The 144179-nt window shown below is 41.1% G+C and overlaps 1 protein-coding gene and 1 long non-coding RNA gene across 14 annotated transcripts; both read left to right on the forward strand.

Moving 5' to 3' along the window:
- The first annotated feature begins 16220 nt into the window (after window positions 1–16220).
- Window positions 16221–102826, forward strand: LPGAT1 (lysophosphatidylglycerol acyltransferase 1). Of its 13 annotated transcripts, none has more exons than XM_063792502.1 (9): window positions 16324–16455; window positions 17704–17968; window positions 49352–49444; window positions 54658–54776; window positions 60110–60205; window positions 64329–64602; window positions 68783–68909; window positions 96734–96840; window positions 97750–102826. In XM_063792502.1, exons 2-9 carry the CDS (start codon window positions 17731–17733, stop codon window positions 97899–97901), a joined length of 1206 nt encoding a protein of 401 aa, XP_063648572.1. In that variant the 5' UTR covers window positions 16324–16455; window positions 17704–17730; the 3' UTR covers window positions 97902–102826. The 13 variants fall into 13 exon arrangements, with proteins under 13 accessions (XP_001170154.1, XP_063648572.1, XP_054514403.1 ...); XM_063792505.1 differs by lacking the exon at window positions 16324–16455 and adding an exon at window positions 16725–16845 and having other exon boundaries at window positions 17708–17968; XM_063792530.1 differs by lacking the exon at window positions 16324–16455 and adding an exon at window positions 16901–16983.
- Window positions 102827–105747: 2921 nt separating this feature from the next.
- Window positions 105748–109829, forward strand: LOC134808196 (uncharacterized). Its single transcript, XR_010150704.1, has 3 exons — window positions 105748–106570; window positions 107805–107858; window positions 108600–109829. It is a non-coding gene; the product is annotated as an uncharacterized LOC134808196 (long non-coding RNA).
- The last annotated feature ends 34350 nt before the right edge of the window (window positions 109830–144179 follow it).

Here is a 144179-nt window from a genome sequence, read left to right on the forward strand (position 1 = left end):
AGTTCTGGGTGGTGACCAGGTCCAAGGTGACCCTGAGAGTGGATGCTATATAATTCCTAAATCTGTTTCTTTGGAGCCCCTAGATGATGGGGCAGCCTTTTAGCTTTTTGACTTAATCAATTATGCCAGAGCTGGAGGCAGGATTTATCACTACCTTTTAAAAGTAGAGAGAAACATATCTGCCGTTGCCATATATGCATTTGACTCCCAAGTAATCTAAATGTATACTGGTCACAATCATAAGATTTTCAGAATTATTTCATTCACATTATTTTTCATGTATTTTACAATAAAGTTAATTCAAGCTAAAGTGACTAAATGCTGCAGGATGAAATTGGGCTCTTTTATAGTAATACATAATAAAATTAAGACGTGCTAATTATTATGTTGCAAAGAAAACATATATGTACTTCATTGATGTAAAAAGTACAAAGAAGTGCTCCTGTGGGCTTATTACAGATTAAATATATTAAATTAAATATAGATTAAATAGATTAAATATAAATGGAGAAAAAGGAAGCAAAAAAGGCATTTAAGTGTAAATTTTTATTCCACATAAAGCGTTTTCATTATTGTTTGCTTGGCTCAACCTCTTAATGGTAAAGCCACCAATTAGTTTTATGGTGCAAAAAAGAGTGCTGCAATTAAAAAAGTATTCAAAAAGTCTTCCAAAAGTTCATGAAAAATTCACATTATGAAAAACTATGCATGAATTTCAAATTTTTTTTTCACTGAAACAAACTCATACTAACTTGTTTGTGTCTGAACAGGATCTAGTTTGAGGCACTAAGAAGGCTATCAGTTTGATTTTCTCAAAATCCCAGTGAAAAAAAATGAAAAAAAAAAAATCAGTTCGAAAAGAGCCCCTATTGGAACAAATTCTGCTAAAATGAAGCAAAAAGAAACATCAAATTTATGGTGAAGCTTGGGTGAAGAAGAAATCACTGATGCCTTATCAAAAGTTTATGGTGACAGTGCCCCAAAGAAATCAGCAGTTTACAAGTGGATAACTTGTGTTATTGATAAGAAGGGTTGAGACGATGTTGAAGATAAAGCCCACAGTGGCAGACCATCCATGTCAATTTTCAAGGAAAAAATAATCTTGTTCAAGCTGTAATTGAAAAGGACCGATGATTAACAGCACAAACAATAGCCAACACCATAGACATTGCAATTGGTTTGGCTTACATAATTCTGACTGAAAAATTAAAGTTGGCCAAGGCAAGTGGATCACCTGAGGTCAGGAGTTTGAGACCAGCCTGATCAGTATGGTGAAACTCCGTCTCTACTAAAAATACAAAAATTAGCCGGGCGTGGTGGTATGTGCCTGTAGTCCCAGCTACTGGGGAGGCTGAGACAGGAGAATTGCTTGAACTTGGGAGGCAGAGGTTGCAGTGAGCCGACATCACACCACTGTACTACGGTCTGGGCAGCAGAGCAAGACTCCGTCTCAAAAAAAAAAAATAAAGTTGAGCAAACTTTCCACTCAATGGGTGCCAGAACTGTTGTGCTCAGAACAGCTGCAGACAAGAGCAGAGCTTTCAATGGAAATTTTAAATAAGTGGGATCAATATCCTGAAGGATTTCTTTGAAGAATTGTAACCGGAGATGAAACACAGCTTTACTAGTATGACCTTGAAGACAAAGCACGATCAAAGCAATGGCTGCTAAGAGGTTGAAGTGGTCCAGTCAAGGCAAGAGCAGACTGGTCAAGAGTAAAGGTCAGGCCAGGCATGGTGGCTCACGCCTGTAATCCCAGCACTTTGGGAGGCTGAGGCAGGTGGATCATGAGGTCAGGAGTTCAAGACCAGCCTGGCCAAGATGGTGAAACCCGTCTCTACCAAAAATACAAAAAAAAAAAAAAAAAAAAAATTAGCCAGGCGTGTTGGTGGGCGCCTGTAATCCCAGCTACTCGGGAGGTTGAGGCAGAGAATTGCTTGAACCCTGGAGGCGGAGGTTGCAGTGAGCCGAGATCGCACCACTGCACTCCAGCCTGGGTGACAGAGTGAGACTCCATCTGAAAAAAAAAAAAAAAAAAGAGTAAAGGTCATGGCAACAGTTTCCTGGGATCCTCAATGCATTTTGCTTGTTGACTTCCTGGGGGGCCAAAAGAATGACAACATTTATTTATTATGAGAATGTTTAGAGATAGCTAAAGCTTTAGTAGAAAAATGCCTGGGAAAGCTTCACCAGAGAGTACTTCTCCACCACAACAATGCCTCCACTCATTCCTCTCATCAAACATGGGCAATTTTGTGAGAGTTTTGACAGCAAATCTTTTTTTTTTTTTTGAGACGGAGTTTCGCTCTTGTTGCCCAGGCTGGAGTGCAATGGCACGATCTCGGCTCAGCGCAAACTCCACCTCCCAGGTTCAAGCAATTCTCCTGCCTCAGCCCCTGAGTAGCTGGGATTACAGGCATGCACCACCATGCCTGGCTAATTTTGTATTTTTAGTAGAGACGAGGTTTCTCCATGTTGAGGCTGGTCTCAAACTCCTGACCTCCAGGTGATCTGCCCGCCTCAGCCTCCCAAAGTGCTGGGATTACAGGCGTGAGCCACCACACCCGGCCTTGATGGGGAATCTTTAGACATCCACCTTACAGTCCTGATTTGGCTCCTTCTGACTTGTTTTTGTTTCCTAATCTTTAACAATCTTAGGGCACCCATTTTCTTCAGTTAGTAAAGTAAAAAGACTGCATTGACATGGTTAAGTTCCCAGGACCCTCAGTTCTTTAGAGATGGACAAAATGGCTGGCATCATCACTGATAAAAGTGTCTTGAATGTGATGGAGCTTATGTTGAGAAATAAAGTTTATATTTTTTATTTTTATCTTTTAATTCCATTTTTCTAAGAACTTTTTGCAGTCCACTCATATACACTGTTTGTTATACCTATTAAAAAGGTGAAAAATATTCAAAGAATGTTAAGGTTATTACAAAACCACAATGACAACCATAAGTAAACAATAATTTCCTTCACTATGTTTAGTGCATGAGTTTAGAAATCTGATAGAACCAATGAATATTTGCAAGTACAGCCAGAAGCACAGTTCTCATACCAATAAACCTAGATAAGTAGCTCATGGAAACGACTGGAACACTTACTAGCAGGAGGAAAAAACATTTTAGAGCATATCTAGGTGAAAGATTTTCTTGGCTTCATTTATAGCAAATCTGTGTGGGGTTAGGTGTGGTTGTTAGGCTACAAAGAAGATCATTTTCCTTGGGGAACACAGTGATCTGAGGTGGTTGAAATGCCTAAAGGCAGCAAGTTAAAGAGACATAACTTTTCTTTATAGCCTTTGATTTCGGAAACTAAGGCTCAGACCAGATAGTTTATTTGAGCATACCTCGTTTTATTGCACTTCACTTTATTGTGCTTTGCAGATACTGTGCTTTTTACAAATTGAAGGTTTGTGGCCATGCTGTGTTGAGCAAGTCTTTACAAATTGAAGGTTTGTGGCAACGCTGTGTTGAGCAAGTCTAACAGTGCCATTTTTTCCAACAGCATGTGCTCACTTCTTGTCTCTGTGTCACATTTTGGGAATCCTCACAATATTTTCAACCTTTTCATTATTATTATATCTGTAATGGTGATCTGTGATCAGTGATCTTCGATGTTACTATTGTAATTGTTTTGCCCATAGAAGGTGGGTGAACTTAATCGATAAATGTGTGTGTTCTGTTCTTTCCACCAACTGGCCATTCCCATCTTTCTTCCTCTCCTTGAGCCTCCCTATTCCTTGAGGCACAACAAAATTGAAATTAGGCCAATTAACCTACAATGGCCTCTAAGTGAAAGTGAAAGGAAGAGTTGCATTTTTCACTTTAAATCAAAAGCTGGACATAATGAAGCTTAGTGAGGAAGGCAGGTTGAAAGCCAAGACAGGCCAAAAACTAGGCCTTTTGCACCAGTTACCCAGGTTGTGACTGCAAAGAAAAAGTTATTGAAGGAAATTAAAAGTGCTACTGTAGTAAACACATGAATAAGAAAGCAAAACAGCCTTACTGCAGATAGGGAGAAAGTTTGTGGTCTAGATAGATCAAATCAGCCACAACATTTACTTAAGCTAAAGTCTAATCCAGAGCAAGGCCCTAACTCTTTAATTTGATGAAGGCTGAGACAGGTGAGGAAGCTGCAAAAGAAAAGTTGAAAGCTAGCAGAGGTTGGTTCATGAGGTTTAAGGAAAGAAGCCATTTCCATAACATAAGGTGCAAAGTGAAGCAGCAAGTGCTGATGTAGAAACTGTAGCAAGTTATCCAGAAGATCTAGCTAAGATGATTGATGAAGGGGGCTACACTACACCCTAGATTTTCAATGTTGACAGAATAGATTTATATTGGGAGGAGATGCCATCTAGAACTTTCACAGCTAGAGAGAAGTCAATGCCTGACTTCAAAGCTTCAAAGGATGACTAAGGCTCTTGTTAGGGACTAATGTAACTGATGACTGGGCAGAAGCCAATGCTCATTTACCATTCTGAAAATTCTAGCCCTTAAGAATTATACTAAATTGACTCTTTCTGTGCTCTATCAATGGGACAACAAAGCGTGGATGACAGTGCATGTATTTATAGCATAGCTTACTAAATATTTTAAGCCCACTGTTGAGACTTAACTGCTCAGAAAAAAAAAAATCATTTCAAAATATTACTGTTCATTGACAATGCACCTGATCATCCAAGAGCTCTGATGGAGAGGTACAAGAAGATTAATGTTGTTTTCTTGCCTGCTAACAAAGTATCCATTCTGCAGCCCATGGATCAAGGAGTAATTTTGATTTTCAGGTTCTATTAATGAAGATAAATATATTTCATAAGGCTATATCTACTATGGATAGTGATTCCTCTGATGGATTAGGGAAAAGTAAATTGAAAATCTTCTGGGACGGATTCACCATTCTACATGCCATTAAGAATGTGATTCATGGGAGGAGGTCAAAATATCCACATTAGCAAGAGTTTGGAAGAAGTTGATTCCAACCCTCATGGATGACTTTGAGGGATTTAAATCTTCAATGGAGGAAGTCATTGCAGATATGGTAGAAATAGCAAGAGAACTAGAATGAAAAGTGGAGCCTGAAGATGTGACTTAATTGTCAGAATCTCATGATCAAACTTGATTGGATGAGGAATTGCTTCTTATGGATGAGCAAAGAAAGTAATTGTTTGAGATGAAATCTACTTCTCCTGGTGAAGATGCTGTGAACATTGTCAAGATGACAACAAAGGATTTAGAATATTACATAACTTAGTTGATAAAGCAGCGTCAGGGTTTGAGAGGACTGACTCCAATTTTTAAAGAAATTCCACTGCGAATAAAATGCTATCTAACAGCATAGCATGCTACAGAGAAAGCTTTCATGAAAGGAAGAGTCAATCAATACTGCAAAATTCATAGCTGTCTTATTTTAAGAAATTGCCACAGCACCTCAACCTCCAGCAACCATCACTGTGATCAACCAGTTGCCATCAACATGGAGGCAAGACCCTTCACCAGCAAAAAATTACAGCTTGCTGAAGACTCATAATTGTTAGCATTTTTCAACAATAAAGTATTTAAAAATTTTTTAGACATAATGCTACTTTACACTTAATAGACTACAGCGTAATGTAAACATAGCTTTTATATGCACTGGGAACAAAAAATATTTTATCACTCGCTTTATTGCACTGGTTTGGAACCAAAATTGCATTATCTCAGAGGTATGCTTGTACTTTGGATAAAGCAAAATCCTCTTATATAGACCCCAGTGTTTTAGTGCTCAAGAGTAAATAAATTAGAGTAGTCCTATGTAGAATTTGAATCCAGATCTCACTCTTGTACTTGAGTTAATCCATGCAGTCTTAGAAGCAGCATTTCCATCTCTCACCATGCCCTGCCAATTTTACCCCTAAATTTCTCTCAAGCCCGTCCTTTTTCCCTCAACTCCACTGTCATCACCCTAGCCCAAGCTACCATCCTCTCTTGTCTGGATACTGCAATAATCTCCTAACTGTCTTATCAATTGCACTCCTTCCTTCCTACAGTTAGTTTTCTATAAGACAGCCAAAATGTAATCTTTAGGAAAAAATCAGATCATATAACTATGAGGGTGACCAATCCCTTGGTTTGCCTGGGGCTGTTCCAATTTTAGCACTGAAAGTCTCACATCCCTCAGTCCTAGGCAAACTGGGATGGTTGGGCACCCCAGGATTCTGCTCAAAACCTGCCAGCACCTTCCAGTCATCCTTGGAATAAAACCCTTTATGATGGTCTGTGAGGCCCCATAGAGTGTATCTCTTGCCTACCTCTCCAGCTCATCTCAGACTAGGCTCCCCTTGGACTCACCACTGTGGGTGCACTGGTTTTATCTTAATTTTGAGAATTCATTGTGATCTTTTTCACCACATGGGCTTTGCCCTTCATTTCCCTTCAGAGGATGTACTTTCTGCCTCTCTTAGTTAACTCAGGTTCATCCTTCACATCCCAGCTTAATTGCAATTCACTACATTAGGTTCCTGTAGTACAAGCTCTCAGAATATTCTGTTCCTTTCCCTCAGGTCACGTGCCTCAGTTTGTCATTCTATAATTTTCCATTAGTAGTTTTATGTCTGACTCCCATACCAGCCTGTAAACTCTTTGAGTGTAAGAACCATGTGTGTTTTGTTTATCACTGTGGATTTGACTCCTAGAATGTGTCTGGCACATATAAAAAAGGGTTCAATAAATATCCACTTCAGTTCCACTGCTAATGTCACAGGTCAGACTTGAGATTTCTGAAGCATTTCCCTGCCTCTAATCTATTCACCTTCCAAATCATAATACCCACTAGTGTCATGGTAATCTTCTAGATGTGGACGCCCTGCATATTTCCACAGATATCACTGTGTCCCATACTGGTCTGCTGATCTGCCCTTGTATATAATTAGAAAAGGTACATTTATTAAGAGTATACTATGCACCAGCACTGTGCTAAATACTTTATAAATTTAATATAATTTGCACCTCACAATCACCCTTGAGGGACATTCTTCCTATTTTACATGCGAGGAGACAAAGGCTTAAAGAGATTAGGTAACTAATCCATTACCACATAGAGTTTGTAAGAGATGCAACCGGAATGGTACCTGATGCGTAAACCCTTGCATTTTTGTCTTTCAATTGCATGTTTTATTAGTTATAATTAGGCTTGGCTGTACATGACAAGAAAGTCCAAAGTACAATAGTGGCTTAAGTGGGATAGAAAATTACCTCTCTCTCATGGTTTTCCTCTGGTCTCTCCTGTTAAAGAGACCAGAGGAAAGCAGTTCAGGATTAGGATGACCTGATCATCAGGGATCCACACACGTGTTGTTTGCTCTCCCTAGCTTGACTTCCACCTTCAGGTACAAAATGGCTACCCGGGCTCCAGTTTCCTCATCCCTATTTAGTCAACAGGAAAAAGGAAGATGTGTCCCTCATCCTCTAAGGATACCCTAGAGAAGTCACAGCTGACACTTCTGTTTATATTTCATTGGCCAGATTATAGTCATATGATCAGATCTTACTGCAAAAGATGCTGAGAAATACAGTCCATGCTTTTGTTGTCCATAGGCTGAGCTTAAAAAAAAAATCCTCCTATAAGGAAGAAAGAAAGAATGGATATTAGGGGAAATAACAGCATCTGCCAAACACACGCTAGAGCAGGTTCTACTTATGACTTTCAAAATTATCTACAATTTAGTTTCATCCTACATAATGTTCTAGTTTTCCACCTCTCAGTCATTTTAAACCATTGCCACAATGGGCCACTCACCTCTCTGTTTCCCAGACATATCAAACTCATTTTCGATTTTACTCTCCTTGCTTTTTCTCCTACTTGGGAGGGCTTCCTGTCAACCTACATAAATTCTACCCACACTTTACTGATTAGCTCATTTTAGAGGGCGTTATCCTCTAAAAGTTTCCTCTATATTAGCTTTCTGTCCCCCAAATAGAATGGAAAAAGCAAAGTTGTGGATACATAGCAAGCACCTAATAAATACTTACTGATTAATATATAAAATAGCCTTACTTAACTCCTTTAATTCTTATGTGGAACACTGCTTTATTCAGGATTTTTCAGTGTTAGTTTACACCAGGGGACTTGTGTAGTCCCTCTCCCCTTCTCTTGTGAAAATATAGGCACCTAATGAATATTTATTAAGTACATGTTTGATTTTATTTTATTGTTTTTGGAGACAGGTTCTCCCTCTGTTGCCCAGGCTGAACTGCAGTGGTGCAATCATGGCTCACCGCAACCTCAAACTCCTAGGCTCAAACACTTCTCCTGCTTCAGCCTCCCCAGTATCTGGGACTACAGGTGCATGTCACCATGCTGAGCTAATTTTTTGTAGAGACAGGATTTCGCTATGTTGCTCAGGCTGTTCTCAAACTCTTGGCCTCTCAAAGTGCTGGGATTACAGGTGTGAGCCACCACACTCCACCATTAAGTACATGTTGAAAGCCCCCATTGTTCCAGGTTATCCACTTAGAGCTCTCACTTGGTTTCAATTTCTGAATCGATGTGGTGGTATTTGCTATATTGTAGGGCACTACTTCTCAAACTTTATATGCATACAGATCACCTAGGAATCTTATTAAAATGCAGATTCTGATTCAGGAGATCCAGGGTGGAGCCTGAGATTCTGTATTTCTAAAATATCCTAGGTGGGGCTGGGTGCAGTGGCTCATGCCTGTAATCCCAGCACTTTGGGAGGCCAAGGCAGGAAGATCGCTTGAGGCCAGGAGTTTGAGATCAGTTTGGGCAAAACCCTGCCTCTACCAAAACAACAACAACAACAACAACAACAAAAAAAAAAAAAACATGCAATTAGCCACGCGTGGTAGTGTGTGTGTCTGTTGTCCCAGATACTTGGGAAGCTGAGGTGGGAGGATCACCTGAGCCCAGGAGGCAGAGGTTGCAGTAAGCTGAGATCACACCACTGTACTCCAGTACACCACTGGATAACAGAGTGAAACCCTGTCTCAATAAATAAATAAACTTAAATATAAATAAATAAAAAATAAATAAAATAAAATACCCAAGGTGATGCCAATGTTGGCAGATGTAAATAGCAAGGCTGTGGAGATCCTCAGATTATCTGCCCCAGATCACATGAAGATGCATTTTAAAGCAAAAGATCCCTGGATCTCACTTCAGACCTATGGGATCAGAATCTCTGAGATGGGACCCCAGAATCTGCATTTTAGCAAACTAGAGAGCAGATCTTCATATACACTAATATCTGAGTTTAAAAAGAACCCTATATGATTTTTATGATTAGGCCTGTTTATGAGTAGGCAGCTTTTCGAAATAATGCCATTCAGTTCAGCATAACATGGAGTAACTGAAACTACCAAAACTTAAGAAACTGAACAATGTATTAATATAACTTGAATGGTTCTAAGTTTTTTTAAATCCCATACTTCAAGCTGCAGCATTTTAGCATCACTCTTTTGCCCATAGCTTTGTTTGATTCATAGCACTTAGAGCAGGAGAACCTCCCCCGCCCCACTTTGGGATTTCTCATGGCTGTAGGCTTCCCAGCAGCTGGTTCCAAATAATTCAGATCTCTACTTCAGCTTATGCTTTGAAGATAAAATTTAAGAGAAACAAAAGGTTTGAAATTGTGTTTCATAAAATATTTCTTGAAGACATTTCAAGAGAAAATCACTTGTAAAGAAATTCTTTCCATAACCTTATTCTTATTTCTTTTAACCAATAAGTACCTGCTTACTTAAGGGAGTTATTGATAGCATCTAACAAGATTGTGTGTGTGTGTGTGTGTGTGTGTGTGTGTGTGTGTGTGTGTGTGTGTGTGAAAGAACTTTGTCAACTGAAAAGCGCTGGAGAAATGCAAGGTGGCATGACTTTCATTACAACAGAGTATTAGCCAATAGGCTTAGCCCCAAAATGATAAATTAATCTTAAACATACAGTTGGAGTAGGAACAGAGTGAAAAGTTCTGCTCAAATCCCTTACTATTTAAGCCGATGTGATGAGAAGCATGGAAAGAGCCAAGCTACACGACAGAAGGCTTGGATAAGAGGGCGAAATTTAACCCAGGTAAGGACAACTAATATGGTTTAGAAGAAACATTAAACACCACTATCAACCCTGAATGTCTTGTTAATCTCTGATACATCAGATCATCAGGGAATAGGTAGAGCAGATCAAAACGTGGGGAGGGAGGGGAGCAGGGAGGCTGGATCTCCGTAACCTAAGGGACTGTATGGGGACCCAGGACTCAGGAGACCACACATAGGGCCACCAACCATTTGCCAGGACTGAGGAATTTCCTGGGATGCGGGACTTTCAATAGTAAAACTATGGGTAAAGTCCTGGGTAAGCCAAGATGAGCTGGTCACCTCGATACCACGCCAACTTGATTTCTGGTCTACTCTATGATGAACAAGCTGCATAAGTTCTCCACAACTTATTTTCCCCATTCATAAGTGGAATTATTCTGTGTTCCTTTCCTTCCTTCTTTCCTTCTTTATTTCTTTCTTTTTTTGAGAGAGAGAGATTTGAGAGAAGAGTCTCGCTCTGTCACCCACGCTGGAGTGCAGTGGCATGATCTTGGCTCACTGCAACCTCCACCTCCCAGGTTCAAGCAGTTCTCATGCCTCAGCCTTCTGAGTATCTGGGATTACAAGCATGTGCCACCACATCTGGCTAATTTTTGTATTTTTAGTAGAGATGGGGTTTACCATGTTGCCCAGGCTGATTTCGAACTCCTGGACTCAAGTGATTTGCCCACCTCAGCCTCTCAAAGTGCTGGGATTACAGGCGTGAGCCACCACATCCCGCCCTGTCTTCCTTTTCTACAAAAAAGAAAAAAAAATTCCTTTCTCTTGTCAAATACCACTAAATTACACCACCCCAACACTAGAACAAAGATGTTCCAATTATTATTTTTTTAATTTGTGGGGGGCCGGGTGCGGTGGCTCATGCCTGTAATCCCAGCACTTTGGGAGGCTGAGGCGGGTGGATCACGAGATCAGGAGATCAAGACCATCCTGGCTAACAGGGTGAAACCCCGTCTCTACTAAAAATACAAAAAAATTAGCCAGGCGTAGTGGCGGACGCCTGTAGTCCCAGCTACTCAGGAGGCTGAGGCAGGAGAATGGCGTGAACCCAGGAGGCAGAGCTTGCAGTGAGCCAAGATTGCACTACTGCACTCCAGCCTGGGTGAAAGAGCAAGACTCTGCCTCAAAAAAAAATATATATATATCTATATATATCTATATATATCTATATATATATATTTGTGGGGAAATTCAGAAACTTAGGTACTTAGGAGATAAAAGTTTCCAGAAGTTAGGGGCTTGCTGTCAATGCTAGGACTTGAAGTTACAACATGAAAGAAAGCTTGAGATGTGAGATTCAGTGGTCTCCTGGAGATGCAGGTGAGGACAGAGGAAGAGGGTAGAAATCAGGGCAAATAGCTTAATCTCCCCATTTGTACAACGTGGGTAACAATACGGTCCTTTTAAAGTCATTGTGGGTTAGGTGCGGTGGCTCATGCCTGTAATCCCAGAACTTTGGGAGGCTGAGGCAGGTGGATCTCCTGAGTTCAGGTGTTCAAGTCTAGCCTGGGCAACATGGCAAAACCCTGTCTCTACAAAAAATACAAAAAAATTAGCTGGCCGTGGTGGCATGCGTCTGTAGTCCCAGCTACTTGGGAGGCTGAAGTGGGAGGATTGCTTGAGACTGGGAGGTGGAGGTTGCAGTGAGCCGGAGATCAGGCCACGGCACTCCAGTATGGGAGACAGAGCGAGATCCTGTCTCAAAAAAAAAAAAAGTCATCGTGAAGATTAAATGAATTAATGTATGTAAAGCACCAAGAACATGGCCTGGATTGTTGAAAGTGATCAATAAGTGCCAGTGATTATTATTATTTTAACATAATATTTTGAATCTTATGTTATGAAAATGCAAGTTTAAATCTGAACCATGTCTTTTTTTTTGAATTTGCTTTTTTTTGGCATTTTAAAATTCTATTCTAAATGTTATGATTCTTTTTTTTTAATACTTTAAGTTTTAGGGTACATGTGCACAACGTGCAGGTTTGTTACATATGTATACATGTGCCATGTTGCTGTGCTGCACCCATTAACTCATCATTTAGCATTAGGTATATCTCCTAATGCTATCCTTCCCCGCTCCCCCCACCCCACAACAGTCCCCAGTGTGTGATGTTCCCCTTCTTGTGTCCATGTGTTCTCATTGTTCAATTCCCACCTATGAGTGAGTGAACTATGTCTTATTCATAGGTGTACTATGTGATTTTATAGGTTCTGTGAGTAGAAGAACTTGCCAAAATATCCTTCTCCAAAACATCTTACAAATATACTCACCCATTACAATACCTGATAATCTGCCAGCAGAAATACATTAAGGCTTTGGGGGTTTTAGTTTCTGTATAAAATACTAATGCTTTAGGAAGAGAGTTCTCTCTTCCATTTTTTAGCCATAAGCCCCTTGTCATGGATTAGCTGACCACACCAGGAAGGGGAGATAAGGATTGAGCCAAGGAAACATAACATTGGACAAGTGAGAAAGAAGGTTCTAGCTTAGAGTATTATCTGTTTGGGGAGCAGGGGGAGGCCTCATGTGGAGTCTTCAGGGCCCTTTGGAAACTAGGGATAATTTTAGTCTTAAGAAGGGAAAAGAGAAGCTAGCTGAACAGGAGAGGAGCATGGAGGAGACACAATTGTTTACTTTATAGTATTGTTTAGGGTCAATCATGTTAATAAAAAGAATTGCTGAAATGGCTGAGAGTTGCAGTCAAGTCTGGAGGATTTTTTTTTTCTTTGAGACAGAGTCTTGCTCTGTCGCCCAGGCTAAAGTACAGTGGCATGATCTAGGCTTACTGCAACCTCTGTCTCCCACGTTCAAGCAATTCTCGTGCCTCAGCCTCCTGAGTAGCTGGGATTACAGGCGGGTGCCATCATGCTTGGCTAATTTTTGTATTTTCAGTAGAGACAGGTTTTCGCCACGTTGGCCAGGCTGGTCTCAAACTCCTGACCTCAAGTGATCTGCCTGCCTCAGCCTCCCAAAGTGTTGGGATTACAGGTGTGAGCCACCACACTCAGCCAAGTATGGATGATTTGGCTCACCCTATCTGAAAAATTTTAAGGTTATAAGCCCTGGAGCATTTTATATAAAATAATTATTGACATGAATATAGAAGAGAACATCCATATATATTTCCATTTTTTGTTTGAAGTTAAAGCTGACAACAGTCAGAATGCATGACTCTTTTGGGCTGCTGATTTCAAGCCTGCAACTGTTTCCTAGTAATGTAGGGGGCCTGTGCCAAGTCATTGAAGGTTATTGCTGGTAGGGTTTCTCCCTAGACAGGAAATAGTTCACTGGAGCTTTAGTGCAGAAACCAACACAGGTAGGTAAAATGTTTTTATAATTGCCACTAGGAAAAAGAGAGGGCCCAGGGGGTACTCTTCTGCCCAAGGGAACCTCTCCCTGGTTATAACCTAATTTGTTGTGTGTATGTGGACTAGATGGGTGGAATTCAACCTTCTAAGGTATTGTGGTTATATTGCTTTCAAATGACTGGCGATTCCAAGAAATGTAAGAAATCCTCTTTCTTTTTCAAAGGACCATTCTCTTGTGGTTCAAATGTGGGCTTTTGAAACAGAAACAATAATGTCTGTGGCTATAGGGTGGGGTCTGTTCATTTCCCTCTTTTCTCTATTGGAGTGTACATGAAGGTGTTGAAATTGTTGGCTTCATGTTTGTGTTTTGATAAAGATGGCTCTAAGGTAGCAGGATAGGGGACTAGAAGCTAACTAGTCATTGAAGAAGATCCTTGTTTTCCATAGAACAGTCTACCCTGGAGAACTGGCTGTTCCAATCTTCCTGTTACAGTCATTCAGAGCATTCATACATCTCTCTGTCCATGGTGCAATAAAATAGGCTATGGAACAATCTCAGGAGGCTTCCTAAGTGGTTGAAAGGAGGCAGGGCAAAAAAATTGTAGTATAGGCAAGAGGAAGGTAAAACTAACTAAAACGAACTTCGAAATGCAAGAAATAAACACAAGCATCATCTGAAATTGTTCCCTTAAGAAGTCAGCCCTAACAGTTTCTTATCTATTATAGCAGCTGACTTATCTTGAAACTGATATTGTGGTCAGAAAGTTAAGAAGATAACCCCTCTCCTACACTCTTGGCACAAAACCAGGGCATATCTATACCTGGAACATAATGTGTTGTACTGTTGGTTGAGTTTCAAGAAAAGTCTAATGAGGTTGGAAGCAGTTAATAGGAGGAGATCTGAAAAGATCAAGGAGATTAGGTCTTCCCTACTCCTTCCATAAGGAGATACTGAAATGGCAGAATTCTGCAATGAGAGATGGTGATCAGCAACCCGAGGGGACAGGCCTCAGAAGAAACCAGACCTCCCCACACTTTGATCTCTGATCTTGGCCTTCAGAACTTTGAGAAAATAAGTTTCTGTTGTTTAAGCCACCCAGTTTGCAGTATGTTGTTATGGCAGCTCTAGCTGACTAACACACATGAGAACACATATGATCAAATGATTTAAAATTATGAAGGGTCTAGAAGAGAATGTGATCATCTCAGAATACCTCTAAGTCAGGGTTTCTTAAAGCAAGGTCGGCATACTACTTGCATCAGAATCACCTATGACGCTTTTTAAAAAGCAGGTTCTCAGGTCCACTGGACCTAGATTATTAAAATGTTCTGGTATGATGCCGAAGAATCTGTCTCTTTGGTAGACACTTCAAGTGTTGTTTTTGTACACTAAAGAGCCAGAGGTCCTGCCCAACCTCTGGCTCTTTTCTGAGCCTGAAAATGAATTCTGGGCCTGGTACTAATTGCATTTCATCAAGTGCTGCTGTGTCTGGTCCTCTGGCAGATGGTCCCTGATCCAGGAATCACGTGTAAATCCCATTGTAGGTTATCTCTCTCCAGGTGTCAGCCAACGTTTACGCAGCATGTGGGAAAGCTGAATTGGATGGACCAGATGGAATCCTTAGAGTTTATTCTTGATTGTGGAAATAAATATGTGCCTCACCTATCTTACTTAAGAATATAATGACATATTTTGAATAATAAAGTATATATATTATCTCTCTCATGAGATTTATTTAAAGATCTTACTACCTTGTCAATAAAGAGACAATGCAAGGAATAGAATGGGGCATATCTTTCCTTCACCTGTGGACCTAAGAGGAACTGAAATTAGAGAAAGTTGAGAGTCCAGAGCAAACGCTGTGATGAACATTTTCAAAATAGGCAGAATAGGTGGCATTCTGATTCAAATATGGCAGTTCCCTAGGGAGTGTGAAATCTGCCCTGCCCCATCCCCTCCATTTACAAATGTGCTTAAGGGACATAAGGTTTTATAAACAGGATTTTTAAAAACTAAAATTTAGGCAGATCATTTAAGAATGCTCAAGGGGGTAGGTCAATGGACTATTTCTCTATTTTCCTTCAGGTGGTCCAGCCTTTGAACCAGAATGCAGCTATAGTATCCCAAGCGACGGGGTCTGTCTAGGAGTTCCCATGGCCACCGTTTTTTGTCTTTTCGGTTTTTCTTTTTATGGCGGGCGGGTGAGTACTTACTTAATGCTAGGCACTTGGTTGTTTTTTCCTTCTTGACTAACCAGATTTCAGTTTCTCTGTGTAGACCATTCATTCCCACTGAGTTTCTTGGTGGGGTGGTGGGGGCGGGGGCGATGAATGGGAAAGTGGAATTGCCATTAATGTTCCAGCTGCTTTCCTGAAACAAGACTTTTGACCGTAAAAAGAATGAATTTGAAACTCTAGACAATAATACACTGCAGAGGTTAAGAAGAAAAGCCATGAGTGCAACCGGGTTTCATTAAGAATGAAAAGTGGACATTTAGCCGTCAAGGAGACAGGTTCCTAGTTTGGGCAGAGAAGAGAGCCCTAACAATGAAAGGCGGCCGTGTTGGCTGAAAAGGGGCTCTCAACTGAAACCAAGGCACTCCTGGGGTGTGAGGATGGGTGTTCATTCCTAGACCTTTCCGAGCGGCCCTTTCCCTCAGTATGTTCTGGACTCACTGAGGTCCTGGCCGAGCGTCCAGGTAGCCCCGAGGGCCCCGACTCGCTGGCGCAGGGGTAGGGGGAGCGGGCCAGGCGGGGCAAGCGGGCCAGGCAGCGGCGGCGGCGCTTTCATTAGAGGGCGCTGTGGGGGCGGCTCCGCCGCAGTCCCGACTCCCGCCGCTTCCTCCCGCCGCTCCTCCCCGCCAGTCCCGGCGAACGCGGCCGGGCCCTTGGGGACCGAGTCTCGGCGCCGCCGGGGAACGGGCGCGGGCCGCGCCACAGCCGGAGCGGGGCAGGGCCCCGCCACCGCCTTCTTCCGCCGGCCCCGCCGCCGGCCATGCATTCTTCCGGCTCCTCTGACTCCCAAAGCCCCGGCCGGGGCCCGGCCAGCCCGAGGTAACCCCCGGCTCGGCGGTCGCAGGCCCCGGAGCGGCAGCGGAGCCGGGCCAGGGGAGGCGCTGGGGGCGGGGAAGGGGGTGTCGTCGTCGCGTGGCCCGGGGAGGCGGCAGCGGCCTGAGGGACGAGGGCGCGGTAGGCCCCGGGGAGGAGGCGGGGGCGCGGGGCGTCCGCCCGCCTCCCCGGGACCCGCCCCGGTGACAGGTCCGGCCTCTGAGTCCCCGCCGTCCCTCTGTCCGCAGGCAGCCGCGAGGGGAGTAGGGCGCCAGCGCGCCCGCTCGCGCAGCGCCTCGGGCCGCTTGGGCCGCCGCCGCGTCCATGACCGCGACCCCTCGGCGGGGGACACCCGCCCCCGCGCTCCGCAGCCGCCCGCCGTCCGCGCCCGCCGAGGTGAGCCCGGCGCGCGGGCCGCGCCCGCCGCCACGACCCTTCCACATCCGCGGAAACCGCTGCAGGCTCCACCGGCTCCCCGCGCTGCGGTCGCCTCTTCTCTGCCCCTTTCATCATCCCCCGCTTCCTTGCCCTCTGGTCGGAAATCTCATTCTCTTCATCCCCAGTTCATTGGCTTTTACCTCTTTCTGGCTTTTGCTCCCTTCCCCCTACTCCTGTTCTTCCTCTTTTTCGCATTATAACCCCCTACTTTCTTCCTCTCACCTTGTAAGCTTTTTTTCTAGGCCCCCCATTTTTTTTCTTAAAAAAAAAGGGAAACAAAAACCCTATTGCTACAAATGAGAATTTTGAGGGTAACTCTTCGCTAGAGCCAGAGACCTTTTAAAGGAATGCATCGGTGTGCAGGAATCGTGGTGGTGAGGAGACTGAGGTCCTCAGTATCTGGGAAATCTTATTGAGGGGACCCTGTTTCGGTCATGTCACTTGTGTCTTCAGTTTGGAGATCCTGAGGTTGTCTGAAGCGAGTGGATCTATTTTTCTAAGTCCAATAGACGACCGCAGTGAGACACGGTGCGGGGACGGCCACCGATTACTGAATGGGAATTGTGTTATCATTTGCTAAATATATTGTGACATACTTCGTGCCTCGGTGAACAGCTCCCTTGACCTTGTGCGGCTCCTCCTCCCTCGCTCTCTGTCCCCCTCTGGAATTTCCCCTGAGAGATCACCGAGGTACTACAACCGGAAAGCTTCGACCCTCGCTGTTTTATTTTGTGCTGGGGGCGATTTCTATGTTGGTGACTGTTTAGATGTATTTAATGAATTTTCCTTTTTAAGTGAATTTTTCTTTCACCCCAGAAAGACAGGACGGAGTCCAGTGTGAGAATGGCTATAACTTTGGAAGAAGCTCCGTGGCTGGGCTGGCTCTTGGTGAAAGCACTGATGAGGTTTGCCTTCATGGTCGTCAACAACCTGGTTGCTATTCCATCCTACATCTGCTATGTAATTATACTTCAGCCCCTTCGAGTGCTGGACAGTAAGCGGTTCTGGTATATCGAAGGAATCATGTATAAATGGCTTTTAGGAATGGTAGCTTCCTGGGGATGGTATGCTGGATATACAGGTAAGAGTGAGAACACTTTTCTTTAATGCATAAGAAAAAATTTGTCAGGAACCATGATTAAATGTATATTACACTTTGGGTTGAGGATGCTTTCATGTCTTCACTATTGAAAAAAATAAAAAGAAAACAGTTCTATTGGGTTTCTCTTCAGAATCTCAGGAAGACCGATGTTTTCAGAAGTATAATTTCATAATTATGTATTGGTAAATTTCTTAGTGTTTTTATTGTGATTGACATACATTTATTAAAACTGGTCTGCAAAAGCTCTGGTAGAGGAATAGGAGTGCGTTGTATAGGACTCGAGAGCTTATAAAGTGAAGATGTAAGATATTTCATCTATTTCATGGAAGATGCCCATAAACATTGGAAATTTAGAAAAACAATGGGACCATATTTGTGCTAAGATAGTTTAATAAGTTTCTTCATCATTTAACGTGATATTGTACTGTTAGCCTTTTGAGCAAGCAAAAATGGCTTTCTTTTACGTGTTTCTTTTGTTTATTAGAATCTATATTTTATCTCATAAATCTGAGAGTATTAATATAAAAAATTAAGTTAACTTTGTTAAGCTAATTTATCTTCTGAGTGTCTTTAAATAGATTGTGATTTCTGCCTTTAAATTGCATTTGGGGAAGCAAGAGTAACACTATTCAGAAGTGGACTTTTATAGAACTAAATGAGAAGTGTTTATTTTCTGAGATAAACCTTATATGCTTTGAGAACTTATGCCCTTGCTGTGAAAATTCTGTATCGTTTATTGTATTTATTTGATTTTTTTCCCTTAAGAATTAAGATAATGAAAAAATCATAGAGGTTTTTAGCACTTGTCAGATGTGGAGGCTTTTAGCACAGAAATTCCTGCCTGATAGGCAGGCTCCTTGGAGATCATGCAGATGCTGTGGTCAGTAGAGGCTGTAGTTCATAGCTTGGCAGAGTGAGGAGGGGTACTCCCAGGGTCAAGCAGTATGGCAGTTCTCCATCTGAAATTCTGTCTCCCTCTTTCCTGCCCAGGCTGCACCTGCACATTTTATCCACACACACAAGAGAAGGACTGATAGTATACAGCTTTTATGGAGTCTGACAGACTCTTGCTATGTCTGAATATTCTCAGTTGCCCCAGATGAAGCCTTTTCTCCTTCAGGCAGTGGCATTTATTTATTTATTTCTCCTTCAGGCAGTGGCATAATAATGCAAGAGCTGAAGCCCCTGGGATAGTGTATGCGTTGCTTCCTTGTCATCTGTCTTGTTGAGATTCCAATGCTTTTTGGATATAGTAGGTGAGCTTCTAGCCCTTTTTTAGGACTTGGTGGTAGCAATAGCAGTGGTAGAGAAAAAACGAAGTTCTAATCTATGGTGCTGAATTCTTACCTGAATTGCACTGCTATCTTAGAGTTGCTTGGCTTGGTATAGTTTGAGTGTTCCCAAATATATGTTATATGGTACTAGTGGCTTTATTCTTGTATAGTATACTTAAGTTTGCTTGTTTTAAATTAGCTTATAGTATTTTCAGAAACCCGTTCTAGAAGTTCATTCTGCTTAAAATGAAATTACTGAAATGTTTGTGCGTGTGTATAGTGTATTTAATTGTTAGCATGGTGGGAAGGTAAAATTAATTTGGCATTGACCTTGAGATTGGGAGTGCAGTGGTGCTGCTTGAAGTCAAAGTTAGTTGTCCTATGGCCATAGCATAGCTGCAATGTATTTTTAAGCATATTTTCTTGGGGTATCTCTTCCTTGCTGACTGTAGAACTGTGTAATTTCTTTTGCCACCTGCTTGGAATGTGGTCTTGGCATGATCTGCATATTTTAGTCTCTCTGAAGCATCTGCTCTTCTTCAGGCTACTGAATTTTGACAATTTGATCAGTTTGTCTCATTTAAATATAGACTGTTTTAATGTATATATTTTAAAAGGTTTTCCTATAGGTAGAATACTTGATTTCAGAGAGCCTGGTCATAGTCTGATCATAAAAGAAAATAGTCAAGAAGTCAAACAAATGTAGGAATGAATTTGGTTGAAAGCCTCAGCTGAGTTTAAAGAAGCACATCTAAGCAGAGGTTGATGAACAGGTGTACCCATAAAATAATCTCAGGTGTTATATTAGCCTTTCTTTAGATAATATATTTCACTTCTTCCCTTTACATCAATAGGAGGGTGGGCTTGTGAAGAAGTTCTTTTTTCCCTATGCCCAAGTTTCACAGATGGAAAATTGAACATTGCCAAAGGAATTCTGCTCAGCAGATTAAGTATGTTCATGTTTTAGAATAAAAATTGCCAAAACTTTGTTGAGAAACCACTTATGAGGAAACCTTAAATACTAATTAGGAAGCTAAAAATTGAATATTGGTATATTGGTATAGAATGAATATATATATATATATATATATATATATATCTTTTTCCAAATTATGACATTCCGTGTAATATGAGTGAATTACTCAGCTCTGCTGATGAGGACTTATGTTGATTATCTAACCTACACAGCCCCATATAGTAGCCACTGGCTGCATGTCACTGTTTAAATTTAAATTAATTAAAATGAAATAAAATTTAGCATTTAGCTCCTCAGGCACACCAACCACATTTCAAGTGCTCAGTACTAGGTGGCTAGTGGCTACTGTATGGACAGTGCAGATACAGAACACTTCTATCATCACAGCAAGTACTACTGGACAAAGCTGATATAGTAAGCATGGTTTTCTTTTCTTAGGAAAACTAAATTTTATTTTTATTAAAAAAATCTTTCCTTAGTTCTAAACAGATTTTTTTTGTGAAAGACAAGAAGATTTATTAAAGTTTTATTAAACTATCTCTTAACTCATCACAAAAATGAGCCCTGTAAATTCATACATGCTTCTTGGATGAGGAATGGTGAGGCCAGTAAGCCCAAGAACTTAAATGAACATTCTTATACTTTAGTTTGCATTCTCAGAGCTGGGAAACTGTCTGTAGGCACAGAAGATGGAAAAGGGATTTTCTGGTCTGTTTCTGACTTTAAGTTACACATTTTAAAAAGTACTCTGAAGACACTGGGGTTTGTTCATCCCCGGCTTGCTACTAAAGTAGTAATGATTGTTGTTTTCACATTTTCCTTTTTTTTTTTTGAGATGGAGTCTTGCTCTGTTGCCCAGGCCAGAGTGCAATGGTGCAGTCTCAGCTCACTGCAACCTCCACCTCCCGAGTTCAAGCGATTCTTCTGCCTCAGCCTCCTGAGTAGCTGGGACTACAGGCGTGTGCCACCACACCCAGCTAATTTTTGTATTTTTAGTAGAGATGGGGGTTTCACTATGTTGGCCAGGCTGGTCTCGAACTCCTGACCTTGTGATCCGCCCACGTTGGCCTCCCAGAGTGCTGGGATTATAGGCGTGAGCCATCGCCCCTGGCCTGTTTTCACATTTTCTTTAGTAGGAAGTGCTGTACAGATATCTCACATCGAGGAAATGCTTTATATTGCCTTTGTCTTAATATTTCAAGGGCAAACCAAAAGAGATACTAGCTTAACTAATGATCCACTTCTGCATGCTTTATTTGGATCTAGGATAAATCAGTACCCCACCCCCCGGAGTTTAAGTGATGATTGGTAAATGTCAGAGAAAGATTTCATACCAAACAAAATGTATTCTATTTATTTAAAATAGTTTATTTTTATTTTCATTTACTTATTTTAATAAAGGAATTGTCATCCAAACACATTTAATTAAAGTCTTAGCCAGGTACAGTGGCTTATGCCTGTAATCTTAACAACTTGGGAAGCCAAGGTGGGAGAATCACATGAGCTCAGGAGTTCGAGGTTTCAGTGAGCTGTGATCATGCCACTGCACTCCAATCTGGGCGACAGAGACCTGTCTCAAAAAAAAAAAAAAAAAAAAAAAAAAAAAAAAAAAAAAAGAAGACTGTGCATGAAATACTTTAAAAATATTTACTGTTAATACAAACTCCAGAATTTTTATTTTTATATAGGGTGAGAGAGAGTCATGGGCCAAAGTCTGGCTGGAAGGGAGCTGAAATGCCAGGGGACTTGCTGCCAAGCTGTTTTTACGTAGCAAACAGTTTTCCTTAAATTGGGCATTATTTGGGGGGGGCTTTAGGGAAAGCTGATGGAGATTACGTTTAGTTACCTCCTGCTCCCCAACTGACAGCTGCCCTGTCTTTCTGGGTTATGTGATTATTTGATAGTGTCCTGCTTTTCGGGGAGGGATACATATTCATTGTGTGACAAAAAGTAATTTTTAGGAATTATTTCTGACTTTGAAATTCTACAGAAAGTTTCAAAAATGTATTTCGAGAGCAATGTCTTGTAACCTTCGAGCCATAAAACCAATTTAGTATGTGAAGATGAACATTTTAAGAATGTGAAATAAAATAGAATTCAATAGACTATATCAGAAATGCATGTGTTTATACTGAGTGGTGCTTCAGAATGTATTTTTTACCATAAGTGCAGTCAACATTTGAGAGGCATTGTTCTAGTGGAAAGAGCACTGGGATTTTGGAAAACTCTGGGAGTCAGTGGTCTAGCTTTAACTTTAAATCTGTTATCACTGGTAGGGGTGAGATCCTTACCTACTCTGGGCCCACTTGATGGTTCTTCCTTATAACCCTAGGGTCTGATTTGTTACCTGATGCTCACAGAGTACTCAATAAGTGTCTAGTTCTTGAATGATCCTTTTTTATTTTTTTGTGAGACAGTCTCACTCTATTGCCCAGCCTGGAGTACAGTTGCACAGTCTTGGCTCACGACAACCTCTCTCTCTCAGGTTCAAGTGATTCTCATGTGTCAGCCTCCCGAGTAGCTGGGATTACAGGTATCCACCACCGTGCCCGGCTAATTTTGTATTGTTAGGAGAGACAAGGTTTCACCATGTTGGCCAGGCTGGTCTTGAACTCCTGACCTCAAGTGATCCGCCCACCTTGGCTCCCACAGTGCTGGGATTACAGGTGTGGTGAGCCACTGCACCGGGCTGAATGTTCTCTTTTTCCTTTCCTGGTTCTGAGATTCCCTAGCTGCCTACCTTCCTGAAAGGTCTATTATCAAGGTCATTGCAGTCCACAAAATATGAAACCTTGAATTACATCATGTTTAATATATATAATCTCTTACAATACCACATTTGTTAATTTTTTTTTTTTTTTTGAGAGACAGATTCTCACTCTGTTGCCCAGGCTAGAGTGTGGTGGCTAGATCTTAGCTCACTGCAGCCTTGAACTCCTGGACTCAAAAGCGATTCTCCTGCCTCAGCCTTTCAAGTAGCTGTGACACTAAGTGTGCATCACTGTGCCTTTTTAATTTAAAAAAAGTTTTTGTAGGGATGAGATCTTGCTGTTGCCCAGGCTGGTTTTGAACTCCTGGTTTCAAGGGCTCCTCCTTCCTTGACCTCTGAAAATGCTGGGATTATAGGAATGAGCCACCATGCCTGGCCACATTTACTAATTTAACACACCTTTATTGAACTTCAGTTATCTGTGGGAACAGGTACCCTGGAGGTACCTGATAGGCACAAGACGTAATCAGTGACTTTAAGGAGCTCACAGCAGCCTTGGTGGGGAGACTGCACCAACGATGAAAATATACAGGGGTACAAGGGGAGGTAAAAGGAAGGGCTCCTGATCTAGCATCGGTGGTAGGTGGTGACAGGGAGGGAATAGGGGACTTAGGGAGAGGCTTTGAAGGAATTTGAATTCCTTTGAATTCTTAATAATTATAATTCATTTAAGAGATGCAATATGTATATTTGTGGTGATTATATTAGCTAAGATTTATTGAAAAATAAACCAGGCAGTGACCAAAGTGCTTCGGTCACTTAATGATCGCAATAATTTTATCAGGGTGGTACTGTTATCACTTCTCCTTTTGTTATAGATGTTGAAATTGAAAGAGGTTTCACAGTTACTTCCCCAGAAGCGTTAACTGGATTGATGTTGCCACAAGTTGATTTTTGTATTTGAAGAGCCAATTTTGACCTTTAGATAATGTTCCTAGAGTGTTTCTTAATTTTTACTACCCATATGCCCTTTTGCTTTTGAGGCATGGAATCTCTTTCTGAAGATGCAACTCTTTAACATCTGAAAGTAATATAGGTATAGATTTCTTCAAGAGGTTAAAAACTTGGTGCTTCAATGGAAATGTTGTAGTATAATGGAAATTTCATAAAATCTAACTTCCTTAAGGCTCTCTACTCATGTGGAGAACAAAAACTCCACTGGAATTTCTGGTTTTGGGTGCTTGAAAGTAGATTGTCATCAGAGTGAGGAGTTACTGCATGATGTTAGGTTGACAACTGATTTTTTTTTTTTTTATGAGATGAAGTCTTGCTCTGTCACCCAGGCTGGAGTGCAATGGCACAATCTTGGCCCACTGCAACGTCCGCCTCTTGGGTTCAAGTGATTCTCCTGTGTCAGCCTCCTGAGTAGCTGGGATTACAGGCGTGTACCACCATGCCTGGCTAATTTTTTGTATGTTTAGTAGAGATGGGGTTTCACCATGTTTGCCAGGCTGGTCTCGAACTCCTGACCTCAAGTGATCCACCCGCCTCAGCCTCCCAAAGTGCTCAGATTACAGGTGTGAGTCACTGCGCCTGGCCGATGACTGATCTTGACATAAATCCAGGAGAAGAGTTTTCAGTAGTGTTTTGATTTTTCTATGGAAAATATATCATGAAAGGAAATATTTTTGTTCTTCTCCATCCCTGTGGTAGGTAATTAAAGGTAAATATTACTAAATGCTTTAAACTCAGCAATTTGGTGGTACTACAAATTTGATGTCTGTTCTTATTTCAAAGATAGTTTATAATTGAATAATTTATTTTAGATACTTATTTTGAAATATATATAATCATGCATGCACACGCCTTCACATAGACTATTACAGAAGCTCAGGGGGCAGTATTTGTAGTGTTTGTAGTAAGACCTCAAGTTCTGGAGTCAGAAAGAGCTGGGTAAAATAGTTTTTGGTTTATTTTTGTTTACATTTGCCTGGCATATCTTTGCCAATCCTTTTGTTTTCAAACTCCAATTTTTATAATTTGCTTTGATTTAGATGTGTCTCTAGTATACAGCATGGAGTTAGGTTTTGCTTTGTGAGTGAATTTGAAAATCTCTGTTAATATGAGTTGAATCCATATTTATATTTATTCATATGTCAAAAATTTGTCATGGTTCTGCCATTGTATTTTATGTTTTCTGTTTATATATACATATGAATGTTAAGTCTTTCACTGTGTAGTATCTTTTTCTTTGCTTTTCAGTTCTGATATTTAGGAAGGTTTGTATTTCAGTCTTATTACTTTAATATTCTTAGTTCTCTATTGATAGTAACCATTCATTCTCTTCTATGACCAAAGGTAAAACTCTTTTTAATCCTTGTGTCTTCCCCTTTCTCTTCTTCCTCACCCAATCTTAGTCAGTAATATTTATTTAAAATAGCGTATACATCTGTGCTATTATGTATGCTTATGCTTCTACTACTTGAGCTTTAAGACTATACATTGACTCCCAGCTATTACATCAAGGTAATCAGTAAGCTTATTATACTTCTCTCTGCTTTCTCCCTTCTTTCAATTTATGTTATTTGAGTTTATACAGTGTTATAGCCTATAATATTTACATTCTATTTTATCAACTTCATTTCCATCTGTTTTTGTCTTAATTCTTTAGTTAAATGTAATGTTCACCCAGGTACTTTGTGCAGAGTCATTCTTTGGTTGGCTGAAGTTTATCCTCTAGCAGTTTCTCAATAAGGGCTCAGGGGAACAAGATGAGGATATTATTCTTACAACATTTTCAGAATTTGTCTTTTGTTGCTTTATACGTTTTTTGTTTTTTTGAGACGGAGTCTCACTCTGTTTCCCAGGCTGGAGTGCAGTGGTGCGTTCTCAGCTCACTGCAACCTCCGCCTCCTGGGTTCAAGCAATTGTCCTGCCTCAGCCTCCCGATTAGCTGGGATTACAGGCATGCACCACCACACCCGGCTAATTTTTGTATTTTTAGTAGAGATGGAGTTTTGCCATGTTGGCCAGGCTGGTCTCGAACCCCTGGCCTCAGGTGATCTGCCTGCCTCGGCCTCCGAAAGTGCTAGGATTACAGGTGTGAGCCACCATGCCCAGCCCGTTGCTTTATGCTTGAAGGATAACTTAGGAGGTTACAAAGTCCTTGCCTCACACTTTCTTTTTTTTGAGTATCTTACAGGTATTATACAAATGTCTTCTGATATTAAATGTTATATGAAGCCAGATTGAATTTTTTCCTATTATTGACTTGGTCTTTTTGCCTGTCTGCCCAAAGGGATTCTCCCTTTATCTCTCATATCTAGTAACTTTATTAGGATATAGTGGTATTGACTGTGTAGCTCAATTTTTCCTGGTACATGTGTGCCTTTTTAATATTTAGATTCAAACGTATTTTCATTTCAGGAAAGTTTTCTTTAATCATATCTTTAAATATTTACTTTGTCTCATTGTTTTGGTTTTCCTTTTTGGAGACCTTAGTTATATGTATGTTGAATCTCCTTTTGTATGTCTTTTATATCTGTTATTTTTCCTTTAATCCTTTTAAACCGTTTTTCATTTGTTTGTTTCTTTCATGTCTTTTACTGTGTTTTCTGCAACATCTCTTCTTTGTTCTCCTATCAGTTTCTTCTTCATTTCTGTGATGGCTTTGTTTATTCTTCTTTTTTTTTTTTTGTTTAGTTCTACCAATTCATGCTTCCCTATTCCTGTTATCTAGACATTTCTCCCTTGAGTTCTTGTATTTCTTATTTGTGGTCTTGTTCTTAGTGATGATGGCTTCACTGATTTTCTTAAAATCAAGCAAAATTATTCAGTTATAATTTTTGTCTTCTTCATTGTAATTTTTTTTTTAGTGTACTTTGACAGTTGGTACATTATCTATCATTTTTCTTAAAGTATCTCTCTGTCAGTACCATGCCAGTTACCTTTTTTTCCTTGTGACTTAATGAATTGGATTTTCCTCAATCTGTTATTTGTAGGAGGTTTGGATGGGGCCAGGGTAGATTTCCAGATTTCTGCCTCAGAGGTAGTCTTTTTCACATATGACACCTGGGTGTGTTTCTCTGTGTGGCCACAAGTCTTCTGCCTCTCTAAACTAGAACAAGTCTAGAAGGTCTTTTGCCGCTAATTCTGAACTTTCCACTCCTTCCTTTGCAGCTGTGATTGGAGGGACATGGCTCCAGCATGCCAATGTAAACCACCCCCCTGCCTGCCTTTTTTTTTTGAGACGGAGTCTCACTCTGTTGCTCAGGCTGGAGTGTAGTGGTGCAGTCTTGGTTCACTGCAACCTCTTGCCTCCTGGGTTCAAGCGATTCTCTGCCTCAGCCTCCCGAGTAGCTGGCAGTACAGGCGTCTGCCACCATGCTTGGCTAATTTTTGTATTTTTAGTAGAGTCGGGGTTTCACCATGTTGGCCAGGCTGATCTCAAACTTCTGACCCCAGGTGATCCATCCGCCTCGGCCTCCAAAAGTGCTGGGATTACAGGCGTGAGCCACCGTGCCCGGCAACCCTTTTCTTAAGGAAAGGTATTGTTCTGTTGCTTTCTGAGATCTGCCACTGTCAGGCCCTCTTCATCACATGCCACACTGTCTTGCCCTATAAGCTGCTCTCCACCCCAGCATAGATTGTATGCCTTGTTTGATCTCAGCCTTGTTCTCAGGTACTTTGGTGGTTTTATTTTTTAGATTTAAATTTTTTGGCTTTTTGTTGTTGTTGTTGTTGGAGACAGGGTCTTGTTCTGTCACCCAGGCTGTAATACCATGGTGCATTCCAACTCACTATAGCCTGAAACTTCTGGCCTCAAGTGATCGTTCCCATCTCAGCCCAAGTAGCTAAGACAACAGGCATGTACCACCATGCCTGGGTAATTATTTTAATTTTTTTGTAGGGATGGGGCCTTGCCAAGTTGCCCAGACTGGTCTCAAACTCCTGGCCTCAGGCAGTCCTTTCACCTGGCCTGCCAAAGTGCTGTGATTATAAGCATGAGCCACCGCACCCGGCCTGGGATTTTTATATTTTTGTTTTTCTCCTAGGTTTTCTGAAAAAGCAGTTTTGCGCAGTTTTTTCTCCTTGTTGCTATCTGTATTTTCCCAGAAGATTCATGCCTATAATGCTGCTATGTCCATACCAAAAAGTACAACACAAGATTTTTGTTTAACTATGTAATTGTAATTAAAATAGCACTGCCACCATCCTATTGTACACTGGTTGATTATTATAGAATGGAGAGCAATTTTACCATCTAATTAATTTTCTTTGAGGTCTGTTGAAAAGCATAAAGTAGGCTCCAAAGTGTGTTTCTTTTGTCTCCCAGTGGTTTCCAACGTGTTTTGATTCTTAGACTGCTTACCAGTAGCATATGTTTAAAACATCCACTCTATTTCCATTTGGCTGCAGTAAGAAAATGTCATCAAAACGAATGGAAGGAGTGAGTTACCTTTGGTACTTTAGTAAGGAATATGAAATAAATGTGACATTAATACAGTAAAGCTCTAGGGTCTGGTCTGCCTTGAGAACTTTAAAGATCACTAGTGCACTCCAAAGTTTGACAAATATTGTTACATAAGAGTTTACCATTCCTAATCTAAAATTAGGGTTTGCTGAGTATTTAGGCTTTGTTTTAGGAGTTTCTTCTCAGAGTTTGCAAATTAGTGGACATATTCAGAAGCTGATCTGTTTTATTTTGTCTTAGCACTATTTAAACTTAAATTAGTTGTCAACATTTCAAATTAGGGAGGTTTCACAAAACATGAAAACAAATTCCACATTTCCAGCTATTCTTGAGAAATTAGAGATCTGGCCATGCTGAGCCCTTGTTCCTGCATAGTAACGATTTGCCGGAGCTGCGTGATGACCACCCCCTTTACTGTCCAGTTTATCCAAGATCCTGCTTCTTGTCTTATTTTGGGCCTACTTTACTTATTAAGGATACTTGCTTGGATCCCAGAGACTTGGGTGATGTTCATTTTAAAATATTTAAATTATAATTACTAGTCTATTTCTGTTAAGCATGGTTTTGCATTTATATGCCCTAGTAGTGCCTAAGACTAATGAACCCTGCCATTAAAAACTGAAAGTTGGCTGGGTACGGTGGTTCACGCCTGTAATCCTAGCACTTTGGGAGGCCAAGGCGGGTGGATCACTTGAGGTCAGGAGTTTGAGACCAGCCTGGCCAACATGGTGAAAACCCGTCTCTGCTAAAAATACAAAAATTGGACTGGTGTGGTGGTGCACACCTGTAGTCCTAGCTACTCGGGAGGCTGAGGCAGGAGAATTGCTTGAACCCAGGAGGCAGAAGTTGCAGTGAGCTGAGATCGCACCACTGCACTCCAGCCTGTCTCTGGACAGAGTGAGACTCTGTCTCAAAACAAAAACAAAAACAAAAAACCTGAAAGTTTGTTAGTAATCTCAACTGCTGATTTTATGAAGCAGAGGCATTTAATAGGAACTAAAAAATGAAGCACCATTACCAAAAGCTGTGGTCACAAGGTTTTTCAAGTTTCATGTATCCTATTACTGACATGGTAAAATGTTGCCAGTTGTTTATACACTCATTAGTTAGTAGAATGTCTCATTTCTTCTTAAGAATATAATTATCTAAAATCTAGATTATTAAAAATTCTTTCTTTCTTTTTTTTTTTTTTTTTGAGATGGAGCCTCACTCTGTCCCCTAGGCTGGAGTGCAGTGGCGCGATCTCGGCTCACTGCAACCTCCACCTCCTGGGTTCAAGTGATTCTCCCTCCTGCCTCAGCCTCCTGAGTAGCTGGGACTACAGGCGCCGGCCACATGCCCGGCTAATTTTTGTATTTTCAGTAGAGACGAGGTTTTGCCATGTTGGCCAGGCTGGTCTCGAACTCCGGACCTTAGGTGATCCACCTGCCTCTGCCTCCCAAAGTGCTGGGATTACAGGTGTGAGCCACCATGCCCAGCGACGGATGGTTTTATGAATAGTTGAGTTCGTTATGAACTGCATGTTCAAAATGCATTTGTGACAAGTTTTTTGAAAAACAGAGATCAATATATACGTGTCCCCCTAATATGATGGTTCCATTTATTAAAGTTAATTGAGGTCCTTGAAGGGAAGAAAATTAATTGGGGGCTAAATTTATAAGTATAGGTTACATGGATAAGGAACTAGGATGTCATTTGGAATAATTGTTGCAGGCTGTTTTATACGGTTGGGATAGAATTTGTTTTTGTATATGAGACTCTGAATTGAGCAGCCATTATAAAGTGTAAATAATCATTCTAAGCTGTGTTAAGCCTCAGATACTTGTATATAGATGTATTTTCAACAAATAATAGATATTGCAAAATAAGTATATTAGAGATAGCATGATGTGTTGGGGAAAAAACATTGATTTTTGAGCTAGTATGAGGTTGGATCCTGTTTCTCCCACTTGCTAGTTTTATCTTTGAGCTAGTTGCTTAATTTCTCTGAGCTTCAGTTTCATCATCTGTAAAAATGGAGGTTATGAAACTTGAATGTAAAGTGAAGCCTGGTGTTTGGCACTCTATAAATGATAATTTCATTATTATTAGAATGATCATTATTATATTAATGTCTAGGAAAATAATTATGTTAGCCTTTTGGGAAAAGGCATGTGTAAATGAATAAAAGCTAACTTATGAGGTAGTCTTAGAAATATATCTGAGGCTATTCAGGCCTAGCTAGTAGTGTAGCTCAATCGAGTTCTTGCTTTAATCAATCAATAAAAATAATTTAGGCCGTAGTCTGAATAAAATATTAACTAATTAGATTTTATGTTTGTAAATTTTGCAGTGCTTCAAAGCAATTTATTAATTCAGTCACCTATTCTAATGCAAAAATTTGAGTGCCTTCTCTGTGTCAGATATTGTGCTGGTGGCTGGGAGTACAGTGGCAAACAAAACAACATAGTTGTTGTTCTTAAGAAGTTTACGTGTTAGTGTGGGAGAGAGACAACAGGAGTCACATCATAACCACGGAATCACGTGTGAAAAGGGCTATGAGAGGATGAGACAGAGGACTTGAGCTTGAGACTAGTGGTGCCAGGGAGGGATGCCCTTGAGAAAGGAACACTGAAATTGAGACCTGAGGTATCAGTAGGAGTTGGCCAGGTGAAGCTAGGAGGAGGGACAGCATGCACAAAGGCAGAAAAGCCAGGCGCAGTGGCTCACGCCTGTAATCCCAGCACTTTGGGAGGCCGAGTCGGGTGGATCACAATGTCAAGAGATCGCGACTATCCTGGCTAACACGGTGAAACCCCGTCTCTACTAAAAAAATTACAAAAAATTAGCCGGGCGTGGTGGCGGGCGCCTGTAGTCCCAGCTACTCAGGAGGCTGAGGCAGGAGAATGGCGTGAACACGGGAGGCGGAACTTGCAGTGAGCCGAGATTGTGCCACTGCACTCCAGCCTGGGTGATAGAGCAAGACTCAGTCTCAAAAAAAAAAAAAGAAAAGCATTTGTCATGTTTGAGGAACAAAGGGAAGGCCAGTGGCTGCAGCAGGGAGGGAGTGAGGGGGAGAGGAGTTTAGTGGTTGAGGGAAGCTGGTGAGGCCAAATCCTTTAAAGCTTTGTAGTGCATATTAAGGATTTTGAAATTTATCTTGAGGAAACCATCGAAGAGTTTTAAGTAAGGGAATGATGAAATCAGATTCCCATTTGTAATTCTACTCTGCAGCTTTGTAGAAATGGACTCGAGAAGCCAGTGTGTGTGGCCAGGAGACCGTGTGGAAGATTCTCACCTTATCAGGTGAGGGTGATGGTTGGTCTAGTGATGATGGCAGTGGAGATGGAAAGTGAACTGATTGGAGAGTTTTATAGGAGGGAAAATTGTCAGGACTTGCTGAGAGATTAGACATGGAGGATGAGGTAGAGAGAGAGGTGACAGGGATGCCCCTGAGGTTTCTGGTGTGAGCTGCTGGGTAGATGGGGAAGTTTAGAGAGGAGGTAACTGAGAGGAAAGATTTTAAAAATTTAAAAATTTAGCATAGGGTAGATGAAAAACATCCAAGTGGTGCTGTGAAATTGACATGGATGTGCAGTCTGGAACTTGTAAGGGAAACTTGAGCTAGAAAGAGAAATTGGCAAATTATCCATGGTGTTTAAAGCTGCTATCACCTAGGGATATCTCAGTACGAAGTGATGAGAGGCCCAGGATTAACTTGTGAGGGAATGCCACCATTTGGAGGTTAAGAGAGGAAGATGGGAAGGGAAGAAGTGGAAGGAATGCCAGCCTTAAGAGTGTGGGGTCACAGAAGTCCACAGTGTTTCAATGCAGGGACCTGCTGAATGCAGCTGAGCATTTATTTACATTTTCCAAGATGAGAGCTGACATATCTTTTATTGTATTAGGAAGAGCAGCTTTGTTGAGGTGGTAGAAGTGTAACTAGATTGGAGTGGGTGGAAGATGAATGATGAATGGGAGAGGACAAAATGGAAACAAGAATGTATGATTTTCCAGAAGTTTGGCTGTGAAGGAGTAGAGGGTGATACTGGAGGGAGTGATATAGGGTCAAGGGAAGACTTTTTACATTTTTTATTTTTTAAGGTGGAAAAGTCTAGATCCTGACCCACTTAGGGTTGTACCTGATGAAACCAGGATCATTTACTTACACAGCTAGTGTATTAGGAAACTATTCTTGGTGAGGATTGAATGAAAGAATGCATATCAGCACTCCATACATGGAAAGCACTTAAATGTTGGCTCTGTTGGCAGAATCAGGCTGAGTGGTCCAGAGCCCCCATGGATCTGGTCCTGTTCCAAGCTCTTTAGTAAGGCTGCTCTCCTGCAACCCCTCCTCATTTTCTCAGTTTCATTCTTCCTCTCCCCAAAATCTGTTCTTTGTTTCTTTGAAAATTTCTACCTGCCTGTCTAACCTTGTGACACCCTTCCACACTGCTCCAGTTTCCACTCTTTGCCTCGCTCTGAACCTCTTTGGCATCAACTCTGTAATTGTGGTTCCTAACTATTGGGCTGAGATTTCCTGCAGTGCTTCAGAGTTATCTCAGGGGGTCAGGAATCCATACGCATATTAAGTACCATCTGTGGATGAATAAATAATGTGTCTTGTAAATATGTGCTAATGTTTTTCAAATATATGTGGCTGCTGTTTTGATTAATAAGAAATCCTTTAAAAGCTTTTAAATTTTGTTGTTACTTTTATTATGGATATTTTCACTCAATTCTAAAAGAACTGACGTGTTAAGGCTGGACACATTTTTTGACCTTAAAAAAGAATGTTCATACTTGACAAGGTTAGGAATCATTGCTGTACAACATTCAGATTTCTCCTTCATGTTCTTGACTATTACCTTTTCTTTTCCTGTCTCTTTAACAGACTTGTAAATTGCTTAAGGGCAGGGGTTGTGGTTCTTTCTTCTTTCTTGTACCTTACTGCAGAGGTTGGCAAGCTACAGCCCTTGGGCCAAATCCAGCTCACTGCCTGTTTCATAACTCCCCTCCAGCTAAGAAGCTTGTACAGATGAACATTTGCAATCAACCTGATGCTAAGAGAACACTAACTTTGAACTCCAGTTAAGCAAAATGTTCTCTCCTGAGAAATAATTCCATTCTTGTCATTAGTAGACCTGCATTATATAAATTGTATTCAATTATTATTAATTTTTTATTTTGAATTTTGTCAATAAAATTTTCATAGAAATTTGTTAGAAAACAAATTTGTTACATAAGTACCGACATAATACCCTCATTTGCCTCTTGGCCTGCATATTTGAAAATTTTGCTCTCTGATCCTTTATAGAAAAAGTTTGAGGACCCCTGCTTCGTAGTCATAATTTCTAACCTTGTCTAAACGTCTGAATTATTTGAGGAGCTTTAAGTAAGAAAACATACGTATTTATAAGCATAAATATATATATTCCTGTACCCTGGAGATTCTGTATCAGTACATCGGGGTGGAGCCTGGGAACTTATATTTTTAACAAATTATTGAATTGTTTGGGAATCACTTCCTTTTAATGCATTCGTAGAGTTGAACCCCAAGAGATAATGAAATGAATATTGAGTTATATTCATAGATAAATTCTTACTTCAGCATTTAGTAGCTATGAGACCTTATCCAAATAACTACTTGTTTTGCTGGTTTAAAAATTTTTTAATACTTTTATTTATAGACAGTTTTGCTTACTTTCTGCAGTGGTAGTTCTTTTACCTTTGGAGGTTTATTAGAACCTCTTTCAGAATCTGATGAAAGTAAATAGCCCCTCCCTCTAGAAGGGTGCACCTGTGTTAGTTTCCTGTGACTACCAAAACAAATTACTACAGAAGTGCTTAAAGAAACATAAACTTATTCTCTCACTGTTCTAGAGGCCCGACATTCAAATCAAGGTGTCAGCAGGGCCGAGATCCCCCCAGAGGTTCTGGGGGAGATCCCTCACCTCTTCCAACATCTGGGCTGCATTCCTGGGCTTGTGGCTGCATCACTCAGCCTCGGCCTCCAGGGTCACATTACTGCCCTTTCTTCTCTGTGTATCTCTTACACAAGGACTCGAGTCGTTGGATTTAAGGTTCATCTGGATAATCCAGGATAAGCACTTCCTCTCAATATTCTTAACTTAATCACATTTTTTATCATATAAAGTAACATTCACAGGTTCCAGGGATTTGACATGGATATCTTTGGGGTTGTGGAGGGGTGCATTTTTCAGCTTTCCATAGAACCTTTGCACATGGTCACAATTTTACAGTTTCAAGGAGTCACAACTCTGAAGTCCATTAATGGATCCTATTTACTCTAGGTTTGGGCTCCTTGCTCAGTGAGAACCTTATACCTATAGTGTGTTCTAGTTAATCTCTTTATTCTTTCCTGTTTCTGTGTCATATGCTTACATTAATCATCCTATTAATACCATTTTCAAAATGATGTTTTTTTCTTGTAACCTTAGATTTTTCCATGTATAGTTTCCTGGTTAGGTTAATTTCTCTGGTTCCCTTAGAAACTGTTTATCCTTTGATAAGACTTTTTGTTAAAAAGAAAGCCCTCCCAAGCCTTTTTACTTCATTCTGCAGTAGGGAGACTAACTTCTGTGCCAACACAGATAACCAGTAATGCTTCTAGTGAGAAGAAACACCTTGATTGAGTATCTGCCGTGCCAGGCCGTTTAACAAGTGCTTACACATGGCTTCTTACTTAATGTTGAAAACAATCCTGTCAAGGGAAGTGGTATCAGTGAGCAAATGAAGGTCTGTGGAAGTTAGGTAATGTGCACAATGTGAGTGATAGAGCTGGCAAGAGCCGAGCTAGTCTTTGAGTGAAGGGCTGCTCTAAAGCCCATGTGTTTTCATTATACCATGAAAACACAGCGCACTTCACTTTTAGTTAAATGGTTAGTAATCTCGTTAGACAGGGGCTACTTGTGTTTTGGTTTCACTGGATTCCAGTTAGATTTACAGTGCTTACTTACAGTATTACCTTGTACAAGTATCTTCTCTGATCCTTAGCTTTAAATAACACTAATACCTGGATGGTATCTCTTTTAGGGCTGTTGTAGAAATTGAGAAAATATAGACTGAAAGCCCCTCCAAATAGAAAAATTTTGCTATTATGTAGTATAAATACAATTAATTGGTTTCTCATTTCAGAATATTCTTAATACTTTATTCTTTTCCTTTTCTAGATTTCAAGATTTGGGAATGTGGCTAAGCCTCAAACCAGAGGATACATTAACCCCAACTATGAATTTCTTTGCTTAAAACCTCTTAGATATTTGGCTGTTGTGAATTCTTACATTCTGCTTTCTGCCCTTTTATTGCAAGGGGCATCCCCAACTTTGTGTAGCTCAGTTCCACTTAGGATATCTACATTTGTGGTAACTTTCTGAGCAGTTCTCTTTCCTAGGTCAGTTTTTACCTCCTCTCATTACCTCTTTGCCATGGTTTTAGCTGGTGGCTTAGAACTGTGCTCTGGAGACTTCCTCTTTTTTCTTGTCTCCCTCTCCTAATTTATTCAAACCCTCATTTATCTATAGATAGTCTTTTCTGCATGGTTAATATCCCATCTTGCTTTCTTCATCTCATTAGTACTATCTCCTTCTATCTTTGCTCTTATCCTCCAGGATATAAAGATAATCTCATCTTTTTTGTTTTTTAGGCAGAGTCTCACTCTGTCACCCAGGCTGGAGTGCAGTGGCGGGATGGCAGAGTCTCACTCTGTGGCCCAGGCTGGAGTGCAGTGGCAGGTGGCGGGATCTTGGCACACTGCAACCTCCACCTCCCAGGTTCAAGCAATTCTTGTGCCTCAGCCTCCTGAGTAGCTGGGACTACAGGTGCACACCACCATGCCTGGCTAATTTTTGTATTTTTTGTAGAGACGGAGTTTCATCATGTTGGCCAGGCTGGTCTTGAACTCCTGGCCTCAAGTAGTCCACCCACCTTGGCCTCCCAAAGCGCTGGATTACAGGCATGAGCCACTGCGCTGAGCCAAGATACTCCCATCTTTAAAAAAAATCCCCATTTAGCAAACTAGCCTCCATCATTCCCGACAGCTCTTCATTCCTTCCCTCTGACCCGTATGTTATCAGTTCCTTTTACCTACTGGCTTTCTGTTGTTTATAACATAATGTTAAGGATTCTCGTGCTTTAATAACCTGGCCCAAGCCTGCCTTATCTTTTGGGTGCTCCCTCCCTTTATTCTTTCTGCTGCAGTGTAGAATGTCCCTCCTATCAAGACCCAGTCCTTTTGTTTGGATTTCATTCCTCCCTGCTTGCTCATAAACCTTCCTTCATTGTTAATGTCCTCTTTCTTTAACTTTCATAAAAACTCTTGACTTTCCAATTACTTTTAAAGAATTGGAGGATATGGTAGCCTGGGTCTGTGTTTCCAAATATCAGCAAGAGACTAGAGCTGAATAGTGTCTCCCCACTTTGGGTGGTGAATGTTCTCTTTATTTAAACACAGTCCCACTGCTCCCTATTGTCATATAGGAAGCCTACTTCCCTCTGTTGTCACCTGTGTGGTGATAAAACAGGAATTTTGTATTGCCTGGCCTAAAGTCTAGTATCTGACTTTTAAAAGTAATCCTATAATCTGAATTTGTATTTATAGATATAATCTTATTTCCTCTTCTTCTCAGTACCAGCTGTCTCCCCAGGAAGGTTACTACCCGGGCATGTTCTCGCTGTCTTTTGTATCTCTTCCCTTCATATTTCAGCTCACAATGACTTCTTTTCCTAGCTTCTGTGGTACGTACATATTTTCGTGTGTATTGTATTATTTCACAGTTTGTTTTTTATTCCCAATAAGTGAGCAAACTTCTTGAAGACAGGGATTGTATTACCTCAATTAAAAAGTTGACTTAAGTTTTATATGGAAGAAAACATACCTTTAAAAAGCAAAAATCACACAGCTAAGTGAGATGCTGGCATGATGATGGGCATATGAGATGCTGACATGATGATGGACATGAGAGCTGAATATGACAGGGAACAGCATATTCAATTCCAGTCTATCTGTACTCCAGGGCATATATCTGTTGACTGGAAAGGCAGGCAAATTGTGTATACTATTTAAAATGTTTATCTGTTTTAATTTTTCTTTTTTCCTTCCACCCTCTATCTTCCGTCACGTTCTACTTTCTCTTGAATTGCATTAATTACTTCATGATAGAATTCTAGTGTACTTTTATATCTTCTGCAGTGGTAGAACCCTGTGTCTCTCTGAAGAAAATAAAACCAGTTGAATGAATGAACATATCAATTAGTGCTTTGGGGGATAGTGAACAGGAGGTGGTGTAAATTAATTATATTTACCATCTGTGTTTTTCTTTTCAACTAATTCATTCAGGCAGGGAGGAACCATAGAGTTACGTTTCTTCTGCTTGACTTAAAATATCTCAAAATTCCTTTCCGGCTCTACATTTCTTTAAGATCAAAACCCTTACTATATATAATAGTTCAGTTCTAAAGCTTTTTAGAGCTCTGTTAGCAAAACAGAGAGGTATTCATGTTGTACACGTATTCCTGGCAATTTGGTGTAATCCTTTACCTTTAGGAGATGTTAGAATTTCCTTTTTTCCATTTACTCATTTTAGGAATTGTATTAGTCTGTTCTTAACACTGCTAATAAAGACATACCCAAAACTGGGTAATTTATAAAGGAAAGAGGTTTGAATGACTCACAGTTCCACATGGCTGGGGAGGTCTCACAATCATGGTGGAAAGTGAATGAGGAGCAAAGTCATGTCTTACATGGCGGCAGGCAAGAGAGAGCTTGTGTAAGGGAACTCCTCTTTATAAAACCATTGGATCTCGTGAGACTTATTCACTATCATGAGAACAGCATGGGAAAGACCCGCCCCTCATGATTCAATTACCTCCCACCAGGTCCCTCCCATGACACATGGGAATTATGGGAGCTATAATTCAAGATGAGATTTGGGCAGGGACACAGCCAAACCATATCAGGAATCTAAGGCCGATACTGCTAAATTCTATTACTTAGTTAAAGTTTTCCCAATGTTATAAAATTAAAAGACCTTTGATTTACATTTGAATCTCTGAATTCAGTGTTGTTGCTCAACTTATACATAAATGAAAGGAGTTATTTAAAAGGGTGAGACAAGAAACCTTTGAGCAAGTTGGGGATTTTGTACAGGTGGAAGTGCTGTTATTGGGACATACTATAGAAAGAAACTTAAGATGTAAAGTCTTAGCTACCTCAGCTCTCAGTGGTTTAACACAATTAATTTTTTTTTTTTGGAGTCTCGCACTGTCGCCCAGGCTGGAGTGCAGTGGTGTGGTCTCGGCTCACTGCAAGCTGCGCCTCCCAGGTTCACGCCATTCTGCCTCAGCCTTCCGAGTAGTTGGGACTGTAGGCGCCTGCCACCACACCCAGCTAATTTTTTTTTTTTTTTTTTGTATTTTTAGTTGAGACGGGGTTTCACTGTGTTAGCCAGGATGGTCTCGATCTCCTGACCTCGTGATCCACCCACCTCAGCCTCCCAAAGTGCTGGGATTACAGGCGTGAGCCACCGTGCCTGGCCAACACAATTAATTTGAACCAGGCTACTTTGGGGGAGAGGTTGTTAGATAGTAAATGGAAGAAAATAAACACGAAACAAAAAGAGTGCAGTCCATTTAGTAATGCCTCCCATTATTACTTTGATCTGGAGGAAAAAAGATATTTACTGTTTGGCCCATTACAGAAAAAGTTTGCTGAGTTCTGCTCCAGGGTAAATATCCAGAAGTGGGTTTTCTGAGTCACGTTGTAAATGTATGTTTAACTTCATGAGAAACTGCCAAACTCTTTTCTGGAGTGGCTATACCATCTTACATTCCATCAGCAATGTTCCAGTTGTTCTCTACCCTCACTAGCTCTTGGTATTGCCAATATTTTAAAATTTTACTCATTTTAGTAAATGTATAAAGGTAGCTTGTCATGTTTTTAATTTTCATTTCCCTAGTGGCTAATGATGTTGAACATCTTTTCATATAGTTATTTGCCATCTGTGTTCTCTTTGGTGAAGTGTCCAAGTGTTTTCTTAATTTTTTTAATTGGGTAGTTTGTTCTCTTAATGCTGAGTTTTGAGAGGTTTTTTGTTTTTTGTTTTTTGTTTTGAGACGGAGTTTCGCCCTTGTTGCCCAGACTGGAGTGCAATGGCGTGATCTCAGCTCACTGCAATTTCCACAACCCTGCCCAGGTTCAAGTGATTCTCCTGCCTCAGCCTCCTGAGTAGCTGGGATTACAGGCATGTGCCACCACACCCGGCTAATTTTGTATTTTTAGTAGAGACGGAGTTTCTCCATGTTGGTCAGGCTGGTCTCAAACTCCCGACCTCAAGTGATCTGCCTGCCTTGGCCTCCCAAAGTGCTGGGATTACAGGCGTGAGCTGCTGCACCCAGTCGAGAGTTTTCTATATACTTGGGATATAAACCCTTTGTTGGATATGTGATTGCATATTATTTTCTCTCATTTTATTCTCTTAATAGTGTCTTTTCCTCATTAAAATGTTTACATTTTGATAAAGTCTAATTTATTGATTTTTTTAAAAAAATTGGGCAGCCCCCAAGCCAGAATAGGTTGAGAGAGACTCCCCAGTTCATTGATGTTATTTTCTTTTATGGCTTGTGTTTTTCATGTCATGTCTAAGAGTACTTTGCCCAAACTCAGGTTATGGAGATTTTCTCCTGTGTTTTCTTCTAGGAGTTTTATAGTTCTGCATTTTACATACATCTCTGTGATCCATTTTGAATTAATCATTCTATCAGGTATGAGGTTTGGGTCAAGGTTCACATTTTTTTTGCAACATTATTTGTTGAAAAGACTATTCTTTTTCCATTCAGGTGACTTTACATCTTTGTCAAAGATCATTTGACCATACTTATGTAGTCTATTTCAGGATCCTCTTTTCTGTTCTGTTGATTTATGTGTCTGTCCCTTCACCAATGCCACACCATCTTAATTATTGTAGTTTTATGGTAAGTTTTAAAACTGGGTAGTGCGATTCTTCCAACTTTATTTTTTTTCAAAGTTATTTTGGCTAGTCTAGTTTGCTGACTTTTCTATATACATTTTAAAAGCCACTTATGTGCAAAAATTTTTAATGCAGTTTTGACTGGATTCGAGTTACATTTGTAGATCAAGTTGTGGGTGAATAGACATTTTTGCTATGTTCAGTCTTTTAATCCATAACCATAGTATGTCTCTTCATTTTGAGCTTTTTTGATTTCTTTCTCAGCGTTTGGTAGTTTTGAGTATATAGATCTTGTTCATGTGTTTTAAATTTATACCTAAGTATTTCATTTGGGGAGGAGCTTTTGTAAATAGTATTTTTTAAAAATTTCAATTTCCTGTTGTTCATTTCTCATATAAATAAATATGATTGATAGCTATGTCAGTTTTGTATCCTGCAACTTTGCTAAACTCACTTATTGGTAATAGGAGTTTTTTGTAAATCATTTAAGATAGTCTACATAGCCAATCATGTCATTTGTGAATAAGAATTTTATCTCTTCCTTTCCCATTTTTTGTTTCTTCTTATTAAGCTAGCTAGGACTTCTGGTATAATATTAAATAAGAGTGATGAGAGTGGACATCTCTGCCTTATTTTTAATCTTAGGGAGAAGCATTCTAAATACTACTAAATACTATGTTTGTTGTAGGTTTTACGTTTAAAACTTTATCACACTGAGGAAATTTTTTTACTCCTAGTTTGCTGAGAGTTTTTATGATGAATGGATACTGAAATTTATTGAATGCTTTTTCTGCGTCAATTCATATGATCATGAGACCTTCTTTTTTAAAAAAATTTTATTTGTTAAATTTTTGATTCAGAGGGTACATGTTCAGGTTTGTTACATGAGTATATTGCATGATGCTGAAGTTTGGGTTTCTAGCCCAGGTAGTGAACACAGTACCTAATAGGTAGCTTTTCCATCCTTTCCCCCTTCCTCCATCCCATCCCTTTTTGGAGTCCTCAGTGTCTACCATTCCCATCTTTGTGTCTGTGCGTATCCAATGTTTAGGTCCCACTTATAAGTAAGAACATGCGGTATTTGATTTTCTGTTTCTGTGTTAATTTGCTTAGCGTAATGGCTTCCAGCTGTATCCATGTTGCTGCAGAGGACATGATTTCATTCTTTTTTTTTTATTGCTGTGGAAGGTTTTCTTCTTTAGACAGTTAATGTGGTGAATTATATTGATTGATTTTCTTTTTTTTTTTTTTGAGACAGACCCTCGCCCTGTTTCCCAGGCTGTAATACAGTGGCTCAATCTTGGCTCACTGCAACCTCTGCCTCCTGTGTTCAAGCAATTCTTGTGTCTCAGCCTCCCAAGTACCCGGGACTACAGGCGTGTGCCACCACACACGGCTAATTTTTGTATTTTTAGTAGAGATGATGTTTTACCATGTTGGCCAGGCTGGTCTCGAACTTATGACCTCAAGTGATCCACCCACCTTGGCTTCCCAAAGTTCTGGGATTACAGGCATGAGCCACTGCGCCCGGCCTGATATTTGGATATTGGACCAGCCTTGCATTCCTGGGGTAAACCTAACTTGGTCATGGTATATACTGTTGGATTCCATTTGCTAATATTCTATTGATAATTTTTGCCTCTATTCATGATGGTTTTAGTCTGTAGCTTTTGTTTGCTTGTCTTTTTCTGGTTTTGGTATCTGGGCAATACTGGCCTTATAAACTTGAAAGCATTCCTTCCTTTTCTGTTTTCTGGAAGAGATTGCATACAGTTTGTATTATTTCTTTTTTGAAATGTCAGGTAGAGTATGCCAGTGAAACCATCTGGGCCAAATTATTTTTGGAAGGTTTTTGACTATAAAATCAATTTCTTTAATAGAAATTGGTTATCTATTCATCTTAGATGAGTTTTGATAGTAATTTGTGGTTTTCAAGGAATTCGTCCATTTCACCTAAGTTGTCAAATTTATAGTTTCTAAAGTAGTTCATAGTACAGATGGTCCCTGACTTTTCATGGTTCTACTTACAATTTTTTGACTTTATGATGGGATGAGAGTGACATGCATTCAGTAATGCTTGTATCCATACAACCATTCTGTCTTTCACTTTTAGTACCGTATTCAATAAATCACATGAGATATTCAACACTTTATTATAAAATAGGCTTTGTGTTAAAATGCATTTTTGACTTGCTGTATTTTCAACTTACAATGGGTTTATCAGGAACCCCATGATAAATCAAGGAACGTTTGTAGTGATGTCTTCTCTTTCATTCCTGTTATTGGTGATTTATGGTTTTTGTGTTTTTTTGTTGTTAAAAATTAATTTGATAACTTGTATTGGCCTTTTCAAAGAGTCACTTTTGCTTTCATTGATTTTCTCCATTTTTTTTTTTCATTTCATTGATTTCTGTGTTTGCTTTTGACTTTGGTATTTTGTTTTTTGATTCTTTGGTATTTAGTATTCTGTCAATCTGGAACTTATTTACATCCCCCCAATTTTAAGTTTCTCTATGAATTTATTCAATGGCTGGCTTGAAGAACATTTTTAAAAGTCTTCATGTCTTCTACAATGTGCAGTTATATGACCACTACCACAGTCCCATTACCTCCTAAATTTTTATACTTTTGATTTATTTGCTTTTGTGACTTAACGTTTGTGGGTAGGAATATTTTTACTCTTTATTTTAGGAAAGTCATAGTACTTTTTGTAACACACACCCATTAGTTCTTTGGTTTGTATACTTATTGGTCTAGCACTTTACTATAATCAATAGCCAGGACCCAACATTAGAGAACTAACTAATCTCTGCACTTACATGTAATACATTATTATGTGGCCATTAAAAATCATATTGTGGGAGAATAATGACAGCCAATTTTATATGATATATTGAATTTCAAATTGTATAAAACAATTTAAGAATCATTCATTTTTTTATTTAAAAAATTGTCTTTATACACAGAGAAAAATAACTGGAAGATATACTATAAAATTTTAATAGTGTTTTCTTATCCCTGGATAGTGAGATTTGGGGTAATTTTCTGCCTTGTGTTTTTTAGTATTCTTATTTACTACAATGAATGTATGTTATTTTAATATTCAGAAAGCCTTATCTTTTTAGAAACCTATTTAAAATAATATTTTAAAAATAAATTTTTGTCAGGCGTAGTGGCTCACACCTGTATTCCCAATACTGTGGGAGCCCAAGGTGGGAGGATCGCTTGAGCCCAGGAATCTGAGACCAGCATGGGCAACAAAGCGAGACCCTGTCTCTACAAAAAGTAAAAAAAATTAGTAGGGCATGGCGGTGGAGGCTGAGGCAGGAGGATCATTTGAGCTCGGGAGGTTGAGGCTACAGTGAGCTTTTTTGATTGTGCCACTGCACTCCAAACTGGGTAGCAGAGTAAGACCCAACCTCAAAAATAAAAATAAAAATAAGCCAATTTTGAGGGCTGGGTGTGGTGGCTCACGCCTGTAATCCCAGCACTTTGGGAGGCCGAGGCAGGCAGATCACCTGAGGTCAGGAGTTTGAGACCAACATGGCCAACATGGCAAAACCCCATCTCCACTAAAAATACAAAAATTAGCTGTATTTCGTCATGCATGCTGGCGGTCCCAGCTACTTGAGACTGTGGTAGGAGAATTGTTTGAACATGGGAGGTGGAGGCTGCAGTGAGCCAAGGTTGTGCCACTGCACTCCAGTCTGAGTGACAGAGCAAGACTGTGTCAAAAAAAAAAAAAAAAAGAAAAACTGAAAAATAAATACATTTTCTAGTTTGTATTTGAATTTTATTGTAATTTTGGTAGTGTCAGTATTTGGAGTTTTTCTTTATTATGAAGATGTAAATCTACTCAGAGCTGAGCTATGTATAAAACTGTTCACTTTTACTTTCCTGCACAGAGTTGTTCCTAGATTTAATAATTTTTGTTTCTTCTTTTGCTTACTTTGGTATGAAATGATCACTAATTCACCCCCAACTCCTTTTCATTTTTAGATCTCCTCTTAAGTCATTCAGATGCTACTCTGCCAATTTCATCTTTTTTGGAAAGTCTGTCTGGGAAATGCCTAACTTGCTCCAATTTGGACTGGTTATCCACTAAGCCTGGTATACAGCCGACATCCTGATTATCTTCCTTCCCTATCATCCTGAAAATCCTTTTTGCCTGTCTCCTTGGCTGTGTTCCCAATTTCTTTTTTCACATGTCTTTCTCTTTCTTGGTTTATTTCTCATTTTAGTGAAACATATCATCCAATATCTTCATGAGAGCAAGAGGTTAATTTTTCAAAATGTCACACACTTGAAAATATTTTTCTGTGCTTGCACCTGATTGGTTATTTGGCTGGGTGGAGAATTCTGGGTTGAAAGTAGTTTTTCTTTGGAATTTTTTTTTCTCTTTTTTTTCCCCAGGTCAAGTGCAGTAGTGAGGAAAACAAGTTCAGTCTTTGTGAACAATCAGTTGAAATAACTCACTACCTTTGGACCAGCCTTTCTTCACAATTTTGAAGTCATTATTATTTTAATAATAATCTCTACAATATTTTTTGCTTTCAGAAGCTATTGAGAAATTCCAAGTTAATCTGATTCCTTATCCTTATATGTGTCCTCTTTTTCCTTTCTGACAGTTTGTTGGCTCTTCTCTTTGATTTATTGTTTTGAAATTTCATGGGGATGTATGTCTTGGTATAGGTCTGTTTTTATCCACTGTGCTAGTCATTTGATGTCCCATGTCAGAGTGGAAATCCACACCCTCAAATGCTCTTTAACTACATCTTTGATTTCTTTTTCTCTGTTCTTTTTTCTGGAACTCTTGTTATTTGAAGGCTGGATTTTGTGGAATTGTCTTCTAATGTTCAAGTCTTCTCTTGTTTTTCAATCTCGTGTTTGGAAGATTATCTCAACTTTATCTCTCGGTTTTTCTATTGAGACTTTTATTTTTACAATTATGTTAATTTCCAGCAGGTCCTTTTTTTTCGTATTCTTGTCTCATGGTTATTATCATCATCTCATCTCTTACCTCAATGTAGATATTAATGCTGGTCTCTTGAAGTTTTCTTTTTTGTGTAATGCCTCTGTTTCCTCAGATTCTTTATTTTTCTGTTTGCTTTGCTCTCTTTCACATCAACAGCCTTTTTCAGGTCTCCAGCAATACATGACTATGTAGGGGACAGGTTTCGTAGCTATCGCCTGTTTTGTTAGCCTAATTAGGCTAACAAAAGACAGATTGATAAGAGAAAAGCGTACACATTTTATTTGATGTTAGCATTTTTTATGTGGCACAGGGGGCTTCATAGAAAAGAAGTGAAAACTCCAAAGAAGCATTTAGATTCAGGATTTTATATACCTTTTTCTTTCTTTCTTTTTCTTTTTCTTTTTTTTTTGAGACAGAGTCTCACTCTGTTACCCAGGCTGTAATACAGTGGTGCAATCTTGGCTCACTGCAACCTTCACCTCCCAGTTTCAGGCAATCCTTCTGCCTTAGCTTCCCGAGTAGCTGGGACTACAGGTGTGTGCCACCATGCCTGGCTAATTTAAAAAAAATTTTTTTTTAGTAGAGATGGGGTTTCACCATGTTGGTCAGACTGATCTCGAACTCCTGACCTCAAGTGATCCACCCTCCTCAGCCTCCCAAAGTGCTGGGATTACAGGAGTGAGCCACCGTGCCATTTCTTTTCTTTTCTCTTCTCTTCTTTTCTTTTCCCTTCTTTTCTTTCTCCTCCCCTCCCCTCTCTTCCCCTCCCCTCCCCTTCCCTTTTTTAAGAGACAGGGTCTCGCTCTGTCTCCCAGGCTGGAGTGCAGTGGCGTGATTATAGCTCACTGTAGCTTTGAACTCCTGGGCTCAAGTGATCCTCCCTTCTCAGCCTCCCAAATAGCTAGGACTATAAGCATGCCCAGTTAATTTCTTTTAAAAATTTTTTTGTAGAGATGAGGTCTTGCTTTGTCGCCCATGCTGATCTTGAACTCCTAGGCTCAAGCAGTCCTCCCACCTCAGCCTTAGTGCTGGGATTATAGGTGTGAGAGTCACCAAGCCTGGCTTTATATACCATTTTAACAAAGGGTAATAAATTGAAGAGAAATGACTGGATGAAGGAAAGGGGTTTGAGTTTCTAAGGGTGGCAAATTGTAGGAAAGTGACTAGGAACTACATGGGGGAAACTAATGGAAGGAAAGGATTATTTTAGTACGGTTTGTTGTGCAGACTCATCCCTGCATTGACTCCCCATTCCTGGTGATAAGAATATTCTTTTCTTCCTAGTATCAGGAGGGTAACTTTTGCATGGGGAGTTTATGCCTTGTTTCAAGCTGGAAGTGGGGATAACATAGAGCCCTTCACACATCTGCTTTTCTCATCCCCTTCAACTGTCTGTTCTTGTTTTAAGAGTGAGAGATTAAAATGTTGATTTGTAGCCAAGCAAGTGGCTGTGGCTTATCAACATTGAGCCTCACTGTAGGGTAATCTTATTGGAATATTTCACTGGGGAACCCCAAATGTCAGTATTTTTAGGTCTTTCCTCTTGAGGTGATCAAATTCCCTAGAGGAGATTGTTCCAAACTCTTGGCTGCCATATCCTGGGAGCTTAGTGGGTGAAGGGAAGGGAATCATAGAGATGGATCTTTGTTTGCTATAAACATGTGTTTATTTAGTCCTAATGTTGTTAGGATGATTCTCACTTGTTATTTAACCTCACCCTGATTTTACCACAGGCTTATATTGACATAATTTTAACTTAGTGCTTCTCAAAGGAGATTGGGGTGGAGTCAGGATGTTTGGAATTACCTTTTGGATTGTGACAGACTATTGGCCAGGCAAGCTAAAAGTTTTGCAGTACTGATGAGCTGTAGGAGGAAGAATTGCTTCACCCAAAATGCCACTAGCTCCCCTTTTGAAAACAGTACAAGTTTAACTTAAACTAAATCTTAATGACAGTGAAAGTTAATTCCCAGTTATTATCTTTGATTTCCCTGCTCTTCCCTAATTCATGCTTGACAGTGGTGTTTCTGATTTTAATGATATTTGAAATTGGAATTCTAAAGATTTCTTTTACATAGATAGGCGGAGTGGAAGCAAGAAGACTAGTTAGGAAGTCATTGCAGAAGTCTAGGCAAGAGTTATTGGTGGCTTGGATTAGAATGGTAGTAGTAGAGAGGGCCAGGCATGGTGGCTCACGCGTGTAATCCCAGCACTTTGGAGGCCAAGGTGGGCAGATCACCAAGACCAACCTGTCCAACATGATGAAACCCTATCTCTACTAAAATACAAAAAAAAAAAAAAATTAGCTGGACACATACCTGTAGTTCCAGTTACTCGGGAGGCTGAGGCAGGAGAATCACTTAAACCTGGGAGGTGGAGGTTGCAGTGAGCCGAGATTGTGCCACTGCACTCCAGCCTGGGCAATAGAGCGAGACTCTGTCTCAATAATAATAATAATAATAATAATAAAGAATGGTAGTAGTAAGAAGAAGAAAAATAGAGGATCTGAATGTATTTTGAAGGTACAGTCCACTGGACTTAGAGATGGATTGAATGTGGAAGATTAAGGAAAGGGAGAAATGAAAGATAGTCTTAGGTTTCGTCTTCAGATGACTGGGTGAACAGCAGTGTTCTTTGCTAAGATGGGGAAGACTAGGGAAAAGAGCCAGTTCTGTATTGAGCATATTATATTTAAGACAATCCCATTTGGGTCCAAAGACAATGTTGATTTTTTTTCTTAGATACCTGCCCCTTTAGACTTGGTTATTATTCAACTGTCATTGAGAAAAATGCTTGATTATTTGGCTATATACCTCTCTACCCCTCCTTATTGTTGCCATCCACCATCCTTATTTGTTGAGGACTTTGGGACTTGGCTTGTCCACCCTATTCCCTGGCGTAATCATGGGCAACTTTAGGGGCTGCAAGGGCATTTATCCAAGTTCCTGTCCTTAAGGTTCTTTGACATGAAGCATGCCAGCAGTGACAATATGATATTGTGGTTTTGAATCCCAGTTCCCCTACTTCCTAACTATGTAAGTTTGAAAACAGTGCTTAACCTTTTGTGCCTCATTTTCCTCATTTGCATATTGGGGATGATACTATCTGCATATTTGGAATTTTGTGAAGATTAAATCAGAAAATAATGTAAATTATTTTCTATTACTAATTACTAGTGCATGGCACATAATAAACATTCCATAAATGTTAGCTATTAAGATTATTACTTATATATCTATTTAATAATATCTGCTACTATTATTATTTTAGTTATGTAACCCCTCCAAAAGCTACCTCTTGAGCCTTGCTTTCTCAAATTTTAACCTCTTAAAATTTAAGAGTCAAAGGGACACTGACCATGATTTCCTAGTGTGTACAATGTACTTGCTTAAAAAAAAATAAAATTAAACTTATCAGCACTTCAATTCCAGTGGTTCTTATTTAGAAGTATGTATTAGGAGGTTTTTCAAAAGTCTGGGCCTTCCCTTGGGAAGCTTGACTAGAATGTCATGGAGATGGGGGTGGCATCAGCATCTCTATGTATGATTGCCCTCCCTCCCTCTCTTTTCTAGGTAGTCAGCTGTTTGTTTGCAAGGCTGCTTTTCCTCACCAGTCTCCACTCCATTAATCAGTACTTTAAGCCACTCTCTCATGCCCACTTTTAATGAACTAACACCCTCCCTTGGATGAATCCAATCCTGTCTGCCTCAAACCTGGACTGCTGAAAGCCACAGTTCTCCAGCTATGTGAAATTCACTTATGGATTATTTTGGCTCTCTAATTTTTTATTTGTTTTTTGTTGTTGTTGTTTGTTTGTTTTTAGAGAGAGTGTCTATATATGTCAACCAGACTGGAGTGTAGTGGCATGATCACAGCTCACTATAGCCTTGAGCTTCTGAGCCCAAGAGATCCTCTGCCTTAGCCCCTAGAGTAGCTAGGACCACAGGTACATGCCACCACACCCAGCTAATTTTAAATTTTTTTATAGAGACAGATTCTCACTTTGTTGCCCAGACTGGTCCTGAACTCCTGGCCTCAAGGGGTCCTCCTGCCTCGGCCTCCCAGAGTGCTGGGATTACAGGTATGAGGCACTGTGCCCAGCTGGCTCTTTAATCTTTACTATTAGACTGATTTTCATATGACACAGTAGGCATAGGGCTCTTTTAGTTACTAGTGATTCCAAAAGTGACTTTAATCCCATTACTCAGGATCTCTATGGTACTGTCAATTAGATCTTCCTCATTTTTGCAACATGTTTACGTAGCATTAATGATATTATTGTTTCATAAGTGAGAAAATGAAGACACAGAAGGATAAAATAGTTTGTTGCATCAGCTTGCGGGCATAATAAGCAACCTTTCTTCTCTCTGTTAATTCTGTTTTGTAGGCCAGTATAATGGCTTTAGTGTCACTGTTGTTAAGGAGTTTTTGATGGGTTGTTTCTATTTTCTTTTTGAGATGTGAACTGTCCAGATTAATTCTAATCTATAACTTTTGGGGAAAGTATATTGATATACATGTTAGAATGTGTGTGTATGTGTGTGTGTTGTGTGTATGTAGTAGATGATAACCTTTAGCTTTGGTTTTCAATAAGAATTTTAAAATTTATTACAATTAGAAAATTTTTCCTCCAGTTTTTATTCAGTTGTCCTTTTTCCCTTTGGAAATAGTGGACCTGACCCAATTCTTTTTTGAGAATTCATTTCATAGAGCAGCGTGTTAGAATATTTTTGTTCTTCTAATCAAGTGCAGTGTAAGAACTGTAGACATCCATAATTTCTTTTCTATCCCTTGGTTAAGATATTAGCTTTATTACTATATTTACTGGTCCTGGAATAGCAAGGCATAACTGAGGAGCATAGCTACTTCATCTGTGTAATAAATTGCTCTTTCACTACAAACATTTTAATACTGATTTTGTTAGTCATTTAACTTTCTAATAGTCGTCCTTAAATTATGCTCTAAAAGAAGAATACCATATATATTGGAAATTAAATTTGTTGTTGAATAAAATTAGAATTATTATAAAATTCAACACGACCTTATTGCTACCTCAGGATAATTTCTTGGCAAAAAGTTGATCCAAACTGGGTGTGGTGGCTCATGCATGTCATCCCAGCACTTTGGGAGGCTGAGACAGAAGGATTGCTTCAGCCCAGGAGTTCCTGACTCAAAAAAAAAAAGAAAAGAAAAGAAAAGAAAAGTTGATCTAGGTACCTTCATTTTGTTTTGTTTTGTTTTTTTGAGACAGAGTCTCGCTTTGTCACCTAGGCTGGAGTGCAGTGGCTCAATCTTGGCTCACTGTAACCTTTGCCTCCCAGGTTCAAGCGATTCTTGTGCCTCAGGCTCCAAAGTAGCTGGGATTGCGGACATATGCCACCACACCTGCTAATTTTTGTAATTTTTAGAAGAGACAGGGTTTCACCATGTTGGCCAGGCTGGTCCCGAACTCCTGACCTCAAGTGATCCACCCACCTTGGCCTCCCAAAGTGCTGGGATTATAGACATGAGCCACCACACCTGACCACCTTCACTTTTTTGATTCAGCATGCTATGTGAGTCTTGGTAAATTGACATTTGGTCTGAAAATAAATTTTGGCTAAGTTCTGATTGAGAGATAAAACATGTAGTGGATTAACTCTTAATAATTATACTTTAAAGTATAATTTCTGAAAGTATTTAGAAGTGAACATTAAAAACCATTTATAATACATAATGTTAGATTATATATAATGTGCTGAATATTAAAAGATAATGCAATTCTTTTCCTATACTTGATAAGAAAAGAAAGACTATAATTTTGGGGAAAATAGAATGGAAAGGGAAGAGAGAGGATGGGGAAAATTGAGGGAGGGGTTATGTTAATTCCTTAGGGCTGCCATAACAAATTACCACAAATTTGTTATGCAGATATTTTATTCTTTCACAGTTCTGGAAGTTAGAAGTCTTGAAATCAAGGCATCAGCAGGGCCATGCTCTCTCGAAAGACTCTCAGGGAGGCTCTTCCCTTGCCTCTTCCAGCTTCTTCTGGTGGTTGTCCACCATCCTTGGTGTCCCTCAGCTTGTAGGTGCGTCACTTCAATCTCTGCCTCTGTCATCACGTGGTGGTCTCCCTGTGTGTCTCTCTGACCCACATTTTCCTATTCTTATAAGGACTCCAGTCTTATTGGATTTAGGTTTAGGGCCCACCCCAATCCAGTATGACCTCATCTTAATTCACAGATTTTGGGGGGACATGAATTTTTGGAGTATACTGTTCAACCCAGTACAGAGGGTTCCAAATTCAATTTATATTTTCATATTTAAACCAGTCACACTTACTAGATTTATCTGATTTATATAAAGCAAACAGGTAAGATATATTTTATGTAAAAACTTATTCTTATTTGCAGTTATATTGACATATATGCCTTCCCACTGCATGGGCCTAGGTATCTAGTATTTTCCACTCATGTAGCACAGATTGCGTTAAAGGACTATTTGGTGATGAGACATCTATTAATACAGATGGAGAGCCAGAAAACTTTCCACATTACCTCTTAATAGCCCACTATTTATAGAACCAAGCTAGATTTTTCTTGAGTTTTAACTGCTGTTCACTTTAGAATAATACTTGAAATGTTCTTACTTATTTTATATCCACAACACCTAACCATGCCTGATGCTGATTTATTGAATGAAGATTGTATTAATGAAAGAATGTTGTGCATGTGTGTGTGTGTTTGTGTGTTTGTATGTCTGTGTGTCTCCATTGGAGGGTTGTCAACAGGGGCATATGGGGAGTTTTCATTTGGTTAGTATATTCTCTGTCCTTTTTAAAAACATAACTAGGCTGGGTGCGGTGGCTCAGGCCTGTAGTCTCAGCACTTTGGGAGGCCGAGGTGGGCGGATCACCTGAGGTTGGGAGTTGAAGACCAGCCTGACCAACATGGAGAAACCCCGTCTCTACTAAAAATACAAGATTAGCCGGGCGTGGTGGCGCATGCCGTAATCCCAGAGGCTGAGGCAGGAGAATCGCTTGAACCTGGGAGTCGGAGGTTGCAGTGAGCTGAGATCACGCCATTGCACTCCAGCCTGGGCAACAAGAGCGAAACTCCGTCTCAAAAACAAAAAACCAAACAAACAAAAAACACAACTAGTGGCATCCATCATCCTATTCTACACTTTGCTTTTATTACTTAAAGTATATCATTTCATCTTAGTACATAAGTGCTATGTTTGCGTAATATTCCATTGCATAGATATAATTTATTTAGCTAGTCTCCCTTAAAAATGTTTTTAATTGTGGTAAAATGTGCTAACATAAAATTCACCATCTTAATTTTTCAAGTGTACAGTTCAGTCTTGTTAAGTATATTCACATTGTTGTGGAACCAATATCTAAAACTTTTCCATCTTGTAAAACTGAAACACTGTACTCATTAAACAACAATTTCCCCCTCCCCCAGCCCCTGGCAACCACCATTCTACTGTTTCTATGAATTTGAGTTAGCTTCTCTTTCTAGTTGTTTTCATCTTCGCTTTTACAATCAAAGCTGCAGTGAGTAGCCTTGTGTACATGTCATTTTGCACATAAATGAGTATATCTGTAGGATGCATTTCTAGAAGTAGAATTCCTAGGTAAAAAGGTTTGTGCATTTATTAATTTTGAAATATAGTGCAAAATTGGCTTCTAAACAGGTCTCCCTATCCCTATTTCATCCTGAGCTTTTACACACAGGTGGCTTGAATTCTTTCCTTGCAGCAGTGAGTGAGATAAGGTTAGGGTAAAGAATACTAATGTAGAATTGGCCTTTGATAATTCATATCAAAAAATGCTAGAAGATTCTTTGCAGAATTCTGATGTTTGAAAACTGAGGCTTGACATAAATTTACTGTAAAATGAGGTGGCCGAGTGCAGTGGCTCATGTCTGTAATGTCAATACTTTGAGAGGCTGAAGCCGGTGGATTGCTTGAGCCCAGGAGTTTGAGATCAGCCTGGGCAACATGGCAAAACCCTGTGTCTACAAAAAAAATACAAAAGTTAGCTGGACTTGGTGACATGCACCTCTAGTCCCAGCTACTCGGGAGGCTGAGGTAGGAGGGTCACTGAGCCCAGGGAGCTTGAAGCTGCAGTGAGCTATTGTGATTGCACCATTGCACTCCAGCCAAGGTAACAGAGCAAGATCCTGTCTCAAAAAAGTTAAAAATAAATATAAAATGAAATGAGGCATAACTACATAGAAATACCACTGTTTCCCTTAGAATGTACGTATAGATTTTGGCGCAGTGACTTTTCATCTGATAACTTCAAATAATTTGGCATTTTTATTAGTTTTATTATTTTAAGGTGAAAGTATGCATTATTATGTCTGAATGTTTTCTTATAAAATAGAATCTGAAGGGTTGGGAACCACCTCTCATTGATGATCGGTATTAACAGTTTGAAATTTATTTTTCTAGACTTTTTTCAGTGCATTGAACAACACATGGATGGTATTCCTGCTTTAAAAAGATGGGATCATGCTATATTTACTGTTTTGTGATTTGCTTTGTTAGTTGATAATACATCTTTTTTGGGTTAGCGAATAAGAGATATCTTCCATTATTTTAATGGGTTTATACTCTCCTATTACATCATAATTTTCTTGTCCATTCCCTTGTTGGTGAACATTTAAGTTGTGATAAACATTCTTTATACATATATCTTTGCTTATTTGAACAAGTTTCTGTAGGATAAATTCTAGGAAATAGAACTTCTAGATCAAAGGTATGACCATAGCTGGGCACAGTGGCTCACGCCTGTAATCTCAGCACTTTGGGAGGCCAAGGCAGGTGGATCACTTGAGGTCAAGAGTTTGAGACCAGCCTGGCCAATATGGTGAAACCCCATCTCTACTAAAAATACAAAAATCAGCTGGGCGTGGTGGTGTGCACCTGTAATCCCAGCTACTTGGGAGGCTGAGGCAGGAGAATTGCTTGAACCCGGGAGGTAGAGGTTGCAGTGAGCCAAGATCGCACCACTGCACTCCAGCCTGGGTGACAGAGCTAGACTCTGTCTCAAATATAAATAAATAAATAAATAAATAAATAAATAAATAAAGTATGATAATTTTATATTTTAATGTGTATTTGGGGGCTCTATAAAAGTTATATTAACATTCTGATTTGCATAGGAAATAAACTTAGTTCTAAACTTTCGGATGTTTTAGCTAGGTGACATATCATTAATATACATCATTTTTTCTAATATAAGGTTTGTGATAATATAAAAATCTTTAAAATGACAGCTTTGAAACTTTTTTGTTCTTACAGTGATGGAATGGGGAGAAGATATTAAAGCAGTTTCAAAAGATGAAGCAGTGATGTTGGTGAATCATCAGGCAACAGGAGATGTGTGCACACTGATGATGTGCCTCCAGGACAAAGGACTGGTAAGCTACCCTGAAGGCAGTAGATAGACATCCAGAAAGGAAGGTTAAAAAGGAATCCATTTGGCCGGGCATGGTGGCTCATGTCTGTAATCCCAGCACTTTGGGAGGCTGAGGTGGGTGGATCATGAGGTCAAGAGATCGAGGCCATCCAGGACAACAGGGTGAAACCCCATCTCTACTAAAAATACAGAAATTAGCTGGGCGTGGTGGTGTGCACCTGTAGTCCCAGTTACTCGGGAGGCTGAGGCAAGAGAATCGCTTGAACCCGGGAGGCAGAAATTGCAGTGGGCCGAGATCACGCCACTGTACTCCAGCCTGGCAACAGAGCAAGACTCCATCTCAAAAAAAAAAAAAAAAAAAGGGAATCGATTCAAATATCTTACTGTGCTTTGAAATATAGACATAGACTTTAATATGTATACTTTAAATAAAAATTTAGAAAATATTAAAAGGAAAAATATATCATTCTAAGTCACCCAGAAGTGGGAATGTAGAGACTTAAAAAAAAAAAAAAACTGGGACAATGTGAATTATATTTCAATAAGACTGTTTTAAAAAATAGTAACTGGGATGAAAGCAGGTTAATATAGTTCAAATTGAGGGCTGTCTGGAGGTGAAGCAGTGGATTGCTAGTTTGAAAAATACAAACACAAAAAGCAGCTTTAGCCTGGCACAGTGGTGCCACTTGTAGTTCCAGCTACTCGGGAGGCTGAGGCAGGAGGATCACTTGAGCCCAGGAGTTTGGGCTATAGTTCTCTATGCTGATAGGCAGTCTGCACTAAGTTGAGCATAAATATGGTGACCTCCTGGGAGCAGTGAACAACTAGGTCACACAAGAAGGGTGAACCAGCCCAGGGTGGAAATGGAGCAGGCCAAAACTCCTGTGCTGATCAGTAGTGGGATCATGCCTGTGAAGAGCCACTGCACTCCAGCCTGGGCAGCACAGCAAGACCCCATCTCTAAAACAAAAGATTGGGGAATATTGCTTATGATAGAATAAATATTTATAAACTGAGTGGATTTAAAAAATAAATTCAGTCTTTAGCCTTAGGAGAATTATCACCTTAGAAGTTAAAGAGGTTATGTTCATAGAAAACTAAATAAGGTGTATAAATTAATGGAGTTAATGTGTGACCTAATGGAAGTTCATTAAGGGCTTAGTAGTTATGATCAGTGACTATAGGAAGTGTAAACACCATCTTGTAAGATACAATTCATCTTATCAAGGTGCTGACAGCCTAGTGGCAGGTGGAAGAAGGGTATCACAAACAATGTTTTTTTTTTTTTTTTTTTTTTTTTGAGATGGAGTCTTGCACTGTTGCCCAGGCTGGAGTGCAGTGGCACAATCTTGGCTTGCTGCAACCTCTGCCTCCTGGGTTCAAGCAATTCTTGTGCCTCAGCCTCCCAAGCAGCTGGGACTATGGGCACGGGTACCATGCCTGGCTAATTTTTATATTTTTAGTAGAGACGGGGTTTCACCATGTTGGCCAGGCTGCTGGTCTCAAACTCCTGGCCTCAGGTGATCCACCCACTCTTGGCCTCCCATAGTACTGGGATTACAGGCATGAGCCATAAACAATACTTAATTGACAAGTGAGATGGCTTCAGTGGAGGGTAAGTGCACTGTGTACCTCATGGACATAGAAAACTTTATGAAGGGGAGAGGACATAAACTTGGCCTTGAAGGATGAGTAGAATTTAGGTAGACTGGTAAAGCAAGGACTTCTTTCTTAATGAAACAAACAATCTTGGCAAAAACATCAAAGTGAGAATAAGCCCTGGTGTGTTTAGGTTCCAGAGATTTTGATTCACTAGGTTAGGGTAGGGTCAGAAAATGAGAGGAGATTAAATAAAAATATGTTTTATTATTGCAGAATCTGTTTTTCTTGTCTATCTGAAAAGCAGAGGCATAATCTCACTGGAATGTGGAATAAATTAAATCCTTTCTTAGATTCAGGATCTTGAATTGTTAAAAGAGTATCACCATGTAGATATATTTGCATTTATAATAATATTTATTGCCTGTCCTCTAAGTTCATGCCGTTAAAATTTTGCAAAACTAGTTGATTTGGCTTTCTATAGAAGAGAATCTCCAATTAGTTAACATTGTAACTCTTACAGATAGGATCATTACATTTATAGTGATTATCCTGAGGGCCTACAATGTCCTTAAGTGTTTTTTGAAACTCGTGATTAAAATGGTCAATATAAATATGTCTAACTGTATTCTAACACCAGTTTGGCATAGATGATAACTGTATTAACTAGAATATTAGGTAATTTAAAATTCCCCAGTCATGTGGACAAAAGAAAGTTTGGTTGGCTTGTTTGCCTTTATAAAAATATTTAAGTTAGTTAGGCTAGGTTCATTTTTCTATCCCAAGTAATTTTTTTTTTATTTTGAGATTAGTTAATACTAAATAATGCTCTGATAATATTGAATACTTTGAAATCTAGAAGAATATTTTATTTTCTTTCATAAAGGAGTAACTGAGAATATAAGGGTGGAAGCATTATAATCTTTCCCTGCTGCCTAATAATTACAGAGCAATATAATTTGTATTCACTAGTAGGAATGTTTACTTGATTTATTTTATACTTTATGGATACCTTCGAAGAAGGAAGGCTATTGCGGGCCAGTTGAAAAATATTACTTTGATGGTAATGTAATTATAACATAGCTTTTTGAATTCAGGGGACTTCTTGAAGCCCCCATTAGTTTCTCAGTGGGAGTACTGTTGGCATTTTAATAGGACAACAGTGTTGCTGAGAACTGTCCTGGGCATTGCCAGACGTTTTGTGTACCCAACTGCCACACACTAAATGCTAGTAGCACTCCTTAGTCCTTCTTGTCACAAGGACCAAAATTATCCTGCAGTTTCCATACTCACCCAATGGAGAACCATTGACCTTATTATAATTTCAAAAGGACAGAAAGAGTGCAGTCATTTAAGTCTCTAGACGATGTTTTGATACGTAGAAAATCTGTGCATCCAGATAAAGAATAATTGATATAGATTGATTTTGTCTCTTAGAAATAATGGAAAAGTTCTGAGTGACAGACCTATCAAACATTGACAGAGTTGATTTAGGCAGCTTATGTTTACTCATCCTTCTTTTGAAGAATATGAAACAAAGGATTAATTGTGTTTTCTGAAAGTGTTGGTACTTTTTTTTTTTTTTTTGAGACAGAGTCTTGCTTTGTCGCCAGGCTAGAGTGCAGTGGTGCCATTTCAGCTCACTGCAACCTCCGCCTCCTGGGTTCAGGCAGTTCTCCTGCCTCAGTTCTCCCGAGTAGCTGGGACTACAGGTGTCCGCCACCACACCCGGCTAATTTTTGTATTTTTAGTAGAGACGAGGTTGACCAGGATGGTCTCGATCTCTTGACCTCGTGATCCGCCCACCTCAGCCTCCCAAAGTGCTGGGATTACAGGCGTGAGCCATCGTGCCCAGCCTGGTACCCTTATAATAAGTGTCTGTGAATTGTCTTGGCCTTTTATGACAATTTATGATAAAACTAAGAATTTTTATTTCTGTCAAAAGAACTTTATTAAATGTTTTATAAACATTTATTGACTTATAACATTTCCCCTAAAATAAGTTGGAACAGAGCTGTCCTTACAAATCTCAGGAAATAGTTTGGCTGTCTTTACTGAATTTATGTTTTAAGTGACCCTTCTAACTGAAGAGATAAATCCACCATGAATGAAAGGTTAAATATAAAAGCTAGTTATTTGGCATTTAAAACCCAGAAGTCAATAAATTACAACTACACTTCTTAATGTATCTAAAGCTAAAATGCTTTATAGGTTGAATCCACTGCTTTTTGTTTGTTTTGGGGACACTGTTCAACAAATTTCATTTAGTCCAAATCTCAGTTTATTTAAACATAGTACTGTAATCATCATTGCAAAGCAAAACAAGATGGGATGCTGGTGATTATCTTACTCTATATTAATTGATTGAGGAATCAGTTCTTTCTTTACTAGGCATATATCTTCATTTTTAAAAAAAGATTTAATATTGTAAAGCTGATGGAGTAGGAGTTGTGTAGCTGGAAAACTAAGGCAGAAGCTGTAATATTATATCATCTGTGGGCTTTTATAATGCTTTTATAAAAGCAGCACATGGATATCAGTGTTTTAGTTTTTTCCATATGTGTAGGTTCACATCAGTTGGTTCTTAGAGATGATGTTTACATCTACTGTTCCCCTGGGAAACCAAAGTAGAGCTTATTGCATTCTTGACTGAGGTTGTAGCTTTCACTTTAGTTAAGGCTTGTAACAAGGAATGCTATTTCCTCAGCAGGAAAGAACAATTAACCGATTCATTAATTAGATCCCGTTTGTACTTTTAATTTTTTTTTTTTTTTTTAATAAAGAGTCTCTCTCTGTCACCCAGGCTGGAGTGCAGCGGCTCGATCTTGGCTCACTGCAACCTCTGCCTCCCGGGTTCAAGCAATTCTCCTGCCTCAACCTCCCGAGTAGCTGGGATTACAGGCACGCACCACCACGCCTGGCTAATTTTTGTATTTTAGTAGAGATGGGGTTTCACCATTTTGGCCAGGCTGGTCTTAAACTCCTGACCTCAAGTGATCCACCTGCCTCTGCCTCCCAAAGTGCTGGGATTACAGGCGTGAGCCACTGTGCCTGGCCTGTAGTTTTAATTTTTAAATTTGCATGAAAGAAAGTCTTCTGCCCTCAATATTGGTATTAACTCTTATCAGCAGTGGATAATATTTTTCTGTTTAAGGACTGAGGCACTATAAATATTTTTATCCTGGCAAAGACCATGATTTTGCATAAACTAATAAATATTATTCATAATAGAATATGTAAATCATTCTATTATATTAATTTTTAAATGTTTTATTTGGGACACTACATTTTTATACTTTGCCATGAAGCTACACTCAGATTTTATAAAGCCACAGTGAATGTTCATTAAATATATAGTCTTGTTTGATAACTTAACCATTTTATTATATTGTTTCAAAATAATTTTGTAAGTTATATAAGAATTATCAGAGACTTTGGGGTAGAACAAATTTGAAATCATTAAGTCCAAATTTAAGAAGTTAATTGAGTTTCATTTTTTATATAGTGATATATGTACCTGTGACTTAGGATTCGAAGACTTGGAATCAAGACCTGTAATTTTTTATGTAGACACTATTAGTAACTGTGCTTTGTTTGTAGAAATAGAGTTAGACTTAAGATATTTTGGTTAATTAAAAGTATGCTTGGATGATTATATTTAAAGCTTGGAGACTCAGCTCAACTATAGTCAGGTTTCTTCTATCCAATATTATTTCTTGCTTTTAAATATTTTAGGTTGTTGCTCAGATGATGTGGTTGATGGATCATATTTTTAAGTACACAAACTTTGGAATTGTTTCTCTAGTTCATGGAGACTTCTTTATAAGACAGGTAAGTAATGAGCACTTTTTCCCCGCAGTGATAGCCTGGTCAAATTGATTCTTGATTATAAAAAGAGGTATAACAAAACCAATTATAATAGGTAGGGCTTCTTCTAACCAGTCTCAGGGAGCTTTTCTTTTCTTTTTTTTTTTTTTTTTTTGACACAGAGTCTCACTCTGTCGCCCAGGCTAGCGTGCATTGGCACCATCTCGGCTCACTGTAACCTCCGCTTCCTGGGTTCAAGTGATTCTCATGCCTCAGCCTTTGGAGTAGCTGGGACTATAGGCATGCCACTACGCCCAGCTAATTTTTGTATTTTTAGTAGAGATGGGGTTTCACTGTGTTGGTTAGGGTCTCGAACTCCTGACCACAAGTGATCCACCCGCCTGGCCTCCCAGAGTGCTGGGATTACAAGTGTGAGCCACTGGCCACTGTGCCAGGCTCAGGGAGCTCTTTCTCTGAATCTTTGTTCCCTAACCATTTATTTCAATCTAAATTTGAGTATGGATAAGTATTAAAATACTTAAAATGCAAATATTCTAATCTCTACTCTTCTCCCATTTAGAAGGTACATTTTTAGTTTAGTAAACATTCCCCACTATTCAGTTTCTTAGCTATGTGAATTGGGCAAATTATTTAAATCCTCAAGTTTCTTGTTTTCCAAACTTGAATAATATGTAGTATCCCCCACAATGGTTGTTGTGGGGATTAAATGAAGTAATACCTATAAAGCACTCAGAACAGTGCCTACTACCTTCATCATCATCTTTATCTTGATTACTACTATTGTATCACTATTACTTTTATTTACAAGGCACTGTTGTATAATATAGTAGATATCTAAATTATTAGTAGGCAGATTATTAAATAAATTAATAAATAAGTTTAATAATAATAATGGGAGATGTTTTGGGAATTCATAGTAGGAAAAATAAGTATATCAGTTTTATGTGAATCCAGAAAAACTTCAGAGAAGATATTTGGCACAAGTTTTAAAGAATAGGTATGGATTTGATGGAGGAAGGTGAATTGGGAAGTCCCAAGCATTAGGAATAGTTTAGTGTAGGAAGAAGAATGATAGCCTCTTATCAGCACTACATTATTTTCTTGACTTGTTACTAGTATTATATGCTTTATTTTCACCAGAATGGATAACTGAAATATGGTATGTACGAGCTTTTATGCATGACAATACCACAGTTATTTGGTGTTTACATATTTAACAACCTGGATTGTGCCGTGCTTTGCACATAATTATTACTTAATGAATAATTGGTGAATCTAATTAAGCCTTTTCCAAGAACCACAAATTCAGAAATAAGCTGGAATTGAGTAGAGAAACTTCTAAGTTCTGTGAAAATAAGTGTCACAAAACACATGTACTTTACTCCAGACAGTTTTATGTACTGGACATTATATCATTTCATTTTGGAAACATCCTTTGTTCTTCTGAGCAGAGAAACAAATATAAGCATACCCTGGAACCACAAGAAGTGGCAATGGGGAGTGGACACAAGGTCAAGACAAAATAAACTGATCAGGACAACTTAACAAAGATCCTAGTGTAATAGCTCAGAGAAGGCAGCGGAACCAACAATTAGAAAGCTTAGCAGTCTCAGGGATCCGAAAAGCTAGCTGAGCACCTTACCTCATTTCCAGCTTTAGGAAATAATTGAATTTATAGTGTAGTGTAACAGTTGATTCTAATGATGATCATCAGGCATCAAGAAGAGGGGCTGGGCTCGGTGGCTCATGCCTGTAATCCCAGCACTTTGGGAGGCCGAGGTGGACAGATTGCTTGAGGCCAGGAGTTCGAGGCCAGCCTGGCCAACATGGTGAAGGCCTGTTTCTACTAAAGACACAAAAATTGGCTGGGCATGGTAGCATGAACCTGTAGTCCCAGCTACTTGGGAGGCTGAGGCAGGAGAATCACTTGAACCTGGGAGGCAGAGGTTGCAGTGGGCCGAGATTGCGTCACTGCACTCCAGCCTGGGTGACACAGCAAGATTCCATCTCAAAAAAAAAAAAAGAGGCTAAATTATACTAGATTATCGGTGTACTTTTAGATAAAAGTTGAAAATTAGGTACTCCAAAATATTTTCTTGTGATTACTATGTGAAGTTTTGCATACATAAAGATTATATTTCAAAGTTTCTGGAAAGTTTACAAATTTATTTCTAAAGAGCAACGTGTTTTTCCCTGATAGATTAGTAATAAAAATCTATAACATGAGGGGAAGGAAGGGAAAAAGCATTAATGTTTAAAAGAAAAATTCTCTTGAGACTTTGCTACTAGACCATTTTGACAAGCTTTTCCAAGAATAGTAAAAATATTTTACGTATAATCTTGAGAACTTAATAGCTATCTTAATCATAATCAGTTCACTTCAGCAAACTGACTAACAAAATGTCTTACATGTTTTGCATTTGGAATACATTTGATCTAAAGACTGAAAGCATACTAATTATTTTGAGGAGTTTCTGTAATTTTGTTGGCTGGAAAATGTTGGCAAACTGATCACACTGAAAGAAAGAACCGGCTGGGCGCGGTGGCTCACGCCTGTAATCCCAGCACTTTGGGAGGCCAAGGGGGACAGATCACAAGGTCAGGAGATTGAGACCATCCCAGCTAACACGGTGAAACCCCATCTCTACTAAAAACAAAAAAAATTAGCCGGGTGTGGTGGCAGGCGCCTGTAGTCCCAGCTACTCGGGAGGCTGAGGCAGGAGAATGGCGTGAACCCGGGAGGCAGAGCTTGCAGTGACCCGAGATCGCACCACTGCACTCCAGCCTGGGCAACAGAGCGAGACTCTGTCTCAAAAAAAAAAAAAAAAAAAGAAGCTTTGTGATATTTAGTTGTAAGCTTTGGGCCTTCCTACAATTTTTTCTGGATTCTTATTTTTAGACTTCAGGTCATCTTCTTTTCTCTCTTTCCCTCTCAACTAAGATACAGTCCATTAGAATGTCTTTTTTAGCTTTACTTTCACATTTTTCCTGAATGTAACTACTTATTATCAATACAATATAATTGAATCTCATCAAATTCCCTTGTGTGGAATACTGCAAGTCTTCTAACTTATCTCCTGTGGTCTTTTGGTCACAGGAACCAGCAGATTTTCTTTCTTTTTTCTTTTTTTTTTTTTTGAGACAGGGTCTCACTCTATCACCCAGGCTGGAGTACAGTAGTACCATCAGGGCTCACTGCATCCTTGAACTTGTGGGCACAAGTGATCCTCCTGCCTCAGCCTCCTGAGTAGCTGGGACCACTAAATGTGCCATCGCACCCAGCTAATTTTTGTATTTTTTGTATAGACGGGGTTTCACCATGTTGCCCAGGCTGGTCAGATTTTTTTAAACAGAAATAAGATTATAACACTTCCTTGTTCAAAACTATCCAAAGATGTCCCCTCCAAAACTACTTACCATGCATAAGGCTTTTCTCATTTGGTCTCCACCTCCCTCTGCAGCTTCATTTCCTACCCCTGACTTCCTTGTTTATCACACTTCAGCCACACTGGCCTTGGTGCTGTTCTTTGAACATGCCATACTCGTTCCCACCAAATGACCTTTGTCCTTTTTGTTTTGTCACCTGGAATATTATGGCTTGCATCTTCACATGACTTATTCCCTCACATTATCAGTTCTGCTCAAATGTCACCTCCTCATAGCAGCTTTCTCTGACCCTCTTGACCCTTTCTATCCTTTTACTGTTTTCTTCCTAACACATATTACTAGTTGAATTTGCACTCCACATTTACCATCTTCCCAAACTAGAATGTAAGCTCCATGAAAGTCTCTTTATTTCCTCCTCTATGTCTAGTGCCTAGGACAATGCGTGGCACATAGCAGGCACTCAGTAAGTAGTCACTGAATTGATGAATGACTGCACTTTCAAGGGCAATCAGAACAATTTCCTTTTCCTTTAGAAAGAAAGGTTTATTTATATAAATGCTAATAACTTCTCTCTTTTTACCCCTGTGGTCAAAAAGGGCAGTAAGTTGGGGTGGGGTGGGGGAATCACTATTCTATTCTGTGATTGGATTTTAATTTAGAAGCTGTAATTTCTGTTTAATTTTATGGCATTTTAATTTTGGATATACCTGTACTTATTACGTGTGTGTGTACCTTCTAGGGAAGATCTTATCGTGACCAACAGCTGCTGCTTCTCAAGAAGCACTTAGAAAATAATTACAGGAGCAGAGATCGAAAATGGATTGTTTTGTTTCCAGAAGGGGGCTTCCTCAGGAAGAGGCGAGAAACAAGTCAGGCATTTGCCAAGAAAAATAACTTGCCATTTCTTACAAATGTTACTCTGCCAAGGTCTGGGGCAACAAAAATTATTTTGAATGCACTTGTAGCACAACAGAAAAATGGAAGTCCAGCAGGAGGAGATGCTAAAGAATTAGGTATGATGGTTTTTATCATTTTTTACCTTGTTGGAGTTAAAGGATTTTCTGGAGTTACAGAAGATGATCATTGTTCTTTTTTATATTTATAATTTTTGTTAAAAATAATACTCAGGGAGAAGATGAAACTGTAATTTTTTAAAAAAAGTTTCCATTTACAAAAGTAGTCCATGCTTATAATAATTTACTCAAATAATACAGAAATGCGTAAAGTCAAAGATATCTTTCTCCTGTCCTACTTATACGGAGCCATTCCCACCGCTGCAGTAAACATTCTTATAAACATCTTTACATATTGGTGGAACTATTTCTGTAGTACAGATTCCTAGAAGTGGAATTGCTAGGCTAAAAGATATAACTATAGAAATAACATGTTTGAAAAACTAATCTTTTCATTTATCAAATAATACATATTTTCATTTATCAAATTGAGAAAGCTTTTTGGTTTTCTGGGGTTTTTCTTGTTGTTGTTGTTTTTGTTTTTTTTCTGGGTTTTCTTGGGAGACAGTCTTGCTCTGTTGTCCAGGCTGGAGTGCGGTGGTATGATCATAGCTCACTGTAGTCTTGAATTCCTGGGCTCAAGCGATCTTCCCACCTCAACCTCCTGAGTAGCTGGGGTTGTAGGCACATGCCACCATGCCTGGCTAATTCTTTAGTTGTTTTGTAGAGATGGGGTCTCACTGTGTTGACCAGACTAGTGTCAGACCCCTAACCTGAAGTGATACTCCTGCCTTGGCCTCCCAGAGTGCTGGGAGTATAGGTGTAAGCCACCATGTCCAGCCTTGTTTGTTTTTAATGCAGAGAACTAATTTAATGCAATTTGATAGTATTAAGAGCATTAAGTGTTAATAAATGACTCAGTTATTCCACTGCAAATATTTATCAAAAGGAAATAATCTGAAATGCAGGCAAAGAAGTTTATTACAGATTATTTATAATAGCCAATTATTTATAATAGCCAAAAAATTGGAATTAGCCAGAAATGAGAATGGATTAGTAATTATCAAATATCCATACAACGGAATACAACACAGCTGTTACAAATGATGTTTATGGAGTGTTTGTATTGGCTTGGAAAAATGTTTGTGCTCTTATGTTAATAGGGTGGACAAACATACAACTCTTATGAAAACAATTTGAATTCAAGTCTGTAAACAACAAGGCAGTAGGAAATGCGTGAAAGGAAAGACACCAAAATGTTAGCAGTGATTGCTTTTCTGAGTTGTAACATTATGTATTATTTTTCTCTATTTATTAATGCTTTTCTGAATTTTCCATTTTTAAAAATAATGTGTATGTATTACCTTCTCACCAGGAAAAAGCAAATCATTCTCAGAGATGCAACTATCTTGCAGATAGTCTGGTAAATTACAAAGTTTTGCAGAAGATATATGTGCCCATAGCATGGAGACTGTTTTGAACAAGTTATCTAAGATACTACTGTGAAAGTTTGATTATAAGTTAGAAAGCTGAAAAGCATTCACTAGGCCTGTTTCCTTTGCAGTATTTTGCTATTTCTTTTCATATTCTTTAAATAAAATAAAATAAGAATTGAAATGATTGGCCCTCAGAAACAATGTGTTTTTAAGTGGCAATCAGGACCAGACGTAGAAATAATGTCTGTGATTTAACTCAGATTTAACTGAGTTTTCCTTTTATTTGTTTTTCCCAAGCAGCTGCTTGGCAGTCAGCTCTCTTAATCTTTCATCATCTATTAAAAAGACAAATTGAAAGAGTCTTTTAATAGAAAAGGAAAGTTCAGAATAGTTTCACTACCGGAGAGACACTGTGGCAATGGCAGCCGAGCCAAAGCTTGAAGGCAAATGTCTTCCAAACAGGATTAGTTGCACTAATAAAGACTGCTGTTTTAAAATAGTTCCACCCAGTCAATACCCTGTAGTGGTCTAGATCTCAAATGTAGGGGCAGTTATTATACTGACTGCATAATAGTGAAGAAAAATGGTTGTTTTCTTTTAGAGAGAACTAGTTTATAACTAAAGCAGAGTAGTTTATTTTTTAATCCTACCTGAAAGCTTTTCATTCTACCTGTTTAGAAGAAAAATTATAAGTGTACTTGAAAACTAGTTTTACCTATATTATTTTCTTTTCCATATTTTGGTATTTTGCATTTTATTTTCTTTTGCATTTATATTCACTAGCATTTTATTCCATGTATACGCAAACCATGCCTTTGTGTTTGATATGTGATGCATACATATATACCAAAATTAAGTTCTGTCTGATTAAAAGGATTAGTATTTTTGTTATCACATGATTTAACAGATATTAAACTGAATTTTGGTGTTTTTTCTCATCATTTAATTATAAAAATTTTCAAACATACATAAGAGTTGAAAGAATTTTGCAGTGGATATCTGTGAGCTGACTAACTAGATTATCTCTTCATCCTTCTATCTATCCATTAATCCATCTTGGTTGTTTCATTTTTTAATGTGTCTAAAAATAAACTTCATTAGTATACTTTACTCCTAAACATTTCAGCATGTATATCATTGGTAGCTTGGTAAAGTGTGTTTCTTTACATAAACTCCATTCATTTAGCAATATGTTATTTAAAAATTAATTTTTTACTTGTTTTACAAGTATATTTTTCTCCTTCACAATGTTATTCTAAAATCTTTACAGAATTTAAGGCCAGTTTTAAATTATTTGACATACAAAAGTAATATATCATTGATTCCTAATGCACATTTGAACTTATGCTTGAAAATGAGTTTTCTTTTTTTAGGGATTTCTTACATACTTCAAATAAAGAATGGACCATTATACTCTAAAGTCTGGCCATCAGTATCCTCTGTGATGTTTCCCCTCTCAGTTCTCGCTCACCTTTGTACCCCATGCTGGGATAAAAACAGTGTGCAAAGGATCAAACTTAGCAGAACTTACCATCCTCTCTCTACAACAGTAGTCACCAGTTGTACCTTCCAAAGGGCAGGAAGCTTTATTGCTTTCTGTGTATATAACTCTTGCTAAAACTGAGGGAGATATTTTGCTTTATTTATTTATTAATTATTTTTTATGTATTTTATTTTTTTGAGATGGAGTTTCACTCTTGTTGCCCAGGCTGGAGTGCAATGGTGCGATCTCAGCTCACTACAACCTCCACCTCCTGGGTTCAAGCGATTCTCCTGCCTCAGCCTCCCGAGTAGCTGGGATTACAAGCGTGCACTACCATGCCTGGCTAATTTTGTATTTTTAGTAGAGATGGGGTTTCTCCATGTTGGTTAGACTGATCTCGAACTTCCTACCTCAGGTGATCTGCCTGCCTCGGCCTCCCAAAGTGCTGGGATTACAGGCGTGAGCCACTGCACCCAGCCAATTTTTTATGTTTATTTATTTATTTATTTTTTTGAGACGGAGTTTTGCTCTTGTGCCCAGGCTGGAGTGCAATGATGGCGATCTTGGCTCACTGCAACCTCCACCTCCTGGGTTCAAGCGATTGCCCTGCCTCAGCCTCCCAAACAGCTGGGACTACAGGCATGCACCACCATACCCGGCTAATTTTTTGTATTTTTAGTAGAGATGGGGTTTCACCACGCTGGCCAGGCCAGTCTTGAATTCCTGACCTCAGGTGATCCGCCCACCTCTGCCTTCCAAAGTTCTGGGATTATAGGCGTGAGCTACTGCACCCAGCCTGCTTTGTCTTAAACAAGAGCAGCAACAAAATGTGTACATAAAGAATGCTTAATTTTGTTGCCATGTTCCAATATTTATTAATGCCCATCCTCAGTATCATAAGTCTTGGTGTTTATATTATATTATATTATATTATATTTAGTGAATGATGTTTTGTTTCGAAGTCTGTTTTTTGTTTCTGTGATGAGTTTAGCTTCTGACCTTTTCATAGGTTAGTTTTTTATAGGAGTGTTAAATATAAATTAGACCTTCATAGTGCATAATTGTATCAGATACTTGAATGGTGCATGTCCAGTAGATAATAGTGTTCTTTGTTTCGAGGTTCATCCATTTTATAATATAAGTAATGCTTAATTTCTTCTGAAGAGCGTTATAGAACAGGAGCACCAAAGTTCATCCTTAGAATTTTTCTTAAAGCAAAAGGTATAGTGATATATCTTACACTGGTCAAGTAATCTATGTTATTTGCTGCAGATAATATAAAAGTTGATTTAATTTTAAGTCTTTTTTTCTTTGTTCTCAGACAGCAAATCAAAAGGCCTCCAGTGGATAATAGATACAACGATAGCTTATCCCAAAGCTGAACCTATAGATATTCAAACCTGGATCCTTGGATACAGGAAACCAACAGTCACACATGTACATTACAGGTAAGAATTCTATATTAGTACTCAGTATATATCCAACAATACTACCTCAGAACAGTATGAATGTCTTAATATTTAGTTTTTAATCACACAGTAGAAATAGTTGGCTCAAGTTCATTCTTATGCTGCATTTTTAATATTAAAATATCATTTGAAGTAGGTATTTCGCTCAGTTATAAAGATCTCTAAAAGTGATATTCTAGAGGCACTATGATTATTCGGTTGCCTGACACTTTTGAGTAAAAGTTAACTCAAAGGGCAAACATCAAGGATAAATATATACTCACTTGGGTTAAGAAGGTATGTATTAATAGAGATATTACAGAAAAGGGGTCCTGATCCAGACCCCAAGAGAAGGTTCTTGGATCTTGAGCAAGAAAGAATTCAGGGCGAGTCTGTAAAGTGAAAGCAAGTTTATTAGGAAAGTAAAGGAATAAAAGAATGGCCACTGCATAGACAGAACAGCCCCGGGGGCTGCTGGTTGCCCATTTTTATGGTTCTTTCTTGATGATATGCTAAATAATGGGTGGATTATTCATGCCTTCCTTTTTTTTTTTTTTTTTTTTTTGAGACAGAGTCTCAGTCTGTGGCCCAGGCTGGAGTGCAGTGGCGTGATCTCGGCTCACTGCAAACTCCGCCTCCTGGGTTCACGCCATTCTCCTGCCTTAGCCTCCCGAGTAGCTGGGACTACAGGCGCCCGCCAGCATGCCCGGCTAATTTTTTGTATTTTTAGTAGAGACGGGGTTTCACTGTGTTCACCAGGATGGTCTCCATCTCCTGACCTTGTGATCCGCCTGCGTCGGCCTCCCAAAGTGCTGGGATTACAGGCGTGAGCCACCGCGCCCAGCCTCGTGCCTTTCCTTTTTAGACTATATAGGGTAACTTCCTGATGTTGCCATGGTATTTGTAAACTGTGATGGCGCTGGTGGGAGCATAGCAGTGAGGATGACCAAAGGTCACTCTCGTGGCCATCTTGCTTTTGGTGGTTTTTAGCTGGTTTCTTTACTGCAACCTATTTTATTAGCAAGGTCTTTATGACCTGTATTTTGTGCTGACCTCCTGTCTCATCCTGTGACTTAGAATGCCTTAACTATCTGGGAATGCAGCCGAGTAGGTCTCAGCCTCATTTTACCCAGCCCGTATTCAGGATTGAGTTGCTCTGGTTCACACACCTGTGATAGAAATTGAATTTGTTTTTAAATCATTAATCCACATAAGATTTTCTGAATGATTAAATTGGTAATTTAGCTATGACTTACACTTTTAAATTTTTAACATTTTAATATGTCATTTGCATAAACAACAGTAGCAAAAACATTTATTGATTATCTATGCTAGCTTCTTGTTTTTTAATGTAGTTTTTTTAAGGAGTTTATATAAATATGACAGGTATCTGTATGAAGCATAGGCTTCATGATAAGGCCTGTTTGGTTTTGATCACTTTATAGGCCTTTTAGCCTTACTATGTTTCCATGTGAAAGACCTCAACCCGTGGCAACTACCAAGGACAAGTGAGGAGATATACTTTTCTTTTCTTCCCAGGGTTTAATCAAGATTAGTGTCTAACCAATATTAGAGGAGAGGTAGTACCTATGTTCAGAAATGGAGAGCAAATGAAAACAGCAAGAAAGAACAGAGGTATCCTGGTGTCAGGATAGTACTGTGGTTTTGCAAGAAACTTGTGAGAGGGGATTTGGGCCATGTCTTTAGCAGCTCCCAGGAATAGTGTCTATCAACTGTAGAGTGACTTCTTGTATATTGTTTTTGGCCATCAGGACACCAAGGGGCGTAGGGAAAGAAAGAATGGTTTTAATTCAGAATTTTCGTTCATTTGGTTATATTTTAAAAATTTTAAACAAGGACAAGGTGTTTCAATAAAAGTTTTTAAATGCAGCATTAGAAATCACATTATATATACAAATGTTAATAATATAAATAATTGGGATTAGATCCCTTTCTCTTGTAATGTGAGGAGGTTGGCAAGAAAAACTGGGTAGTATCAACTGCTTAAAGTGGGGAGTGGGTGCCCAAAGTGTAGGAAAAGGTTGTCTGGAAACTATAAAGTTCACTAAAAAATTGTAGTTTTGTTTCGTGTTGGCTTCCTTATCTTCACCTATGGGGAGATTTGAAAAACTATTCATGAAGGTTTTTTTTTTTTTTCTGCAGTTAAGCATAATTTCTCCAGAACCCTAGAACATTAAGCCATATGGTACTAGCCAATTTTGTTTCACATGATGTAGAAAGGATTTGTTTTCATCTTAGCAGACTTAAAAAGATAAATAAATAAAGCAGCCCTCATTCTTGAGAATTTAACTGAAGTGATCACTTAGTGATTTTGGTATATAGCTGGGCAAGTCAGTACTATTGCTAGTTTGTTTTTTTTTGAGACACAGCTTCACTCTGTCGCCCAGGCTAGAGTGCAGTGGGCACTGCAACCTCCACCTCCTGGGTTCAAGCAATTCTTCTGCCTCAGCCTCCCGAGTAGCTGGGATTACAGGCACATGCCACCATGCCTGGCTAATTTTTGTATTATTAGTAGAGGCTGGGTTTCACCATGTTGGCCAGGCTGGTCTCGAACTCCTGACCTCAAGTGATCTGCCAGCCTTGGCCTTCCAAAGTGCTTTAGCCATGCGCCTGGCCTGTTGCTAGTTTTTTAGTGTAATCTTGGGAAATGTGACATATGACAGTCAGAAAGTAGTTAATCCATCCTGCTCAGCTTTTATTAGATCCCACTTAAGATATTTCATGTATTTTAATTTCTCCATTTTAAAAGAAATAATGTAGTTGGTAAAATGTTATCTATAGAGCTGACAAGCATGAGAAGCCTAGAGTTCTGTAATTAAAAGAAAAAAAAAAGAGCTAACATAGATAAGTCCTAGAACATTAGTACCACTTAAAAGGCAGTTATTATGGATCAAATCAAAACAAATTCATAGGTAGTAGTAATTAAATGAAACACTTTTTTTTTTTTTTTTGAGATGGCATTTTGCTCTTGTTGCCCAGGCTGGAGTGCAATGGTGTGATCTCGACTTACCGTAACCTCCGCCTCCCAGGTTCAAGCGATTCTCCTGCCTTAGCCTCCTGAGTAGCTGGGATTACAGTAGGCATGCACCACCATGCCTGGCTAATTTTGTATTTTTAGTAGAGATGGAGTTTCTCCATGTTGGTAAGGCTGGTCTCGAACTCCCGACCTCAGGTGATCCACCCACCTCGGCCTCCCAAAGTGCTGGGATTACAGGCATGAGCCACCGCGCCCGGCCATGAAACAATTCTAAGAGAAACTCCCAGTTGAAAGTACAGATTAAGAGAAAGGTTAACAATTCGTAAGTATTAAATCTATAATAAGTTTCTATATATTTGAGATACTTTTATTATATTTTAGGTAGATTTCATAGAGGGCAATAACTGTCCTCTCCTACGTAGTACATCTTGGTGTCTGCTGAGAGCCACAAAATGTGACTCTGGGTGGCTGGGATATTACATTGTTATGCGATAGCATTCCTTACCGTCAGAATTCACTTGGGAAACAATATAGTTAGCATAATTTATTTAACATTAATCAGTGGTTTGTCTATTTATTTATTTATTTTGAGACAGAGTCTTGCTATGTCACTCAGGCTGGAATGCAGTGGCACAATCTCGGCTCACTGCAACCTCTGCCTTGCGGGTTCAAGCAATTCTCCTGCCTCAGCCTCACAAATAGCTGGGTTTACAGGGACCTGCCACCACGCCTGGCTAGATTTTATTTTTCTATAATACATTTACTTTCACTTCTTATAAATTATAGTCCAAGCTACCAAATAAATTCCACTACCTGTTCTGTACCTCACTGGAACATAATGTGACAAGCAAGTATATGGAGATCTCTGAGCAAAAGTGGCGTTTTCCCACAGAGTAAAACTCCCTTCATACTGTGTTAATAAGTTCTTTTAAAAAAAAAAAATGATTTAAGTAGAAAAAGAATATCTAGATTGCCAGAATGTGGAGCAGAATGTTTTTCTTGATTCAAAATTTCTGTACTGACACTTAGGAAAAAGCAAAAGAATGTAATAACTTATTTTAAATACTCTGAAACTGTTTATTTCTTCCAATAGCAGTTTTCTCCATTAATTTACTACCCAGGCTTTGTTGGTTTTTAGGATTTCTAGAAGAGATGACATGTTATATATGAAACACCATAAAATACACATTATTTTTATATAAAATACTACTGAAGTACTTAAGATACCACATAGATGAGAAAGTAAACATTTGTGACAGAGTTGTATGCTAGAGCCTGTCTTACAAATAGGTAGTATTGCTGTGTTTCAAAAATTGAACTTTTAGGGCATGCATTTAGAGCATATTCCTCAGAAAATTTGTGGCAAATGGTGATTAAGTGCCCAGGCAACTTTGCTAATGCTGGGACTCTGGTGGCCAGAAGTTGCCCTGACTTTGGCGGATGCATTGTTGTGAGATGCAAATGATGTACAGGTAAAAGAGTCTTTTAGGCTGTGCACGGTGGCTCATGCCTGTTAATTCCAGCACTTTGGGAGGCTAAGATGGGCAGATCACTTGAGGCCGGAGTTCAAGATCAGCCTGGCCAACATGGTGAAACCCCGTCTCTACCAAAAATACAAAAATTAGCTAGGTGTGGTGTACTACTCAGGAGTCTGAGACAGGAGAATCTCTTGAACCTGGGAGATGGAGGTTGTGGTGAGCCGAGATTGTGCCACTGTACTCCAGCCTGAGCAACAGATCAAGACTCTGTCTCAAAAAAAAAAAAAAAAAAAAAAAAGACTTTTAAAAAACACAAAGCACTTTGTAAATATAAAGCACCATTATTAAGATATATAAAGAATGATAGATTATTGATAAGTCTGGTGTTTATAAATAGCATTCTCCATATATTGGATCTCAGCCATTTATTACTTTAAGAGAAAAGATGCTTTTTAAAAAATTCATTTCTTACCAATATTATTTATTGTTTAACTAGGTAAATATTTTTATTAGCATGCATACAACTACATTATTGAACTTTTTCAAAAGTAATGCTTATGTTAAAAGAACTAAGACTTACCTAAGGGAAACATCTGAGAGTAAAGAACTTTTTCCTCCTCCTCTCCTCTTTTTATTTCTATCAAACTGGAAGACAGCTTATTCCTGCTAAGCAAGTAGTGGGCACAGTGCACTGCTGTTCAGTGGTTAATAGGAAAATTAAACATGATTAGATTTTAATTACAGGGAGAGTATTTATAGGGGTAAAGGCAAAAGTAATGTCTGTCCTTGATATAAATGTCCATTTCACTTCAATTAGGACAGTGAGTTAGAGAAAACGATCCTTGTGCAGAAGTAGCTTATCTTTTCATGTTTAAAATCTTGAGAAAAGATATAACCATAAGTGTAGTGGCATAGATAGATTACTAAAAGCAGAGGTGTTGTTTTCATGTGTAACTTGATTAGGACTTTGGTTACTTGGGAGAAGGCATTCAAGTATGAACTTTGGGAAATAACTTATTTTAATTTGGGGAGGGGGAATTAATTTGGAAAAGAAATATTAATATTTTTTAAAGATACATATGCTGTCTAGCAAGAGTAAACAAACATTAACATTTTGACATATTTGCTTTAGGGTATTTGTAATTGATAAAAGAAATGATATACCATTTCAAGCCGATCAGATTTGGAAAAATCAAAGATGGTGACTTTGACACCGATATGGGAAAAGGTGATCTCATATATACTGCTAATGAGATTATAATCTACTGTGACCACTTTGAGAACTAATTGACTATGCTTATTAAGGTGAAAATGCACATACTCTGTGATCTAGCAATTTCCATGGCTGGGCACATACATAGCCTACATTAGTTTGCAGAGTATTATTAAAATTACATCTGCACAGTGAGAATTATTGTCAAAGAGATGAGGGAAAAGTTATGAGAAAAATTACCAAAACTTAAAAACAGAGAATAATATTTCATAATTTTATGCCTAAACCTGTATGTATTTTTGATTAATATATCATTTTGGTCTTTCCTTCTGCTTTTACCCTTACTCCCTAAGACAACAAAACAGTCATGAGTTTTTATACATTTTAGGGGCTGTAATTTCAGAAATAGTTATTCCTTCAAAATCTTTTTATTACAGAAAATTTCAGACTTGTAAATGAAATCTCATGTGCACATCACACCCCCTCGACAATTGCCAAATTATGGTCAATGTTATTTCCTCTACGTTATTTTCAGACCCCAGTGGATTATTTTGAAGCAAGCCTCAGGCATCATATAATGTTATTTGTAAATATTTCATTGTGTATTCTCTAAAATTTAAAAACATGAAAGACCTGAATATATGGAAAGATAATACTTGTGTTCACAGAGAGGAAGACTCAATATTATAAAGATGACAGTTCTTCCAGATTAACCTATAAATTTAACGTAATTCCAAACAGAATTCGGGATGGTTTTTCAAGACACTGGACAAAAATTTGGTTCTAAAATTCATTTGAGAGAGTCAAGATAAATGAATAGCTAAGATAGTTTTGAAGATGAACAAAACAAAGGAGTTCTTCCTACCAGATGTCAAGTTTAGTTACACTAATGTAATTAAAACAGTGTAGTTATAGGAGGAAGTCCACATCAATGGAGAGATTAGAAAGTTCAGGTCTAGATTTATTTGTGAACTCACGTTATGATTGAGTAGCCCTTTCGTATCAATGGAGAAAGGACAAACTATCCAATAAATGGCTTTGGGACTGTTGATTCACAATATGGGAGGAAAAGTTAGAATTTTACTCCATACCATATACCAAAATAAATTCCCGGTGGATTTTATCTCAACAACAATAATGGGACCCTAAAGTATTTGGGTGGGTGCAATGGCCCGTGCCTGTATTCCTAGCTACTCAGAAGGATCGCTTGAGCCCAGGGGTTTGAGGCTAGCCTGGGCAACATAGTGAAACAGGGTTTCTCTAAAAAAAAAAATAAAGTATTTGAAGAAAATATAGGAGACTCTTAATGTCTTCAAGTAGGGTACCCCTTCCTTACAAGACCCAGAAATGAGAAGTCATAAGTCATTAAGGAAAAGATAAATATGAGTACATCAAAACTAAAAACTAGGCTGGGCAGCACGGTCGCTCACGCCTGTAATCCCAGCACTTTGGGAGGCCTGAGGCAGGCAGATCCCTTGAGATCAGGAGTTTGAGACCAGCCTGGCCAATGTGGTGACCCCATCTGTACTAAAACTACAAAAAATTAGCTGGTATGGTGGTGAGCACCTGTAATCCCAGCTACTCGGGAGGCTGAGGCATGAGAATTGCTTGAACCCAGGAGGTGGAGGTTGCAGTGAGCTGAAATAGTGCCACTGCACTCCAGCCTGGGTGACAGAGTGAGACTCTGTCTCAAAAAAATAATAATAATAAAAATAAGTGAATAAAAATAAAATGTCCAATTAAAAAAAAAATCTAAAAACTAGAGTGTTCAAGAGACACAATAAAGTGTTTGAAGTGCACATAACAAAAATAAGTATTGAGTATACAGTCATGTGTCACTTAATGACAGGGATACCTTCTGAGAAATGTGAAATTAGGTGATTTCATCATTGTACGAACATCATAGGGTGTATGTACTTAGACAAACCTAGATGGTATAACCTACTACACACCTAGGCTATATGGCATAGCCTTTTGCTTCTAGGCTGCAGACCTGTACATCATATCACTGTAGTGAAGACTGTAGGCAATTGGACCACAATGGTAAGTATTTGTGTATCTAAACATAGAAAAGGTACAGTAAAAATACCGTATAAAAGTTTTTTTTTTTTTTTTTTTTGAGATAGTGTCTCTCTCTCTGTTGCTCAGGCTGGAGTGCAGTGGCGCAATCTTAGCTTACTGCAACCTCCACCTCCTGGGCTCAAGTGATTCTCCCACCTCAGCCTCTCGGGTAGCTGGGATTATAGGCATGTGCCACCATGCTCAGGTAATTTTTGTATTTTTAGTAGAGATGGGGCTTTACCATGTTGTCCAAGCTGATCTTGAACTCCTGGGGTCAAGTGATCCACCCACCTTGGCCTCCCAAAGTGCTAGGGTTACAGGTGTGAGCCATGGTGCCTGGGCAGTATAAAAGAGTCTTAAAATGATACGCCTACTATATATGGAGCTAGTAGGACTGGGAGTTGCTCTGAGTGAGTCAGTGAGTGATGAGTGAATGTGAAGGCCTAGGATATTACCCTATACTACTGTAGACTTTATAAACACTGTACACATAGGCTACACTAAATTTATTTTTAAAATAAAGTAATTGTGCTATGGCATTACAATGACTATGACATCACTAGGCAACAGGAATTTTTCAGCTCCATTATAATCTACGGGAACCATTGTCATATATGCAGTCCGTCGTTGACTGAAATGTCATGTGGCACATGACTATGTATGTAAACAGCTCAATGGTTTTTACAAATCAATAATAGTATTTAAAACCTAGAAGAAAAATGTACAAAGGACACAAAGACTTTTCATTGTTTATAGAAATAAAAATATATGAAAAGATCAGGGAAATGCAAAACAGGGCAAAATACTATTTTTTACTCATCAATATCAAATATTGGTGAGCTTTTAGGGAAATTAACACACACAAATCGATGCAGCCAATCTGAAGAGCAGTTTAGCAATATTTTAAATTATCTATGACATAGCAGTTCTACTTGGGGCTATATATCCTAGAGAAAGACAGGATATTACTGCAAGATATTTTGTAAGAGTAACAAATTAGAAATAATCTAAATGTCCATTAGTAGAGGGATGACTAAATAAAATATTGTGTATTATTTTTTGTTATGAGAGCATTAAAAATATCATGTATTCTTCAAAGGAATATACTTAACAGATTTTTATTTCTGAGTGTTTGACTCCTTCACTAGTATGTCTAATAGTCCTCTTGTCAGAGGCATTTGAACCAGAGCAACTCCATCTTGAGTAGGGGCTGGGTAGAATAAGGCTGAGACCTACTGGGCTGCATTCCCAGGTGGTTAAGGCATTCTAAGTCATAGGATAAGAGGTTATGGCACAAGATACAGGTCATAGAGACCTTTCTGATAAAACAGGCTGCAGTAAAGAAGCTGGCTAAAACCCACCAAAATCAAGATGGGAACAGGAGTGACCTCTGGTTTTCCTCACTGCTACACTCCTGCCAGCGCCATGACAGTTTACAAATGCCATGGAAATGTCAGGAAGTTACCTTATATGGTCTAAAAGGGGAGGCATGAATAATCCACCCCTTGTTTACCATATAATTAAGAAATAACCATAAAAATGGGCAGCCAGCAGCCATCAAGGCTGCTCTGTCTATGGAGTAGCCATTCTTTTATTCCTCTACTTTCTTTATAGATTTGCTTTCACTTTAGTCTATGGACTCACCCTGAATTCTTGCCCGAGATCCAAAAATCCTCTCTTGCGGGCTGGATCAGGACCCCTTTCCCATAACACTCTCTCAAACTGAACTGTGGATTTTCCTAAAAATATATACTCCTTCATAGCCTTTACCATCTCATTATTGATAGCAGCCTCCATCCTTCCTGTCACTTAGATCAGAAGCCTTGGGGTCGTCCATGGCTCCTCTTTTTCTCTCATATTCCACATCCACTCAGTCAGGAAATCTTTTTGCTTCTAAATTTAAATACATATCCCCTGACCACTTCTTTTCATCCTGGTCCTAGCCACTATCACCTCTACCCTGCTCCTAGATTACTACATAAGCTCCTAGTGTGTCATCCTATTTTTACCTTTGTCCCCTGGAGAATTCCAACATAGTATCCAGAGTGCTCCTTTTAAAAGTCAAATTGTGTCTGTGCTAGGCTCAGAATTCCATCATGGCTTCCCATCTAAAAACCCCTGAAGTCTTACAGTGGTATCTAAGGCCTTATTTGACCTCTTCCTTCTACTCCTTAGTCATTCCCCTGTGTCTATACTGGCTTTCTTGCTGTTACTGAACATCCCAAACGTATTCCTACTTCATGTTCCTACTGACTGTTTCCTCCTCCACGAGAAGTCTTCCCTTGGAAATCTGTATGAAAATTGCCATCACTGCCTTCAGACCTGCTCAAATGTCCTCTTACCACCCTACTTCAAATTGCGGTTGTTCCCCTCAGTCTAATATGCTTAAGAGGATTTGGGATGATTTTCTAATGATATTTCTTGTATTTGAGTGTTATAAAAATGGTATTCAAAGCTCATTTCATAGAGATAATGTCACACCATAGATACCAGAATTAAGCTCTGAAAACCACACAATAGAGATATGTGTTTTGACACATATTAACGTCTCTGAAATTGGGAGACATCTTAAAATCAATGTAATAATGCACTGGCTATAATTTAATTGGACATTTGGCAGGCAGCACTTCAAACAAAAGTCTAAATGATAAATGCTGTTCCTTTCCCTGCCCCACAAAAAAAGAACAGGCAGCATAGTGGCTGCCATGTGGTTAGAGCTCAACTGTTGACAGTGGGTGCCTCTGGGGAGGGACTCGTACTTTTCATTGTACTATTTGAGTGTTTTTTACAATATGCATGTATTCTTCAATTAAAAATAACTAATTCAAAAAAGAAATTGCCCACAGAATTTAGGATTTTGGTTTAATAACTATTTGAATAATTGCAACAAAAGCATTTTCATCTGGTAGGTATAAAAATTTAATAAGCTCACATTTCAAATGCATACCATTTAATAAGATACTAAATAGGTTTTTCCCTTTTAAATCAAGGATATTGAAATACTCAAATTACATAGTCTAGATTTTCATATTCTAGTGTTTTATCCATAATTTAAAACTGAGCTTTAAGAGATTTTAATTTACATAATTCTTTTTTGACATAAAAGTTAGAACAAAGTAAAATAAAATTAATATAGTAAAAATCAGTTATTCAACATATTGGGGACCAACTTTTAGGTCAACTTTTTGTAATAACTGAGAGTAACTCTAAGGTATACACCCTCGGGTACAGTAATGATATATGTTCAGGTCTTTGCCACCCTCAGCCCCAGCCCCAAAATTACTCACCTAATGATAATATTGCCTTTAAGGATTTTTGAGCTAATAGTTTCATTTTTTCCCCAGTAGAAGGAAACAGTGTCCTATCTTTAGTTTTTCTTATGCTAGGACTTTTCTCTATCATTGCTTATAATTATTGATAATTTCATCCCTACTTCAGCTATCTAATAATTTTCTTCTTCTTTTCTGCTTTTCTTATCATCACTTGTTTTTTATTGCTTTGCCTCCATATCCTGCTTTTCCCTAGAGAAGTCTGTATGTTTTTCGCCATCAGTCACTGTTCAGAGCTACCAGTTGGAAAATGGAAAATTACATATTAACTTTAAACAAGTTTTTAGTTCTGCTTCACTGTTGTTATTAAATGTTCACTGCCTAAAAGTTTTTATTTTCCACACCAGCAGGTTTTCCCCCTTTGCTTCAAAAAAAACTAATAAAACTTTTCAGGCTGGGTATGATGGCTCATGCCTGTAATCCCAGCACTTTGGGAGGCCGAGGTGAATGGATCACTTGAGGTCAGGAGTTCGAGATCAGCCTGGCCAACATAGTGAAATCTCATCTCTACTAAAAAAAAAAATTAGCTGGGCATGGTGACATGTGCCTCTAATCTTAGCTACTTGGGAGGCTGAGGCAGGAGAATCACTTGAACCCAGGAGGCAGAGGTTGCAGTGAGCCAAGATCATGCCACTGCATTCCAACCTGGGTGACAGAGTGAGACCATGTCTCAAAAGAAAAAAATAAAAAAACTTTTCAGTTTGATGCCATTCAGGATGGAGACATGAAATAAGTGGTCTTAATTGAGGTTTAGCTATATTGTGAATCAAATTCTGTGTTTCTGTAATGATGTTGAAGAATCAGGTGAATCATCCTTACAAATAAGGTAAAATTTCTGTTCTCTAATTGGAAGATATACCTAATTTCAGATATTTAGAAAAAGTATACATGAAAGAAATTTTTTATGTTACCATAATAAGTCAGGGTTCTCCAGAGAAACAGAATCAATAGGACATATAGATGGTCCCTGACTTAAGGTAGTTAACTTCATGATTTTTTGACTTTATGATGGTGTGAAAGTAATAGACATTCAGTAGATACCACAATTTGAATCTTGAATTTTGATCTTTTCCCAGGCTAGTGATATGCGGTACACTACTCTCTGGAGATACTGGGCAGTGGCAGTGAGCTGCAGCTCCCAGTCAGCCACATGATCATGAGGGTAAACAACCAATACTCCACAGTGTACTGTGTTGCCAGTACTTTTTGGATATTGTGTTTTTTGTTTTCACATCCCATCATCTCTACAAAATGCCCATCTGTGTGCAGTATTAAACACTTTATTATAGAATAGGCTTTGTGTTAGATGATTGCCCAACTGTAGTTTAATGTAAATGTTCTCAGCACATTTAAGGTATGCTAGGTTAAGCTATGATGTTCAGTAGGTTAGGTGTATTAAATGCATTTTCGACTTATAATGGGTTTATCACAGTGTAACCCCGTTGTAAGTCAAGGATCATCTGTGTAAAGATATGTAGAAAGAGATTTATTATGAGAAATTGGCTCATGTGATTATGGCTGCTGAGAAGTCCCACAGTCTGCTGTCTGTAAGCTGGAGGCCTGGGAAAGCCAGTGGTGTCGTTCCGGTCCAAGCCTGAAGGACTGAGAACCAAGGGAGCCAACGTTGTCAGTTCTAGTCTAAGTCTGAAAGCCGAAGAACTGGGGAGCTGATGGTGTAAGTCCTGGTCCAAGTCGAAAGGCCTTGAGAATTGGGGTACTAACTGTGTAAGTCCCAGTCTCAGTCTGAAAGCCCAGGAACCAGGAGCACTGATGTTGAAGGGGAGGAGAAGATGTATGGCCCAGCTCAAGCAGAGAGAGTAAATTTGCCCTTCCTCTACCTTTTTGTTCTCCTTGGGCCCTCAATGGATTAAATGATGCCTTCCCACATTGGGGGGGAAGGGAGTGTCCACTTTACTCAATTCATCAATTCAGATGCTCTTTTCTTCCAGAAACACACACACAGACACACTTAGAAATAATGTTTTACCAGCTATCTGGGCATCCCTTAGCCCAGTCTAGACTTAGCCCAGATATGAAAAATTAACCTATACACATAGAACTAAAATAATAACAGACAAAGCTAATTTACTGGGTTATTATCAATAGATGAATGTGGATATAATATGATCTTGAAAATATTATAATTTGGTAAGTAACTGGAAATAAGCATTGGAAATAAAGAATTCTCTCCCCACCTCCTTGACTCTTTGGGGGTTTACCATGTCTTTTTCACTTTTAGGTCTCCTTAAGGTCTAGCAAAGTGCTATTGTTATTCCAAAAATACCTCTTATTTTCTAATATAGTTTTGTTGGAAATATTATGCCCCCAAATACAAAAATTCCTAGGGTTTTAATTTTAATTGGACAATGGTTAAACATAATTCTCACTGATAATTGCTGTTTATTTTTTACTTAGTCATTGAATCTGAGAAATGGAAGGACTACCTAGATCTTTTTGTCTAACCTTTTCATTTAACTTATTCTCAAAATTTGAATGAAAAAAATGACAGAAAAAATAGATATGGATAGAGAGAATGACAAAGTAAAGCAAATGTGAGAAATATTAACATTTGGGGAATCTGGGTGAAGCATATGAGAATTTTTATACTATTTTTACAACTTTTCTTTGAGTCTGAAATTATTTCAGAATAAAAAGTTTAAAAACATCGTTAGACACATGGAAAGTGTAATAGTGATTCTCTTAAGCAGAGAAACCAATGTCAGATTTTGCTTACTGGAGAGTTCACTTCTGCTCAATCAGCAAGCATTTGTTAAGCATCTTACTGTGTGTCTCAAAGGATATAAAATTAATAAAGATATAATAAATTCCAGTTCTAAAAATGCCATCTCATTGTTTGTATCTCCAAATGGCATTTTGAGGGCTCTTGACTGTTGCAAGGAACAAGGCTCAAGAGGAGGGCTCAGTTATCCTTGACTGAGAAGGGGAAGCAGTGGCCTAGGTGCTAAGTATTTGCCATCTTCCTATCTACACAAACTTTAAAGTCACTCAAAAGTATCTGCTGGTATGTCCCTAGGTTTGCTACCTGTATAGTCTTTGGAAATATCTGCCTTGGTTTATTTCCTGTATTAAAGTAGGTAAAAGTTTATATTTGAGTTTCTGAAATTTATTTTCAGATAACTGAGTGGTTTCTTTTTTAAACTGTTCTAATAGTTCCAGGGGGAAGCTATAAATATTACATTTTAGTATGTTGTTAGGCCTAACAGCTTAGCTCAGGATAATGGCTTAAAGTAAAACTTCTGGGAATTGAATGCTGGGAGATATTCTGATACGTTAAATTTGACAGTTTCTGTTTTTGTCCATAAATCTATTTTTTGTAACAAGTAGTTTCTGGATTTCTGAGTTATTGTTGCCACACTAACCCTGGTAGTGTCCATGAACATTGATGATTGTCTACAGATGACACCACATAAAGTTTTGTGCTCACAGATTACTGTAATTTAATTCTGTTCAGCAAACCTGAGTTCCTACTAAGGACTAGGCACTGATTTATACATTGGGTGCAAAGCTGAGAATAGCGCAGTCTGTTAGACAAACCAGGCACATGAGAAAATAAATAGAGCACAAACTAATAGGTATAATCATAGACACAGTTACAAAAGACAGAGTTGGCACTGAGAAGGATTTTTTTTTTTTTGAGATGGAGTCTCTCTCTAGTCGCCTAGGCTGCAGTGCAGTGGCATGATCTCAGCTTGCTGCAACCTTTGCCTCCTGGGTTCAAGTGATTCTCCTGCCTCAGCCTCCCACGTAGCTGGGATTACAGGCACATGCCATCACGCTCAGCTAATTTTTGTATTTTTAGTAGAGACGGAGTTTCACCATTTTGGCCAGGCTGGTCTCAAACTCCTGACCTCAGGTGATCCACCCGCCTTGGCCTCTCAAAGTGCTGGGATTACAGGCATGAGCCATGGCACCCAGCCCAAGAAGGAATTTTTAATTATCTAGGAGAGGAGAAGGAGGAAGCTGAAGGAGAAGAGGACAATGGTTTAAGATAGTCAAATCCTTACCTGCCGTAATAGGAAACCAAGAAATAAATTTTAAATAGGATAATCTGGAAATAGTGCTATTAAAACATTTATAATCTATATGGAAATAGCAAAAGAAACAGAGGGGTTGTATCTGAGAAACAGGTGTCTGAGGGAGGAAAGTATAGGGCCATTATTTTTTGTTGTCTACCCTGTGGTATGCTTTGACTTTTAGAAATTATATACGTATGTTACTTAACAAAGTAAAAAAATCCTATATCTAAGTTAATTTTCTATTGCTTTAATAAAATATCTGAGACTGTGTAATTTATAAAGAATGTAAGTTTCTTTCTCACAGTTGTGGAGGCTGATCTTGGGATCAGGTGGCTGCATCTAGTTGGCTTCTGGTGAGAGCCTTGTGCTGCTTCATAACATGGCAGAAGGCATCACAGGGTGAGAGAGAAGCGCTGAGAGCCAAAGTGGCTTTTAGAACAAACAGACTCACTCTTGTGATAACTAACCTACTCCATTGATAACTCATTAATCCATTAATCCTTGAATGGATTAATCTATTCATGAAAGCAGAACACTCATGACCAAATCACCTTTTAAAGGCCTCACCTCTTAATACTGACATTGGAGATTAAGTTTGAACTTGAGTTTCAGAGACAAACACATTCAAACCATAGCATTCTTCTTACTTTTTTAGGCCAAATTCAAGTGACATCTCTTTTATATGTCCCATGCCATAAGTAGATACACACATTCCCTCATTTAAACTCACGCAGTAGTTCTCTAAAATCCTCACACAATATTTATCACATTCTGGTTGTTACTTTTCTTTTCCCTCAGCTAGATGATTAGCTATTTGAAAGCAGGAATTGTTTATTTCAGAATCTTCTTTGGTGCTTAGTTCCTTACACAATCTTGACATAATTGAATTGAGGGTTTAGCCATGTTGTTTGTCAGCTCACATTTTGGAGTCTTGACGTAAAAATTCAAATGCTCCAACTCCAGTATAGGGGGTGCCAGCTGCTAAGTATTATTTTACATTTTTTTTGAAAGTGTAATTCCATCTAGTGCTTTTAAATCTGACTATGGATTTTGGTAGTATATTCTCTATTTAAGAGCACATTCTGAATTATTGATAATAAGAATGTTCATTTCTTGAAAATTAGGAGCTAGTTTTTCATTTGGGTAGCTATTGGTATTGTAAAGGTTTATTTCTGGTGTATATGTATTTACTTATTTAAATCCCACAAGCACTCCTCTGATTTGATTTCAAGAGGACTGGTATTCAATGTATTTAATCCTTTGCCATATTAGGGGATTAGTCGTTTTAATATTTTAATCCTATGGTGACCAATCAGAGTAATAGAAGTAGATTGCTCTTGAGGGAGCATTTGTTCTGCCCTCCTGGCTGTCTCCTAAGAGAAGAGAATATCCCAGCTATTCTGGGCAGATGGTAGAAGAGGTTGTCTTTCAACACATAGCCCTGTCCCCGTGTTCAACCCCATTGAAGCAATAGATACTTCACCAGCATTCTTTTGTGAATTCAACTGGTAAACCCAAACTTCCTCGGTTTAATTCAGCCTTATTTTTAATGTTCTTCTGTTTAATTCAGCTTTATTTTTAATATCAATTTTCTCCTTATAAAGATATTTTAGATACTATTTTGAGATCTCTTTTAGCCCTGTGGCCCTTGCTAAGTTATCCTTAAGTTGATTAGACCTAATTTTATATTAACAGAAGCTAAATTAATCTTATAAAGTAATTACATACTGCAAGTATTATCTGATGTGAGTCAACAAGTTTTTATCTGTCTTACAAAGAGTACCTATTCTGTGCTAACCACTGGGACTATGGCCTTCTTAGACCAGAGGAAACTTTATGGAAGCTTTATTTATTTTAGGATTTAGAAGATGGTGGATAGAATTTAGGTAGCTAGAGATGGGACGGGTAGATGGGTGGGCATTTTATGCAGTAGTAACTATGAACAAACACACAGAACTATGGAAGTATAGCACACGTGTTAGAAACAATAAGTTGTCTGTAATATGCATACATAAATTGAAGTTCTGGGAAATACGGTTGGAAAGTTGAGTTCAGATTTTGGTATACCTTAAAAGCCAAGCTAACTATTTGTATCTCTAAGTAACTCAAAGTCCAATTCAAACAGACTTTCACAATAAGGGAATTTATTAGCTCACATAATTGGACATTGAAAATAGAACAGGATGATGTACTTAATCTGGTGATTCAAGCTCTGTTTCTCCCAGTTCTGCTTTCCTCTCTGTGTTGGTTTCATCCTCAGCCAGTAGCTCTGAGGAAATGTAAGACCTCACACTTCCATGAAGATAAAGACAAGAGAAAAAATAGATTTTTTTTTCTTGTAATCCCTCTTTAACTTTTCCCTAAAGCCCCACAGAACTTTCATTATCATCTCCTTGGCCCTAATTAGTTATGAGCCCATTGCTACACCCCAATACTTGTCATGAAGAGAATGATATATGATGACAGGTCTGACATGGGTTTTTAATGAGAAGGGTGCCAAGACTACCAGAATTGGCTGAGTGATAATAGATTGGCAGACATTTGCTTTGGATAAATTTATTTTGTTTTTTAAAGAAAAGCTAGATAATCCTTTCCCTTGGTGAGAGGATTCCTGCAAGTGGTGGCATGCATAAGCCTTTTATACTAAGCGGTGAGTGTCAACAAAGCAGAAATAGAATAGTTTTAGGAGTCAAAAAGTAATTCAAGTATTTGGCTGCTACTCAGGATGGTAAAGGTGAATAGTTAAAAAAGCGCTACATAGGCTGCAAAAATGTGTTAAGACCATATTAAATTATCTAAAAGTAAAAACTCAGTAATTTGTAATACCTTTCACTTAAGAAAAATCTGATTTTTAAATTTTAAGACATGCCTCTAATATCAAGGTGAAGTTAATTGACCTTCCTAAACATCCAAACATTTAAGGACATTTAAATTGGAGGAAAGAGAAAGAAACAATTAGATTTCCTGAATAGTTAATAGTTCCTATGTTGCTCCGAGCACCCTTCTGTCTAGAACCGTAATGTATTAGCTAAGAATTGCGGAGCTTTATTCTGCTCGGAGTCTGCCCCATACATACATAGTTCAGAGGTCATCAATTTTAAGAGGTGAGAAAATAGAGTTTGCTTTTAAGTATGCACCCATTTACTTTTCTGGACCTTTACTTTTTAGTACTGCTTTGTACCAAAATTATTATAAATATAGGCACCAAATTCCAATGGTAGTACTTAATTATAGATACTTATCTTATGATTCAGAATGTTTTTATTAATGAAGATTAATGTTGAAATGAAAACACAATATATCTGTATTCTTTTTTGAGGGGGGTCGGGGGGACGGAGTTTTGCTATTGTTGCCCAGGCCGGAGTGCAGTGATGCAATCTCAGCTCACCGCAACCTCTGCCTCCCAGGTTCAAGTGATTCTCCTGCCTCGGCCTCCCGAGTTGCTGGGACTACAGGCATGTGCCACCACACCTGGCTAATTTTTTGTATTTTTAGTAGAGACGGGGTTTCTCTGTGTTAGCCAGGATGGTCTCCCTACCTCAGGTGATCTGCCTACCTCGGCATCCCAAAGTGCTGGGATTACAGGCGTGAGCCACCACGCCCGGCCCGATATCTCTATTCTTAAAGAGACTTCATGGATGGATTTCCACGAATATGTCCCCAGTCAGGCATAGCCCAGTTAGTTAAGAAACACTACTAGCCATCCTCTATACCTAAGTGAGAGCCTTCTGACTTGGTAATTCTCCAATTTAAAAATCTTTCAGTAAGAATCAGTCTCACAAGTTGCTAATGAAAATATAAATTGGTACAGTCTTTATAAAGATAATATAGCAATATCTTTCAAAATTACTACTACATTTAGCTTTTGACACAGCAATTTCACTTCTGGAAATTTATCCTATAAACTTACATATGAATGAACATTTGTATAATGCTATTTGTTGCCACATTGTTTCTAATAACAAAAGATGAGAAACTGTTTATCAGTAGAGCATAAGAGGAATTTAATGTTTACTGTGTATTGAGATTACAATGAAAATTCAAAAATATTGTTTGCAGAATGATAATGAAAATATTATCTATCAAAAGTTGTGAGATGTAGCTTAATCTATGCATAGGAAGGATTTATAGCCTTAGAATGCTAATATTATAGAAAGTAAGAAAGCTAAAAATCAGTAATCTAAATATTTATCTCAATAAGAAAAAGAAAAGCAAATTAAATCCAATTACAGTAGAAAGCGGGAAAAATGAAGGAGAATTTGTTGAAATAGGAAACATATGGTAGAAATAGCAATACCAGAAAATTTCATTTCTTTGAAAACACTGTTAACTACATTACCAATATCAAGAATGAAAAGGGGGATATCACTACAAATCTTATAGTTACTAAAAAGAGGAGCTGGGTATGGTATATGTGCACCTGTATTCCCAGCTGCTCAGGAGACTGTGGCAGGAGAATCCTTTGAAACCAGCCTGGGCAACATAGCAAGACCCTGTCTCTAAAAAAACCAAAACAAAATAGTAAAAGGACATTAAACACAACTCTTCCAGAGCATAGAAGAAGAAAGGATACTTCCTAAGCTTGTTTTATCGGGATAGCATAACATTGACACCAAAACCTGAACTAAAGATGTTATAAGAAAGGAAAATTTACAGGCAGACCTCTTACATGGTTATAGATGCAAGATAAAACCCAGCAATATATATTAAAATATGTAATGTTATATAGTGACAGCATACATCCTAGGATTGAAAGGTTGGTTTAAAATTCAAATCAATCAAAGTAGTTCATATTAACAAAATATAGGGAAAAATTACATACACATTTCAATCGATAAAAAAATTTTTAATAAAATGCAACTCATTGATGATAAAAAAGAAAACACTCTTAGCAAATTGGAAATAGAAGGGAATTTCTTCTATTAAGGCTAATCTGATTAATGGTATCTATAAAAAATTTTACAGCAAGTAATATACTTAATTGGTTGAATATTTATCCCTGAAAGATTAAGAATGAAAGAGAAGGATGCTTATTATCACTGTACTAGAACATTATACTAGAGGTTCTTTTTTTTTTCTGAGACAGAGTCTCACTCTGTCGCCTAGGCTGGAGTGCATTGGTGCGATCCTGGCTCACTGCAAGCTCCGCCTCCTGGGTTCATGCCATTCTCCTGCCTCAGCCTCCCGAGTAGCTGGGACTACAGGCATCCGCCACCACGCCCGGCTTATTTTTTGTATTTTTAGTAGAGACGGGGTTTCACCGTGTTAGCCAGGATGGTCTCGATCTCCTGACCCCTGTGGTCTGCCCACCTCAGCCTCTCAAATGCTGGGATTACAGGTGTGAGCCACAATGCCCGGCCCTGTACTAGAGGTTCTTACCAGAGCAATATGACAAGAAAAATAAAAGTGTTAACATAGGAAAGGTAAAAACAAAATTGTCACTATTTGCATTAATTTGTCTTTTACCTGCAAATTAAAATTGTAAGGTTCCTTGGTAGGTACAGACATTCAATCATTCACTGACTCAAATTGAGCCTAACCCTTATATGTAAATGGCTATTTCATATAACCAGATACCTGGAAATTTCTTAGAAAAGAAGTTAGGAAAAGGCACTTTATGAAACTATTTTTAAATCATCTTTTCAAATCCACTTCAAATGGACATGATGGCAGGAGTTTGGCCTTTTGCAGCCAAGGAGCCAAGATACAGCAGGGCGAGGAGATGCAAGCCTAGCGTTATATGTTGAACACAGAACATTTTTCCATGGAAACATGTTTGCCTGGTGGCTGAATTCTGTAGAATTTCATATATACTGCAAGCGAAGTAGCCTATCAAAGCAAACTTAGGATCTTCTATATCCTATAACTTTCCCACCATAGGAATTTTTGGTTAAAATGTAGGGGGCACAAAGAGGAGGCAATAAAATTATTGAGACATCTTTTCTAACATGAGCATTTCTTACAATTCAAAAGATGGAAGTTACCCTTTGAAGAGATGGAAAGTTAAACTTGTTTAATTAGGCAGAGACTCTTCATTTGAAATTTTATCTCCTTGTCTCTGTTCCTCTGATTATATCAATATTGATATTAACAGCATCTTCAGAATCTCTGTCAAGACTTCATCTTTTAAATTCTTGGTATTGACTTTATTATCTGACTATATGAAAATAGTCATGGAATGCTAAACCCATGACACCTGCAGATCCAGTGTAGTCACTACAACTATTGCTGAACCCAAAAAACCTGGAAGCACAATAATGCTGGCCTTAAATGATCTGGCACTTAATCAGCACAACCAATACTAGCATTTGTATGAGTGTTTACCATATGCCAAATATATGTATATATGTAAGCACTTTACATATTTAGCAACTTTGTAAGGTAAGTAATATGATTAGCCCCGTCTTAAACACAAGGGAAGTAAGTCATACACCAGTTAAACAATTTTCCCAAGGTCACGCAACTGGCAAGTGGTGGAGTCAGGATTCAACCCCAGGCAGTCTGCCCAACAGCTTTTTTTTTTTTTGAGACAGAATTTTACTCTTGTTGCCCAGGCTGGAGTACAGTGGTACGATCTCGGCTCACTGCAACCTCCGCCTTCCAGTTTCAAGCTATTCTTCTGCCTCAGCCTCCCGAGTAGCTAGGATTACAGGCACCTGCCACCACATCTGGCTAATTTTTGTATTTTTAGTAGAGACGAGGTTTCACCATGTTGGCCAGGCTGGTCTCGAGCTCCTGACCTCGTGATCTGCCCACCTCAGCCTCCCAAAGTCCTGGGATTACAGGTGTGAGCCACCGCACCTGGCATGATAGTTTGTATGCTTAATCACTAGGCCACACTGTCTTCTGGGATTATTTTAATTGTGCCCAAAAAGCAAAGACTCTCCATGTGTGGAAAAAAAAAAAAAAGAAGAAGAGAAAAAAAAAAAGAAACCAAAGCAAACACTGTTTGTAGAAGGGAATCTCAGCCAGGGAGTCCCACTCACTCACTCAATGAGGCATATCAAAACCTGAGCTGGAGAATGCAGAGGAAAAATGTTTAGTTTGAAAGAGATCTTTAAATTACTTAGGAGTAAAGGTGTTAAAAGGGCTACGAATGCTAACCTATAGGATGATTTTATGTGGCATCAGCATTTCCAATATTTTTTCTTTTTTTAAAAGTTGACTGAGCACAGTGGCTCACTCAATTCCACCACTTTGGGAGACTGAAGAGGGTGTATCTCTTGAGCCCAGGAGTTTGAGACCAGCCTGGGCAATATGGGGAAACCCCGTCTCTACAAAACACAACAACAAAAAAATTAGCTGGGCATGATGATGCGCACCTGTGGTCCCAGCTACTCAGGCTGAGGTGGGAGGATCACTTGAGCCTGGGAAGTCAAGGCTGCCATGAGCTGTGATCATGCCACTACGCTCCAGCCTGAGTGACAGAGTGAGACAAAAAAAAGACATTCTTTAATTCATCTTTCTGTTGTTAGCTTATTCAGAACAATGGTAAATTCAAGTTGTAATAATAAGGGATGATAGGGGATTTTTTTTGTTTTGGTTTGGTTTTTTTTGAGACGGAGTCTCCCTCTGTTGCCCAGGCTGGAGTGCAGTGGTGCAATCTTAGCTCACTGCAACCTCCACCTCCTGGGTTCAGGCAATTCTCCTGCCTCAGCCTCCTGGGTAGCTGGGACTACAGGCACGTGCCACTATGCCGGGCTAGTTTTTGTATTTTCAGTAGAGACGGGATTTCACCATATTGGCCAGGCTTGTCTCAAACCCCTGACCTCATGATCCACCTGCCTCGGCCTCCCAAAGTGCTGAGATTATAGGCGTGAGGCAGATAATAGGGGATTTTACAGCAGCAAGCTGAAACTTGAAGTTTCTGGACCTTAGGATCTCCCACTCCATTAAAATATTTCATCAACCAAAATGCTTTTATATTACTGCTGTAGAGCAATGTAGTATTGTATTTTGGGAGATAGAAGATTATTAAGAATGGGAGAGTTATTTTCTGTGTAAATAAAACTCTATTTTGGTTATCTTTCATCCTTTCAAATTTTTGAAAGTAAAATTTTAATCAAAAGCATGTGAGTTCTTTTTTTTTTTTTCTTTTTTGAGATGGAGTCTTGCACCTCAGTCTCCCAAAGTACTGGGATTACAGGTGTGAGACACCACGCCCAGCCCTGTGTGATTTTCAAATTGGTTTTTAATAGATTTTTCATGCCACACTCCTTCCTTCTTTCCTCTATTTTTTTTCTGTCTACTTGCACTTAAATTTGGGTTTTAAAATACTCCCCCAATCTGATATTTAAATGTTTAAATAACAAGAGAAAGAGGTATCATTATAATGTAATTCGTAAGTAATATTATTTTCTGATTTTTTCCCAATATTTATTTGCTGGTCTAAACATCATGTTCTTCTATCTATACTATAAAATTTTTTATTTATTTTTATTTTTATTTTTTTTTGAGACGGAGTCTTGCTCTGTCGCCCAGGCTGGAGTGCAGTGGTGCGATCCTGGCTCACTGCAACGTCCGCCTCCTAGATTCAAGCAGTTCTCCTGCTTCAGCCTCCCAAGTAGCTGGGACTACAGGCGCATGCTGCCACGCCTGGCTAATTTTTTTGTATTTTTAGTAGAGACGGGGTTTCACCGTGTTAGCCAGGATGGTCTCAATCTCCTGACCTCGTGATCCACCCACCTCTGCCTCCCAAAGTGCTGGGATTACAGGCGTGAGCCACCTCGCCTGGCTTTTTTTTTTTTTTTTGGAGACGGAGTCTTGCTCTGTCGCTTCGAGACTGAGTCTTACTCTGTCGCCTGGGCTGGAGTGCAGTGGCGCCATCGCGGCTTGCTGCAACCTCCACCTCCTGGGTTCAAGCAGTTCTCTGCCTCAGCCTACCTAGTAGCTGGGATTACAGGCGCCTGCCACCACGCCTGGCTAATTTTTTTTATTTTTAGTAGAGACGGGGTTTCACCATCTTGACCAGGCTGGTCTTGAACTCCAGACTTTGTGATCCATCCACCTCAGCCTCCCAAAGTGCTGGAATTACAGGTGTGAGCCACCGCGCCTGGCCTAAGATGTTTTTATAATGGTATGCATCATTATAATTTTCAAATCCCTAGTAAGGAACTAACACTCATTTTGCCTAAACCCAAAATAGCAATGGAGGCCCCTTTAAGAATGATAAGTGGTAGGCCCTGGCCAAAGATAGCAAATCATCTTAGATCTTTCAGAAATAACAGGTGAACTTTTCAAAAGACATAGTAGATTGGACTTATGTTTACTTCCTGCTCTCCTAAAACCCCCATAAAATAACACTAAATGGGTTTTTAAAGGTGTAAACCCACAAGGATGAGGAAAACAGCCTGAAAGACAATGGCAGCAAAAGTTGGGAAGTTGGAAAAAAGAATGAGCAGTAAATAACATAACAGAACCCCAAGCCAGCTGTGGGAAAGCCAGGAGCCAACCTTATACCATAGAACTTCCAAAAGTCTGGCAGCATCAGCACCTGTGGAAATGAGGTTGAAAGCATTGCTAAACTTGGAAAGACTGGTTGAAATCTAAGAAGAATGCAGATCCCGCAGCCCCTACCCTATATCCCACAGCTGGGTAATTACTTTTCCCTACCCTGGCAAACATTGGAGGCTTACTCTGGAGAGGGAAATAGGGGCTCTGTGGACTGAGGAACAACAGATACAACTGAGGCAGAGGTCTCATAATTAAAACAGCATGGTGAAGTGATGTCAGTGTGCTGAGTGCTAAGATTCCCAGCCCTCTTATCTCACTGGCTACCGGAAAGCTAGCAGTTGGGCCTTCACTCTCTAAGCAGGAAATCAGAGGATGTTTCTTTGGGGAAGGGGATGAGTTTAAGAGAAGAGACCAATTTTAATGGCCCAGCCGAGATAATCCTCAGTGAGGGTAACAGGCAACAGACTCCACTTGTAAGCTGAGAGCTTTCAATCAGCCATTCAGTCCCACATCTGTAAATGTGATGGAACAACAAAGAATGTCAGATAACTAGTAATCTAATGGACCTGAACTCTTGAAAGATAAAGACTAAAGCAAACACAAGAAGGTGACATGGAGGACCAGACTATACAGGGCAAGGTCTGCTTCTAGAATTCCTAATAGTACATGGGGGTTCATTAACCTTTTTCTCTCCTCTTGTGAATGTTTAAAAATTTCCATTATAATTTTAAAAACTTATTATAAACATAAGATATTGTAGCAATAAAACAATAATAGCATACTATAAAAAAGACTGAGAACAATAGGAACTCTTTAAAAATTAAAAAGACCTGAGTGTGAGCAATTTATTCATTTATAAAAAGAAAAAAAGCAAAAAAATAAAATACAATAAAGGAAATAAAAACTCCATAAAACATTTAGAAGTTAAATAAGAAATCTTCCAGAAAGGAGGTCAGAAAGATAAGAGATGGAAGAAAATGGTTTTTAACCTTGAATCCTATATCTAGCCAAACTGTCAACCAAGTTCGAGGACAGAAAAAAGACATTGGCAGACCTCCAAGATTTCAAATACTGTTTGTCAAGAAACTGCTAAAGGATGTCCTCATCAAAAGTAATCAGTGAAAGAGACATGAGGTATAGTTAACATTCTATTCGATTTAGGAGTGCAGGGACTCACCAGGACAATGGTGAAGGGACCTCCTAATGTGAGACTACAGGCAGCATCTGGGTGAAATTTCTTTAGGAAGGTGAAATTGAAAGGATGTCTGATGCAAGGGGATTGCTTAGGAGAAAGATTTAGACCACAGGTCTGCCTGCCCACTGCCTGTTTTTTAAATAAAATTTTATTTGAACACAGCTACTGTGTATTATTTATACATTGTCTCTGGCTGCTTTCATACTACAAAGATAGAATTGAGTAGTTGTGACAGGATAGTATAGCCTGTGTCAACTTTAAATAACAAGATTCAAGAAATATGTCAAATGTAAAGGTTATTAGGCACAAAGCTTGAGGACAGCCACCCAGGAAGCACAGATTCCAAAAATTGGAAGTCAGTATTCCGAAGTGTAGAAGTTTGGGGTTGTTTATATAGAAAAGGTTTAGGGAAGCTTAACAAAATTTCAACACCTTTCTACATAAGGTTTAATGCATAGTTACAGTGATCTGATTGGGCAAGGTGGTCTTTTTCTTTCCAGAAAGGTATATTTAGCATTCCCCACTGAAGGTGTAACTGTCGTGGGGTCTTTTGTACCATCTGGTCTGAGTTAGGTACAGGACAATAAAGGAGGTAGTTAATCTCTAACAAAGGTCAGAGATTAGAAGGGCAGGAGGTCTGGTCTCTGGTGTCTCCTAGTCATTTACAGAACAAGAACAATGAGGAGAATTAATCTATAAGAAGCAGAAGTTGCAACTACATGCTTCGTGACTCAGATCAAGGTCACATCTCTCTCAAGATTTAAAGTGTTTTGGGGATTCCAATAGCTTTTAAATTTTATTTATTTTTATACCTGCAAAGCGTAGAATATTTTCTGTCTGGCCCTTACAGACCTGATTTAGAGCATTGATTATAGACAATTGCCTGAGAGTTTGTGGTTGAATTTGTTACATGTACATGGAAAATTAAGCAAATGAAAAATGATACATAATTGCTCAATCCAGGGAAAATAAAAATTGGTAAAGAAAGGAAAAGTAGCCACGATTTACTCCGTGGCTTAGCAATGAATATATTTACATGATTGTATTAATATAAATGCCTAATATTGAGCTAACTGAAATTACTCTACAATTGTATTGGGAAGATGGGAAGAATGTGCATATGTTATGGGAATAGGAAGAGGAAAGAACTTCATCCTCATCTTCCATACTGGGAAGTCAGTAGAGAAGGCCTAAAACAGAAGAAACATGGTGATAAATACCAAGATAATCAGCTAAAAGAGGTGATAATCAATTCTGGGGAGGGCAGAAATGAAGGGAAGAGGGACAGGACTCCCATTTTTCATACAAATACATTTTTTGCTGACTTTTTAAACCATGTGCCTTTATACCTTTGATAAAGGGGACAAAAAATCCCCCACTAAATTAGAAAACAAAAAATAAAACTATTTTTCAAGGTCAGCAAATACATAGTCCTCATGCTGCCTGTCCCCTCTCAGTCCATGGGTATCACTAATCACAATCGTGTTTCCTGGTGAGTCAGGACATGGTCTCAGATCTTGAGAATAGTGTTCTGGTAGCCACTCCCAACCGGTGAAAGTTACCCCTATTCATGAAAGCAGTATCTCTGATACTACTGATATTACCGATTTGGGCAGAGTCTCTGTGCTTCTCAGACTTTCCCACCAAAAGAACGTTGCCTGACATTTAACTAAATGACTGAACATCCTGATTTAACTGCATTTTAAAACTTCATCTGTTCTAAATACCATTTCTACTTAAACTCACAAACATGGGAAGACATAATTATTCTCTGTAGTTATTCATAGATATAAGGTAATTTAATAGTATGTTTTCAGCATCTAACACTGGACCTAAACATAGTAGACTAGTAAATGTTTGAATTAATGCATAAATTAACTCTCTTGTGTAATCAACAATTTTTAATAACCAAGATACCTGAAAAGCTGAAGAAACCAACCCTTGTTAAAGCAAAAGATGATAACACAATTTTATTCAGCTTTTCATCATAAGTTGTGGTTCTGAATGATTTTGACTTCTGAACTAAATGGTTTTTGTTCTTTTCTTCTAACCCTTAATAGGATCTTTCCAATTAAAGATGTACCCCTGGAGACTGATGACCTTACCACTTGGCTCTATCAGCGGTTTGTTGAAAAAGAAGACCTCTTATCACATTTTTATGAAACAGGTACACAGTAACCTTTAAATAGTTGCTAAATTATAGCAACAGTAATGGAAGCCTCTTTTAAAGAAAGCTGTTTGCATATTAGATCTTGAAACTTGAAAATGCACTCTGTAAATTGCCTGTGAGAAGCAAATCCCCTCATGAATCAGCTTACCCTGGGGATTATCAGCAAGGACAAAGACTGCTTGAAATGCTGATGAGTGTTATCAAGATGACCTTAGGTAATATTGCTCTATGAAGTTATCTAGTATTCCTTTCCAGAAATGAATTTATAGACATCTGTTTACTTTGTATTTCTTTTATTATTAAGATACATTTCATAAAGCATATTGCCTTTTAAAAATAATGTCAGTGTTATACAACTACTTTTTTGACAAAAAGTTTGTAAATAGAGGAATCAGCATAAAGTGTGCTATTTCAGAAATTATTCATGTCAATCTCACATAATCCTGGGTCCTGATCACTGTGGGAATCTCTAGGGATCCAGCAGAGACAAGGCAGCTAGAGTGCCTGCTCTCATGCAGATTATATTCCAGTGGGAGACATGGCAAACAAGTCTGCAGAAAGAAAGAGAATTGGGATCATGTCCAATTGGAAAAAGTTCCAGGAAGGAGATAAACAGAGATGGGAGGGGGAATATCTTTTCTGATATGGAAAGGATGCACATGAGCCAGCTATTCATTAAGTGGAGGAGGAGAGCATTGCAGGCAGAGAAAAGGCAAAGGCTCAGAGGCAAGAAGGGGCTAGGTAGTACAGAAATTGTATTTCAAATAAAATCTCTCCTCTGGGGCACTGGAAAGTCACTGAAGGTGCTTTAACATGTACAAATGTAGTTAAGCTAATATTCAACTTTTATTCCAGGAGACCTACCATTACAGTAAAACAAACTAATATTTCTATCTTGTCTTTTAGGAGCTTTTCCACCTTCCAAGGGCCATAAGGAAGCTGTTTCCAGGGAGATGACCCTCAGCAGCTTGTGGATATTTCTCATACAGTCTTTTGCATTTTTGTCAGGCTATATGTGGTACAACATCATTCAGTATTTTTACCATTGCCTGTTTTAGGAATTGACGTGGACTTGTCAAGGTCACCGTAGGAGTTCAGACTTTCTTTCATAAGTGTGCATTATTTTACATGTGCAAATCAGAATATATTTAAAAAAAAGCAAAAGAAATTCAATGGATGGATTAATATTTATCCCCCTTTGGGATATTTTAAAACTCTACTAAAATGAGGATTAGTAATATAATGACCTGCTAATATATTTTAAGAACATGTTTTAAAAAGATACACTCTATCACATATTTAAGCAAACATCACATTTGGAGAAGAGGAAATCATAAAATCATCCTAGAAGACTATCTGAGAGAAATTCTGTTGCCACCAGTTATACTTGACAATTTAGTTGAAGCTCAGAAAGTTATATTCATCCCTCTTAGCTGTAGTCTATATTAGGGCAGTTCTCTAGAACGCCCACGTTTCCACCAACTCAGTAAACTTGAGGGGAGCTGGTTGGCACCTCGTGAAGAACTCTTTCCCTGTCGTTTGCAGTAACAAACTCCAGTCTGTTGCAGTAACAAACTCCAGTCTGTTGCAGTAACAAACTCTAGAATATTGACATTCTCTGTGGGGGAAAAGCAGTGTCCACTGGACCCCTTCTGGTACTGGATGTGTTCTTTACAAAGGCTAGCTCAGTCCAACACTGTGTTTACATACACTCGTGCTTTTCCTTATCTGACTTCTCATTTTGTATAAGAGGCATATCATAAATTGATAATTTTGCAAAATGCACTTTTTTGAGATGCAGATATAGCAAAGGATTAGTAATATAGCCTGAAAACAAATGGGAGCATAGCAGTGTGTGAGGTTCTCGAGAACTGTCTTGTCTCTGTGTGTTTATTTGCCTGCCAGTGCTCTCCAGCGCCATCCTGCCCTGGACACCACCCTGACGTGATGCCTCTATTGCAGCTCAGAGGCTTTATTTTTTCCATTTTGACATTGGCACTAAATGCATTTGGGGATGGTTAAAACAAATTACTATAGAACATTTAAATGATCAGTTTAAGGGGAAATAGGCTAGTTTATAGAAAAATAAGAGCTAGTGGCTTATAATGGTGACAGGTTCTCATGTGGCACCCCTAGGACCTGTGCAGACAGTAGTCTGTTGAATCATTACATCAAGGAGCTGCCCCTGTCAGGGTGAGTGTAATTAGGAAAGAGACCAGCACATAAGGCTCCCCCCAATCTCTTCCAGTTGCTTTTTCTTTTTTCTTTTTTTTTTAGACAGGTCTTACTCTGTCACCCAGGCTGTAGTGCAGTGGCATAATCTCAGCTCACTGCATTCTCTGCCTCCCGGGTTCGAGCGATTCTCCTGCCTCAGCCTCCCAAGTAGCTGGGACTACAGGCACCCACCATCATGCTTGGCTAATTTTTGTACTTTTAGTAGAGATGGGGTTTCACCATGTTGGCCAGGCTGGCCTCGAACTCCTGACCTCAGGTGATCTGCCCACCTCGGCTTCCCAAAGTGCTGGGATTGCAGGCGTGAGCTACCACGCCCGGCCTCCAGTTGCTTTTGAAGAGGGTAAAGTCAAGTTTCTATTTCTAGAAAACATTTTTTAGAAATTTGTTGCGATGTTTGTACAATTTACCTCATAAGAGAACCACAGCCTTCTCCAAAAGTGCTGGTACTGCATCAGTGAGATGAGTAGGGTTTTTGTTTGGGATTGTAAGACTATTAAGATCCTAGTAAGTCAGGGTAGTTTACTGTGATGTGAGCATTGTAGATTCCCCCGTTGTCACTAATCACACAAATAACAATTTTGAGAAGTAGGCTATAAAACAAAAAAAGGTTGCTGTTTTCTATTTTTAAATAAACCAAAAAAAAAACAGAAAAGATGTGAATTTTCCCCAGTTATGTGGGAAAGGTAAAGCAACACCAAATAAAAGCCCACAGCAGCTTCATCTTTAGGATAACTCAGTGCATATGTGAAAGAGAATGATGCATTAACTGAAATACCTCATTGAATATTATACTACTACTGGTAAAATGCAGAAGACAGTGTTAATGTGTTTGGTTTGGGGACTGGTTGTTATAAAATGCAGTTTTTTTTGAAATCTAAGCATTTCATTATGTGTTCTACAGTGTCGGTGAATAAATGAAACCAATCTCAATTTAGAGGTATGGATGATGACAGAAAGCCCAATAGAAGCTTAATGATGCTTCTGTTTGAGGCCCAGCAAGCACCACTAAATTACTGGATGAAATGAAATTGTTCACTTGAGGGATTAGTCAACCATCTGGGGGAGAAGTTGCTCACTGTCAAATACAGCATGCACGGTCCTAGCTGATAGACCTTTTCCTCATTGCTACAGCAAGCCACAGGGTAGAGTGACCAGTTCTCCTATCCAAAAATAAATGCGAACATGCATACATAAATGTGGCTGAGGGCCACTTTTGCCATCACTGTGCTCCAAAGGAACATGATATTGTTAAATATACTGTACACATTAAACTATTCTATAAGATGCTTTACTTTTCAAGTACAGTGTCATTTTCACAGTCTCCAGGGTGACAAATGCCAATAGATATGTGAGTTAATTTTTAAAAATATCTCCGTGAGTTGTAAATAGATGTGTATTTGATCTGCCCTATCCTTCTTTGATTCTTTAACATGTTCTCTCTCTTCTGTTTGCAAAATATGTTTGAAAGCATTGGTAGTACTTTCCTTATCAGTAACTGGAGTTCTCCTGCTTGCACTAGAGAAGGTAAAGAGAGAATCAGTATTCTTATATGGCAATCTGGGGAAGCAGCAATATGCCACTGTACAAAACTGAAGAAAAGTTCCTAATTTGTACTTTGTGAAGGGAGATGAAAGGACGTTTAAAGTATATATATTTTGTCAAGAGGAAAGAAGATAAAACTATGCCAGTTTTATATCAATAGCTTGTAGAAGCTCAGCTCTTCTTGGTCTTGGCTAGACTGCCTAGATTCCCACAGCAGACAAGGTTGAGAATCCATTGCTGGAATCTTGGTATTGATGAGTTACAGTGATGGAACATGTGCTTGGCCACAGGCAGGTCCAGTCACTGCAAAAGTGACCAAGCCAGCAGGTCACCCTTAACTTCAGAAACAATTATTGGTGGTGAACTGTACTTAAATTGCAGAGAAACCTGTAAGTAATGGAAGGTAAAGAAAAATTACAGAATGGAAAATAATATTTTGGGTAAGCAAACAAATTCACTGAGAATTCCAAAAGTATATTAAAAAAGAAGATAGCTATGAGTTCAGATCTATCTTATCGGTCTTTAATATTACAACCAATCCTTAACTTTCCACTATGAAGGAAGGATTACTAGATTGATTACTTTCTGGATAGATAATCTGGTAATAAATGATAGGTAAATCAAAAATTACTTTTATTTAGGAGTTTGAATTCTTACTCTCATCAGACATTTTTTTTCTAGGGACGCTTACTAATTAAATGATTTAAGTTGTTTCTTAGGGGTTTTTTGCCTATATATTTATGACTGTGTTAATGAGTAGTGAAATGATGCAGAAAGACAGCTATCAGGAAGAGGAAATACAGAAGCCTGAATAATCTATGGGTTAGAAAAGCATCCCTGAATAATCAAAAATTGGCAGTATTGGCATTGTTCTCAAGCCTTTTTATGAAAATGAAATCTGAAATCACCAAATGTAAACCTGGGAACATTATTCTAGTGTTGCTGTCTTGGATTCATGTTAAGAAGCGTCTTCATTCTTTGCTCATGTTGCCCACTTCTTGTGGATTTGTCTGAGTGTTTTTTGACAATCACTTCCTTAAAGACTCTTCTGAACTAGTTGGACCTGGTTAATCATAGAGAGTAGCCTTTAATCATGGATAGTCTTCTTGGATTATTTTTATATTTGAAAAGAAAATGTTTTATTTGCACTACTGAGTAGGAAGAGTTAATTGTTTTCTTTGTTCTTTTTTTGAAGTCATTACACAGGACTTCACTCCAGAGTTAACCATTATGAGTGTGTTCAGCTCTGGTCCACAGAGGATGGATAAAAATGGTTTGTTATGTTTTTTTGCTCTGCAGTGCTATGAGCCTTATATCTGTTAATATGAAGGACAAAGTCAAAAGCAGCAGTGGGTAGCAGGAAGGGTAGAGACTAATATGTTTGGGACCAAAACCATCTAAGTTAGAGATTTCCAGATCACAGAGGGGCTGGGTATTCTCTGGAGCAGTCATTGGTTGGTGCTTTATTGTAATCATTTTGCACCAATCCCCAACAATTAGGAACTGGACCCTGGGAATAAGCTGAGGGTGCTGAACTGTTGGGGAAGGGTGACTGTAGCCATATGGAAGATAAAATATGGGTTTTTCTGCAAAATTTCCATCTGAGGGTTTTTACATTTAATATTTTTTTAAAACAGTTTAAAGAGCAAACGTTTTTTAAGTGTATTCTAGTTGCAAAGTATGCACACATATCTTGAATGGCTTTATTTTTATTGTGTAAAACTGTTGAACACATGACTGTGATGCACAAATTCTTTACGTGTAAGGAGTCTATGCATTTTACAGTAACTTATTTTATGATCGGGTGATGAGACAGTTATACTTTCAACTGCCATTATTTTTATTAAGTGCTTTCATTTTCTTTACAGTTATTATAAAATTGTATTTATTTTATACAGATGGGTTTTCATTTTCCTGATGCTGTAATGTTTACTTCAGCTTGTTGACCTTTCTTTGTGTTATCTGCATGTTGTAACGTGTGATAAGAATGAATGTAAAGGCTGTGGCAACTGTAATTAATTTTTGTAAAGGGCTGGTCACACGTGGATCTGGTTTATGAATGCATTTGGGATGATTTTGGTAACCAGATCACCTTTTCAGAAATTTAGATGTGAACACCAAAAGAAGCATTTTCTCAACAAAAATTAATAGCTGGTTCTATTTTTTTTAAACCTAGAAAAAATAAAGTTGATTTTTTTCAATTAAAGTGCTTTTAATTCTTAGCAGTGGGGATGGGACATGTGTGTTTTACCAGAGCTATTTGGGCATTAATATCTGCAGGCATGTACTTAAAGCACACTGTGGCAGTTGGATGCTGAAGGCAAACTGAAAAACCAAATGAAAAAACATCAGACTTCCTTCTTTGGTTTAAAATTATTTCCCCCTTTCTCCCCATTCTCCCAATCCAGTGGTGTGCTGGTAAATGTTTAGCAGTCCACTCTTCTGGGAAAAAATTATGTATTCAACTATACATGTTTGTTATAAATTTTGCTGATAGCAAGAACATATAACACAATTAACAAATAATAAGATACAAATACTTTATTGTAAATCCCATATAGCCAGTTGATTCTCACAGTACACTTAGTTGCTCAGGAAAGAACTAAAATGCTTTTTTAAAAGGATACTTAATTGCTTTTTGCTCAACTCCTACAGTCAACCTATGATTGATTGTCTTTCAACTGTGATTTGAAAAATGGCAGACTGTCCAAATCTAACTCATTTCCCAATAAATTTATTATCATTCAATCTGATATGTGATCTACTGTTAAAACTGTTTCTTACCATGGTACATATTAGACTCATTAAGCCGAAACCACTTTTAGCTTTAACATTAATTGTAAATTTATATGATTCAATTTTAATAACCAATGCTTAACAACTGCAGGCAAAATTCTAAAATGTGACCACTGGGTCTTGGGAATCAGTAGGGGCTGTATCCAGCACACCACTGCCCCATCCTTTTTTTCTTAACTATTAGTGTTGAATAAACTTCTCATAGTTAATCTACTTGCTGAACTCAGGAAATTCCTATCACTGACCCTGGCCAGGGCTTTAAAGGGTAGGAAAAGCATTAATGTCAGTCCTACACAGCGAACTTTTGATTTAGAAGAATGTGACAGAAAGAAAACGTTTACTGAAATACATGGGAAGCTTGCATATTTCTAAAGTCGTCTTTATACTTTTCATTTCTCAAAGCTAAGTAAACTGTGGTATAGGCATCTCTAAGATGTTAGCATTTAAAACATCAATTGTTTAGGTATTTGTAGAATTTATTTGATCCCACTGAAAAATTTAAATATTAAAATATCTTGCACAGTCTACCAAATGAGTTAAATCGTTACAGTCGTGTCTACCTCTTATTTTTCTATCTGTATTTAGGCTGCTGTTTTGGTGAGATTCTAATTTCTTTTTCCCCTGGAACTACTTTCTGTGGAAGACAAGGAACAGACTGGGGACAGAGGCCTGAAAACAAATTGGAAGCACTCAGAGATCTATTGCTGACCAGCCCTATTCCTCATGAGTTGGCGGGGGGAAAGCCATTGTTTTTAATTTCCACTTAATATGAAAATGCTTGTTTTTAAAATGTTTTTTCCTGCTGAACAAATGTATTTTTAAAAGGAAAAAAAAATTCTCTTTTGGCTCTAAGAAGTCAGCTGTATGAGCAGGCGTGACCATATCATAACATGCTGATATGATAGAAATCAATAAATTTTTACCTCTCAGGATCTGGGTAACCTTGTTCTTAACTCTTAGAGGCTTGAGAAACATAAACCAAGTCTCAACAGTTCAGATCACATAGAAACAGACAGACATATGGAACGTGGGAGGAGGGTTGGCTAACCGCTGGAAATGAGATGGGCCCCTTTCATGATCAGAAAAGCACTCTCTAGTAGGTACAAAGGAAGAAACTGGAACAATGTTTTCTACTAGTGAGCAGGGAGCATATCACAGAGCTCATTTCTGAGTTCTCCCCTGGAAAGATTTTAGTGCCCCACTTTGGAATACTTTTTGCCTTTTGGGTGTGGGAGCACTAGAGATGGAGATGGTAAAGTTCTCACTGTTGACTTACCGAGGCAAGAGAACACTCAGCCATTCTTTGATTGTAGCAGCTGTCTGTGTGGTGTCATTGAAAAAACCTGGCACTGGGATACTTCCCTTAAAATATCAGTGGTTGCATCTTTATTTCCTTGTTGCATTTTTGATGGGAAAATCTCCCTGAAAGGGGTCTTACCTTCAGTTTCTTACCAGTGCACACTATCAGGACCAGCTGATGGACAGTTGAGGGAAAAGCAAATAGGTACCTAGAAGTGGAGAGATCAGAAGAGCTTGGAGTGCTAGGAAGAGGAAGCCAGGAGTGCTGGAAGACAAAAGGAAGACCAGAGCCTGCTGTCCACAAACAGGTACATATATCCTTCATACACAAAGACTTCCAAGGAAGAAATCAACTTCCATGAGAACTCTGACCCAGAGTGTCTTCCCTGGGAACTCACCTGTAAAAGATCCCACCTCCCATTTCAGATAACTGCCCATTTTACTGAGGAAAGGCATACCTCAGCCAGTAGGGATGCCCCTCCAGGGTGACAAAGGGACAATTCAAAATATTGATGACACAGAAGCTTCTTTCAATCAAGGCATCTTAGCCCACAATCAGGCTTTTTGTGTTTCTCTGATTTATGCTTGTTTCAGTAAGGACAAAGGATGGCATTAGAAATGGTGCATTTGGGCCTGCGTTGGCTGTATTGAATTCTGATATATTTAGTGTGGGACAGTGGCAGCAATGGCAGCTCAGGGCTCACAGAAGTAGAAGGCACCAAGACTTCTTAATGGCATAGGTCCAAGACTGGCACAGAGTCACTTTTGGTGCTATATTCCTTTAGTTAACATGTCACAGAGCCAGTCCAGATTCAATGTGGGAAGGTCTATAAATGGATAGAATACTATCAAATACTGAGAGGCATGCTTCATTGGGAGCTGTCTTTGAAGATCAGCTACCACAGTTAAAAAAAAAAAAAAAATTCCTAAGCTATTTGAATAAAGAACACTAGATGGGTCTAAAAGAGGTTTTGCCCTTTGGCAGGCTTGCCCATAATTTCCATTAGTTAGAAATATTTCGAGTTCCCAAATACCTTAAGAGGATTAGATTTGTTGATCCATCCCTCATTCGTATAAGTCACATTAATCAAATGGACACCTAGCTAAAAGAATGGAGGTTTTGTTTGGACATTATATTATTTTTGGCACCGATTGATGCATGACTCATTGGCTCTTAGAATTTCAGAGCAAGTAGTCACCTTGTTTTGGGATGGCAGATTTCACTCTGATACAATTTTGGTGCATTGCTGGTAGCATCAAATGACTACTTAGTAGAATTGTGGGGACTAGAACCAGCTTTCTTTTATTTGCATTCATATATTTTCCCCAAAACAGCATATTGCTTTGGTTCAGATTTATGTATTTCGTAAATAAGAGTGAAATCTAAAGGAACAAGTATATTTGTTAAAAGGGCGATGGATCTAGAAGCTAAAGCTTCCATAACATCCTTATCCTCAATTTTAATAATCCCAAAACCCCAAAAGATAATTTTTATTAATGTTCCTCTCAGCTGCTGCAGAGATACAATTAACCATGAAAAAAGCCCTGAAATTAATTAATTTTTTTTTTTTTGGATGTGGAAGTGAAGTGCATTTTTAAAATTTTGCCCTATATAGTAGAAGATAAAAAGAACATTTTTATGTTAGACCAAAGGGGATACAGATTTCAATCTCATAATAGTTTCTTTCTTTCTGAATTCTAGTGTGGAACTAGAGTAGGTAATAAATTCTAGGCCACGATGGCCACTAGTGCCCAAATATCCCTCTGTCATGGCGCCATCAAGTGTTAAGGGCTTGTCCAAGTAGGAGCCCAGGAGCAGCAGAACCGGGGACTTCAATTCGACCTTGGCCCTTTGGTAAGTTTCTTATCCTCTCAACCTCACTCTCCTTATGTGTTAAATGGGAAATGCTCAAAAACTTTTTTTTTTTTTTTTTTTTTTTTCTGAGACGGAGTCTTGCTCTGCAGCCCAGAGTGCAGCCGCGTGATCTCGGCTCATTGCAACCTCTGCCTCCCGGGTCCCAGTTCAGTGATTCTCCTGCCTCAGCCTCCCGAGTAGCTGGGACTTCAGGTGTGCACCACCACACCTGGCTAATTTTTGTATTTTTATTAGAGACGGGGTTTCACCATGTTGGCCAGGCTGGTCTTGAACTCCTGACCTCATGATCCGCCCACCTTGGCCTCACAAAGTGCTAGGATTACAGGCGTGAGCCACCATGCCGGGCCAAGACTTCTTTTCAGTATTAAGTGAGATTATATACAGGAAGCACATAAGACACTGGCACATTGTACTGAATGTGCAGTAAGGAGGCTGTTTTTATCTCACCCCAACTGGGTTTAACAGAGGATGTAAGTTATTCTCATATTGAGATGTGCCTAAACTCCAAGTGATGTGTTCCATGCATACCCAATGCAGTGGCTCATGCCTATAACCCCAGCACTTTGGGAGGCCAAGGCAGGAGGATCACTTGAGCCCAAGAGTTTGACACCAGGCTGACAGGAGATCAGCCTGGCCAACATGGTGAAACCCCGTGTCTACTTAAAAAAAAAAAAAAATTAGCCAGGCATGGTGGTGTGTACCTGTGGTCCCAGCTACTCGAGAAGCTGAAGTAGGAGGATCACTTGAGCCTGAGAGAATTGAGGCTGCAATGAGCTGTTATCATGCCCTAGGTCTTTTGGTTTTTAAGTTAGACACATGCAATCAGCATAGCCAAGTCCCTAACCCCACACAGTCAGACTATATTTAATATATCTAAGGCTCCAGACAGCAGTGAGAAAAAGCTTTGAGGTTGGAGCGCCAATTAGGAAGGTGAGGAGACTGGGGCATAAAGAGGAAATCAGATCTGCTAGACAAGACATTACATAGGCTTAATAGGGACCTATTTTTGCTTCTGAGACATGATGTCACTTGTGGTGAAGACCTTGAACTAATTATCAAAATGGAGGGAAATATAATTTCTAGTATTTGGAAGCTGTCCACCAGCCCACGGTTCTCTGTATAATTCATATGATTCTAAATATAAAACTACATTGAAAGTGTCCTAATGCTTCAGGAAATTGAAAGTAATTTTGAAAACCTTTCTCCTTTCTAGTTGCAGAAGTCTCAGAAGTTTATATCTTGAGAATTGACACTTTACCTTCCAGTGGTAAGTTCTGGGTGCTCAGTTCTTAGTGGGTATCAGAAGGAAGTGGGCAGATTAGAATAAGATATTGCTTATGGCTATTGAGGTTATCATGGTAGAGCACAAAGAAACGAGGCAAAGCTGGATTAGCAGGTGTGTGTTCGAAACTCTGCCCTGCTGGGGGTGGGGGTGAGGAGATGAGAAGCAGGTGATGTTTCAAAGCCCCATCTGGCCCTAAGAGCCTTTGATTCCCCAGACAAATATCCAACAAGCTGTCCAGCCCACCATTCACGGAACTTCAGAGTAACACCAGAAATTGGGAATTCCAGGAGAGAGAGGCTTCAGGGCCATGATGAGGTTATGGAACTGTTCTCTTAGAGAAGATTTGGAAACACTTCAAACCATCATCTGGTGGGAAGCTTGGCATAAACAGCAACTCATGGATATGGAGATGGCTGCTCAGGCATTACAATATTCAGAGTGGTTCTGGGCTGGCTTATTATAAAGAAGACCCGTCCTTGTTTTCCCAAAGGATGGCTAGAAAAAGCAAGGGAATGAATGAGTTAATGAATGTGGAATTAATAAAGCATTTCTTCTTGGAGGCAGAGAAATGGAACAGCTGATTACTGAAAGCCAGCCTTCAGAATCTGTGCCATGTCAGATCAGGAATAATAATTGAAATTGTCATTGGAGCGATGTCTGAGGGATGCAGAAACCTGGTGTCACAGGAAGCATTGCCTCAGACTCTGTCTTCCTCTTTATTAGGCCTTGGAGAGGAAGGACAGCAGGGTTACCTCACCAGCCCAGCTCCAGCTCCCCTTTACCCCCCGCCCAGGTACCTGTCTGACTGCAGCAGGAGATTCTAGCACAGAGGGTGCCAGCAAGCAGGAGTGCTCAGAGGGTTTCTCATTTGAAAGGTATTTACTGTTAGGGGAGAGTGGGAGGAGAGGAGGGGCAGGCATGGGTGGGCAGAGCATAGGTACTAGGAATCTGCAAACCACAGACAAGAAGCAAGTGAAAGTAAAGATCTGAGGGTTTGCTGTAAGCTGCATTAGCAGGAGGAGCACTGGGCCTGTGGGAGTGGACACATGTGTCTCCTTCCAGGGGCTCCTGCCACAGCCTCAGCCCCAGACATCTCAAGGCTCAGTGTGTGTGTCTGTCTGCCAGTGCACCCCAGGGGGGCCTCATGGTGAGGCTTCCTCTGCCTGGGTTGCTCCTGGCATGGCCTCCAGCTTTTCCCCTCAACCCTGCAGCCCACTGGAAGACATAAGCTAAAGCTGGTGGGGACCTCCACTCTGGGTACCGTCCCTGCCCATCCCCTCTGGCAGTCGCTTTCCTAACTGACGGGTATTGGTGAAGTGCTCAGGATGTTCTTGGTGGGCGTATTTCCTCCCGGTGGGGGTGGCGTAAAAACCACAGCCTTTTAGAAGCCTCTGTTTCTTTCCTTGACTGGCACTTTAAAAGGTGTGTGCTCTACCGTCATCACTAGGAGAGGGAGGCTCTGTGATCCTCCTTTATTCTCCCATCTTTCCACCGGGGTCTAATACATTTAACAAGCCTATGAAAAGGCTGCCTACCTCATGCCATTTTCTGACTGTTATTCAAAGTGAAGGACATCTGAAAAAAGACATTACATTACCTACAGCCCAGGGTGGAGGGGGGAGGGAATAATTTAGTACAAGGAATTAGGAGGCATTTCTTCTTTTTTGACAGGCTGAAAGGCTTCCTAGGTGAGATTTCCATCGCTGGTTGAAGGAAGGGAAAAGGCTGAGTGGGAGGTGCAAGGGCTGCTAATCTGAAAATTACCGGAATTTCCTTAATTTCCACTCTTTAGAAAATGTCTGCTGCACAAGGAGAGGGTGGTGAGAATCCAGTGAGATAATCCTCATGGAAGGGTTTGGAGAACCTTATAACACTTCACCAGAGTGAGGGGCAATGACAATTCGAGTCCACGATAAAAAAATAAAATAAAATAAAAAAAGGCCCTTTCTTGTCACTAGAAGAATTCACAAAGAGGCTGGGTGAGCCTGTGCCAGGGTGCTGGGTGGGAAAACCCACTCTGGTTGGGGGATGGACCAGCTGGCCCCTAAGGCCTGTCTCCCCCTGGCCCCTAAGGCCTGTCTCCCCCCAGCCCCCAACTTCCATGCGCCATTGTCACAGGGACCCTGATAAAAGCTCCCACTGTGCCTGGGTTTCTGTTGTGCTCAGAGGAGGGAAGAAACAATGAGCTCAGCTTGGCCAGAGGACAGGTCTCATTTTGCTCTCATCACTTACAGAGGCCTCTCCCCAAGCAGCAAACTACCAGGCAGGACCAGCTACGTTGTCTGTGTGACCCAGTACAAAATGAAAATGCGACTCCCTGTTCAAAGAGCATTACGAATTTCAAGTCGGCAACAGAAGAGCAGTAAAACGCAGGCACCTCATGAAGGCTGCCCTGTCATGAGAACCACGAAGGAGGAAATGAGCAATGGGAAGGAGCCAGGCCCCTGGGGGTGGTCCATGTCCCCTTGTTGTCCCTCCTGCCAAGGCACTGCACAAGATGTTCTTAGAGAGGAGGAGATGTGAGTAGCAAACTGTAGGGTGTGGAAGCTCAGCCCGCCAAGGCATCCCAGAACTGTGCCCTGAAGGCCAGGAGACCAGGCATCCACCGACCATCCCCCGGTGGTTAAGGGCTGCCCCTGCAGTGGGTGGAAAAGCCTCCCATGGCACCAGAGAAGCCTCAAGGCCTGAAGCTGAAAGGCTCTAGGTGTGGGAAAGATGCTGCCTGGGGTAAGCATGAGTCCCACGGAGCAGGAGCCACCTGCCACAGGGCAGCTGAACACTGAGCCAAGGGAACATGGCCAGGGGCGCCTAAGACATCTGCACAGGGGCCACCAGACTTCCCGAGGAACCAGCCTCCCAGTGCAGCATGGGGTGGGGTCTGCAAGGTCTGTGAACAAAATAACATTTGTGGTGCTCTGTGAATTAACGTGCCCTTCCTTTCCTCACTGACTGCAGTTGTCCATTATTTGAGCTGCCCCCTTTCCCACCCACTGTGCAGTCACACCATGGAACGACAACCAGCTTGCACAGGAAAGCAGGACAAAGGGGTGGGATCAGTCAGCTAGTGTTTGCAGAATGTGTCTACTGGGTAGACTGGAAAGGGGCCTGGAGATGGGACACAAGCTCGGCCACCATTACAGTCACATGTTGACATGTGCAGATGGCATCACAGAGATTAGCTGTGGCGATGCTGAAGGGCTTTGGGGCAGGGGTTAATCCCTAGGGGCTGCCTAGAGAGGGAGGCACAAAGCTCAGGGAAAGGTTCAGAGCACATTTCACTGCTGGCAGAAGGATGCTGGAGACTCGTGCTGCCTCCATCCTCAGTCGCCCGGGCAGCAGCTCGCATCCAGGCTCCACCTGGCTGCCTGCCTGACACTGCTCTGGATCCAGCAGGCCAGCTCAGATCTCCTTGCCAAGTTCTTCCATCCCCAAGGCCCTCTTTCTTGGCCACATTTCCTCGAAACCACTTTCTAGGCCCTTGTTGCCTCCCACATTGTTCTGAGAAATGGGCTGGCAAACTACCCAGGCCAGAACCCCTGAATCTTCGAGCAGAGAAGCAAGCTGATCATAGTTATTAATCAGTCTTCGAGAGGGAAGGATCCAGGCATAGGAAACAGGAATCTTAGGGAAATACCCCAGCTCAGCTCCTTTCTAGCCAGATGGGTCACATTTCCTCAGTTTCCACATCTTGAGACAATAATCAGCTGCCATGAGATCAAATGAAATCACACCTGAGAATGGAATTTTCTAACCAATGGAGTTTTATGTAAACATAACATTTAATAACCACCGTTTGCTGCTGTTGTGCCTTCTCCTACGCTCTCCCGTGGCACACACAGTGGGCTTTGTTATGTGGAACTTATTATCTTGTCAAACTCCCATTGGTCTGGAGTCTAAACTGGACACTCAAACAGGCCGATTGTGGGTTGTCTCAGGCCTGCAGGGGCACTTGATCCTGGTTCAGAGCCAGGAATGCGCAGATCCAGCTCTTCGGAGCTCCGTGGCCTTGGGCAAACTCCTTGATTTTCTATCGCCTCTTGTGACTCATCTCGTGACTCATCTGACAAAGGAGCTTATTATGCCTGCCCTGTCTGCCTCCCGGGTTCCCAGGAGGGTCACGCTAGATGCGAATGGTTCTACACAGGGGCATGCTAGATGGTCAAGCGCTGCAGAGATGCAGGGGGTAATGACTGGGGGGAAAAGCTTTCTACCTTGATTCCACAGCACACATCCTTTCATCAGGCCTAATGTGGACCGGGAGGCAGAGACAAGATGTGGAAACATTTTCTGGAACATCTGAGAGTTAGTGCACAAAATAAATACTCACCCTCTTCCTAGGCAGGAGTACGTTAGTCCTTACCATTATGGTGGTGGTGGTTGTATTAAGGTTATTATGGGTCAGAACAAAGAAAAGGGGAGGGGATAGAGTGGAATTTGAGTCCCAGGAAAGGAAGAAGAAAATGTCAAGAAGTCTTGGGAGGACTGGCAGGAACCCGAAGGGAGGAGCCAGACAGCAGGGGACCAGACAGCCCGGGACTGGGGAGGTGGCCAGATGAAGGAGGTGGCACGTTTGTTCCTGCACCACGCAAGAAGCACCTAGAGGGAAGGAGGGAAAGCTGAGAAAGCGTAAAGCAAGGGCGGGCAGTCTTTCCCAAGCATGGGGCCACTGACTCCCTGGCACATGCAGGCTCGTATAGATGGGCAGTAGAGAGACAAAGGAAGGAAGGAAGACATAGGTTGCCTGGAAGGAGCCAAAGAACCATGGTGGTGGTTTGAAATGGTATATAATTGTGTGAAGGGACAAGGTGGGCAGTGGCCCTCTGGTCTCTCTGGGAGCAGGAGCTTCCTGCACAGGCATCACCAATAATCGGGAGTGAAAAGGAGCCTGGACTTTATTATTTTATTCTTCCTTCTCCACTTCCTTTCAGTCAATATGTACTGAGTACTTACTGCATGCTAGGCACTGTGCCAGGTGCTGGGCATACGGTAGGGTGCAAAACAGACAAGGTCTCCTGGAGCGTGTATTCTACTCAGGAGAGATGGAAAACAACTGAATAAAATACGGTTGACTCTCCTTCTTCACAGATTCCATATTTGCAAATTTGCCCACTCAGTGAAACTTACTTGAAACACCAAAATCAATACTCACAGACTTTCGGAGTCATTCGCGGAAGTGCAGAGAAGCAGTAATTTTGAGTTGCTCGAGACCTTCTTGTTTCTGCTCTCATATCATAAACAATCATCCTTTTCACGGTCTGTTTGATGCTGCAGTTTTTTTGCATTGTTGTGTTTTTATTTGGTGAGTTCACTATTTAAAAAGGCCCCCAAGCTTAGTGCTGAAGTGCTGTCTCGTGTTTCTGAGTGCAAGGAAGCAGTGACAGGCCCGACAGAGAAAATACGTATGTTAGATAAGCTTCGTTCAGGTGTGAGTTAGTGCTCTTGGCCGTGAGTTCACTACAAATGAATCAGCAGTATACACAGTTGACTCTTGAACAACACGAGTTTAAACAGCATAGGTCCATTTATATGCAAACTTTTTTCAATAAAAGTTACACCAAGTGTGCCTGCCTCTCCTGCCGCCCCTTCCAACACCTCCTCCTCTTCCACCTCTGCCACCACTGAGGCAGCAAGACCAACCCCTCTTCTTCCTCCTCCTTCTCAGCTTACTCAAGGTGAAGACAAGGATGAAGCGTTTTATGATGATCACTTCTACTTAATGAATAGTAAATATGTTTTCTCTTCCTTATGATTTTCTTAATAACATTTTCTTTCCTCTAACTTACTTTACTGTAATAAGAATACAGTATATGGTAGATAGAGCTCCCTCTCCCCTCTCCCCTCTCCCCTCTCCCCTCCCCCCTCTCCCCTCTCCCCTCTCCCCTCCCCCCTCCCCCCTCTCCCCTCCCCCTCCCCCCTCTCCCCTCCCCCCTCCCCCCTCTCCCCTCCCCCCTCCCCCCTCTCCCCTCTCCCCTCTCCCCTCTCCCCTCTTTCCACGGTCTCCCTCTGATGCCGAGCAGAAGCTGGATGGTACTGCTGCCATCTCAGCTCACTGCAACCTCCCTGCCCGATTCTCCTGCCTCAGCCTGCCGAGTGCCTGCGATTGCAGGCGTGCGCCGCCACGCCTGACTGGTTTTCGTATTTTTTTGGTGGAGACGGGGTTTCGATGTGTCGGCTGGGCTGGTCTCCAGCTCCTAACCGCGAGTGATCCGCCAGCCTCGGCATCCCGAGGTGCCGGGATTGCAGACGGGGTCTCGTTAACTCAGTGCTCAATGGCGCCCAGGCTGGAGTGCAGTGGCGTGATCTCGGCTCGCTACAACCACCTCCCAGCCACCTGCCTTGGCCTCCCTAAGTGCCGAGATTGCAGCCTCTGCCTGGCAGCCACCCCGTCTGGGAATTGAGGAGCGTCTCCGCCTGACTGCCCATTGTCTGGGATGTGAGGAGCCCCTCTGCCTGGCTGCCCAGTCTGGAAAGTGAGGAGCGTCTCTGCCCAGCCGCCATCCCATCTAGGAAGTGAGGAGCGCCTCTTCCCGGCCGCCATCACATCTGGGAAGTGAGGAGCGTCTCTGCCCGGCCGCCCATCGTCTGAGATGTGGGGAGCACCTCTGCCCTGCCGCCCCGTCCGGGATGTGAGGAGTGTCTCTGCCCGGCCGCCCTGTCTGAGAAGTGAGGAGACCCTCTGCCTGGCAACCGCCCCATCTGAGAAGTGAGGAGCCCCTCCGCCCGGCAGCCACCCCGTCTGAGAAGTGAGGAGCGTCCTCCCTCCTCGTCTGGGAGGGAGGTGGGGGGGTCAGCCCCCCACCCGGCCAGCCGCCCCGTCCGGGAGGTGAGGGGCACCTCTGCCCGGCCGCCCCTACCGGGAAGTGAGGAGCCCCTCTGCCCGGCCAGCCGCCTCGTCCGGGAGGGAGGTGGGGGGGTCAGCCCCCCGCCTGGCCAGCCGCCCCATCCGGGAGGCGAGGGGTGCCTCTGCCCGGCCGCCCCTACTGGGAAGTGAGGAGCCCCTCTGCCCGGCCAGCCGCCCCATCCGGGAGGGAGGTGGGGGGGTCAGCCCCCCTCCCGGCCAGCCGCCCCATCCGGGAGGGAGGTGGGGGGGTCAGCCCCCCGCCCGGCCAGCCGCCCTGTCCGGGAGGGAGGTGGGGGGATCGGCCCCCCGCCTGGCCAGCCGCCCCGTCCGGGAGGGAGGTGGGGGGATCAGCCCCCTGCCCGGCCAGCCGCCCCATCCGGGAGGTGAGGGGCGCCTCTGCCCGGCCGCCCCTACTGGGAAGTGAGGAGCCCCTCTGCCCGGCCAGCCGCTCTGTCTGGGAGGGAGGTGGGGGGGGTCAGCCCCCGGCCTGGCCAGCCGCCCCGTCCGGGAGGGAGGTGGGGGGGTTAGCCCCCCGCCTGGCCAGCCGCCCCATCCGGGAGGTGAGGGGCGCCTCTGCCCGGCCGCCCCTTCTGGGAAGTGAGGAGCCCCTCTGCCCGGCCAGCCGCCCCGTCCGGGAGGGAGGTGGGGGGGTCAGCCCCCCGCCCGGCCAGCCGCCCCGTCCGGGAGGGAGGTGGGGGGGGTCAGCCCCCGGCCTGGCCAGCCGCCCCGTCCGGGAGGGAGGTGGGGGGGTTAGCCCCCCGCCTGGCCAGCCGCCCCATCCGGGAGGTGAGGGGTGCCTCTGCCCGGCCGCCCCTTCTGGGAAGTGAGGAGCCCCTCTGCCCGGCCAGCCGCCCCGTCCGGGAGGGAGGTGGGGGGGTCAGCCCCCCGCCCGGCCAGCCGCCCCGTCCGGGAGGGAGGTGGGGGGGTCAGCCCCCCGCCCGGCCAGCCGCCCCGTCCGGGAGGGAAGTGGGGGGTCAGCCCCCCGCCCGGCCAGCCGCCCCGTCCGGGAGGGAGGTGGGGGGGTCAGCCCCCCGCCCGGCCAGCCGCCCCGTCCGGGAGGGAGGTGGGGGGGTCAGCCCCCCACCCGGCCAGCCGCCCCGTCTGGGAGGGAGGTGGGGGGATCAGCCCCCCGCCTGGCCAGCCGCCCTGTCCGGGAGGTGAGGGGCGCCTCTGCCCGGCCGCCCCACCGGGAAGTGAGGAGCCCCTCTGCCCGGCCAGCCGCCCCCTCCGGGAGGGAGGTGGGGGGGTCAGCCCCCCGCCGGGCCAGCCGCCCCGTTGGGGAAGTGAGGGGCGCCTCTGCCCGGCCGCCCCTACTGGGAAGTGAGGAGCCCCTCTGCCCGGCCAGCCGCCCTGTCCGGGAGGGAGGTGGGGGGTCAGCCCCCTGCCCGGCCAGCCGCCCCGTCCGGGAGGTGAGGGGCGCTTCTGCCCGGCCGCCCCTACTGGGAAGTGAGGAGCTCCTCTGCCCGGCCACCACCCCATCTGGGAGGTGTACTCAACAGCTCATTGAGAACGGGCCATGAAGACAATGGTGGTTTTGTGGAATAGAAAGGGGGGAAAGGTGGGGAAAAGATTGAGAAATCGGATGGTTGCTGTGTCTGTGTAGAAAGAGGTAGACATGGGAGACTTTTCATTTTGTTCTGTACTAAGAAAAATTCTTCTGCCTTGGGATCCTGTTGATCTGTGACCTTACCCCCAACCCTGTGCTCTCTGAAACATGTGCTGTATCCACTCAGGGTTGAATGGATTAAGGGCGGTGCAAGATGTGCTTTGTTAAACAGATGCTTGAAGGCAGCATGTTCGTTAAGAGTCATCACCACTCCTTAATCTCAAGTACCCAGGGACACAAACACTGCGGAAGGCCGCAGGGTCCTCTGCCTAGGAAAACCAGAGAACTTTGTTCACTTGTTTATCTGCTGACCTTCCCTCCACTATTGTCCTGTGACCCTGCCAAATCCCCCTCTGCGAGAAACACCCAAGAATGATCAATAAAAAAGAAAAAAAAAAAAAAAAGACTAAAAAAAAAAAAAAAAAAAAAAAAAAAAAAAAAAACTCTAATCCCCAAATTCTCAGGGAGACTATTTTGAGTAATAATAAAACTCTAGTCTCCCATACAGCTGGCCCTGCATGAATTACTCTTTCTCTATTGCAATTCCCCTGTCTTGATAAATTGGCCTTGTCTAGGCAGCAGGCAACATGAACCTGTTGGGTGGTTACATTGCGGTTATCTTTGAAACATAAATCATAAATTAAATTATAACATGCTTCTGATTCAAAAAAAAAATACAGTATATATAATACATATATAAAATGAGTGTTAATCAACTGTTTATGTTATCAGTAAGGCTTCCAACTAACAGTGGGCTATTAGTAATTTAAGTTTTGGGGAGTCAAAAATTCTACATGGATTTTGACATGCACAGTGGGGGTTAGTACCCCTAACTCCCTCATTGTTCAAGGGTCAACTGTATTAACTAAGGTGTCTTTAAGCAGAAACACACATAAAACAAGGTTATATGTTGCTTGATGGATGGAAATGTTGTTGCCAGTGGCTTGCAAAAACCTAACCTCCATTTACCCAATAGTTCAGTACTCACTAGCTCAGTGTTCATGGTGACTTTATAAAGCATAGCTACCCCAAATAATGAGGAAGGACAGTAATTTTATTTATAAGTGCAATAAAGAAGATCAAGTGGGGATAGATTCGAGTATGATTGGAAGGGGGCTGGTGATCCAGGAGGCTGTTTGGGGAGGTGACAATTGAGCTAAGACCCAATGACAAGAAGCAGGCAGCCACGTGAGGACCTTTGCAGAGAATTCCAGGGGATGGGGACAGCAGGGGCACCAGCCCTGGGGTGGGAAAGCTATGGTGGGCATGGCTGGGGCAGATTGAGAGCCCGGCTGGACGGTGGAGCAACTGGAAGAGGAAAGCATCACACAAGAGGAGGCAGAGTCGGGCACAATGGCTCACGCCTGTAATCCCAGCACTTTGGGAGGCCAAGGCGGGCAGATCACCTGAGGCCAGGAGTTTGAGACCAGCCTGGCCAACACGGTGAAACCCCATCTCTACTAAAAGAAACCAACAAACAAAAATATATATATATGTACACAAAAATTAGCTGGGCGTGATGGTGCATGTCTGTAATCCCAGCTACTTGGGAGGCTGAGGCAGGAGGATCGCCTGAACCTGGGAGGCAGAGGTTGCGGTGAGCCGAGATGGCGCCACTGCACTCCAGCCTGGGCAACAGAGTGAGACTCCATCTCAAAAGAATTTAAAAAATAAAAATAAAAGAGGAGGCAGAGAGAAGGCCCCTGAGGGCCACATGAGGACTGTGGCTTTGATTCTTAGTTCCATGAAAGTCACTGGAAAGCTTTCAGTGGAACAACAAAACTGATCTATGGTGTTCACAGATACCCGGCTGCTGTGTGGGGAATGAGCCAAAGTGACCAGACTGGAAGTGGAGGTCCCGTTGGGAGGTAACTGCACTATCCAGGCTTGAGACGGCATAGCCTCCATCAAGGTTGTGGCACTGGAGACAGATTCAGGTCTATTCTGGAGGAAGAGTTAAGCTTGATTTGCTGATGAATTAAATGTAGAAAGTGAAAGAGAGGAATTAAGATGACTCCTGGATTTTGAGCTGAAACAGCTGGATGGATTGTGTTGCCATTTGCTGAGATGGGGATGACTAGGGCAGGACAATTATGACCATGTTAGGTTTCACACACTTGCTAAATATCTAAGGACATGTATTCATGAATACATGAATCAAGCTCAGGGGTGTGTCAGAATTGGAGAGAGAAATTGAGAAGCAATTAAACTGGATGAGGTCCCTGAAGGTTGGTGGGCACTTGGGAACCTCTGCAGGATTCAGACAGAAGTGGGTTGTGGCAAGAGAGGCTGGGTGTGCAGACAGGGTCCACAGAGGTGGGAGTATAGGCTGAGAGGCAGCTGATGTTTCTGGTTGTGAGAGTTGTAAAAGGGGATCTGAGAAATGTGGAATCTCAGGGCTTAGAAACTGAGGAGGCACCCCCTGCAGCCCTGCTCTGCAGATGCTGCAGGAACCCAGCCTCCCCGTGAGTAACAGGATCTACCACCCAGCCTGGGGCCCATCCAGAGCTCCTCCAGGCCCTCATTCTGTCCCACCTGACATTAAGCACCTGAGCTGGATTATAGCTGGCTCGTATTTCTAACCAGCTAATTTCCCTATGTAAAAGATATTTTGCTACTGGGCTAGACATCCAGTGAGAGGAAGAAAGGCAGGGGTTGGCCTGAGCAGGACTTGGGTTAGAGAACGTGGGAGTTCAGAGCCTGTTCTCCCCTTAGGTAATGGGGAAAGAGAGGGAGGAGGAAGGACCAGCTGGCAGCACAGGGCTCTGGCGGTAGCTCTATTGTGCCCAATGAATCAGGAAGGGATGATTCCTCTGCCTTGAAGCAGCATAGTGAGGCGGTCAGTGCACAAGTTCTGGAGCCTGACCACTTGGATTCACATCTTAGTTCAACCATGTACTAATTGTTGTGCCTTTTCCCCTGTCTGCAGAAGAGCACCAAGCACACAGTGTGCTCATGGGGTGCCTAGAACAATGGCTGGCATGTAGCAAACACTCAGTAAACAGAATCTTGAGCTGGTACTGAGGCCATTTCACATCTGCCTCTGATTGAACATTGACTTCCAAGCTCCAGGTCACTCCTGCACAAATGAAAGATGGCTGCTGACTGGATTAAGGTGTGGCAACAGATAGGCACAGATCTGTGCTCTGAATCAGGCACAGTAACTGTGAGTTTCATAGAGCCTATGTAATCACTGTGCTTGCTGTAGTAACATCCTTGATCCCATGACACTGTGCATTTTTCACACTTTTCATTCTATCTTATGTATCAATCTCTCTCCTAGGGCTGCTGTGATGAATTACCACAAACCTGGTGGCTTCAGACAACACTCTTTTTCTTTCACAGGTCAGGAGACCTGAAGTCCAAAATCAAGGTGTCAGCAAGGTTGGACCCTTCTGAGGGCTGTCGAGGAGAAACCATCCAGGCCTCTCCTGGCTTCTGGTGCCTGCCAGCAATCCTTGGCTTTCCCCAGCTTGTCACACGTCACTCCAATCTCTGCCTCCATCTGCACATCACCCCTTTCTCTGAGTCTTTCTGTGCTCTCTCCTTTTCTTCTAAGGACACCAGTCATTGGATTCAGGGCCCACCCTAAAACAAGGATGATTCCCTCTTAGGATCCGAAATTAATTTTATCTGCAAATAACCTATTTCCAAATAAGGTCACACTTTGAGGTGTAAACATGAATTTTAGGGGGACACTATTCAACCCATTCTATCTTTGCGGTGGCCCACTGGAGCAAGAAAGACAAGTACTATTATTGCCTTTATATAAGTTGGAAAGCCAGGGTCTAGAGAAGAGAAGTTAACTGGCCTATGGTTATATAGTTAGTTGGTGGGAATGGATCCCAGATTTAAATTCCTCTTCTAGGACTGTTTCCCCACCCAAGTTTTTGTTGTTGTTGTTGTTGTTGTTGTTGTTGTTTGTTTGTTTGTTTTGTGAGATGGAGTCTCTCTCTGTCGCCCAGGCTGGAGTACAGTGGCACTATCATAGCCTACTGCAGCCTCGACCTCCTGGGCTCCAGTGATCCTCCTGCCTCAGCCTCCCAAGTAGCTGGGACTATAGGTGTGAACCACAGTGCCCGGCCCTCACCCAAGTTTTACACACGTACATACACCTTGTATGTATGTTATGTGCAAGGAAGACAGACAGTGAGGGCAGGAAAGAGCTGCTATCTTGCCTGTCCAGCTCTCCTCTCTCTTCTTCTGGCAGATCAGCTTTGGCCTTTTCCAATCACGTGGCTCCGTGGCGGCCACCATGCTCTAGTAGGGCCCTCTTCCTGGCACAGGGGCTCCCTGGGGCCCAACCCTTGACACCTTTGACTGCATTCAACTTGTCCAGAGATGGGTGTGTGATTCAAGTTGAGGAAAACAGAGCCAATTGGCAATTTAGACATCAGGGCCTGACAGTGTGAGTCTCAGTTCCATCCTAATGGCAAAGCTGGGAGATCAAGCTGCTGGTGGCCACGAGGACAAGGCCTTCAGAGAGAAGAGCAGACACAGGGCTTGCAGAGGGAGGCCTGATGGACCTGGGAATCTTAGTTGCAGCTGTCCCTAAGGCCCTTCCCATGCCTTGGTTACTTGAGCCAACATATTTCCCCTTTCCCCTCTTTTGCCTAAACAGGTTCACATTTGTTTTCTGTCACTGGCAACCACAGCAGTCTGAATTATCATTGCATTGCAAAAATAAATGTTAGCTCATGTTGGTAATGAAGAGGTCAGTAAAAAAAAGAAATCAAGCCGGGCAATGTTAGAAATCAGGCTGAGCATGGTGGCACACACCTGTAGTCCCAGCTACTCAAGAGGCTGAGGCAGGAGGATTGCTTGAGCCCAGTAGGTCAGGATTGCAGTGAGCTATGGTTGTGCCACTGCACTCCAGCCTGGGTGACAGAGCAAGAGACCCTATCTAAAAATAAAAATAAAAAATAAAGAAATCATGTTTTGTTTTCCATTTAATATTTGAGAATAAAGTATTTAAGTAAACCAGTGTGTTTTAATCAGGGGGTTAACAAAAAAGTATTGATGGAGCTCTCATTCAATATAAAAGAGCAAAGGTGACATATTCAAATAGTCTCTTTTTTTAATGGCTTCATCTTGTAGAAGACCAACTTCTAAAATTTTCCCCAGTGACCCCCCATATCTCAATACTAATATCCTCATGTAATTCCCTTCCCTTGAGTGTGAGTTGAATCTGGTAACTTGCTTCTGACAAGTAGAATATAGCAAAGTTGATGAAATATCACATCTGTGATTAGGTCACAAGAGGTTGTAATGCAGGCTCTCTCTCTTGCTGGCTTTGATGAAGTGAGCTGCCATGTTAGAGAGGCCCACATGGCCAGGAACTGAGGGTGGCCTCCGCCAACAGCCGACCAGGAACTGAAGCCCTTGGTCCAGCAGCCTGTAAGAAACTGAATCCTGCCACCAACTGCTTAGAAGCGGATCAGTGCGCAGTTGAACTTTGACTGCAGCTGGGTAAGACTCCCAGCGAAGCCATGCCCGGATTCCCAACACACAGAAACTGGGAGATCATACACGCGTGTGGTTTGAAACCACTAAATGTTGGGGTAATCTGTTACAAAGCAATAGATACTGAATTCAACTCTGATAATAAAAGTCTCATTACATAAAAAGCAGACAGAATTTTTAAAAAATCAACAGAATAAACAAATAGAAGTGAAGTCAAGGTGCTGTTCTGTGTACTCAAAGTACTTAAGTATGTAAATAACTTACTTTTAAATAACTGAAATATATTCGGCATTATTCCTATCATTTATTTCCGTATGGTTACCTCTGAAAAAGGAGTGGAATGTGTTAGGTGCATTTGTGCTGAGCCCATGGATGTTTTCAGTCCCATGAGCTGCAAAGAGATGCTTTTGAGAATATATTTTCTATGGCACGATATTCAGTTCAGAGGATTCAACTTAGAAACGTTTTCTTACAAAACTACTTAAAGGACTTTACATCAATACCTGTAACATGGACAACAAGGATAGAGTGAGTGACTATGAGTGTGTGTGTGTGTGTGTGCGTGCATGCACGCGCCTGTGCATAGCTTAAGGAGTGTTTTTTATACAGCTATGTTAGGAATACAAAACCTGTATTCCTACTATAAGGGCTACTGTAATATGAAAATTAAAACCACCAAGGGCTATTGTAATATGAAAATTAAAACTCAAACTCACCACACAATTCAGAAAAACTACATGACTATTCACATTTTCAAATTAAAACAGGTAAATAAAGCATTGCATGTACTCACGCACATACATCCACACACACTGTAGATTTCAGTTCTGTATCATGCATAGTCGGACAAGGTAGAGAGTTACATAGGGGAGATAGAAGGATAGAGAAAAAGAACATGGGCCTGGCCCAGTGGCTCACACCTGTAAGCCAGCACTTTGGGAGGCTGAGGCAGGGGGATCGCTTGAGTTTAGGAGTTCGAGACCACCCTGGCCAACATGGTGAAACTCCGTTTCTACTAAAAATACAAAAATTAGCTGGGTGTGGTGGCACATGCCTGTAATCCCAGCTACTTGGGAGGCTGAGGCAGGAGAATCACTTGAATCCGGGAGGTGGAGGTTGCAGTGAGCCGAGATCGTGCCACTGCACTCCAGCCTGGCTGACAGAACGAGACTCCATCTCAAAAAAAAAAAAAAAAAACATGAGCATTGGAAGCTTGGAAGTTGATGAGGAAAAACCTTTGTTTCAGAGTGGTTCACTAAGGCCTTAGAACTTTTTTCTTTCTTATTTTTTTTTTAAAGTTATAGGGTGCTTTCATTTGCCAATCTTATTAAAGGGCTGGGGTTGGTTTATTCGTGTATGCAATGTCTATAGTGCACTGGGTGCTATCCCTGCAGCTGGGCTGAGCAGTGAAAACAGAGCTCCTGCCCCTGAGGCATCCTTAGAGCATATGCACACACAGCACATGGTGCAGAGCCAGACGGTAAATGGTTATGAGGCAGGGTGATAACTGCTAGGAGAGGGATATGGACTACTGTGTTAGTCTGTTTGCATTGCTAAAAAGAAATACCTGAGACTGGGTAATTTATAAAGAAAAGAGTTTATTTTGGCTCATGGTTCTGAAGGCTGTACAGGAAGTGTGGCGCCAGCATCTACTTCTGGTGAGGACTCAGGGAGCCTACAATCATGGCAGAAGGCGAAGCGGGAGCAGGCACATCGCATGGTGACAGAGGGCAAGAGAGAGAAGGGAGGAGGTGCCAGTCTCTTTAAACAACCAGCTCTGTTGTGAACCAATAGAATGAGACTCATTACTGCGAGGTGGGCACTAAGACATTCATGAGGGATCCACCCGCATGACCCTAACACCTCCCACCAGACCCCACCTCCAACACTGGAGATTACATTTCAACATGAGATTTGGAAGGGACAAACATCCAACCGTATTAGCTACCAAAGCAGAGAGAACCAGTCTGCCCCAGGCTAGGTTGGGGAACAGGAAATTCCCTGAAAGAGCAGATGCCTTGGTACAAGTTAGGGGGCCCACCATAGTAGTCCTGGCAAGAACAGGCAGAGGCCTGAACAGACACAGGCAACGTCACAGAATAGAGAGGAATGGCTCCTTGAGAGGGGCCCCAAAAAGGACTTGGCAGAGGGAAATGGCCCCAAGATTCCCCCAGTTTCTAGTTCATGACATTGCAGGGATGGAGGATACCATTAACTGAAGGAAGAAAGCAAGAGAATAGATCTATGGGCAAAAGGATTTTTCCACAAATAATATAACCTGATCATACAAATATCTGATATAACATTTTTGAAAGATTCTCTATAGCTTTCAGGATAACATTCAAACTCTATTGTTTAGCACGTATGGCCCTCCACATTCATTCTTCTCTAGGTTTATTTCTTGTCACTCACCCAAGTTCATCCTTAGTTCCAGCAACATAAAACTACTAGTAATTCTCAGCCACGTTCCCTGGCTGTTGAATGGTTTTGCATGTGTGATTCTCTCTGTCTAGAAAGCTCTCTGTTATGAACATCTGTTGCTTTAGTGTTCTCAGCATCCCCCCTCATTCCATGTGGTCCTAATGGAACTGCCAACCACAGTTTCCTGTCCCCTATTCCCAGTGCTGGGTAGCAGATCCAGGCCTGTTCAGTCACAGTACCCATCCCCCAGCCACAGTGATTGACCTGGGATTGGCACATGACCCAAGCTGGGCCAATCAGAGCCCTTCCCTGGGATTTTACATATGGGTGCTGGGAAAGTCCTCTCTTTTTTCTGGAGCCAAAAAACTCGGTTAATATAAGCCTGGAACTGCCTGTGGCCAGGGCCCTCCTGCCCCTGAAACCTGGAGGAAGCTAACCTGATTAGGAGAGAATGAGTCCAATACAGAGGAAGAAGCAGCAGAGATAAGTCTGAGGAGAGCAGCAAACCTGAATGCTTGTGTGTCTGAGGCCAGCTTCACCCAGTCGTCCCAGTTATACAGTTCCCTGGTTTGCTTCCTCTGGCCTGAGTAAGGTTTCTGTCATTTGAAACTGAAAGCATTCCATATCCAAAATCCCAATTTCTTCTTCTCACTTTCTACACATCCTTCAGACCTCAGTTCCAGTCCCATTCCTCCAGTAAGCCTTCTCTAAAGGACCAGTTGCTCTTCCTCTCCCAGTACAATGGTCTTCCCTGGGTTCCATAACATCTGGGCATATATCAATTGTATCCCTTAGCAACCAGACTGGTAATAGTCAGTTTACATCTCTGTTTACCATCAAGTCATAAGCTTCTTGACCCTCATTGTGTTGACTTTATAGTTCAATATCTGGTGCAGAGGAGGTGTTCAATCAGCTTTTGACGAATATCAAGTTTGTAGTTTCCTGTGGAACACCCAGGTGTCTGTGATGTATTTGGGTATTTAAATCACAGAGGGGGCCGGGTGTGGTGGCTCATGCCTGTAATTCCAGCACTTTGGGAGGCCGAGGTGGTCAGATCACCTAAGGTCAGGAGTTTGAGACCAGCATGGCCAACATAGTGAAACTCTGGCTCTACTAAAAATAAAAAAATGAGGTGGGCCTAGTGGTGCATGCCTGTAGTCCCAGCTCCTTGGGAGGCTGAGGCAGGAGAATCGCTTGAACCTGGGAGGTGGAGTTTGCAGTGAGCCAAGATCGTGCCACTGCACTCCAGCCTGGGCAACAGAGCAAGACTCCAACTCAAAAAGAAAAAAAAAAAATAAAAATAAAATAAATCACAGAGGGGCTCTGCTTCTGTGGAGCAAGAGGAGGAGACCAGGGGGCAGTGGGCAGTGGGAGGAGAGGAAGGGGATAGAGTCCTTAGTCACTTTCCAGTGGCTTATCCAGGAAGGGAAGGACAGAGGTAGAGTAGCAACTGGAAGGACAAAAGGGACTTTAACATTCCAAAGACCTGGAGTGTTTCTATGTTGAGGGGATGGAGCCAGTGGAGAGAGAGGAGGAGGAGGGAGTAGAAGCAAAACCATGGGACAAGGGGAGGGCCCAGAGCACAGGTGGAAGGAAAAGGAACAAGAATGACCAACAGACACTCCAGTTTAGACAGTGCCCTAGAAGGTGAGAGTAACCTCACTCAGCCTCCCACCAGGCTATGAGGTTGGGAAAAACAGAGCCTCCATCGTTTCTCCTAAGTCTCCCAAAGCATTTGGCTTTCTTTTTCTGAATTACCCTTTACCTCCCAGCAAGTGGAGGCCCATTACTGAGCTTAAGGGGCCCTTCCGGGTCACTGGCCTTCACTAGGTCCAAGTCTCCCATGGTGCTGGCCAGAGTTCAAGGTAATCCTTTGGATTATTTCCCTTGTTGTTGTTACCAGACCTAGGAGATTGGGTTACCCCAGGATAATGTTCACTGACTTTGTCCAGGGCCCTGTGATCCTGTAAAGGGAGGAACATGGATGTAAATTATTAAGGAAATCTCAGGTTCTCAACAATTCCCTAGCGATTCAAATATGCCAAGAAACCTGAGAGCGCTCAGCCCTTGGGGTGCTGCAGCTAGGATTGAGCTGGCATCAGTTCCCAGGCCTGCAGGCCTCTGAGCCTGCCAAAGATTGAATCCCAAAGTCTGATGGCTCACGAGGGCCCCATGTGAAAAGCTATCTGCAGCAAGCATTTCTCAAAAGATCTGTAGGGGTGAGACAGCAACAGATCATTGACAGAAATCCGACTCAGAAACCACGCTTATTCAGGGCCCTTGGCGAGTGTGAAGACAAGGAAAAAGCAATGCTTTTTTCTGGCCAGGCATGGTGGCTCATGCCTGTAATCCCAGCACTTTGGGAGGCTGAGGCCGGAGGATCACTTGAAGTCAGGAGATCAAGACCAGCCTGACCAACATGGTGAAACCCCGTCTCTACCAAAAGAATACAGAAATTAGCCGGGCACGGTGATATACACCTGTAGTCCCAGCTACTCAGGAGGCTGAGGCATGAGAATCGCTTGAACCTAGGAGGTGGAGATTGTAGTGAGCTGACATCACACCACTGCACTCCAGTCTGGGTGGCAGAGTAAGACTATCTCAAAAACAAACAAACAAACAAAAAACAATGCTTTTTTCCCACTGGAGGATCCCAGGAGAGGCATGGTCTCCCCTAAAGAGATGCTCAGCCTAACTGTGGGAGGCATGACCCCTGCTCTTAGGAAGCTCCTGGCCAGACAGAGGACATGGACACACACACACACACACACACACACACACACACACACACACACACACACCCCACCATGATTGCTATTGATAGGAGCTGGAACGAATTACAGGCAAGATATAAGCATTGAACAGGAGGCAGAACTAACCCCACTGCAGTAGGGGCATGGCCCAAAGTTGAAGATTAGCATGGAAGTTGCCCACCTCCCTGAGGCCTCCCTACCATCTAGTGCAGAGCTGTGCAAATAAAGGTCTGAACTGGCTTGCTGCTTGCTGGGCATCCTCACAGGATGCTGTGCTCCTTATAGGAGGCAATAGCTGTAAGGATCTCGCCTGCCTATTGCCTGAAGTCCTACTTTCTGGAAAAGAGAAAGGAGGGTGGGGAGTAGTTCAACATTTAGCTTTTACAACTTATTTGACTTTGGTGATCAAGAGAGAGCTCAGATGTTTGCTTGGGGCTCTCATGTCCTTGCCCCTTAACACCCGTTATCACACTCAGCTTTGTTTCTTGGGCCACAAAGATTGCTGAGCGTGTGTGTGTTCATGGGCACTTTACAAGTATCTCTGCATGGCTTGCCATCCAAGTGTACGTTTACAGATATCCATGTGGGTGTGATCACGTATGACAGTTCCTGTTTTTGCCTAAGTTGTCCCTGTGCATACATGAGTGTGCATAGTTGTGTGCACTCTGGATCCTTTTTTGCAAACACACTGAGTGTTCATGTACCAGGTTTTAATGTCCAGCAGCATGACGACATCCACACAGCAGGCTGGACATTGAACTGGGCCTCACCACTTCCCTGGCTTTACCCAGAGATGACACATGCACATGTGCCCTAATGTCCCAAACTTTCTTCCTCCCTTGTCAGTCTGCCATGAGTTCCTGAAAATTATTTTATGCTACGCCTAAGACTTTCCCAGAAGGGCTGAGAATGCCTGCTCTTTTGTGTTTCCACTGGGTATCAGTTCACTTGTTCATTCATTCACTCCCGAAACAACCACTGAGCTTCTTCCAGGCCAGGTGCTGTGTTAAGAACCAGAGATCCAGAAATGAGTAAGACATAGCTCCTATGTTTATGAAATACATACTCTAGTCTGGGAGAAAAGCCTGGACACAACTAATCATGTTCAAAGACAGACTCTGATAAGCCATGGGGGGACATAGAGGATTCTAATGCCCCCTGAGGAACCTAGGAAGATTTCATTGAGTTAGTATTTGGCCCGGCCATGAAGGTTGGATAGAATTTTGACAAATAAATGAGCAGAACAGCATTCCAAGCAGAAGAATAGTATGATCAGAGATCTAGAAATGACAAAGCCATGGAGCTTCTACTTGTAGACTCTCCCTTACAACTCCAAGGGACACTTCAGGGTGTCCCCTGAGTTTGTGCAATACTGTGGTGCTGCCCTTCAGCTGCGTTCTTATCAGTCTGCGCACACAGCCTTACTCATGTTGCATTCAACCAATTCCAAACAGGAGGAAATGAACTAAAGTGGGGTTTGAAGAACACAGGGTAGGGGGAGCAGCTGCACCTGCAGTGGGAGAGACCGAGGGCAGTCCCAGGGTAATCCAACCTGATCCATGAGGGCAGTTACAATCACAATGGGTTGTTGAGAATGATTTCACGTATTTCATTTAACCATTTACCCAACAAACATTCATCTGATGCAATCTCTGGAGCTCTCAGGGAAAAGGGAAAAAAAAGAAGAATCTCATATTTGTTCATGATGACTTGGTTTAGTGTTCCTTCAAGTATGTTCCTAGGAATAATAAATAATCCAGAGAGGTTCTGAGAGCAAAAAGAGTTAATGGGATCAAATACATTTAGGAAACGTGTCAACAAAGCAAACAGGTTTCGGCACTACCATACTTATCAGGGTCTTTAAAATCATCATATGCTCTGTGAATCTTCATGGGTGAGATGTGGCCAGCAATACTTCCCAAAGTTATTTGAACTGTAAATCACATACGTTTCATGGGACTGGTAGGGTTGATGAAAACGTTCCTGGGGAAACCTGAGATTGGGGAGAGGAGTTCTGAGGCGTTCTCTGTGATAACGGAAAACAAAGGAAAGAGGATTTGCAAACTCCTGGGCTGATAACGTGGCAAGAAACGTCATCTTTCTCCATCCAGGAAGACTTCCTGGAGGATGTGTAACCTCAGGAGCCACCTAATGGAAGAAACAGCAGACTGAAGGGACTGAAGCTTAATTTGTGTCACATGAAAGCAAACATGGACTTGGGTGAGAATAACCACTCCATAAAATGCTATGGCGTTAAGTATCTGTTGGAATGGGCTTGTTTTGCATGCTCTAAGGGAAGGATGAGGAGGAAGGAAGAGGCTTAGATCTTGCCTGCTCTCAAGTAGCACCCAGTCTGATAAAAAAAAAAAAAAAAAAAAGGCATAGCCCCTGCCTTCTGGGAGCTCCTAGCCCAATGGAGGGATATAGGAGAAATGGTTTCCAAGACCCTGTGTGTCAGGCAACAAAAGACAGTGATACTTGAGAGATGGGAAACAAACAAGGCAAGCCTTACAATGCCCTATTTGCTGTCTTGGGAGAGAAATGTGCAAGGAAGTGATACCAAAGTGGAGCCCAGCAGATTTTGTAAGTGAGGAGGAGCTGGGAGTCTGGGGAGGTTGAGGCAGCTGCAGCACACAGAACAGAGTACCCAAGAGGAGAGAGTCACACAGAGGGAGAACCCCAGAAATCTGCAGAGCCTTCTCTGCAAGTATTGAGCAGAGAACTCACCAGCATATGTGCAAGGAAAGAACCATCCAAAAGGATAAAAGAAGAGTATCCTGAGCTCACACAGGGCTGGGACTACTTTCCAGCCCCAGCAGTCAGCCTGGAAAAATTCATCATCTACGGAGCATTGGGGAGAGTACTCAGGAGGATCTTGCTTCAGCAGTGGAAGAGAATTAGCTCTAGGCTAAATACTGCTTTCATCCCACCTAACAAATCTTGAAGACCTGAAATATAAAATTGTTTCAAGGCTGGGCAAGTAATCCCAGCACTTTGGGAGGCCGAGGCAGGCAGATCACGAGGTCATGAGATCGAGACCATCCTGGCTAACACAGTGAAACCCCGTCTCTACTAAAAATACAAAAAAACTAGCCGGGCGTGGTGGCGGGCACCTGTAGGCCCAGCTACTCGGGAGGCTGAGGCAGGAGAATGGCGTGAACCTGGGAGGCAGAGCTTACAGTGAGCCAAGATCGTGCCACTGCACTCCAGCCTGGGCGACAGAGCAAGACTCCATCTCAAAAAAAAAAACAAAAAACAAAAACAAAAAAACGGTTTCAAGTTGTTTAACTGCATCCCAGAACAAAATTCCAATTTTAAAATATTTATGGGAATACAAAAAATATCCAGGCCGGGTGTGGTGGCTCATGCTTGTAATCCCAGCACTTTGGGAGGCTGAGGCAGGCGGATCACTTGAAGTCAGGAGTTCGAGATTAGCCTGGCCAACATGGTGAAACCCCATCTCTACTAAAAATACAAAAATTAGCCTGGCATGGTGGCATGTGCCTGTGGTCCCAGCTACTTGGGAGGCTAAGGCACAAGAATTGTTTGAACCCAGGAGGTGGAGGTTGCATTGCGCTAAGATTGTGCCAATGTACTCCAGCCTGAGTGACAGAGTGAGATTCTGTTTAAAAAAAATTCTGTTTGGATTCCAGCATCCAAAAAGTAAAATTCACAATGTCCAGTATTCAATGAAAACTTACCAGGCATGCAAAGAAACTGGAAAATACAACCCATAATGAGGAGGAAAATTAATCCTTGAAACAGACCCAGAACCTACAAGTAGGGTGACCAAACATCCTGGTTTGCTCAGGACTATCCCAATTTTAGCAGTGAAAGTTGTGCATCCCTGGAAACCCTTCAGTCCCAGGAAAACCGAGCTCACTGGTCACCTTACCTACAACTAGTATCAGACTTAATGGTGAAAGACTGAATGCCTTCCTCCTAAGATCAAGAGCCCATCAGAATGTCTGCTGTTGCCACTTCTATTAACATTTTACTAGAGACTTCAGCCAATGCATAAGTAAAGAAGGAAAAGAAACAGATTAGAAAGAAAGAAAACTGTGTTTATTCTCAGATTATATGAAGTAAATCTGATTGACTCTACAAATAAGCTACTAGAGCTAATAAGTGAGTTTAGCAAGATTGCAAGATTCAGGTGGGTATACACAAATCAATTGTATTTGTATATGCTAACAATGAATTGAAATTAAAACAATGGTACTATATTAGTCCATTCTCACACTGCTGATAAAGACATACCCGAGACTGGGTAATTTATAAAGAAAAAGAGGTTTAATGGATTCACAGTTCCACATGGCTGAGGAGGCCTCACAATCATGGTGAAAGGTGAAAGGCATGTCTTACATGGCAGCAGGCAAGAAAAAAAACGAGAACCAAGCTAAAGGGATTTCCCCTTATAAAACCATCAGATCTCGTGAGACTTATTCACTGCCACGAGAACAGTATGGGGGAAACAGCCCCCAGGATTCAATTATCTCCCACTGGGTCCCTCCCACAACACATGGGAATTATGGGAGCTATAATTCAAGCTGAGATTTGGGTGGGGACACAGCCAAACCCCATCAGGTACCCTTTTTAAGCACATAAAAAATATGAAATAGGTTTGGAAGGCAGAGGTGGGAGGATTGCTTGAGGCCAGGAGTTCAAGGCTGAAGTGAGCTACGATTGCACCACTGCCCTCCAGCCTGAATGATAAGCTGGAGACCCTGTCTCTAAAATAAATAAATTAATTAAATAAATAAAAGTTTTTTTTAAAAGGGATAAATCTGATAATAGATGTGAAAGACCTGTACACTGAAAACTATAAAATATTGCTGAGATAAATTTTAAAAGATCTGAATAAATGGAGAGACATACCTTGCTTACAGTTTACACTAAGTCAGTGTAATATTGACAGAAAAGACCAATGGAACAAAAAAAAGAATCCAGAAATAGACCTGCACATAAATGTGTGTAATGGATTGACTTATATCCCACCCAAAAAAGTGTGTTCACTGGGACTTGTGAAAATGACCTTATTTGGAAAAAGGATCTTTGCAGATGTAATTAAGTTAAAGATCTCAAGATGAGATTATCCTGCATTTTGAATATGCCCTAAATCCAATGACAGGTATCCTTATAAGAAGAGGGCCACACTGAGAGCCATATGGCTAGACGGCCTTATAAAAATGGAGGCTACCACAAGCAAAGGAATGTCTGGAGCCACTAGAAACTGGAAGAGGCGAGGAAGGGTTCTCCCCCAGATCCTCCAGAGGGAGGGTGGCCCTGCAACACATCGATTTCAGATGTCTGGCCTCCAGAACTGAGAGAGAATAAATTTCTGTTGTTTTAAGCCACCAAATTTGTGGTAATTTGCTATGCAACCCTAGGAAACAAATACAATACATAACTCATTTTGACAAATGTGCAAAGGCAATTCCATGAAGAAAAAAGTATTTTCAACAAACGATGATCAACAATTGGATATGCAAATGCAAATAAATAAACTTTTATTCATACCTTTTACCATATACAGTAGGCATCCCCCTTATCTGAAGGGGATACATTCTGAAACCCCTAGTGGATGCCTGAATAGGGATAGTACAGGGCCCTATACCGTATAGACCATGTTTTTTCCTATGCATACATACTACATAGCGTGGATACACTGGACAAAGGGCTGATTCACAACTCTAGTGAGACGGAGCAGGACAGTGTGCACATTAAAACTTATGAATTGTTCATTTCTGGAATTTACCATTTAATACTTTCAGACCATGAGTAACTGAAACTGTGGAAAGTAAGACTTCAGATAAGGAGGGACTACTATACAAAAATTAACTCAAAATTGATCAATGTAAAACCAAAGCTACAAAATATCTGGAGGAACTCACAAGAAAAACTTTTGTGCCCTTCTGTTAAGCAAAGATTTCTTACACATGACACCAAAATATGATCCATACAATTTTACAATAGAAAAATTAGACTTTTAAAAATAAATCTTCTGTTCTTCATAAGACACTGTTAAGAGAATGAAAAGACAAATCTCAGACTGCAAGTTTTATATCTAATAAGGAACTTGTATTTAGGTTATATTTTTTAAAGCTCTCAAGATTCAAAGATAAACAACCCAATTTTTAAAATAGGCAAAAGATTTAAATAGACTCTTCACCAGAAAAGATATGCAGATGACAAATAAGATGCTCAAAATTATTTGCTGTTAAGGAAATATAAATCAAAACCACAATGAGTTATTACTAAACACCTAGCAGAATGTATAAAATTAAAGACTTTCAGTACTAAATACTAGCAAGGATATAGAGCAACCTGAACTCTCGTGCACTGCTGGTGGGACTATAAAATGGTACAACCACTTTGGAAAAGGATGAGATGGTTTCTGAAATAAACATGCACCTATCATGTGATCCAACCTTTCTACTCCTAGGTATTTACCCAAGAGAAATAAAAGCATGTGTCCATACAAAGACTTGAACACAAATGTTCATAGCAGCTTTATCTGTGATGTCCCCTGTATTAGTCTGTTCTCACACTGCTATAAAGAACTGCCTGAGACTGGGTAATTGATAAAGGAAAGAGGTTTAATTGATTCACAGTTTCACATGGCTGGGGAGACCTCAAGAAACTTACAATCATGGTGGAAGGGGCAGCAAACACATCTTTCTTCACATGATGGCAGGAAGGAGAAGTGTAGAGCAAAGAGGGGAAAAGCCCCTTATAAAATTATCAGATCTCGTAAGAACTCACTCATTATCATGAGAACAGCATGGGAGAACTGCCCCCATGATCTAGTCACCTCCCATGAGGTCCTTCCCCCAACATGTGGAGATTACAATTTGGATTACAATTCAAGATGAGATTTGGGTGGGGACACAGAGCCAGACCATATCATCCCCACACTGGAAACAACCCAAATGTCCATCAGCAGTGAAATGTATAAACCAATTATGGTATGTTAATACAAAGGAATACTACTTGGCTATTAAAGGAATGAACCATTGATATGTGCAACAACAGATGGATATCAAAATAATTATGCTGAGTGAAAAAACCTGGACTGAAAAAAGTACATAATGTGCTGTTCCATATATATAAGATTCTATAAAAGAAAATCAGTCTATAATTTAAAAGCAGATCAGTGGTTACTTGAGAGTGGAGGGAAGGGGCTGGGGTACTGAGGGGCAGGAAAGGATTACAAGAGGCTGGAGGGAACATTCAGGGAAGATGTATATGCTCACTATCTGGTAGTGATGGTTTCACAGGTATATACACATGTCAAAACTTATCAAAGTGTATACTTCGAATATGTCCAGTTTATTGTACATCAATTATAATCTCAGTAAAGCTATAAACTAAAAGATAAAAGCTGATGTTGGCCAGGTGCAGTGGCTCAGGCCTGTAATCCCAGCACTTTGGGAGGCCAAGGGGGGCGGATCATCTGAGGTCAGGAGTTCAAGACCAGCCTGGCCAACATGATGAAACCCCGTCTCTACTAGAAATACAAAAATTAGCTGGGCATGGTGGTTCATGCCTGTAACCCCAGCTACTCAGGAGGCTGAGGCAGAAGAATCACTTGAACCCGGGAGGCAGAGGTTGCAGTGAGCTGTGATCGCACCACTGCACTCCAGCCTGGGCAACAGAGCAAGACTCCAGCTCAAAAAAAGAAAAAAAAGAAAAGCCAGTGTCTCCAGGTTCCCAGCATGAGTGCTGTGGCCACCACATTAGGATGGGGGCAGAGGGAGGGGATGAGGCACTGAGGGGCTTGGGAGGTCTCTCTCCTGGTGGCAGCGTGCCAGCCCACTCGCTTGCACATATACATCTGCAGGACTGGACTGCAGGCAGCGCCTCCCGCCCCTCACCCCTCTCACCTCAGGCTCTGTCAATCCCTTCACCTCAAGAGAATGTCCCAGGCTTGCCTGAGGGTTGGCTGGAGGAGGAAATTAGGGGGAAATGAGGTCATTATAGTCCTCAGAGTAAGATCCCAAAAGAGTTATTGCAAATGTCAGAAAACATTTGGTTTAACAGATGCTGTAAAGCCCCTTGGAGTAATCTCCTTTCTTTGCTTCATTTACTTTTGCTGCCTATCTACAGCTGGATCTTTCCTTAGAATGGGGACCCTGCTCAGCTGCCCCCTCCCAGTCATGTGGTGAGTACTGGGAGAGATAGTAAATGTTAGAGATAGTAAATGTTATGTGTACCAAAATTAACTATTAAAATTTTTTTAAAGAATGAATTAAGAAAAAATATCTGTGAATATCTGCTTAACTAGAAGGTGAGATAATTCGCAACCATATTCCTAGAAACCCCTGCTGAAGGTTTGGGAGGCAGTTTATTCTGTTAAGAAATTTAGAAATCACCAAATTACCAGGCTCCAGTGCACACGCCTGTAATCCCAGCACTTTGGGAGGCCAAGGTGGGCAGATTACCTGAGGTCAGGAGTTTGAGACCAGCCTGGACAACATTGTGAAACCCCATCTCTACCAAAAAATGCAAAAACAAACAAACAAACAAACAACCGGTGTGGTGGTGTGCACCTGTCGTCCTAGCTACCAGGGAGGCTGAGGTGGGAGGATTGCTTGAGCCCAGGAGGTAGAGGTTGCAGTGAGCCAATATTCCACCACTGTACTCCAGCCTGGGTGACAGAGTATGACCCTGTCTCAAAAAAAAAGAAAAAAGAAAGAAATTTAGAAATATTTTCTGCACTCAACCTAGTGTGTGTCTAGTACGTGTCAGAAATGAGGTCAGCCTCACTGTTGCCTGGTTAAAGACTCAGGAACATCTGCCTTCTCTTTATAAATGATCACAAATTCAAAATTATTAGAGTCTACATAATTAGGAAAAATCAGCAGTTCTCCTGGGATCCAGATGTTCAAATAAACATTGATGAACCCTTGTCTCTTGCAGGGTAGATGCCCAAGGACTCGGAATGGACTTCCTTCTTGCAACTCCACCCCTATCTGCTTCCTCAGAAAAGTTCATCGTCTAATACACCTGCTTCCTGCCCTTCTCAACATGAAACATAATCACCAACACAAGGGCAATTAGATGGCCAGGCACCAAGGAAAATGATTCCCTGGGCCAATCCTCACCACAACCCTAGGAGGTAGATATTCTGATTATTCTCATTTTACAGATGACGAAATAGAGGCAAAAAGAAATGAGCGGGCCGGGCGCACTGGCTCATGCCTGTAATCCCAGCACTTTGGGAGGATGAGGTGGGTGGATCACTTGAAGCCAGGAGTTCACCAACCTGGACAACATGGTGAAACCTCATCTCTGCTAAAAATACAAAAATTAGCCAGGCGTGGTGGTACACACCTGTAGTCCTAGCTACTCGGGAGGCTGAGGTAAGAGGATCACTTGAGCCTGGGAGGTAGAGGTTGCAGTGAGCTGTGACCACACCACTGCACTCCAGCCTGGGTGACAGAGCAAGATCCTGTCTCAAAAAAAAAAAAAAAAAAAATGAGGTACAGAGTTTCAGGGTTTTTAAAATGTTTTAATTGTGGAAAAATGCACAGTATAAAATTTACCACCTTACACTTTTTTTTTTAAATGGAGTCTTGTTCTGTTGCCCAGGCTAGAGTGCAGTGGCACGATCTTGGCTCACTGCAACCTCCACCTCCCAGGTTCAAGCAATTCTCCTGTCTCAGCCTCCTGAGTAGCTGGGATTACAGGCACACGCCACAATGCCCGGCTGATGTTTTTATATTTTTAGTAGAGAAGGGGATTCACCATGTTGGCCAGGCTGGTCTTGAACTCCTGACCTCAGATGATCTGCCCTCTTCGGCCTCCCAAAGTGCTAGGATTACAGGCATAAGCCACTGCGTCTGGCACCACCTTATACATTTTTAAGTGTATAGCTCATTAGAGTTAAGTACATTCACATTGTTGTGTAATCAACCTCCAGAGCTCTGTATCTTCCAAAACCGAAGCTCTGTGCCGGTTTAACAACTCCCTGCTCTTGTCTCTCCCAGGCCCTGGCATCCTTGCTACTGTCTGCCTCTGTGAACATGACTACTCTAGGTACTTCATGTAAGTGGAATCACACAATATTTGTCTTTTTATGACCGACTCACACGTCCTCAAGGTTCATCCGTGTTGGAGACTGTGTCAGAATTTCCCAGAGTTAGAGTTTTGCAAGATGGAAGGAGTTCTGAAGATGGATGGTAGTAATTTGAACAACATTGTAAATGTACTTAATGCCACTGAACGGTACACTTAAAGATGGCTAAAATGGTACATTTTATGTTGTGTGTATTTTAACAAAATTTAAAAACAATAGCAAGCAACAAAAAACAGTCAGGTGATTTGACCAAGGGCACACAGTTAAGTGGCAGATTTAAGCCCAAGTAGTAGGCTCCTGCCTGGAGGCTTTTGTGCACGGTGCTATAGGCTGCCTCCCGGGACAGAAGTCACATGGACCCAGAGCCTTGAGCCCCATCACACAGGTGTCTGCCTGGCATAGAGTCAGGTTTAGGGGTTTATTACCAACAGGGATTGGCAGCCCACACCGGGCTCTCAGTGGGAGAGAGCGTCAGATCCAACAGGATGCTGGGGCGCTTGAGTCAGACACAAGGGGCGAGGGGGAGGCCTGAGGGCCACTGAGGGGCCTGAGGCTGCGGTGAGGTGGGGAGAGGAGGGTTTCAGAAGCACGTGTGAGGGTGGGTGCACCAGGAGCTTTGTGGGGCCTATGCATGAGGGGCCTGGGTGGGGGCCATGAGAGGGGGGTTCCCTCTTCCTTTACCTCTGTGAGAACTCTCAGAGGGGCAAAGCAATAGCAGGAGAGAACTGTCTCTTCCCAAGTGGCATCTGACCCTCCTTCTGTGGATGGGGAATAGGGGAAGCAGGTGGCAGGAACAGGGAGAAGGGAGAGGAATAAGGTAAAAGGATGTTTCTGGAAGCTGAGTGAGCACAGTGGTCAACACACCACAGGCTCCCCCCACCTTCTCATATGTCTTAGACGTAACTGTGCCCCATCATACTAGGGGATAATTTTCTCCCCCAGAATCACACTGTATCTGCTTTTGAGATAAGAGTAGACTTACTTTAAAAAGAAAAAAAAGAGGGCCAGGTATGGTGGCTCATGCCTGGGCTGGGATTACCAGCACTTTGGGAGGCTGAGGCGGGTGGATCCCCTGAGGTCAGGAGTTCAAGACCAGCCTGGCCAAAATGGTGAAACCCCGTCTCTACAAAAAAAAATACAAAAATTAGCTGGGCGTGGTGGCAGATGCCTGGAATTTCAGCTACTCGGGAGGCTGATGCAGGAGAACTTGAACCCGGGAGGCGGAGGTTGCAGTGAGCCGAGATTGCGCCATTGCACTCCAGCCTGGGGGACAAGAATGAGACTTTGTCTCAAAAAAGAAAAAGAAAAAAAAGTCTGTCTTTTTTTATAAATGAGTTTAGGTGGCTTTCAAGAATCCAAGTAACAAAAGAAACATAAATAATAAAATAGAAATCAGCATGACCAGAGAAAATTGATATCTGAATGTGAGGTCAAAGGGGATAGATAACTCTTTTTCCCTCTGGTTTGACCCTGGCCTGGCATATCTTTTGCTGGGTATTAGCTCTTTCACCCCATTTTGTGAGCCCCAATGGGGAAGCCAGGGGAGCACATGGGGAAATGGACTGGAGCCTTTGCTGGTTGTTTGTGCAGCAGTGGAGACGGGGTGGGGTGGGGGAAGGGATCAGAGCCCTGCAGAGGGAAACCTAAGTCAAGAGCAAGTTATACACAAAGGCCCAGGGCCCATCAGCCTCAAGTAAGGCCATTGCATCCCAACCTGCCACGACCTCATCCCAGCAGTCAAGGGCCTTGCTGTGGTTTGCATGTGTCCCCTAGAAAATGAAAGCACATGTTGGACAGTTAACCTCCAATGCAACAGTGTTGGGAGGTGGGGCCTAATGGCAGGTGTTTAGGTCATGAGGGCTCCACCCTCATGAATGGATTTATGCCAATTAAAAAAGAGCTTGAGGCTGTGAGTTTGATTTCCTGCTCTCTCTCCCACAGGTGCGCTGTTGCCCTTCCACTTTCCACCATGGGATGATGCAGCAAGGAGGCCCTCGCCAGATACAGGCCCCTTGACCTTGTGTTAGAGGAAGGGGGTCCCAATCCAGACCCCAGGAGAGTGTTCTTGGATCTCGAGCAAGAAAGAATTCAGAGTGAGTCCGCAGTGCAAAGTGAAACCAAGTCTATTAAGAAAGTAAAGGAATAAAAGAATGGATACTCCATAGACAGAGCAGCCCTGAGGGCTGCTTGTTGCCCATTTTTATGGTTATTTCTTGATGATATGCTAAACAAGGGGTGGATTATTCATGCTTCCCCTTTTTAGACCACATAGGGTAACTTCCTGATGTTGACATGGCATTTGTAAACACCAGTCGTGGCACTGGTGGGAGTGTAGCAGTGAGGACAACCAAAGGTCACTCTCGTCACCATCTTGGTTTTGGTAGGTTTTGGCCGGCTCTTCTACTGCAACCTGTCTTATCAGCAAGGTCTTTATAACCTATACCTTATGCTGACCTTCTATCTCATCCTGTGACTTAGAATGCCTTAACTGTGTGGGAAGGCAGCCCAGAAGGTTTCAGCCTCATTTTACCCAGCTCCTATTTAAGATGGAGTTGCTCTGGTTCACATGCCCCTGACATTGACCCCCTCCCTTTTATAAGAGATCCCTTAATCCTAAGGGTTGCAGAGGGACAAAGATCCATCTTCTGTCACTTCTTCAGGCTGAATAGCGGTGATGAATAGGTTAACTCTCCTAGTAAGCAATTTTAATTGTTTTTAATTGTGTACTAGGTGTGGAATCTAGCCTAGGACACACCAGGCAGAAGTGCAGCTAAGGGCTGAGTCTCTAGCACAGCTAGGAGAGTTAACCTATTCAAGCTAACTCCACATGTCCCCAGGCCTTACCTTACTGAAGCAGGAAAGTTGTACAGTAAGAGTCATGGTGGCATTTTATGAAGCATTTAGGAGGCCAAACAACCTTTGAATTGTACAACATTTCTTATATAAATTCCCTTCCACAAATCCTTTCACGACTTACACAGACCATCTGAGACATTCTCAGACTTTCTGACTTGCCCTCCTTTTAAACAACCATTCATTTTACTTTAGGACAAGAATTTACCATACAAGATTCTTTCTTATATAAAATCTCTTTCTTTATAATCTTCTTTGTATAGTTAGGGGCCATGGCTAATTCCACATGTCCCAGGCCTTATCTAGAATCCAGTGGCTTTCAGGTAGGTAAATTGAACAATTTTTTAAAGTTAAAGAAGCAGTTTAGGCCGGGCTTGGTAGCTTACGCCTGTAATCCCAGCACTTTGGGAGGCCGAGGCGAGTGGATCACGAGGTCAAGAGATCGAGACCATCCTGGCCAACATGGTGAAACCCTGTCTCTACTAAAAATACAAAAATTAGCTGGGTATGGTGGCGCATGCCTATAGTCCCAGCTACTCAGGAGGTTGAGGCAGGAGAATCTCTTGAACCCAGGAGGCGGAGGTTGCAGTAAGCCAAGATCATGCTACTGCACTCTAGCCTAGCGACAGAGCAAGACTCCATCTAAAAAAAAAAAAAAGAAGAAGGAGTTTATGACCTTAAAGCATTTAACAACTTAATATCTAACCTGCATAATTTAGACTAAATGTTTTTATCAATAATTTGTTGTTGTTGTTGTTGTCGAGATGGAGTCTTGCTCTATCACCCAGGCTGGAGTGCAGTGGTGCATTCTTGGCTCACTGCAACCTCCGCCTCCTGGGATCAAGCGATTCTCATGCCTCAGCCTCCCGAGTAGCTGGGATTACAGGTGTGCGCCACCACACCTGGCTAATTTTTGTATTTTTAGTAGAGACGGGGTTTTGCCATGTTGGCCAGGCTGGTCTCGAACTCCTGATCTCAAGTGATCTGCCCACCTTGGCCTCCCAAAGTGCTGGGATTACAGGCACGAGGCACCATGCCTTGCTTATCAATAATTTTTAAAGCTGTTTTTATTTCCCAAAGATTACTAAATTTTTATTTACAGTTTTTATTTTGCTTTCAAAATATTTAAGTGCTTATTTTTGTTTAAGCCAATTAAGTAGAGCTCTTTTATATAAGCATTACACACAACACATATATAGCTACACAGAAAGGCAGAAGAAGATTACTACGGTAGTTGTAAGATTTTTCATTTGCTAGTTTTTGTTTCTTAATTGGATTACTGGCTTTATGGTGGAGCCCTTGGAAAAACGGGGCCAGGAAAGGGATCTCTGATGCTTCCTGCTTTTCCCAAGGGGTCCAGGCTGTTAGAGCTTGAATATTCGCTTTTAATTAAACTGATTTTAACCATAGCACTCTTTAATAAAGTATTTTTAGAATTTCTTATGCCAAATGGCTGATATTTCTGGCTTCTGAATTTTACCAAAGGTAACCTCCCAGGTGCTTAGAGAAAGGAAAATTTAGGATAGTCTGTGGAGGAGAAGAGAATAGACAAGGTCACGAAGATATTAAACCAGAAACAACTTACTTTCTAGGTTGGGAATTGAATCCAGATCACCACCGGAAAGGGCAAAACCTTCACTGCTGAGCTAGAGCACAGGGCCGTGTCCAGGTGCTTTCCCAGAAGGAGTCTAGAGTAGTTAATTTTGAGTTTGCAAAGGCTTTTAACTATCTCATATGATATTTAGAGCTAACTATGATACGAACCCTAAAATTCCTGTTCCCTGGAAGGTGGAGACCAAGAGAAAGTATGGCCACATGGTTAAAATGTCAAGCTCCCAAGGACATAAAACAAGGTGGAGACTTCATCCAACTTTTTTGGTTGTTTCAGGGACCTGCAGCCAAGTTTGTTACTGACCAGCTTGCAGGTCATCTTGAAAAGCGGGCTTACAGGTGTTCTAAGCCCGTGTTTTATCCTGGAGTACCCTTCAACACAGAAAAACGAATTCATAGCGCAAAATACACCAACTTAAGACTAGCCTTAGAATTCTTTTTCGCATTAATCAAAACTTTACAGAGGAGATAAACACTGATTTATTTCATTTTTTTTTTTTAACCATTCATTCAACTGTTTGCACAGAGAGAGAGAAGCCAGAAATCTGACTGGTAAGAAATTCTTACCCTTTTGTCAGCATGCCAGGCTTCTGCGTTCCCTTTCTCTGAGTAGCCCTAGTGATCCAGCTTGAGGCACCATCACCCTGAGGGCCAAGTTGCATCATAAAGGAAAATTATTTTTTTCATTCTGGCCATCGCAAAATACGTGTGATAAAACATAGACATTATCCACTCTGCGTAGCACCCAATATCAAACTGGCAAGGGCTAAATTTGCCCCCAGATAGGCCCCGTCATCTTTAATCCAGCCTCTGGCTTGGAGTTTCAACACGTGGTCTCTGGGCAAGATGGTTGCACTGAGTAACAGGAAAGATAGGAAAGGAAAAGCAGAGAAGGAAAGTATTGGCTGTGGCAGGGTGGGGAAGGTGAAGAGCTTAGGAAGGCCAGAGAAAGACCCACTCATTGCAGCCGACAATGAAAAGTTCAGGTGGCCGCTTGTCGGTAGCAAAGGGATCTTTCCGAGCAATCCCATCAGCTCTCAAGTTTCCCCGTTTAGGGAGGAAAAAGCTGCCAAAGTCCCACGATCCTGTACCTGCCTACCCCCGTCATCCACGGCTATCAGCAAAGAGTGCAAGGCAGATTAATTAGCAGTAACCTGTTTTTAGCCGAGAGGAACTTTACTGAGAGGGGCCTCTAACCCCCTAAACCTTAAAAGGGACTCTAACCCTCCTAAGTTGGGCCTCTAACCCGAGGTTGGTAAAGTGTCCTTGCCTTTTATTAAGAGGGGCCTCTAACCCACTCTGTCTTAGGAGAGACTCTAACCCCCCTAAGTTGGACCTCTAACCCAATCCCATTCTTTACCCAGGTACCCCACCACTTACCCGAAGTCCTCCAATCAGTGCAACAGTCTATTTCCTTTGGGTCGGGGGTCTCCTCAGTATTGTCCCTTTTGTGGTCCAAGAGAAAGATGTTATTGGACCCCACCACTTACCCCAAGTCAGCCTTTGGGTCGGGGGTTTCTGCTGTATGTCGCTTCTGTGGTCGCCAGAAACATCTTACCAGAAGTGGGTATCGATCCAGACCCCAAGAGAGGGTTCTTGGATTTCACGCAAGAAAGAATTCAGGGCGAGTCCGCAATGCAAAGTGAAAGCAAGTTTATTAAGAAAGTAAAGGAATAAAAGAATGGTTACTCTATAGACAGAGCAGCCCTGAGGGGTGCTGGTTGCCCATTTTTATGGTTATTTCTTGATGATATGCTAAACAAGGGGTGGATTATTCATGCCTCCCCTTTTTAGACCATATAGGGTAACTTCCTGATGTTGCCATGGCATTTGTAAACTGTCATGGTGCTGGTAGGAATGCAGCAGTGAGGATGACCAGAGGTCACTCCCGTTGCCATTTTGGTTTTGGCAGGTTTTGGCTGGCTCTTGTACTGCAACCTGTTTTATCAGCAAGGTCTTTATAACCTGCATTTGTACTGACCTCCTATCTCATCCTGTGACTTAGAATGCCTTAACCATCTGAGAATGCAGCCCAGTAGGTGTCAGCCTCATTTTACCCAGCTATTCAAGATGGAGTTGTTCTGGTTCACACGCCTCTGACTTCCCAGCCTGCAGAACTGTAAGACCTCTGTTCTTTATAAAGTACCCAGTCTCAGGTATTCTGTTATAGCAGCACAACACAGACTAAGACGTCTCCAAACTGGTCTGTGTCTCCTCCTTTGGGACAGGATGAACCTGAGAACCTGATATGTTGTCCCAACAACTTGACAACCTCCCAGGGAATTCTTAGAAGGTGCTGAGGAAAACCCATTTCTGTGTCCTCTGACAAGGCTGTGCCTGGGCCCCAAGTGGGGGAAGCAGGTGTGTCCGTGACTCAGTTGCACCATGCAACCAGCCCTGGAAGTCTTTTTTTTTTTTTTTTTTGAGACAGTCTCTCTCTATCACACAGGCTGGAGTGCAGTGGCGTGATCTCAGCTCACTACAACCTCCACCTCCCAGGTTCAAGCAATTCTCCTGCCTCAGCCTTCCGAGTAGCTGGGATCACAGATGTGCACCACAACGCCCAGCTAATTTTTGTATTTTTAGCAGAGACAGGGTTTCGCCATGTTGCCCAGGCTGGTCTCAAACTTCTGTCCTCATGTGACCCACCTGCCTCAGCCTCCCAAAGTGCTGG

This window comes from Pan troglodytes, chromosome 1, assembly GCF_028858775.2.
Source record: "Pan troglodytes isolate AG18354 chromosome 1, NHGRI_mPanTro3-v2.0_pri, whole genome shotgun sequence".
NCBI classification, from domain to species: domain Eukaryota; kingdom Metazoa; phylum Chordata; class Mammalia; order Primates; family Hominidae; genus Pan; species Pan troglodytes.

Excerpts from the sequence above, each read along its gene's own strand:
- LPGAT1 (XM_063792493.1), top strand. The coding sequence starts at position 17,235 with ATGCATCGGTGTGCAGGAATCGTGGTG. Across the intron at positions 60,206-64,328 it reads GAGACTTCTTTATAAGACAG|GGAAGATCTTATCGTGACCA; the intron begins GTAAGTAATGAG and ends TGTACCTTCTAG. Across the intron at positions 96,841-97,749 it reads ATCACATTTTTATGAAACAG|GAGCTTTTCCACCTTCCAAG; the intron begins GTACACAGTAAC and ends CTTGTCTTTTAG.